Raw genomic sequence first — 143,310 nt, 5'->3', positions numbered from 1 at the left:
GCAGACGTGGGACGGCGTGGCAAGGGCAGGCGGGGGACACGGGGACACGAGTGCCTTGTGCGGGTGCCGTGGGAAGGGACGGGGCTGGACCCACTCTGACCCGGCGGCCGATGGAGCGGGGAGCGTGAGGAAGGCTGCGGTGGCCTTTACCAGCCCGTGTCCTGCTTACGTGGCTGCACAGGGAGCACCCCAGCTCTGCCCCATCTCCCACACCGTGCCCGTTCCCGGTGCCTTCGCCCCTAGGATGCTCTCCTGCCCTGTGCCACCCCTCTCCCAGCCCCACAACGGCTGGTCTGAGCACCCATCCAGCCTGCCCTGGCTTGCTGGGTCACTGGGCGCCGGTGACGCAGGGGACGGCGTTTCTCCTCTCATGCCACGTGTCCCGGTGGGGATTGTCCGTACAGGGACCAGCGAGCGGAGCGGGGATCGAGGGGACCGGCAAGCGCTGGTGCGCCGCAGCCGCCTCTCCCGCTGCCCGGAGCCGAGGCTGTCCGTGCCCTGGGTGGCTGCCGGGCGGGAGGAGGGTGGCAATGCCACAGCAGGGCCTGGCACCAAATTAAAGAGGGCACTTCAAAGCAGTCCCTTGCACGGCCCACACGCTGCGTGGGAACAACCCGCCGTCACCCTTCGGAGCGTGGGGCACGGCTGTGGGTCAGCTGAAAGTGGCATCGCGGGAGCGGAGGGACCTGGTGCCCATCTAAGAGCCCAAGGAAGCCCCAAAGCGGATCGTGGCCCGTCTGAAAATGTCCCTGCTCAGCCCCGGCGAGCGCAGGCGGGAATCCGGGAAGGCTTGGATGTGCCCAGGGATGCTGCGAGGAGGAGCGCGGTGCCAACCCCTCGCCTTCCGCCGGGAGAGCCGCCACCGTCCCCTGGGCCGGAGGTGGCCGGGCTCTGGCATCGCTCGCTGGAACGCGTTGCCAAAGTTTTAACGAGGCTGAAAGCCCGCGTCCGCCTCGGCCGGCTTTCCCGGGCCGCGCCGTTCGCCGGTGGGCGCGGGGCAGCCGCGTGCCCCGCACGTGTTGAGCGGCGTCGCCTCGGAGGGGCATCGCCCACGCGGAGGGAGAAGAAACACCGAGTCTTGGGGTGGCTCCGGGAGAGCGGGGCACGGGGAGCGTGCCGGGGGGTGCCGGCCGGCCGGCGGGGAACCCGTGCCTTCCAGGCTTGGCCTGGCAGAGTCCTTCTCGCTGCACGCGAGCACGAGTGGGCTGGGGCGGGGTGGGGGAGCCCGGAGCCCTGCCTGGGTAAGGGCAGAGGTGCCCGTCCCTGCCTCTGCTCGCCAGCACACCCCACCCGTGGGGCGGCTGCTCCGGGCTGAGCCCCGCGGGCCGCTCGGGGCTCCGGAGGCCCGCGGGGAACGGGGGGGGGGGGCAAACCCACCCGCGACCCCCGCGTGGGGCCGTGCCCGCGGGCCGGAGGGTGCCGGTGCTGGCGGCGGGGGGGCTGGGCGGGGCCGGGGGCGGGGCGGCGCCGCGCTCCGCTCCGTTCCCCCGGTGGCGGCGGCGGCGGGGCCGCGGCGGGAGCCCGGCGGGGCGGGAGGCTCCTCTCCCGCCGAGGACGGGGCGCGGCGGCTCGCCCCACCGGTAAGGGGGCGGCGGTGGGGTGGGGAGGGGAGGGGGCGCGGGGCGGCTGGGGGGGGCGCCGCCCGCCCGCTCGCTCGCTCGCTCGCTCGCTCCGGTAACCGGCCCCGCGCCTTTGTGGCGGGGCCGCCCTTTGTCTGCCCGCAAGGCTGGGTCCCCGCCAGCCAAAACAACCACCGCGGCGCGGCCGGGGCTCCGGGGTGATTTGGGGGGGGGCTCCCGCCGCTCCCCCGCAGAGCCGGGGCGGGGGGGTCAGCGGGCGGTGCGGGTGCTGCGGGGCCGCGCCGGGAGGGAGTCGGTGCCGGAGCGGGGCTGGAGCCGGGGGCCGGGGCGGCGGCGGGGGGGGCCTGTGCCCGGCGCTTGTTCCCTTTCGAGGGGAGAAAGGGGGTCCCGGTGAATTTTGGGGGTTCTGGGGGGAAGCGCTGGAAGGATGCGATGAGATGGAAGCGGCCGGGGGCAGGGGACGGCGAGCGGGCGAGGGGCGGCCTCGGGGGCAGCTCCGGCCATCTCCCCCCGCGCCTCCCCGCGCCGCCAGCGCGGTGCGGGCACAGGAGCCGGCCTCCAGCCCGTGCCAGCCTCTCGCCAGCTGCGGCTCGGAAAGGGGGAGCGTGACCCACTTTCCTCCAGGTCCGGCTTTGCTGGCGCGGTGGCCACGGGCAGACGACGCCAGCCGGGAGTCCCGCCACAGCTCGGGGACGGGTGAGCGGCACGAGGGGCCGGAGCGGTTCGGTCTCGGCACCCCTCGGCGCTGGATCTGGCGTTGGGGTGTCGCCTGCTGGGAGGCGAAGCCTCGGAGCCCGGTGCCTGCGTGCCGAGCCCCTGACCCGGCCTGGCTCTCGGCGTGACCGTGGCATGGTGGGTGTTGCCGCACCCGGCCCGGGATGCTGCGGGAGGAGGCAGCCGGGGGCGAGGGAGCGAAGGCGAGGCAGGGGAGCGGCCGGAGCATCCCCCTCGGTGGGAGCCGGGGCCGAGGCGGGGGCCACCGGGGTGATGCTGGGGCCACAGCAGCCCCACCGCGGGTAAAGGCCGCAAAGCCCCTTGGAGCAGAGGTAGGGCTGGTTTTCGCGGCAGGGTGACGCGCCCCGCTGCCCCCAAGAGCGAGAGGGGCCGAGGGGCCGGCTGGCCCTGCCCACGGGGACCGGGCGGGCGACGGGCAGGTGCCGCTCGGGGCGTTTGTCTTTGCAGATCCCAAACGTGCGATGCTGCCGGCGCTGGTTGGAAGAGTTTTGGGAGGGAGATGATGACAGGCTGATGAAACCAATCAAACAATGAAGTAATCATAAATCCCCGGTGCTGGCGGCGAGGCGCGGCGAAGGCGGGATGAGCTGGAGGCTGGAGTAGCTGAGGTCCTAATGAAGCCATCCCGCTCGTCAGGAAAAATCCCGGGAGGCCGAAGCGCTGAAAGGCGGCCAAGGTCCTGCCGTCGGAGGCCGGTGGACGGAGACGGCACGGTGCACATGAGGGCAGGGAAATATCCTGCTGGCGGCTCCGGGAGAGCAGTGCGGAGGGCGCGGAGGTCATGGAGGATGGCGGTGGGAGGGGAGAGCGGTGGCTCCCCGGGGAGCGGCAGTCACCCATCCCTTGGGAGGACGGCGAGGGCTGCCGGAGAAGAGAGCCCAGGCACTGCTTTATCTGCTCTTCCCAAATTTTTCTTGCGGAGGCTGTCTGCGAAACCTGAATCGTGGGACCAAAGGCTGAAGAAGCTTGTCACGGGCTCATGGCTGGGATGGGAGATGGTTCCTGCGGCGGGGGATGCACCGGATGGGTGTGACGGGGCCTGACCCTGCCCCGCAGCTGAGACGTCCCCACCGGGAGAGCAGCTCGTGTCTGCTGGGAGCCCGCGCGTGTCCGGGTGTTTCTCGGCTTTTCCGAAGCTGACCCTGGTGCCGGGCTGTCTGCTCTGGTCTGGGCAAGGAGCCGGTGTGAGACACTCCAGATAACTGGAAATTCTGTGCAGAGAAGCGTCCCAAACTGGGAGCGCTGGGAGGTCACCGTCGCTACGGGTGCTTCGGTGGAGCTTTGGTGTTGGTTTCAGGCTTGCGGTGCAAGCGGCACTCGAGCGTTTCCCGGCGTCTTCCCACCACCATGGAGCAGGCAAGAGGCGAGGGGACATGGAGATGTGCCCCATCCACGGCCTCTGTGGGGATGGCCGCTCCTCCTGGGGTGCGGGGTGCTGGCAGAGGGGCTGTTCCCAAAATGTGGCCCGCCTGCAGCCGCTGGCCAGTTTCCCCGTGCCGAGCGTGACCAGCTGCCTCCGGGACACGCTCGGCTTGACTTGAGCGGCTTTGGTCGGCCCCGGGGCGGCGCGTGGGCGAAGGGACCCTCTCCCTGCCCACGGTTCGCTGCTCTTGGGTGGGGTGGGAGGCAGCGGCTGGCGTGGGCAGAGGCCAGCGCTGCCTGCAGGCAGCCCCCTTGCCCGACCGGAGGATGTTCGGACGCGGCGGGTACCCGTGGCCCTGAGCCCCCGCGAGACGCCTGCTCCCCTCTCCGTGGCCGCAGACACGTCGTCCTCGTTAGGCGAAGGTGCCTTTGCGAGCCCTCCCTGGGCGCCGGCGTGCCGCTGCCGCCAGGAAGCGCAGCTAATAACGCCTCGCACCGGTGCGCTGGTCCCAGCGGCATGGTGGAGATGAGAGGGTGTCCCCGGAATGGGGTCAGGCAGGAACGGAGCCGGCGGAGGCTGGAGCCCCGGGCTGGGGGGCTGGTGGTGTTACCCGCTAATAACTAATGCCAATTACGCCGTAATTCAGGAGCACGCTGCTGTCGTCGTGAGCGTGGCAGCAGCCGGAGGGTTTGGGGACAGGGAGAATCAAAGCTCTGCAGGATACGTGCGGTGTGGCCGGGGCATCCACGGGGGCAGAGCTGCGGATGTTCGCACCGGCCCCGCTGCCGGGCATTTTTCATTTCTCCCCGCTCCACAGAGAAACCTGGGTCTTGTAGAGACCTTAGCCCTGCCTTGCGTGGTTTTTCACTTCGTCTTCCCAGTTCCTTGCCCCAGAGCAGGAGTCCTGGCCCCTCGCCAGGCTTCCAGCATGCCGCCTGGCCGCAGAGACCCCCGCGTCAGGCCTGAAACCCTTTTCCTTTGATCCCACTCAATAACCGGGTTATTTCCTGACCTGTCAGTCTCTGATCTGGCCGGAGGGGTTTTTTCCCCCCTTCTTAATTTCCAAGCAGCCGCGGAGCAGCCTCCTCTGCCGGGTGCCTGGGGCAGCTCTCCTGGGTGGCCTCTGCTCCTCTCAATGAGCTCTTAATGAGTTTGCAATTACTTATTGGCAGAGCCGATGCGCCCAGGGCTGGGCGCGCAGGGGAACGGGATGCAGAGCAGGATGCGGAGCAGGGGAAAGGATCCCCTTGCAGGGAGCGGTGTCAGGCCGGGAGCGGGTTGGCGGTGCCGGCCCTGGTGCCCGGTGGGATGCCGGGCTCCGGACTCGGGATGCCATCCTCCTGGGAGCTGCTCCGCAGCGTTGGGGATGGAGCCGGGGAGGTCTGGCGAGATGAGCGGCAGCTGCCGATGGGAAACGAGTGGCTGCCTATAAATACCTGCCAGGGAGCAAGGAAGAGGTGGGTGGATTATCCTCCTCACTCAATGAGATAAATGGTTCTGAAGCTTAAACACAGAACAATTTTAGTCTGAATAGTAGGAGAAATGGTTCAGGACGCGGAGATGACGGCATGAACTGCCTGCGGTGAGCGGCGGGGTCCCGGTGCCGCTTGGCAGCATCTTCGCTGCCCCTTTGCCGTTGCCCACGGTCTCGTGCCGCGGGGGCCTTCGCCAGGACTCAGCCGGGATGCGCATCGTTCCTCCCCGCTTTTCAAAGCTCCTTCTTTCAAGAACCCCCAAAACAACCGAGCCGGGGGACCGTGCACTGGGAGGGAGGTTTTGGCTTCCTTCGGGCACGGCACGGGCTCCTCTCCGGTGGAGGCGGGAGAGGAGCTGGTGTGCTGGGAAGAGGCCCCGCTTCTGCTCTGGTTTGACCTCATCTGGCACGCGGCTGCGCGGGCGGTTGCGTCGGCATGGCTGGCGTGGGCACAGAAGGCAGCCAAGGACGCGGGACCTTGACCCAGGCTGTGCCAGGCCGGCGGCATCTCTTGCTGCATTGGCACCGTCCCCTCCGTGGCCCGCCGTCCCCCCGTCCCTCGCCGTCCCCGTGAGCGTGCAGAACCAGCTGGAAACGAGCCCCCGCTCCCTCTCCCCGCTGCTGCCTCGCGTTGCTGCTTACATCAAAACCGACATGTTTTCAAAAGCCTTTTCAATTTTTAATGAAAACTTCTGCGTTGACGCTCTTTTTGGCCTCGGCGCGCTGGTACGTTTTGGCCGCCGTCGCTGTTCGGTTTTCCCTGGGATCGACGGTGGCTCTGCGCTCCCGTTGGCCCTGACAGAGCGGGGCGCGTCGCCCGTTTCTGATGGGCGTTTCTGGGCTGCAGGTCGGGAAGGAGCTGCCTGGAAAACCCAAGAGAAAAAGGAAACAGCCCTTGACTTGGAGAGCTCTTTTAAGCAGCCGTCTTGTCCTTCACCTCCTCTCTCCCGTCCCACCGGCAGGTTTTTTTCCCAAACCCCAACTTTGCCGACTTGAATAATTGCGTTTCAACACCGGTTAATTAAGAGACATTGACGAGCGTGATTGTAAATTCAAGTGTAGACAGAATTCTTCTTGCAGGATGCTGGGAGCTGGTTTTAGTCATGCATCCATCGAGCTGCTGCGCTGATCCACCTCCACCTCCGGCACCCAGACGCTGAAATGGTGCTCCTCTTCCAGGAGGCCAATAAAACACTATGGAGATGAGCCGCTTTGGAGATCTTATGAGTCAAGCCGTTACATTTTTGGAACATCATGATGTTGAAGTTCCTTTTCTATTTTTTGCCCAACTTCCCAGGAGGAAAAAAAAAAAAAAAAAAAAATTAAGAAGCTGAGCTTCGCCTTGGGATGAGAGGCAGCGCCGCGGTGGAAAGGAAGGAGAGGCTGGAGGTCAGGCTCAAGCCTTGTTGGGAAAGGGCTGGGAGGATCCTCGTGCGCTGGGCAGGATTCTGACCCCGGGGTGCTGCGGGTGCTTCGTGGGGGGCCGGGTACCGTTTGAGGTGGCTGTCACAGCCCCTGCGTGGCCGTGGCACGGGGCTCAGCCCGTGGGCATTGCCCGGGCTCCCTCCCATGGCGGGGCGGTTCGCGTGTGCCTTCCGGCACGGCCGCTCTCAGCCTCTGTCTTTGGCAGCCGTGGGCTCGCCGCCCGCGAAACACCCATTCGGGTGTTTCGCGGGCGGCGAGCCCACGGCTGCAGCCGCCAAACGCCCACGCCGCGTCCCTGGCCGCCCGCACTCCCGGCTCTGTCCCGACACCAATCGGACCCCCCAGTGCCGCTGGTCCCGGAGGCAAACGGGATTCATTTTGAGTGTGGGGGTTTTTTTTTTCTCCCCCCGGTGAGACGCCGCATTAAAAATCTAAATATAAACCAGCGCCCGCTCGGCTGCTGTCCCATGATTTTTGTCAATCTGCTACAAAATAAAAAGCGGCCGGATTTATCTGCCGAGGTACCCACCGGCCCTGGGGTGCCCGTGGCTCGGCTCGGGGGCTCGGCTCGGTTGTGCGTGCGTGTCGGCCGGGCACTGGGTTCGCGCTCTCGGGGGGTGATGGAGGGCGATGCAGCGCCCTGAAGACACCGGAGGAGATCTCGGGGTGGATTCGCTGGCGTGGCGGGTGAGTCCAAGCTCGGCTCTTGTTGCGGGGCTGGCCAGGGCGAGGAAAAACTGCCGCTGGTTTGTCGGGGGCGAGGAACATTCGTGCTGTCGCCCATGCGTCGCTGGCCGGGCTCTGCACCAGGGTGTCCGGCACCCTGGCAGGGGAACGCCGAGAGTCGGTGCCGATGGGTGGTCAGAGGAACATGGCCGAGTGATTCGCTGCAGAGCCACTGTGTCCCGCTCGGTGCCGGCGGCACGGCCCCGGCCCCGCTCCAGAGCGTCGCTGGCTCGCAGGCAGGCCTGGCTCTGGAGGGGTCTTTGGTGCTCCGCGGGAGGGTGGAGGGGACAGGGCCGGCTCTGGTGTCCCCACTGGGGACCGTGGCAGCAGTGGGGAGCCCCAAAGGGCCTCAGCTCCCATCCTGCGCAGTGGCTGCGAGCACGCCGGGGCCGAGGAAATGCGTGCGTGTATGCGCGTGTCCATGCCCCAGCACGGCTGCAGCTTTGTGGAGGCTGGAGCACCCTCTCCAGAGCCATCGGGTTGGTGGCCCCTGGGGGGGACAAAGGGGTGGCACCCAGTGGGTGCTGCTCAGCACCCCCCCGAGCAGCCCGGTGCCCCCTTTGCAAGGTGCCGTGGCTCCCAGCCCCGGGGAGGGGATGGGACAGGGCGCGGTGGCTTCGCAGCACCCACTGAGAGCAGTGACGCGCCTCTGCCTTGCAGCGCAGCCATGAGCGCGGGTTCGATTGAGCAAGAGCCGTCGCGCAAGCTGGCCTGCTGTGGGGTGCCCCTCATCACCGAGGACATGCAGTCCCTGGCCATCCGCACCCTCTCGGGCACCGACATCAGCAAGCACTACGACCTCATCCGCGAGCTTGGCAAGGGCACCTACGGCAAGGTGGACCTGGTGTCCCACAAAAGCACAGGTGAGGGGAGCGGGGGGGGGGGGGGTGAGGGGGGGGCGAGGGACGCGGCCGCGCTGGGAGCAAGGTGCCCGGCATGTCCCAACCGTGCCCTGGGCTCATCCCCATCCCCTGCCTACCGCAGGCACCAAGATGGCCCTGAAGTTCGTCAACAAGAGCAAGACGAAGTTGAAGAACTTCCTGCGGGAGTTCAGCATCACCAACACGCTCTCCTCCAGCCCCTTCATCATCAAGGTCTTCGACGTGGTCTTCGAGACTGAGGACTGCTACGTCTTCGCTCAGGAGTATGCCCCCGGCGGGGACCTCTTCGACATCATCCCGCCGCAGGTGGGAGACCCCATGGGAGCCTTGTTTGGGGTGTGGGGGCTCAGTATCTCCAGGGTGCTGAGCAAAGCTGCCGCTGTGCTTCGGTGGCCACGTGGGAGGGGGCCCCATGTGCAGGGACCGGGCATCCCTGTACGGGTCCTACAAGCACCTACAAGCAAGTCTGGGACCCGTCACCCATCTCCTGGGGTGGCCTAAGGCCCATCACCTGTCCCTAGAGTGGTCTGGGACTCACCAACCTTCCCCTGGGGAGCCTGAGACCCATCACCCATCCTTAGGATGATCTGGAACTCCTCACCCATCCCTAGGGTGGCCTGGAACCCATCACCCATCCCTAGGGTGGCCTTGGATCCATCACCCATCCCTAGGGTGGCCTTGGATCCATCACCCATCCCTAGGGTGGCCTTGGATCCATCACCCATCCCCTGGAAGTCCTGAGACCCATCACCCGTCCCTAGGGTGGCCCAGGACCCACACCTGTCTCCCTGCCGCAGAGACCGCCCCAGATAAAAGCAGCCCTGACCGTGCTGGATGTGTAGCGACATACCAATATGGGGGTCCCTGAGCTGGGTGGGATCACCACGGGGTTCGGTGGCGGGTGGCTGACGCCGTGTCCCCGCGCCCGCAGGTGGGGCTCCCCGAGGAGCTGGTGAAGCGCTGCGTGCAGCAGCTGGGCCTGGCCCTTGACTACATGCACAGCAAGAGCCTGGTGCACCGGGACATCAAACCGGAGAACGTCCTGCTCTTCGACCGCGACTGCCGCCGCGTCAAACTGGCCGACTTCGGCATGACCCGCAAGGTGGGCTGCCGGGTCAAGCGCATCAGCGGCACCATCCCCTACACGGCGCCCGAGGTCTGCCAAGCCGGCCGGGCGGAGGGCTTCGCCGTGGACACCAGCATTGACGTCTGGGCTTTCGGGGTGCTGATCTTCTGCGTCCTCACCGGTAACTTCCCCTGGGAGGCGGCGGCAGCTTCCGACGCCTTTTTCGAGGAGTTTGTGCGGTGGCAGAAGGGGCGGCTGGGGGGGCTGCCCTCGCAGTGGCGGCGCTTCACAGACAGTGCCCTGCGCATGTTCCAGCGCCTGCTGGCCCTCGACCCCGAGAAGCGCTGCCCCGTCAAGGAGGTCTTCTACTTCATCAAGTGCGACCTGATGGCCGAGGTGCGGCGCCGACCCTCCTACCGCTCCCGCAAGCACGCCGGGGACAAGCTCCCTGCCGGTCCCCACCGCCACGAGGCGGCCGGCTCCTGCACCCCCGCCCCGCTCAAGAGGACAGTCCTGACTGAAGGGAGCGGACCCCGCGGCTCCGAGCCGAGCGCGGCCCCCCCGGGGACGGCGAGCAGGACAGACGGACGGCAGGACAAAGGCAAAGGGCAGATGGTCCTGGCCACAGCAATAGAGATCTGCGTCTGACGGCGCCGGGGTGGCACGTGGCGGCCGCCCGTCCCATCCCCTCGCCCCGGGGACGGGGATGGAGGATGTTGCTCGTGGTGGTGGCACGAGCCGGGACCAGGCTCTGGGTCTCCCCAAAGCAAAAAAAGAAAAGAAAAGACGAAGAGGAAAAGGACAAAACTGGTTGCGCTCTGTAGCGCCGAGGATGCTGATCCCCGCCGCCCGGCCTGGGTGAGGCCGGCGGCGGGAGCCCGGCCGAGGGCACCGCTCGCTGCCGGGGAGGACATCGGTGCCCCGGCTCCTGCCACGGCCGCGCTGCCCCCTCCAAGGCTGGCACGGGGAGGGGTCTCCCAATACAGGGAGAAAGAGCCAGGGGGCTGTGTGGGTGGGGGCCGCCTCCCAGGGGTGGGGGCCACCTCCCGGGGTGGGGGTGTCCGGGGCAGCCAGCGCCCACTGGCTCTCCCCCAGCCCATGCTCGGCCCCCGGCCGCGGCGAGGGAAGGCCCATGACCCCGCACTGTGGAGGAGGCCTTTGGGGAGGTTTGGGTGGGTGGTGGTTTTCCCCCTTCCACTGGTCCCTGCCCCACTGGTGGGGACTGGGAGGGAATGGGGCGGTGGGTGCCAGGTCGGTGATGGGGAGCTGGGGTGTCACCGGCAGCCCGGGACCCCCGTCAGTCCTGGCTGCCTCCCTGCCGCAGGAGGTGCTGGCAGCCATCGATGTAGCAAGTGTCCCTGTCTGTGTGTCGTCGTGCGTCCCGGCCGCAGCCGCTGGCAGCCCCTGTCCCCCCTGCCCTGCCCAGACCCCTGCCGGAGGGACCCGTCCCCTTCCAGCCGGCGGCCGCGGTGCTGGCCATCCGGCAGGTCGGACGCTCGGGGTCGGGCTGGCCCTGCGGTGGTGGCGTCCCCTTGTCCCCTCTGCAGACATTTTGTACCCAGGGACTGGAAGAGGTGGCGGTGGTGCATCTCCAGGCTGGTCTGCACAACCTGGGGAGCAGGGGAGGGGGCTTCCAGTGGCATCCCGCGGGTCCGCATGGTTCCCTGTGCTGTCCCCATCACCCCTCCTTGCTGCCACCCCTTCCCCAAAGCCCGGTTCCTCTCCCCTGGGGCCGGCGGGGAGAAGACAGCGGGACAAATCCCCCCCCGGGCTGGCTGCAGTGAGGCAGGGTGGTGGTGGCAGGAGCCGCTGGCAGGCCGGTGGCCCCTTAGTGACAAGGTCATGGGGCGATGGGGGGGTGACAACTCCCCTGCTGGTTTCGGGCACCCAGGGCAGCAGGGGGGTCACACTGCTGCCAGGGCGGGGAGGCCGGGGGGCACCCCAAGGTGGCAGCACCCAAGCCCCGGCACAGTTCGGGCTTCCCTCCCATCGGGTGGGTGCCATGGGGACCCCGTCCCTTCCGGCCCCCCAATTCCCGCACAAAGGGCTATAAACGCTACTCAGCAGCAGCAGCAGTTTACACAGCAGGCGGGCGCCCGGCCGGACCCCCCGCCACCGCCGCTGCCCCCGTCCCCGCGGCACCCGCCCCTGCCCGCCGCCCGCCCACGGCGCCAGGGCCGAGGGCCGGTTTTAGAAGTAGCATTGCCCCGATGTAGAGACGCTAGGCGCCGTTTTTTCTCCTTTTTGCCTTAGGTCCCTCAATGTCCTCGATCTTTCGTGCAATAATGTAGATAAGGGATCCCGGCTGCCCCCGGGGGGGCTCGGCTGTACCTCCCCAGGCAGTCTGTCCCGCGGCGGGGTGCCCGGGTGTGATTTCTGTTCCCGTCGAGGTCGCTGTGTCGGTAGGTTGTCAGGTTTTTATTTCCAATTCCCTCGGCTGTCAGGTTTCGGACCTTCTTCCCATAGGAGAGGCTGTAGTGTCACAGACGTTACCTCAGTTTGTCACTGTTGAAAAGGATTAAAAAAAAAAAAAACAAAAAAACCACACACACACAAAGCAACTAAAACGGTAAAAAATGACAAAATACATAGATATAAAAGCAACAAAAAAATTCTCAATGGTGGTGAAGACTTCTTTTTTTTAAATAAACCAAACGTGATGCTGCTTGTGCAGCCGCGGGCAGGCGGAGGGTACTGCCTGCCTTTGCCCCGCCGTGGCCTCGGGGCTCGCTGTCCCCCCGCTTTCACCCTGTCCCCCCACACCCAGCTGCCGTGGCCACCCCAGGGCAGGAGGAGAGCGGGGAGCAGCACAGCGGGGCCGTGGGGCAAGGTGGCAGCACCCATGGGTGTTGGGGAGAGGACCCAGCCACCCTCGGTGCAGCCCCCTCCAAACAGGCAGGGCTGCTTGATGCCAAATGCATTCCAGCCACATCCGCAGGCTAATTTCAATTTCCTGGTAATTATGCAAATGAATGTGGATTTAATTAAGGGCAGATTTCATTAAAGTCTTCTTGGGGAAATGAGAACAGGGTGGGGGAGAGCGAGGAGGAGGCGGCGGCGGCGGCAGGGAAGGAGAGATGAAGGCGGCACCTGACCTGGAAGATAAATGGCTACGGGGGCTGCCGAGGGACAGGATCCCTGGGGAGCGGGGTCCTGCCTGCTCCCCGCCATGGGACCCCCGTGGCCCAGAGGTGGGGGGCTGCATGGGGCAGCGCCCGGGATGGACCCTGGGAAGGTGCGGCAGCGGCCCCTCCAGCCCCGCGCCGGGGACGAGGGCAGTAGCCAGCGAGCCCTGTTCCTCCGCCGACTTCAGCAGCGGCGGCTTTCATCTCCTTTCCCTTCCCATCAGGGCAGGGAAAGCGTTTCTTTGACACATGATTTATTCTTTCCCCCCTCCTTCTCCTTCCCCCAGCTAAAAATACAGATTTGGCCACACCAAAAAGTCTAGGAAATCAATGTCATTGTCACCAGGCGCTGGCTGGAGGGACCCTCCCCTCTGCGATCGCAGACGAAAAGGGAAACGCTGCCATTTGACGTCTTTGAAATGAACCACTTGGGTTGCTTTCAGCTGAACCGTCTTTAACTCAAAGTGAAACGGCTAATTTTATCCCAGCAAGGTCAGGGATGCTGAGCGCCCGTCAGCGCCGGGAGGAGGAGGGGCTGCTGGTCTCCAGGTGAAATCTTCGGACCCAAAAAACTTGGCAAAAGCGGCGGCTCGGCAAAGCCATCGCCTGCCCGTCTCCCCTCCGAGTTTGCTCCCGGGTTTGGCCGGGCAGGCGGCTGCCGACCTTGGGCAGTCCCCGAGGGGCTCCCAAAAAAAATAACTACTAGATTTGTGCAGATCAGGGTGCCGGGCGTGAATGCGGTGTCGGCACTGGATGGGTGCGGCGGGTCCGGCCCCACCAGCGTCCCGTAAAACCAGATCCTGTCCGAGCTGCGGGGTGGGAAGGCCGGGAGGGTCCGGCCGCGATAGCCAGCCTCCCATTTCATCCAGCCCTTGATTGCCAGAGCTGAATTTTGCCCAATTTTGCTTAGAGATGCTAAGCGAGCCACTGCAGCCCCAGCTGAAACCCTGGAGGTTAAGAGCAAAAACAACCGCGGATGATCCGCTCGTTCGGAGCGCAAGTGATCGGTGCAAAAAAATACAAACCCCCCCACACCACCCCAAACAAGCCCTTTGAGAGGAAATATTTTGCCACCGAGATGCCGCTTCAGCTCCCCGATTGAGGAGGGGCTGCAGGATGAGGCCTGCCACAGGCGTTCCGGTGCATCCTGAGCCGGAAGGGGAGCACAGGGTCCGGGCTGCCGGTGGCTTCCCCAGCCGCCACGCGGAGACGTCGGGCGGACACGGGCCCGGCGTGGTGAGAGTATTCATTGAATGTGCTTCTTAGGGCTGATCCGCTTTCAGGAGTTTCCAAAAATAGTGGCGGCACCGAGCCGAGGTGGGCGTTGGAAGGAAATGTGAGTCACGGGCTACCCAGCGCCCGAGCTCGAGGCCGCCGCCGCGCAGAACGAGCCACCCGAGCAAGAGCACGAGCCGCTGCTCAGCGATGCTGCCGAGAACGGGGTCTGCAGGATCCCGATGCCCTTTCCGGCGGCTGCAGAGCCTCCTACGGAGGGGATGCAGCTCGGGCTCGTCCCCTGCCTGTCCTTTCCGCAGGGCCTCTCCGCTGTCTGCGTTTCCAGCTGCCGGGGAGATGACGGAGAGACGTCTATCAAAGCCTGGTGGCTGCCGAGGGCCCCCGTGGGGACAAGCTGCCACAGCCAGGCAGCAAAAGCTGTCCCGAGGTGGGGAAAAAACCCAGCCCCGTGCCACGTGGGATGGTTCAGCAGGGCCACGGCTGGTGGCAGAAGGGAGAGGTGACCTTGTGCGGCAGATCCAGCCGCCTTCGGACAAAGGCATCTCCGACTTGGCTGCGTGCTTCCTACAAGACATCCGGACACATTTTTTCCACCCAAAAGTGTTTCTTCCTGTGGAAAACCCAGTGTTTTTCACCAGGGTCTTTTTGCTGAAAAATATGGGGGGGGGTGTCAGCTTTTTGATCACAATTTTGGGGTACGGTGAGGTGCCAGTGCCCAGGGGAGGTGATAGGGAGCACACCCAGCCCTGCACACCCAAACGGCTGGGCCACAGCTCCAACTCCGCAGGCCTCCCGCGTTGCCATGGCAACTGCAGCATCCCAGCCTCAGCAAGGATGGGAGATCTCCGCCATCCCCACCACCGCCTCGCCCGGACAGGGCGCAGGATGCCGGCACAGGCAGCACCCCTGCCCTCAGGCCCAGCTGCCAGCTCAGGGTGCCACGGGCAGCACCGCACGGCTGAGCCTGAGGTGCTGTTTACACTGGCTCCTCGCTGCTTGTCCACGCTACTCCCAATTTAGACCTTCCTTGACATCCTGCTGGAAGCCACAGGGCTGGCAGCAGTGGGAGAAGCTTTTGCTTCTCACGTGAGGATCTGCGCACGCAAAACCCCTCTGCAGCCCGGCAGCGCGTGCCGTAAGCCAGCCGATGCGCAACGCGCACCGCCGCGGGCAGGTCTCTGCCCCAACTCAGCTCCTGCCTGCTCCGGCTTCGCTGGGTCCCGGCTGGCAGAGCATCTCTCTGCTAGGCACAGCGTCCCCAGATCCCTCCTGTCCTCCCTGGGGTGGGGGCCACAGGGTGGGCAGTGGGCTCCCGGATTGCAGAGCCCGCTCCCCCCCATCACCCCGGCTGTCAGGGCAGCAGAACTGCCGGGGTCTCTGGGACTGGGGTTACCCCACGCTAATTACAGCCTCATCGCAGGCGGCTCTCGCTCTCAGCAGCCTCACCAGACCTCGGCTCTTAGCCTGACAAGATCCCAAGCTAAACCCTCGCTGACATCGGTGGCACCAGGCTGTGGAGCAACTAAGCTCCTCGTCTCAGAGGCTGCTGCAGCTCCAGAAAGGTCTCATTTGAAAAGCATTAATACAAGATTAATAGAGGCTTTAATAAACAGTGAATCAGCCGCTAATGGAGCCCAACTTATAAGCCATCTGTAACACCTCAGGGGCTTAAAGGCATCCAAAACATGTCTGGAACATGCTTAAAATGGATGTTAATCACCTCGTAGCCCTGAAGACACCACACCAGAAAGAAACTTTAGGATAAAAGGCTGCAGATGAGACAGGAGGACTGCCTCCTCCCTCCTCCCGCTTTAGAGGGTTTAATTTACAAGTCTTGCCCCCTGCCACTGGTGTGCAGAGGAACTGGGGGCCATCCTTGAGGTCTCAGGGCTGGAGCTGGGTCAGGACCCCACGACAAAGCAAGGCCAGTTTCCAAGGGACAGCCACATCCCACCTGAAGCATAACCACCCCCGTGAAAGGGCACCCGTCCCGGTGGGGGAGCCGCGCTGGAGGGGTAACGGGGTGCTGCTCGGGGCAGGGCAGCCGCTGAAGCGGCCTCGGGCCCCTCTCCTAGGGCTACATCACCCTCCTCCTCGAGAGCCTTTCCTTACGCCCATCAGCTCTTCCCCAGCTGAAGACTGCACCCACCACCTCACCCCTCTGCTTCGCACCTCCCCATCTTCTCCGCTCCCAGCGCCGGGTAATCCCAGGTAGTGATTTAGATCCCCTCCCTCAGCCTCCTCTTCTCCAGACTGAAGACAGCCCAGCTCCCTCCAGCCTGTGACACGTCTGCAGTCACTTGAGGGACTGGCCCTTCCCCAGCTTGGTTTGACGAGCACCTCCAGGACCCTGTCCTAAGGACCAAGGTCTAGTTTTGAAGCCCTGCCTGCTCCAGACAGGTCATCGTGCTGTCCTGCTCTGCAGAGCTCCTCAGTCACATCTGCCCTCATGGGCATTGCTTGCTGAGGCTGGCCAGGACATGTCTGTCTGTCCCTGAGGTGCCTGGGACACTGGCTTGGCTTCAAGTCCAAGTGGACTTCAATATTTGGAGGCTGCCAGACAGGCTGGTTGAGAGCCTGGGCATCAGAGCACAGTCTATGGTTGTTTGAGAAGTTCAGCAGATCTCTATCCAGAATTCAGTGGTAGTTCAGTGGTCAGGAGCTTCTTGATGGTCTTTAGTTTGCTCCGTAGCACTACTGTTCAGTATGTTCAGGTCCATGTGTTTGGATATCTCCCTTTGGGGGAGAGGAGCAGCTCTGCAAGGCAACAGGGCACTTTAGGTGGCATCCCCCCCCCCCCAGCTGCTTGAAGCAGACCAGGATTTTTTGTCTGCTTGCAGCATCAGGAACTGAACATCATCTGGGCTGGCTTCCAGACCTCCCGAGGGAGGCTGGATCTTGTAGAAGGACAGACACGGGGTCAGAGACGAGAAGCAGCACAACAGTCACATTCATCTTGCAGCGAACTCCCTGCAGCATGAAGTATCCAGCTCCGAGTCATGACCCAGCTTCCAACTGGAGACAGCCCGCAGCCATTCTTGGGAGCCACTTGTTCATGGCAAAGCCTTCTCTGCTCTACCACGGAGGCAGCTCAGTCTGCTGGCAGAGCGGATCTGCAGGTCTGAACAATTGCTCCACGGCTCTCAGGTAGACACTGAGAGGGTGTCTTGCTTTGAGAGGGTATCAGCATCTCGGTGCACAGCCACAAACAGCTCAGGATCTACCAGAGTCCTGGAAAGGATGAGTCCCACACCCAAAGTCACTGCTCAGAGCATGGAAATGCAGCGGTCTTGCGGTAAGAGCTTCACAGCCATGCGAGTGCCTGCAGCTGTGTAGCATTCTCCAGGCCGCAAGCAGCATCTGCCAGCTGAGGGCTGACATTCAGGTGAGGCAGAGGGGCAGGGACACCCTTTCTGCCCTGCTTCCCTCTCCATGTCAGTTGAGGAAGTCTCCCAGATTTCAGGCTAGCCAGGATGCTGCAGCATTGAAATCTCCTCTGTTAGATCCGCACTAGCAGCACAACAGGCTCTGCCACAGCGCACAGAGAAGCTCCAGTCCAGAGTCAGCAAACACGGAGCATCATCCACAGCAGAGGAGGGTCTCGGGCAAACTGGTCACAAGCGGGTTCATTGGAGCCAGCTCAGGATCCTGATCAGCTGTGGCAACTTGGTGATCATAGAATCATTAAGGTTGGAAAAAGACCTTTAAAATCATCAAGTCCCACCATCAACCCAACACCACCATGCTCACTAAACCATGATCTTGCTGGAGACAAGAGCCTTCATCTTTAAAATCATCTTTGAAAGCTCACAAAGATCTCAGGAGGGTCCTGATGGCTGGAAAACAAACAGCACACAGGCCTTCACATAGGAGGACTCCAGGGGGTCAGTAGAAGAGGTAACCCCCAGACTCGGCCATCCAGCAGGCAGAGGAGCCAGGCACAGCCCCAAAGCAAAGGTGCAGACAGGACCCCAGAGCCCCAGCACAAGCCCCCTGGCCCACCCTTGGGGTTTATATACCCCTCTTGGCAGCAGTGGCTGCATGGGATTGGCCAGGGCAAGAGCAGGGAAATCCGGGATTGGCCAGCAACAGCAGGGAAGCAGGGGATTGGTCTGGGGTCCCGGCATCCCAGGCCAATCCCTGCGACGGGTGCAGAACGAGCCCAGCTGGTCTTCTCCTGCAGGACCTGGGGTGTGATCATGGACTCATAGAAGGCTTTGGGTGGGAAGGGACCTTTCAAGGCCATCCAGTCCAACCCCCTGCAGTGAGCAGGGACATCTTCAACTTGCGCAGGGTGCTCAGAGCCCCGTCCAGCCTGACCTGGGATGTGTCCAGGGATGGGGCATCGACCACTTCTCTGGGCAACCTGGGCCAGGGCTTCACCACCCTCGGCATGAAAAATTTCTTCCTTATATCTAGTCTGAATCCCCCCTCTTTTAGTTTAAAACCATCACCCCTTGTCCTGTCGCTACAGGCCCTGCTAGAAAGTCTGTCCCCACCTTTCTCCTCAGCCCCTCTCAGCCCTGGCAGCTACAGGAAGGTCTCCCCGGAGCCTTCTCTGCTCCAGGCTGAGCTCTCCCAGCCTGTCCTCCCAGCAGAGCTGTTCCAGCCCTCGGAGCATCGCTGGGGCCTCCTCTGGCCCCGCTCCAGCAGGTCCGTGTCCCTCCTGTGCCGAGGGCTCCAGAGCTGGATGCAGCACTGCAGGGGGGTCTCCCCAGAGCGGGGCAGAGGGGCAGAATCCCCTCCCTCACCCTGCTGGCCACGCGGCTTTGGGTGCAGCCCAGGACACAGTTGGCCTTTGGGCTGCGAGTGCACATTGCCGGCTCATGTCCAGCTTTTCACCCACCAGTTTTACGTGCTGGGGCCGGGGATGGACAGACAGATGGACGGATGGACATACGGATGGAGACAGACAGACAGACTGTCCGACTGACCCTACAGCCCCTCTGCCGAGCTCTCTAGGAGCGTTTGCAGGACCAGCAGCCCCCAGCTGTACCCTGCACTATATGAAACTGTCCAGACAGAGCCTCTGCCCGGCTTTAGCGAGCAAACCCGCCGCTCTTTGGGACGGGGAGTGGTGGTGCCGTTGGGTCACGGCCGCGCCGGGACCAGGTGAACCCGCACAAGGCGCTGCCGGCACCGGTCTCCTGCGTGACCCACTTAGAGCAGTTCAATGAGCTGCTCGTGTGCCGGGCTGATATTTCAGCCTGAGCCATCTGCTGTTCCAACCAGTTTAATTACCCACATCTGAGTCATCCCCGGCCCCGCTTTATCAAAGCTCACGGCCCCGCGGACAAACCACCCTTTGTGCTCCTCCAGCCCCTGTCAATGGGGAATTGCCAAGTACCAATTAATCAGCGGGTCCTGCTGCGACGGGCCTGGGAGATGGTGCCCCAGGAAGATGGAGATCAAGGAACGGAGCGGAGCCACTGCCCACCCCATGGGACAGAGCTGGGACTAGAGCCCGGGTCCTGATCCCAGCCCAGGAAGATGATGGGGAGGCACATGCTTCCCCTGGTGGGGACCGGCCACCACCCCTGCCGTATCCTCATCCTGGACGCTGGCCTCACTAATGCCCAAAGCTCTCTGGCATGGCCAGGTCTCTTGTGTGGTGGTCCAGCAAGCCCTCTAAATGCAGAGACACCTGGAAATCCAACAGCAGTGGCTCTCGGCCAAGAGAGATGTGCTTATGGCTATGCCAGCTAAAGGCAGGCAAATATTTGTGAGCGTGGGAAGTGTGCGGACCAAGATCATCCAGCCTGGTGAAGATGGTCGATCCAGGGACAGCTCCAGCAGGTCCATCAGCTCCTTGTGCTTCCCAAGCCAGCTGTGGGCCTCTGGAGATGAAAACCAGCACCCAATTTTTAGGCCATGCTTATGCAATTCACGGGGAAGGCAGTAAATCCTGTTTGCTGTGGAGTGATTTTTCAGGCTGGCAGGTCTGAGCGGTGATGTGAGAAATCCCGGGTGCTCAGTGGGGCTCGTGTGCGTAGGGCTGGAGCAGAAACAGGTTTTTTGGGTGAATGTAAATGTTAAGGGGGAAAAAAAAAGAAAAAAGAAAAAGAACTATTCTGGCCCAAATCAGGTGTTAGAGGGTTGTTTCAATTCCAGGTGTCGCATGTTTTCAAATCTGCTTAATACAACAGAATTAAGGTGGAAGGGGGACATCAAAGTGAAATATCCACACATTTTGCTCTGAGGTGATTTATGTTATTTTGTTTTTTTTTCCTTGTCCTTTTAATTCAGGGGTGGTGGAAGAGTCAGTTTGGCCAGACTGCAAAACCTCTGAGCTGCGGCTGAGCCTGCACTGGTGGCTGAAAGAGGGTCAGCAGGGAGATGTCACCCACCTCTCTCAGCAGCGGCGGGATGCCGACCCTGAGTCAGGGCCGCCCGGAGAAGGGCGCAGCCGGTACGTGCTCACCGCGGATGAGCTGCTCTTGCAGCTCTCCGGCACAGCGGGGCAGGAGAGCAGATCAGCTGACAGCTGAGCTCCTCCACCTGTGAATCGCACGGTCACGCGCGTGCACCTTGCTTAGCGCTGATAAGGGAACCGTTACGGTCCTCTCCTGCTCACCCGGCTTGGCATCAGTGTCCCGCTGCTGCTGGTAGCAGCCAGGCAGTGATTTCTAGGCCTAATTGATAATTAGTTAAATCTGTCCTTGGCACAAAGGGGAACACGGTGAGCTAGAAAGCGACGACATGAGTGCGGCTGTCTGCCTGTGCCTGCGACAGGGAACAGCACCCAGCACCTCTGCACCCCTGAGGACACCAAGTCGCTCTAAGGCGGAGCGAAGGGCTCACGTGAGAGCTACCGAGCCCTCTGCGTGGCGGATAAATACAACGCGCCTGCACCCGACGGTGCTGGGGCGCAGCAAGGAGCTCTGCGCGGGACGGGGAGCTGCTCTGCACCCCGAGGCACTCACCCATCGAAGGGAGGTGATGATCGGGCCGGAGCACGCCAGGAAAATGGGAGATCAGCACTGGGCGCTGCGCTCCCATCTTTCTTATCGCAGGACCCTAAGGAGTTAACACAAAATGCCACCTACTGTATTTTATCTATCTGCCATTGAGGCAGCTCTGACACTGGCAGCAGAACAATGCTAAATTCTGATTAGCTCTGGTGTTCCAGCAAGAGGGGAGGCACAAGAGGGTGGGGAATTAATACTATTCTGCATAATTTTTAATCTAAATTCCATTTCTTTTCTTTTCTTTCTCTAGGAAGCAAACAATCTAGGGGGTTTTGTACTCAATTTCTTGCTTTCATAATCTAAATGAATTGTTTGCAAGTAGGAGCCAGCTGCAAAGCTGGCAATCTCTGATCAAATCTGCCTTTCTCCTAGTTCTAGCAATCATTAATTTGCTCCTCAACTCTGATTAGCTAATCCTGGCTGCCTTGTAGCAGTTTGCAGGGAAAAACAGTTTGTGAGCTGCAGCTCCCTTTGACAGAGCTGGAGCTGGCAGCGGGGTGACGGGATTGATTTCTGCAGGGTCCATGGCACTCCTGGTTGTCAGCTCTCCGGAGAGGAGTGGGGTGCTCTGGGAGGAAAAGCTGGCGAGGTTATTTATGGAATCCTGGCATTTTGGAAATATCAGAGGATGATGCTTTCCCCTGCTCAGCGCAGGGCGTGCTCATTTGTTACACTGAGACTAATTAGATGGGCTTTAAAATAGGAATCGAAGACACTGCAGCAGCCTCTTGCCCAAAAACACTTGGGTGCTGCCCCGTTTTTATGATGTTGCTGGTGTGCCTGGGGGACGGGGCAGAGCTGTTATCTCTATTTCACAGATGGGAAACTGAGGCACGGATCTTTGCCTGTTGGTGGACGGAGGCTCACAAAGCACCAGCCTCAGCAGGGGGGCTGTCTGGAGGGGGATGTGGTATAGGGTGCCTTTTGTACCAGGCCCTGGCGTTTTTTACATGGTGAATTAAGAGTCATGGTCTCAATTCCTGCCGCGAAGCTCAGCGAGCTCCTGCCTGCTGGCAAGCACGGACGAGGCCAGGGGTGTCCGAATGGGATGTCACCTCCCCAGGCTGTCTGCTGCCGATCACCAGATCATCACCTCCTGATGTCCAGCTCCCTGTGATACCGTTCTTCACAGGTCAGAGGGCCCAGGAGAGTCGGACGTGGTGCTGGTGGCCCACATGCCACTACGCTGGCTGGGTGCAGGGCTGCTGCTGGCCCCACATGCCCCTTGCACGTAGCTCTGCAGACCTTGTCTTTCAGCTGCTATCTGGCTGCATTTTATTCCAACATGCTCCTTTTTCAGATCCAATTCCCCAAGTGCTGGGGGTGGATCCTTTTAATTTTCATTTGTTTCAAAGCTGTACATGGCTTAGAAGCATGACAGAAATGCGCCTGGAGTGCAGGAAATGGCCTACTTAGCTGCAGGAGCAGAGCAGGCACTTCTGTCATGCTGGCTCCCGGGACCCTGTTCTCCCGGGGGGTCCAGGGCAGCTGCCTGCTTCCCTCGCGGGTGCGTGTCTCTAGAGCATCTCTTCAGGAGATGTTCGGTCCCACCATAAAACCCAAACAGCCTGTCTGGGCAGAGCGGTGCCGGGAAGCAGAGGTTTGACAGACACTTCCAAGTTCTGATACCAAACTGCCGCGCAAGATCGCGGCAGGTCCCCTGTCCGTGTCCCCCCTTCACCCAGCTGACCGTGACAATCTCTTTTTGCTGTTTCAAGGTAGCCTAGAGAAGGGGAGAGACTGTGTTAGGACTACCACCAGCTGAGGAAGCAGAGCTTGCAGGGTCAGACCTCTAACAGCTTTTGGACTTATCGGACACTTTCACCCTAGTCTGAAAGGGGACAGACATCTCAGGCGTTGCCTTCTCACAGTTTGTGAGAGCTAATGGCTGGGGAGGAGGAGGACTCATACCAGACTCTCACGAAGGGAAAGGCTATGCACAAAAGGGGTTCACCCCGCCAGCAGCACCCAGAAGTAGGCTGGCCAGCCAGCTGCACGCTGCTCTGCCTTAATACCACTCAGAGAATGCACAGGGACTGCTTCTTGCTGGGTCTGTGATATCCAGAACCAGACGCACGTGCATGTCTAAGTCTTTGCCTTAGGAGGACAGACAGGAACATGAGGCCTCCTGGGCTGAGAAAAGTCTTCCCTAAAGGAGCTGAATTTGCCCAGTGGGTCCCAGGAAGACTGAGGACCTTTGTATCCACACCAGCTTCCTGAGAGCTCATAGAAAGCACTCGGCTGAGGAGGAATCGTGCTAGGATCAGTGGCTGCTGTAGAAGGAGGAACAAGAGGCAGGGCTGCGTGCCCACGGGAGGGCAGTGAGCTGGGGCTGGGCAGAGACAGTTGGCAACAGGGCTGCCTGAGCAGAGCAGAAGCAAGTGAACATTAAGCTGTTGAGCCTTTAATCTCATTCAATGGCTCTACCTCGTGTACTGAACTCTCCAGGGATCCAACCTTCTCTCAGACTATTTCCATTTTATTTACTGTGGTTTTGCCTTTGGTTCAAAGAACACAGGAGCAGCAGAAAATCGAGTCTCTCCATAATGTCTTTGAGGCCTGGGGAAGATGCAGTTCCCAAGCACCCGAGAGAAAGACAGCAGTGAAGAGCTGCCCCTGTATCTACTGTACTTCCCAAGTTTTTCTCAGCCAGAAGAATGCTCCAAACCTTGCATCCATGAACACAAGCCCATTGTTTCTGAATGCATTCCGCTAGAAACCACAGCTACGGTTCAGAAAGATTTGTTCTTGGGCACTGATCTTTCCTCCCACCACTCTCATTTATCTTACAGGTGCTAATACCATACTTCAGACTTTATGTTTTAATGACAAACAAATATTAGTGGTCTTAGAGGCTGGGAGTCCCCTGTGTGTCCATCTGCAGATACGCGCAGTGGCATCCACCCATGGGCTGCCTGGGGACCTTGACCACCTTGGCTAGCAGTCCTGGGATTCAATTTGGTGGCAGCTCTCAGATGTCAGGGAGTCAAAAAGGCAACAAAGCAGCTCTTCGGCCTGAGGAGAAAAGAAGGAAGGGGTTGGGGGAGAGCTGTGATTTCTGTGCGTCGCAAAGAAACTTCTTTTCAGAGGTAGGCTTCTCGTGCGTGCTGCAGGCAGGCAGCATAGTGAGGAGGTTTACCAGGTCGAGTTAATCACAGCACAGAGGTGGCTATGAGTGTCCCACAGCAGGGACATGTCTGCTACTTGTGACCCCTCTTTGGCTGTTCTCAAGATTCACATGTTCAAGGAATTGAAGCAAACCAACAACGTGTAAAGTGCCAAGTGGAAAATCTAACCCCCTCCCCGAGCTGCTCTGCCTCTCCTTCCCAAACCTCGCTCCTGTGCAGCTCTTTTGGTGTGGCTGCTTCAGAGATGGAGAGGCCAACTTAGAGCTGGACCAGGACCAGCCCATAATTTTGACTGTGCTAATGAAACCATGTTCCTCTAAAGCATTATACATACTGTGCCAACAGTCCACCCCACACAGCCTTGGGGCCCTCCTCCTGCCAGCACTCTGCCTCTCCACACAGGTTTTTAGGTCTCTCTCAAAGGACTTCAGCCCTTCTGCCTGCTGCTGAGGGGCTAAAGATCATGCCAAGAGTGGGTGGGATTGTTTCCCTGTGTCACTCCGCTCCAGTCCCAGGTTTAAGCTGTCTCTGCAGGGAGGGAGATGCTGGAGCAGCCACTTGTGGCTGCCTGAAACAGCTTCAGGGCTCCAGGCAGAGCGGAGGGATTAGCACTGCCTACCACTGGAGGCTTGACAGCACATCTGTGGGCTCTTACTGAGGAACGGCTGTGCAGAGACCGTGCCATCTCCCTGCTCTGACCCGCTGCTAATGGTGGCAGGTCAATGACGTACTGCGCCGTCACTGAGGGACGGCCACCCCAGCCTCATGATCTCATCCCAGTCACGGTGCGGAGCTGCATGTGAGGAGAAACCGTTCAGCCACAGGGCATCACTGGGGAGGTTCCAGTTTGGGTATGGACCAGGTGCAGGGACATCTGGGACCGCCCCACAGAGGTCCACTGGAAGTTCAACAGCCTCTAATGGTGGCACCAACAAAACATGGCTCTGTCACTGCCAGATGTGAGCTGGTCTGCATGTGCCCAAGAGGAGCCTGCACAGGGAGCATCTGCAGGGTCGCTGCCCGAGAGTAAGGAAATTCCAAAGCATGAATTCATCTGCTCCTAAGGCAGATGTTTCAAACAGGGCAGGTGAAGAGTGCTATAGAAATGCTTGCTTCTCTCGGCGACTGCAGAAGGAGGCAAGACAGATAGCCCAGACACAGATGTCAGCACTGAAACAGTCCACACTTGGAAAGCTGATTTCTCATCCTATTACCTAGTCCCAACTCACACAGGGAGCAAGTATGAAACTCCTTTTCACTTCCATGGCTCAACTCCACCAGTAACCGCTGCAGCTCTGCTCAAACCATGAGGATTTGAAATCCACGTTCATTTAACCCTCCTGAACTTTGTGTGATATCATGTTGTTGCTCATTAGCTTTGACCTGGAAAGCCTGGCTGACATTTCATAAACTCATTAGCAAGAGATCAGAGGATCAAACATCGTTTCCAGGGACATCCTTTGAGGTACAGTCACTCCCTGGTGAGCTTGCTCCTCAGATCTTGCTCTGTGATTTCTAAACCTACCCTGAACTTGGGAGCAAAAGACCCATTTGAAAATAAACATTACTCGCTGCTGTGCTTCTTGTAACCCACAATGAGAAGCGCTGCACCCACTGCTGTCCACCAGACTCACAGTCTAAACTCTGAACTGTTGTCAATAGCCCTGGCTTCCACCAGTGCCAGAGGGATTTGATTCAGTGGCCCAGGCTGCCAGAAGCAGGGAGAAGGGCTGAGCGTATTTGCTTTTTCTCTTATCTATCACGGAAAGTACTCTAAGCCTCTTTCTGATAGGCTGGTTCCCCACAGCCGTGAAGCAGAAGGGATTTTATGTCAGCCAGAGATATGTAATGTCCTTTTCAAAGCAAATCAGAAGACAGCCTGGACTTGCTGCCCTGTCACATTACTTGGCAACAGCCTGGCACCCTGGCAGCCGTAAGCGCTGTGCTATGACAGCCTTGCAGCTATCGCAGAGCTGTGCAGGCAGACCTTCCCCGGCACTGCGGCACGTACAAGCCCAGCTATGCCCAGGGAGAATTTTACTGTGCCTTAGGGAAAGCTGCTGAAAACAGCAGCTGTATAACTTTTGGGAAGTTTGGGGTAGTTTTGCCTGTATTTTTTAAAAGCAGGAGCACAGACTTCAAGGAGGGCTCTGTGTCTTTTAAGGCTCAATGTTTAAGAGCACTGGTACCGAAGGCAGCAGCTCTAATATGTTATACGAGGTTACAAACACATCTCACTCTCCTGCTAGGTTTTTTTGGGAAGCAAAAGGGATCCGGAGGAGAGGCTTGTCCACTTGCTATCATTTCTCATCTTCCCCAATCCTTTTATACTTCCTACTCCTAACTCTTCAGGGACTCTACCCAAATCTCTCATTTGTTTTCTACTAAACTTTGATGATTACAGCCAGAGTTTTAAAGGTATTTATGCAGTTTATTCCTATTAGCTGCCCACATGTCTGGAGCTTAGTGTTTCCTTTCTTGGGATGAACTGCTGAGACAATATTCAGCTAGCCCACCCCTGGAATAGCTAATGGCTTCATTTCTCCTCTTCCATTTGGATTTGGGCTTCTGAAACATAATTTCCCAAACACAAGACATGTGGCAGTTTGGCAGTAGGGCTGAATGAACATTTCCTGTCACTGATTTTTAACAAGGATCACAGATATCTTACTGAGTATCAATTCTTCATAAAAAGTAACTGTCACCTACAGAAAACATTGAATCTTTATCAAAGTCTCCAAATATTTTGGTTCAAAATAGTGCCACTGCTGTAATGTGGAAGACAGCTTGACAGGGTTTTGGTCCCACCTTCTACCATGTGCTGGGCTCTCAGTATAAGCAAGGCTTGGGGCTGTCATAGGCACCACCTCTGTCTCATACAAGTTAAAATTTTCTTCTAAAATTCAACGAATTTTGACAAGTTTCATTCATCAGAGGGGCACAAAGGACATATATCTGTACCATAAACGTCTCTACTTGCCTGATTCTCGTTTTGGGGATAAAGGAGATGCTGCACGGTGTCCAGGAGGGACTGTCTCTGCCAACAGACACTGGGGGTAAAAAAAAAAAAAAAAAAAGCAAGCCAGTGTTACTTTGCCTTCTAAGCTGTCAGAGACTGCAGATGACCTAGCTTTGAGGAGGACTATGTTCTGTGCCAGCAGCTCTGGCCATGTGCATCTGTTACTGAACTTCTTTACACAGATAAATCCTGGGTTTTACAAAGCTTTGTATAAATGGATTTGGATTCTTAAAATATAAGCTTTCAAACAAACAGTAATGACCTGTTGCATAATGGGGTCTCTGGGGCAGTGGGAAACACACATAAATGTAGGTAGTTAGCTCTGTGCAAGGGTCTTTTTCTCAACAAAGATAATCAGTGTGTTTTCCCCCAAACCCAGGACTTTCTAAGCTGTCTTCAGTAGCAGGGTCTGCTTCACTAGTTCTTGTGTTGCCCTGGTCCACCTCAAGCCACACATGAGCTGACCACGAGACATATTCAAGAGAAATTAAAAGGAAAGCTACAAATTACAAAATTGCCTTTTAAACTGATTCTATGCACACTCAGATTCTTAGGCCTGAAAACTCTCCAGAGGCTTTGGAAACTGCTCCCTGCCCCCATACCCAGGTATTGTGCTCGGCAACAGTTTTCCCTTCGGTGGATTTCAACAGCTCCAAGATTTTACATCTCGTGTGTTCATTTTTTTATTTCTATACCTCCTTTCCCTCCAAAGCTCCCAGAGATGAGCTTACTACTGGGATAGCATCACTCCTCACCAACAGCAATTAGCACTTGGTAAGAATGTTTCATCAGAGAGAATAACATCCAGCTAAGTTCCTTAACACTTGACTTTTGTTCTCATTGCACTAGGTTGTCTAAAACTAGGAAGGTATAAGGGCTAGTCTACGTTCTGATTTTCTTCTGATGCAGCTAGGTTTTCGGTGTGCTTTAGTCGAACACTGCTTACTGAGTTCAGTACGATGTTAACTAGATGAGTTTCTAAAGACCGTGCATAATATAGTTAGGTCCTAACAATCTTACGGGCATCTGAAAATACTTTTTAAAAGCTCAAATAACCATAGAAGAGTAATCACTTTTAAATCAGTATCACCTATTAAGGCAGCTAAATCTAGTTTGTCATGCATAAAAAGCAGAGCATGCCTTTCGTCCAGGAGTTGCTTTGAATCTGCTTGTAAATTCTTCCCTCTGCCACCCCACAGCTAGGAAATCTGGCTGTAAAAACAAGTTATGACAGGGAAAATTCAAATGCTTTATACTGGAGATCCAGGCAGCCGGATGCTGACAGAACAAGAAAGGTAAGTCTCACATCGTTTTTCCTTGTCTGCAGCAAGGATTGTGTCACTTCCTCCTCTGGATTCTCCCCCCCCGCCCCGTCCCCATTGCTCTCAGGCTGTGCTTCAGCTTCCCCTCACCTCTTCCAAACACTTACTTCACTCTGCCCTATGAGTTACCCTTGGCACCCTCCCAGATTCTCCCAGATTCCCACTTTGGCTCTACTCTTGGCAGTCACTCAAATTCACAGGCTGCTTTTGTGCCCCCACCTGCATAAATTTTATCCCTTTCTCTGTTCTTCCTGCCCTTTGGTGCACAAATAACGGCTTCATAGATGTCCAGAGAACACGGAGTGGGTAGTGCTGCTGCTGAACAATAATCACTACGCAGTTATGAGGGTCTGTGTCTGTCTTCAAGGCAACTGCTCTGCACAGCACATCCTCCAGGGATTGAATGTCATTGAATGAATGTGCCACTGTTAGAGCTGGCTTAGGAAAGCTTTAATAGGCTCTGAACTACGAGCAGTTATACTAGCAGAGCCCGTATTGTTCCTCTCAACACCTGATTCCTCCTTCTTATCACAGCCCATCTCTGACATCATATCCCAGGCTTCCATACAGATGGCAACGTTTCTGCCCATGGCACAAAGCCTCAGTAATGTGGCTCAGCTGTGAATCAACTCCCAGGGCTGTAAAATAATCTCTTACACCGTGGTGCTTCAGCAATGCAGCTGAAATGCAGGCCAGAACCTGTGCAGGTATTGGAATCCTGGGCCTGGCAGTGAGAGTGAAATTAAAATATACAGTGATTTACTTGGTACAAGAAAGGTCACGTGGCTCCTGCTGATGGAGTCATAAGTGTAATTAACCTCAGATGTTATTTTGAAATGTTTATAAACTAGGCAATGAAGATGTCTTAGCATGAAGTGTCCTTATGAGACACTAGTTAAGTCAGGCTGGCTTTTCAAAGGTATTTGCATCATTGATTTTAAACAGTGTGATACCTTATGATACAATAAGGGTAGGAGTTTACTGTTGGCTGAAGTTGCCCTACCCGAGGATCACTGCCTCCCCTCCACCCATCACACCTTGCTGCCCATCCCTTCCACAAGCACCACCATTGATCATGAAGGCAAATTTTTTTTTCTTTTTTTGGTAGAGCTGGTTTTAAACAGCTGCATGATTATGGTTCTGGCGCTGGGGTAAGAAGCAGAGTGGATCCTGCCATTTGGGAGTGCCTCCTAACAGCCATAATTTACACACACGTATTTTGCAGTTCGGCAAGGAAGTTTATCCTCTGGCATGGACCAGGATGAGGGGTGAGAGGCACAGATGGGACTGGCACCTACTCCTCCCAGCTTCCTTCTCAGCCCCTTGGCTGGCTGTGAATGGCAGTGAGAAGCCACCGCGAGGTTTGCTCTGGGGATGCTGCAATCTTAAAACATATCAAGTTAAGCCTACGGAAGAGAGAAGCACTGTCTTGCAGCTGATCACGACTCTGATGAGCAAAAGCCTAGGAAAAATAAAAAGTTGGGGGATCCTGTACCAGCTGCCAACTCTGCTGACAGCCACTCTCCCACAACGCCCTTCAGCAGTGATCCCTTTTTTCCTGTAAACCAGGGAAAGAGTGGGAGAAAACTCACTGGAAAGGTCTTGGATAACTTGCTCTTTGTTTCCCCGTAGTGCTGTACTTTGCAGGGTGAAAGGTTTGGGATGTGCCTCCCAGGGGTGTGATTTTAAATGAGTGGGAGCAATGTCTAAATTTTGTCATTAGCATAAAAACATTTTGGAAAAGTTACTGATTAAATTTGTTCCGACTACTCTTCCCAGGTGTGGCCTTGTGACTGAGCACCGTAACATTTCATCCAAGCACAAGAACTGCAAGGCGTCTACCAACTCCGATGTTCAGATTTGATCCCCTTGATGCTTGTAAACTCCAACATCCTTGAACTCCTTATTCCTGTCGCATTGACAGTTATCTGGAAGTCCTCCAGATGGTACAGCCAAAGTCACAACAGTCTTATCGGTGTGGCTGCTGGACTGATCTACACCGAATGTGTCAGAAAAAAAGACTCTCTTGGCTTCCTGACACAGAGGAAACCATGTGCACGAACCACACGTCGCATTGCCAAATACCAGCCCCTATGTAAGGAAACTTTCTCTCGGGGGGGGACAGAGGGTTAATTGGCCTGATAATCATCCTCTTTCACTAATCAATCCCTGTAGAGGAGTTCTGTTTGTTTTACCAGGCTTATAAATCCTCTACCCAGCATTTCTGGTAATTTATTTAAGAGGCTGATTTTTTATTTTGCTCTCTGGCATTTATTTTAAGTTTTTTGGTTTTGGGTTCCCCCCCCGCCCCAGCAAACATAGAATCTGCTAAGATATTTCTCCTAGGAATTTTATTGATTCAGCAGGTCTATTCCCGCTGTGAGCCCTTATTTCAGAGAATCCCCTGTATTTGTGGAACCATGCCGCCAAGCCTCGCAGACACTCCAAATCCTTAACAAACAACACAGCTCAGTATTTAAGGTCCTGAGTAGAGGACACATGACTTTTGAAACTGGGGAACACTCTGTGGGATTGATGCATTAACAACAACATAACTTCAGTATGTTGCCTTTGAGTGGCACCTGACCTCATGGGAGTCTGAACTGGAAGTGAGTTACAGAGAAGAAAGTCAGCTGCCCTCCTTCAGATCACAAGCTCCCTAGCAGAGGGTTGAGACAGTGCTGTTAAAGCGATATTGTCCTCACTTACCTGTCCAGCAGGGAGTTGAAGCAAATGACCGCATTGTCTCGCTGTGCCGCTAGCACCAGACACAAACCATCCATTAAGAGGGAACACTACAAGAGAGGGAAGAGCAGAGCTTTGGTGTTGCTATCCACTTAAATAAGTCTGTAAGCCTCACTGATGAACCGCTGACAGCACAGATAACTCCTTGTGGGCTGCGTGAGGGGATGAAAGTCACAAAGCCACAGACTCTTTCAAATTGAAAGAGTACCATGTCTGAACTGTTAGTTATCCCACTCCTATGGCATACTATTATTCCTGTTCCCTTCTCAGAGTGAAAATAAGCAGGTTACTTAGGTGTGTTATTGAGTCACTAAGTCTGCTGGAAGCAGGAATAATGGAGATAACTGTCAATGTTGAGATATTGTAGCAGAAACACTTATTGCTTGAAGGAGCCCATCTCCCTTCTGGCAAGGGAACGCAAACACTGTAATGTTCACCTTTGGCTCAGCAGTGCCAGACCCTTCTGGAAACATGCCAGCTCTGCCCAGAGTAATTCATCCCTGACAGGAGGAAGCATTTCCATCGCCAGGAGAGCAGTACCGCTGCCATGGCTCTCCTTCCCACACGCTGATTCGCTTCGTCCTTCCTAGAGAGCTGTGCACATTCCCGTGTGCAGAGGGATGGCATCCCTCAGGGGGACCGCAGGAGAAGATAGTGCTTAGACTAATTGGATGCTCAGTGTAATTGCTATTCTATACAGATGTACTTCAAAGGCATGCTGTCAGTTTAAAAAATCACAACCTGAAAAGATCTTACCTGTTCCTATTAAAGATAACAACTAAGACTCTTATAACTGAAAGGCTGGAAGCACAAATGTTTGTCTGCATTTTTTCAGAGGCACTGCTGTGTGTCTCTGACAGCCCTTTGTTGGTTGCTACTTCCAGTATAAGTAGTTTCCCCCCCTTGTTTACTCTGTGCTCCTGACAGTACTTCCCTGCATATTCTACCTTACTGCTTTACCCTAGTAAGGTTCCTGAAATGGTGGGCTTCTCCTACACCAGCTGCAAAAACAGCTTGGGCCAGATACTCTGCTGAGGGAAAGCAATGTACCCACTCACCCCAGAAGCACAGCTCGTGCTTAAGCCCCGTGAACACTTGCTCAAACCCCATGCAGGAGTTGTGGCTTGAGCTGTCAGCACCAACTAAATGAGAAGCAAAATGAAATCCCTGCCTAGGACTCCAGGGCACAGTCCAAAAAGTGGAAGGGTTATTTAGCATTGTAGAAGAGGATTAATGGGGTGCGATTAGGGAAAGGAAAATAGAAACTGTATTTATCTGGAGAAACAAGACAGGATATAGCAGCAGAACATACATAACAGCAGCAACTGCACACTGATAGGCGAATGGAATAAAATGTTTAACGGGGATGTGCCATTCGCATTAAGGATACGTTCACACATACTGATGTCAAGGTTAGGTGTCAGTGAGCTAGCGGAGATACAGGAACACAAGGTAGGGACTAGCTAGCAAGGCACACTGCCCACATTACTTACCAGTGGTATTAGAGCTCAGATACAGTGCTGTGCTAATACTGCTACCAAAGCAAGTTTGCTCAGAGCTCGCCTGGATATCTTAGCACAGCATGGCATTAAAAGGCTCTTCTTTTGTGCAAAAGAAGCAAAGTACAACTCCAGCTGTCTCGTACCTTTGCTGCAACACTGCACTTTGCCCTGCTTAGTGTCTCGGAGATGCAGTGAGCTTGTGGTGCGTCCAGGACAGTGAGGCGTACTCCAGTCACTATGAAATCTTTGCCAAGAAGCTGATCGAGCAGTTCGACATAAGGTGGGTGCTCTGAACCCCGAAGTATTATCCCAGGCAATACGAGGCAAGTGGTTTGGCAGATGTTATCAAGCAATGGCCGATCTGATGGGAAAAGGTCAAAACACAACAGATTCTTGTTTTATATCTGCCCCCCACAACTGTTAGCCCCCGAAGCAATTCTTCCCTGCCACAGACAAGTAACTGGAAGATCAGAGGCGCTCAGGCATTGTTATATTGTTTGCGATGTTCACAGATGTAATTGCTCATTCCAAACTGTCAAACTGCTGTATGCCTATGTGTACGTATCCGGAGATCACAAGACAGCAGTAATGACCCCATTTCAGGAGTCAGACAAGGACAACTGCTGGTTTGCTACAGGAGATACTATTCCATTTAATTTCTTCCAAGCAAAGAAATTTGTTAATCCAGCTGCTTTTATAATCCAATATGTAATTCTGATCAGCATACGTAAGACTTAATGTAGTTCATATTTTCCTCATGATAAATCTGTCCGTCCATTAGGCAGCAGCTTTGTGGTAATTATTTGCTGAAAGCAGAGGTTTCTTTGTGTGCAAGAGCTACCTCTAGTGTCCAAGATGAGACCATAAAGCGAAAGATGTGTGGCTTGCTGGAGGTGCTTACTATATCGTGCCTGACAGTTCAGAGATCACGTGTACTTGCTTTTCCAGGACAGTAATTCTTTGAAATACATTTTCTGAGACACAAACACATCAGGGCTGTACACTGTTTTCCTTTTTACTCTGCTTAGACATCTTCAAAGCAAATAGATCCTCACGCAGTAGGGAATTAGGGGCACATATTTTGAGATTTGCTCCCAACACTGGGCTGTACAAAACTTGCAGAATACTTGAGCTCTTTCCACAACAAGCTATTTTTTTATTTTATTTTCTGCAATCTCTTCTAAAAATCAAGAAGTGCTTCAGTCTCAGCAGACCTGTGCTACAGGCCTGGTCCTTTCCCATCACGCAAGTTGATGGGGGAAATACCCTGCCTGACAGCAATAGCAACACAGGATATTTTAGACTGGGAACACCTGCAAGTTTCCTCTCACTGCAGTTTTGCACTCTGAACACAGCTTGAGCTGACATACCCCACAGGAAACACAGCAATATGATCACATCTCTGCAGCTACACAGACAAGAAGGTCAGATGGCTACTTGCAAGAACAGCCTGGTCATCTCAAACAACTGCTCTTACATACACTCAAATGCCAATCTCTTGTGTCAGGATTCACAGAACAGCTTGGGAAAGTCAGTAATGTTGCGAGACAGGCCTCAGCCCTCACCGCAGGCAGCAGTTAAACCTTCATGCAGTCAGTCTCTGATGTATTAGTGTGCAATGTAAGAAAAGGAACTTGCCTGAGGATTTGTGATTTTTGCAATGATCATAAAGCATGCGTAGAGCATAGCCCAAAGGCGATATAAGACAGCGGAAAGAATTCATTGATAATTACCTTGGGAAAAATCCTCCTTCGGAGACCCCCTACACAAAAGTGACTCGGTGCCTACCAAGCAGCTAATGCTGTCGTTAAGGCAAAGGCCTTGACTTACCACCATCCTCCTTGCGCTTCTACATGTGCTGTACATGTGCCGTCTCATGCACCTGCTGGTATGGGGTCAGTGCCCAAAAGTCCTGTATCAGTAAGGGTTTAAGGTAGGATGTGGTGGTTTGTAATTCTGTAGCAATTTTTATCATACTCTTCTGCCAGTCCACAATAATCTTGTGGTTGTACTGCTGGGATTAACAACTGCAGTGATCAGGTGTAGCACAGGACCATTTTCTCAGCTGCCCAACCTCCTGCTTGCCAGTCACATCAGAACTCAAGCTACAGGAATGAGAATGACCCAGTTTCAACCATGTCTGCTCCCCAGAGAACACTACAGGGATGCTTTACCTGGTCACTGCTTGTTTATAAAGGCTTGGGCTTAATCCACAATACCCCAACCATCCCTGTGCATTAGTTACATCTCCTGTCATATATGGTCCTGCATCACAGACTGTGTTGTATACATGCCTATCAAGTAAAATCAACAGAAAAGCCCCAGGGAAACTGTAGGCATCTGAAGGAACTGACAGGCTTGCTGAAGCTTCCACTCAAAATCAAATTCAGACCAGCAATAACTGGAAGTCATTTTGAGCTGGCAGCTGTTCAGCAGCTAGTGGGAACTGAATGAGATCTCAGTCCAGTTCCTGAGAGTTAGATGTCCACACTGCCAAAAGCAGTCCCTGCATAAATTGTTATTTACCTACTCGCAGAACAAAACGTCTCACAATCGTCCATCCCTACAGTGTCTTGGCCTCTCCTGTGGCAGGCTTTGAATGGACATGCAAACCACTGCAGCCAAGTTGGTGTTGAAACGCACTGTAAAAGTTCAGCAGAGAAATGTGCACTGCTGCTTACGCTAGCTGTGTTGACAGTGCTTGTTCTTCTGCTGGTGATAAGGTCAGCACTTCTGAACAGCCCTATATTTAGACCCATGAAAACACTAGCAGTGGATGGCTGAGGACTGGAACAGCTCTGCTGTGAGGACAGGCTGAGAGAGTTGTTCAGCCTGGAGAAGAGAAGGCTCTGGGGAGACCTTATTGCAGCCTGACAGGACTTAAAGGGGGCTTATAAGAAAGATGAGGACAGACTTTTTAGCAGGGCCTGTTGCAACAGGACAAGGGATAGTGGTTTTAAATGAAGAGAGGGCAGATTTAGACTGGATATAAGGAAGAAAATTTTCACAATGAAGGTGGAGCACTGGCCCAGGGTGCTCAGAGAGGTGGTCGATGCCTCATCCCTGCAAACACCCCAGGCCAGGCTGGACAGGACTCTGAGCACCTTGCTCTAGTTGAAGATGTCCCTGCTCACTGCAGGGGGTTGCACCAGATGGCCTTGAAAGGTCCCTTCCAACCCAAATCCTTCTGTGATTCTATGGAAAGGCTTGGCAGGTAAACAGTTAAATGGTCGGACTCCACTGGAGCTGTTTGCAGCTCAGAGTTGTCTCTCCCTTCTGAAAGGACATCAATAACAAATCTTGCTGCCACCAGATGGTTTATCTTTCTGTCCAATTAATCAATAACAGTCTCAATCTATAACAAGAGTTACGCATTTCCTTACCAAGACTGCATGGTCGCTCAGAGCCCAATAAACTGAGTTGCGCACCTGTTTCACATTTTATGATCTTGCGCTGCTTGTTCATTTCCAAACTGATTACGGGGTCACGTTTCAGGTTATAAATCTGCAGGAGAGAAAGGCAAGTCATGGGAACACCATTACCTAATCAGGAAGGATAACACTTCTTAAGTATTGATTCAGGCAAGATGTGAAGCTCTTGTTGGTGTTGTGTACTTCTGTAATTGCCAGCCTAGAAAACACCTGCTTGTCTAGAGATATAAGAACATTTTGCATGCATTCTTTTTTTATTGAGGCTTAATTCAGTACAGCATCATGTCTTTCCTTTTAAAGGTCCTACCTCCAGACATCTTTCTACAGTCTCTGCTCCCAGCTTTTCAGGGCCAGAAACTCGAGGACCATGAGTGTCTGACAACTTTATCCAGTGCCACACTGGTGTGTAGGGGCTCCCTTCTGTCTCTGAATGAACTGGCACATCCATGCATCTCAGCACAGCGTGGTCGTGATGCTCTGGACTGAGTTGCAGAGGGAGGGCATCCACCTTAGTGAAGCATATTACAGATGTGGCCAGCTGCTTCCAGTTCCAGAGCTAATCTCCTTGGACTAACTCAGCTGAGTCACCTCTGTGCCACACGGACATAGCAAGGCTCAAAAATTTCCATCCCTTCATTGGGCATAACCCAATCATTTCAAACTCTGGGTTTGAGAAGAAAACGATCAGAGTAGAAGTGACATACAAAACCAGTTGAGCAGGAAAGACTTATCGTTTCATTTTAGCCATTGGCAAATGACAGCGGTTTGAATCGGAGACGAGCAGCTACATAGTGTGAAGGGCCAGATGAGCAGGAGTAGGCCACACCAGTACTGGTAGGCTTCTCAGCACTGCCTACAATGCAAGCCAAGAGGCAAGAGTCTGAGTCTTTGTGCCTCTATCTGCGGGCATGGAAGGATGCAGGCATCCAGCAGCTCTTAAACAGTGCCTGTACTTTATAGTATAGTATGAGATATCTTACACCCTTTTCATTGCTGTGGGCTGGCATCTCTGCTGGCAGGGCACAAGGGACAGCACCCTTGTCACAGAAACAGGGCAGTGCTCCATGCTGTGAGTGTGCGGATGTATACAGACTCTGTGGGAGACATTTGGCAACTAGCGAGTTACATTATCAGCCATCCCACTTTGTCTCCACTCCTGAACGCTACATGAGAAAAGCTGGTAAAAAAACAGCCTCTGGGCCAGCTGTGTCTTAGCAATCATTGATGATGTCGCTATCCTTCCCTGTGACCTGCTTCCAAAGCATTGTTGCCTCTGTCTGGGAACTTTGCTTCTAAAGTATGAGCCCTGAGCCCTCCTGAATTTACAGCACAGGCTACTGAACAAACATATCTGAAAAAGCATTTTTCCACCGAGACTGTCTAGGTCAATACAAAGTTAGCACATTGTGATAGGAACATCCACAGGAGAAGGAAAACTCGGCAGCTGGTGAAACACAGCAAAAAAAGCATTATCTAAAGCATAACAGGAAAGAAGTCATGGGATAGCAGGGCCAAAGCCGTTGCTCTGACACAGCAGGATACTTCTGAGGAAAGGGAGAATCCTACCTCTTCCTCCTCTAACGTCTGACACTCGGTGCAGCACAGCCCTTCTGGGAAAAACAGCTTCATATCCCGGACAGCTATTTGATAGGATTTGGAGCCTGAGAGACAAATACAATGAGAAGATTCTCTCAAGCCATGAATTAAACATTCTCTAGACTCACACTCATCTTTCTGAGAGATTGATGATGTGCAACTTACTGAAGTAATTGCTTTAAAGGCCAGCTGTTCTGTACAGTAATAGCAAACATTTAAAACCATTATATTTAGGATAGTTCCATTGCTGCCTTGGTATTTTGATTCTGTCCTATTGTCACTCAGCTTGTTCTTGATATAAACAAGACTCCTTCCATTTCCTAACAATGTAGTCAAGGGAATCATGTTAAGGAGCCTGTGAAACTCTTCAATACCAGCTCCAATCCCCCATTGTTGTTCCCTTGCTTCTGGATCACATCAGGCTGGTCTTACTGAATGGGAAGGAGCTACCAGTTAGTAAAACAATTGTGCTTAGTAATAATAATGTAGGTCTCATTTCTGTTTACAACAGAAATCAGAATTGAGATATTGATGACAGCAGTATATTTTTCTGTTCACCTGCAGTCATGAAAGGTAAATTGAGACTGGAAAAGGTACAGAGAACGTGAATATCACTGAAGGAATGGAGAATCATCTGAAGAGTTAAAACTAAAAGGCCTTGGCTTGTTTGACCCAACATGACACAAAGCTGAGAAGGAATCTGATTTCTGATAAACACATCAGGGTGGAAAAGGTCAGAGAAGAAAAAAGAACTACTTAAAATTAAAGTACAGGTATTGACACAAGAACAAATCAATACAATCTGTATATGACTATATTTAAGTTTGAAAATATGAGAAGATTTCTAGCTACCAGAGCAGTGAAGTTCTGTAACAACGATCCAACTGGGGTGGAAGCTTACAAAAGGGAATACATGATGGGGTTGTCTGTGAGAGAATTAACTGAGCTCAGTGACTTGAGAGGTCCCTCCAGGCTTAGCATCTGAATATTTCCCTATAAAGCAACAGTGTTATAAAGCACTATTCAGAATGTTTTGAGATCCGTGGGTGGAAAATGTTAGAGAAGGAAAAGCTATTTCTATATAATAACTGGAGTTCAGATAGATTGTCAATGTGCTGGCACAGATCCATGCTTCTGGGATACAAATACACAAAATGCAAATATCCTCTGAAATATTATCACCTTTGCAGGCTACCCATTCAGAGAATCATGTCTTACTGCTCTTAGAGCACTCAGCCCTGTTTGAACTTCATAATTCTAGGTATTGTATAGCCAGAGTCCTCAATGCAGTAGTTTACAGACCTAAGGTTGCATAAGTCACCAGTGTATTAAGTCGTGCTGTATCCTTTATGTACTTCTGTGTCAAATCTTCCTTGTTTAAATCATTGTTGACATTACAGAGGACACAAATGCTCCCAAAGCTAGCAACATATATTCTCACTTTGCTCCAGGTATAAGACTGCATAAGATGCATGCATAAGAGCTCTTTGGGTTCAAGAAAAAGCACTACACAATGACTTCATAAAACCCAGAAGAAATGCGAGGAGTGCAGGTTTACCTATGCAGCTGAGCCTCAGAGTATTAAAACTGCATGACTTGGTTCAGCTGTGTCACTGGAACCTGGTCTTCATCTTACTTGAATTTCCCCAGTCTCTTCAGGAGGAAGGCACAGCTAGAGTTTGCTCTACTTCAGCAAGATGGCATTAACTAGAGAACTTCCTCAGCTGGAGCAAAACTGAGAAAGCTTGGTATTCCCTCCTAGGAAAGGAAGATGGTCTTCTACAGTCCCCCAGATGATTACTCATGCAATGGTGAAGCTCTTCCTGCTTAACTTGTAGGTAAATGTTTCACCCTTACTGGAGAACAAGCTCTTGGAGGTGCAAAGGGTTATGAACACTCCTCTCCTCATGGACAGACACCTCCCTGGCATAGCAGTGGGATCAGATTCTTGAGTCAGAGTTACTGAGTGCATTAGCTAAAGCTGCACCCATTTTCATTGAATGTGTGCAAAAATGGCTTTGTGAGCCAGCCATATAGCTGGTTCCAACACAATGCACAATCTGGTCTCAGTGGGCAAGTGGTGGCCAGCTAGTTCGCCTCTGTGCTGAGCTCAGTCTTAGAAGGAAGGGCAGGAAAGGATCTGGAGGGAATCCCTAAGCAGGCATCTGAGGGTTTCTTTAACACAGTGAGCTCTCTGTGACTCCCAGTGAAAGACAGAATGAGGCTCAGTCTCTCTTGCTGATAGAAACTAATCTTAACTAAGTTATGATAGGGATACTCTAACATGGGTATCTTAAATTTTGGGTCTATATCACCCATTCTTAGCCATGACTGATGAGTTCTCATTCTCAAGGCAACCTGGATACACAATCCATCAAGAGCAAAAGAAGCAGTGGAGAAGTATTGTCTGAAGAGCCCTGATCATTTCTTTTGTGTAGGTAGATCCTGCTCTTCATTCACACCCACAAAAGAGATCCTGTGAGTAATCATGGAGAGATATCTCTCTCAGTTTAGTCTTGGTCCTAAGGATTATGATCATATCTGATAAAAAAAAGGTTCTACATCAAAGGCTTGATTCTCTTCCCCAAGCTGTACATGGTGGCTACTGCATACCCTACCAGTTCTCCTCAAAAGATCACTTGATATGGATGAAAAGAGGGAGTGATTTGGCAGCACAGAACACAACAGAAAGAGCCAAATAATCCTATGGATATTGACAGGAAAGTTCTGGAACCTGAAGGCATACAATGCCTGCTAGCTCACCTGTGTTTACAGAAAACTACTCCTTTTATTATTTTTATATTCTTTTAACTACATCTAGTGTGATCCATACCACACTGAGGAAAAACACTGTTCATGGGCAGTGAACTAATGACGCTTAATTCCTTATGAATTTTTTAGTTACATCCTTCCCTCCTTGTGGCAATAGCCCAGGCCCCCTCCAGCAATGCCCTTGGTTCTCTATAGGCCACTCTCTCCAGAAATACTTCCCGTCTTCCCATCCTTCACCCACACTCTCAGCTATCTCCCATCCCACCCACCCAACATACACACTGCAACATCCTAGTTCCCTCCCTGCTGGCAGATAAACTGTGACTGGTTCAGCACAGTGAGGATGCTGACCAGCTGGCGTGCCTCTGCTGACATGCCAGCTGTCAACAGCTTCTCCAAATGGAAAACAGCTGAATTTACCTGCCTTCCGCAGTGGGAGCAATTTTTGATGACCTCTCTCTAGCCAGTCATTAATGTTTCGAGATGTTACTCAGTATCTTGGAGTCTTTTATCCCTCTGTGAAATCTGGTTGCAGTTGGCCAATGGGTTATGAAGTTATCAGGAGGGGACTCACAAGGAGATAGAAGACAGATGGGTTCTTGGGGATAATTACAAAATAACCAAGCTAAAAGTACAAAATGACCAAGCAGTGAAAAAGATCAAAGGAAATCTGTTCGGATGGAAGACAGATCTAGGGCTGTTCTGGGAAAAAACTTGTTTTTTAATATAACATCTGGGAGAATGTTTCATAGTTTGAGATATACTCAGCTCAGCCACCAAGAAAACAATGAAAGCTTTCTAGGGAATAACGGTCTCTATTGCCTGCCAAGGCTAGATCTGTATTGACAATGCAGGAGGTAACAGTACATAATATATTTTTCCCATTAGCATATCTGAGGCCTTTGGACTTTTCTTTTACAAAAACCTACCGTAAAATCCATTTTGGACTGTGCTGATGCCATACTGAGCCCTCCAGAGGAACGGATCTAGTGCTTGGGCTAGTTTAGGATCCTCTGGTCCCAGTAAATCTATCAGCTTCTTCACAGCATTTGGCCTCTGAAGACACAGCACGAGAGCAGTGCCTGAGGTAAGGTAGGTACAATGAGCTTCTAAAACAGCAGGATCCTGAAAAGAAATAACAGAGATGGAACAGGTTCTAATGAACAGTGTTGGTGAGCGTTGGGTTGATCCCAGCTCTCGTTGGCTAGACCCATCCCCTGTTTGAAGCAAACAGGTCTGCCATTACTCCTTGCTTTTTCTCCTCTTTGTAATATACATGCTAGCGGTCTCTGCAGGCAAAGCTTCCAGAGTATGTACCACGGTCACCAAGCCAGTATTTTCTGTGACATCCACCAAGTAATAGGAGGTCAGTTCCCACCCCAACCTAAACAAAAAGTTAAGCACTGAGCTTAAGCCGTAGCAGGTTGTGGTCATAGTCATAGATCGGCCAACGGTAATTTTTACACATACAAACAACTTTAGCAGTAATTTCCTCAAATCTTTTAGTAAGAAAGGAAACAAAATCCCATTTCTAAAAGACAAGAAAGCCTTGTGCTGCAGCTTGTTCTGCATATCTGTACAGGCTAGGTACTGGAGGTGGAGTTCATTTTCAGGAGGTAAAGACAAGAACTAATTGCTACTATGCAGTTTAGTTGTCTACTGCTGAACCTTTGATTTATGCAATACTCTTCTCAGAGTACCTTCAATGCAACACGTGGATAGGGTGGAACCAATGGACATTAGCAATATCAACAGGGTCGTAAACACTACATTTAATTCTTCTGCTGATATAAAATGAGGGACTACAAATACCAGAACTTTTCGAATTCACGAAAGGAAGGACCCCTACACCCACCCCGCTGCTACAGCCCAGCTTCTCCCAGAGGGTGGTAGAAGTTCACACACTAGGTGGGATCAGGACTACTGCACCAGTGAGAAAAGTCCGATTTGTAGGCTGGAGACAGACGTAATGATTGAGAAGCACAGGGAAAGGCAGCAAGTGCCTGGGGCAGAAAGCTATCAAGGGGCAGCAGAGCACTCACAGCCTCGCTGACTGTTTTAATTAAGCAAAGCCTTGGAAAGCCGGGCTTGTTGCAGGTGTCTCCACTGAGCATGTGGTCAGGGTGCCCATAGCAGCTGCAGGCTGCCGCCTTCCTGCCCCTCTTCATCTTAATAAAGTGGCAGGAGCACTCGGCTCTGGCTCCGTGCACTCCACAGTGCAGCAACACGCATGCCACAGAGAAGCTCCACGCCAGTATGTTCCGTACAGCTTACAAAAAATGGCATTTTCAACTCGCTGGCTGAACCAACCCATAGTTATTTCTTCCCCCCCCCCCCCCAGTTTTTGAGAAAATGAAAACAAGGGGGAAAACCATGGTTTGATTCATTGTTCAGCCCCCTAAAGGTTTTAATTCCTCCATTTTTTAATCTTCTAAAAGCACCAGAATATGGCAATGCTCTAGATAAAACATTTTGAAAAAAAAAATCCCATCACTGCACTTAAAAATATGGAGACAAAATACTTCGAGGACTCTTTTGCTTTTCTATCATATGAAACCATTCACTGACTTTGACCCAAATGTCCTCTCACTCACATTCCTCCTAAACTGTGTTTCTAAATTAGGCTATAAATTGAAAACCATTGGCTCAATCCCGATACTCTCCCCTGTATTGAAAATGCAAAATGATCCATGAGAAAGCCTCATTCTTAAATTGGTTGGTTAAGTAAGGGATTTCATACAAGTTGTGATATTTGTCAATCCTCCCACCCCATGGAAATACAGGGCAAGGAAATGCCGGGATGTCAGTCACATTGCATGCCTGCACCTGCAAAAGGTACAGGCAAGTTTCACAGGCTCTCCTGTGATAAGAGACCTCTGTGTAGATGAGGATGAAGAGTTTCATCATGTTGTGAGTATACTGCAAAATTCTGACATTCATTCAGTTCTGTATAACACAAAATAAACCCTTTTTTGCTTGAAAATTTTTGTTAAAGAAATATGTAATCCACTTTTCTAAGGGCCTTCTCTTTGGGAGATGAAAAACAGTGATGATGACTTCATGAAAACATTCAAAAGGACTGGATATAATATAACAACGTTCATCCCTGTCAGAAACATCTGCAAAAGAAAATGCTCAGAGACACAGTTTCTGTTAAACAGACCATAATAAACAAAATTATTTTGTTCCAGAGCTTCTAAACTGTGCTTTTAGATCTACATAACAAAAGCCTGCTTTCTGTCTTTCAGTTGTTCCCCAGCAAACGTGCAGACTTCGGGTTAAAGATGACATTGTTTCTAATTGCTACCGACAGTGTCAGGGAGTCAAGGTGACTTTTTTCTTTCTGATAGTTCCTCACATCCGCTCTAGACTCTGCCAGCCAAGCGATGCCTTTATTTACACCCTGCCTCTGCACCGTCTTCAAACTGCGTCCTTGCTGATACCCGAGCAGCTGCGGCGAGATTGCACATGTGCAGCTGACTTGAATTCAGTGAGCAATTTTGTTGATGCACACAGAGAGGAAGTTCCAGCTGTGTGCTGGCTCTGGAGGACTAATGGGATTAAAAAGCAGCAAAATTCTTCTTCTGCCTCTACCGTTAGAATCACAGGATAGCACTGGAGGGAATCCATCAAGTTATTGAGTCCAGTGACCTGCTACTGCAGGCAATCATACCAGGTAGTCCCCAACAGAATGATCAGGTCCCACTGTAAAAATCAAGCGTTCTAGCTAGCATCCAAAACTGTGACTCTCTGCAGGACCAGATCTGCTGGATAAGCGCAGAAAGGAGATACAGCCTCCATGGCCAGAACTCCCTCTAGAAGCAGTCACTTCTCACAGTCTGAACATGAACAGGTCATGCTAGGAGCTGAGAAGACAGTGTCAGCTCTATTTACCCGACCTTTATTTTTCTAAGTTATTATTAAACTTCAGATAAAAATATTATCACGGCTCCTGTGATTAGATAACCTCAGCAAACAGCAGGCCAATCCATTATTGTATGCCAAAGGCCAGAAGCTACTTAGAAGCTGGATGTTAGTATTTAAGTTGAAAAAGCAATCATGTGTCTGAAATCATGTTGCTGAGGATACTTGTCAATGTGCATGTAAATAATTCATTTAAGAGAGGAAGTAGAAGCTAGGTAGTCTTGCTACCAGGGAACAGAACCCAAGTCCGCTATCATATACACAAAAAAAACCTGGCACATCGCTGAGCAAACACGTGGGAGTTTTCTAGAGATTTCTGGAGATGGATTTTGGATCAGGCTCTGGGTGAAAAGGAGACAAAAAACCCTAGACGGAATTTCTAGAAGTGTCAGACACACTGGCTCCACATTCTTCAACAGGAGATGCTAAATTTCATCAATTTGCCCCAATGTTAAAAGCCTAATGTCAATAACAGCACTGTATCCCATTGTCCCCTAAACTGAGAAACAATGAACATCCCTCCATGTCAAGTGCTTTATACGAAATTCAGCTGTGAAAAATAGTTCTGTTCCCACCAGCTGCCATTGTAACACAAGCCAGATTTTCAGAATAACCCGGTCCCTGAAGCATGCTGAGGCTTTTTGAAAATCTACCTACTTATCTCAGCAGCTCAGCCTTTTTCAGCCCTCATGAGTAAAAGACTTTCAGATGTTTTCTAAAAATGAGAAGGAGCAGAAAAATCATTTCCTACTGTCCGTTCCCCGTTGCCAAATGCAGTCTATTATCTCTGCTTTCTCACTTTCAAAACCTGCTTTTTTTTTTCCACGAACAAAAACCAAAGTCTGTAATTTTAAAACTCATTAGTCACCAGCTCTTCAAGGAAACAAAAATCAATGCTCAACAGCTGCTCTCGTGTGTTAGAGCTAACACCAAAAACAAGTAAGAGAAAATTTTCATGAAAGAACCTCTCTTCAAATTTACCCCGCATATATCTACATTACTTCCAGAGGTAGACATTTGGATCTTTAAAAATGTTTTCTGTTTCAGGTGATCAATTAGTTGCACGATTTAAAGCTGTATTGGAAAGCACTTCCCCATCAAATCTAATAGCTGCTATATCCCTCTTACCAGTGGTCTCTAGATATTTAAAAATCAAATGCTTGTGCTCCATTGTTTTGCTATCATGCAGAAGGTATTAATTGTTCCTGATTGAGGGTTACACTAGAACACTGTCCTGGCATGTTCCTGTCTTCTTCTGGAAGACTCTATTAAGGATTTCTACGAGAGAATGCTATAAACTCTCCCAACTTAACCCAAGAGCAATACTGATTATAAAGGGTTTTTTTGTGTAAGAGTTAATTGGTTAAATTTCTTCATGAAAGCAAACACATAACTCCTCTAAAATGTTCAGCTTTCAGTTTCCTGGCTTTCACAATCTCTTTACAACCCATCTCAGGATATTTCAGGTTGGGGAAAAAAAAATTCTAATGCTATAAATCAGCAGAAACATAAATCTATTTTTAGCTAACAAAAACTGGTAACACCCCAAGATTTAAGAACCCTCTTCATTGTCTATTAGACATTAGAAATGACAGTAACTCAATTTTCTCTCTTTGCAGGTTATTTTTACAGACTCTTGAACACATGCCTCTGGAACAGAGATTCAGCGGTATATGTAATGTAATGTAATATAAGGGAACAGGGCTCCAGAGGTATATATTCTCTAGCAGTGCATTGAACATTTCCCAGCTCCCAGGTTTAAAGACATAGAAGGAAAATTAGGCACACATGCAGAGGGTGTGGTATGCTCCTTAGATGTGCCCTACCTGAAATGACCTTGGGGAAGAAAGAGAGGACACCTGCTTTGCAGTTAAAGAGTCAGCATTGCAAATTAGCAGCTAAACAGATTCCTGGGAAGTCTGTATTGCCCATATCCTCCAAACTTGTGTGTTAGAGAAACCAGGTCTGCTTCAATATGGCACTCAATAAAAAAACCTGTCAGCATGCCAGCTTTCTTTGTGTCCGATACCAATACAGATCTGATTGTTCTATATAGCTCGCTTCTAACAACCACCCAGAAATCCTGGATGGCAATTTTTGTTTTTTTTCAGGAATGGATTATTCACCAGCTAATGTATTTCCCCACTCTAAACCTAAGTGTAGCCACAGATCTGCCGGTTTCTTAACAAACCTGTTTCACTTCAGAGGAAAGGAGTCCTAAGGCAATGTCTGGTTCCAGGTTTATGTGTTTCATCCCAACCACACTGAATTTTTCTAGGTGTAGTTTTCCAAGGATCTTTGCAAGACGATGGCTCCAGGCACCAGGTTTGATCAGCAGCACTGTGCAAAGAATCTGGGCTCCTGTAACAAAGCACACTAGTGAAACTCAAAGCCGCTCCTAAAAACGGAGGTAAAACATACAGCAATATTTGTTTACTAGCTTGGACAGACATCTGTAGAAGAGGGTTATCTAAAAGCTAGCATGAAGTTCATAAAAATTTGAACAAGTCCATAAAAAACCCCTGTGCATATAGGATCTTTGCATTTGCTTTGTTTTGTTTGATTTTTAGTTTAAAAAAAAAATCTAAAACAGTCTAGGTTTGTAGATTGAGGTGGGGGGCGGGGCAGGAAATCTGCTCTGAGTCAAAAAGTTTGTGGCAGGTCTGTAGGATAAGACTCAATCCTTTATATTATATATGAATGTTTTAAGAGGGATAAAATATTCCCTTTTACATTTTTCATGTGAACTGTGGTGGTTATGTGATATAATCCTTAAGGCAGCTATTAAATTCTTATTCCTCACAGTTTATCTCTCAGTGTTCTGTATCTCTGTGTTAGAGCTATGTTTCAGAGAGGCACTAACAAGCATGACAGGTCCCAATTAATGTTATAAATGTTTACTAAAACTGAAATTTCAGCAAAAACTTTTTGCTTCTGACAAAGCTCTCCCAGCAGAGCTGCCAGCCAGGTGCAGCACTCTGTGTGCTATGAGAAACAGAAAACAGACGAAGACAGTTTTGCTATTTGATGATACAAAATGTATTAAAAGGCAGCAAATATATAAATTTAATTTTTAAATGACAGCGTTTTCAAATTATTAGTTTCATTAATCTAAAGAACCTTACTACTAGGAATATTGTTAAGATTTTTATCCTAATAACATCCTTGGAAGATTTATTGGCAACTGTAGTGTCGGAACCAGTCAGCTAGGACCCATTAACTGCTGGTGCCTAACCATGTCAATTAGTATGAAGCATGAGGTAACAGTACTGCAGGCTGCTAAAATTGATCCATGATTATCTGTTTGCATACATAAAACGTCATTTTATGTTTCCTGTACACCCCACTACTAATTATACAGATGTCGGTGCAACGAAGCATCAACAATACTACATATAATTTAATGCATACCGTTATTTTCAAATGGCAAGGAGCATTGTTGCTGATTCATGACAGAGAAATATGGGATCAAAAATAAAAAGTCCCCAGCCCTGATATGGAAATTTAACCCTTATCATGCAAGGAGCCCTCCTTTAAAGATCTGCTGCGTTCTTCACATCATTCTTGAACAGAAAGGTTTAAGTGCCATAGCAACAGCCTGCAAGTGCAGAAGCAAGTGGCTCAGATCCACTCAGCTGCTTGCATGCAGAATGGCAATCTTCACTGCATACCGTTACATAAGCGTTCATTGTCCTCAAGATGTTTTACTCACCATCTGCTACGTTTCTGGGCAAATATTCTCATTTTTGTGGTATATGAATCACTATGTATTTATGGACTTTAGACACTTCAGGAGGGATTTGTTACTTTGCCACCTAGGTCTGGTCAAAGACAGGTGTTGAAAACAGGTGGAACACCTTGCCACCTAGAGTTGGTTTTCTCTCCTTGGTGATTACAAGTCACAACTGTTCAAGAAAATACCACTGCCTATCAATGGAACAGTCTCTATGAGTTATCAGAGGTGCCGTTTGGCAGCCCTCAGACGTGCCTGATTTCCATGTCCAATTCTGGCTGTTTAGTGGTCTTTCCAGTTTTGCCCACGTTGCCTGGTCTTTGTCATGTTTTTCTGCTTTGTAGTATTTTTAGATCACTTCCTCACAGCCAATGATTTTTTTCCCCACAAAATTAGTATATAGGCTTTGATTTCATAGTGTATCTGTAAAAGATACCGTTTATTTTATATACTATTTATATACATTACTTTAGATATGCGCATGGCTTAAAATAAGCGTAAACTCAAGAGAAGCAAATATCAGATTTCCTGGCATGCTTAGAAAAGAGAGTGTATACCACCGCCCATATTCAAGCCTAAGGGAAAAGTTGGTATAACCCTTTTGCTCATTTTTGGCTGATACATCTAGATGACTTAGTTCCACAGAGTTCTTATCAAACCACATTTTCCCATTTGCTCTTCTTTCACCTGTTTGCAAGTAGGTAAACAGTGATTCTGCATGGCATCTCTGGCGCTCTCCCACTAAACAAGAAAAGCAGACAGATTTGAGTAAGCGATACGCATGTTCTGGGACAATGATTTGAGAATGTTGCAGCCAACATTGCTACAGCACACTGTTATTTTAAAGTGTTATACTGGGCATGCATGGCTTGATTTCAGACATTCAGATGTATTGGGACACCCTGGGAGATGTAGTACTTACCACTTCTCCAGTAAGCCAAATAGTATGTGCTGAAAAGGACTGCAAGTACTAAATCATGTTGACTCTTGGTTACCTTTTCTGTGTATTTCAGGGAGTGGCTAACAGTGGTTTTAAGCTACTTTTGTGCTCCAAATATTTCACAGTCAAGTTAGAAGCTACCTTGTTTCTGGTCTAAGTTCCAGAAACTCAGGAGTTTTGTTTAATGTCCTCTCTTGTGCCCTTAGAAGCAAAGAAGGGCTGTGTATTCTGACTCCACACTTACTGAGCCCAGATCTGTTTTTCAGTCCTTTCCTCAGCTCTGCTGATAAAACCTCACTGACATTCCCCAAGCATCCAGGAATGGTCACTTCAGTGGCTCTTCGTAAGAGCAAAGCAGTATAAAAGGAGTCTGGTGAGTCAGAACTTATGACAAAAGCCTATAAAAAAATGTTTCCTTCAGTCTAATGCAAAACCTGCAGTGACCTGGAGAGGTGAGGAAAACTTAAGGCACACGTGAATTGAGAAGTTACCTAGGATTGGGGTGCAATGAGGAGACGCTTGCATCAGATTTATAAAGGACTTCTTTTTCCACTGATTGGCAAATTTAACCAGTGTGACATGCAAGGTAGATAAAATAGAAAACTTAAATCTGTTCATCAAAACAAAATTACCATTTTTTTGTATTTATGACCATCTGAAATCCATATATTTCTATTTGCCAGCGCAATGTATCTGGAAGGTATTTAGCCAAAGTGTTCTTTTCTTTTAATGAGACCTTTTCTCTTTCCGCGTGTCTGTCTTTTACTTTGTTGGAATAATAAGAGTAAATATAGAAGGTGAAACCAACTCTGAGGTACTTGCCTCAGAACTTTTTGGTACTGTGAGGATGTGAACTAATTTTGTTTCTTTGGTATTGGGGTTATTTGAAAGAACTTCTAGGATCTGTGAGTCTGTGGTAACTTCGGTGGCACTGCAATGCAAATGACAGAGCCCCTGTCTGAGACTTCAGAAACAGGCATTCCGCTCCAATTCCTGTCACTTGCTTGTTGGGCAATCGTGATCAACACATTTCACCTCTCTAGGCTTCCATTACCCCTCTGTAAAACATAATGAAACTCATCTTTTTGATGGGATTAGTCCCTCTGACAGCAGACATAGAGTTATAGTTTCCTTCAATCTGTCCAAAGAGTATAAAATTATTTGATTTTATCAGAGAGGCAACTGGTGCATACTTCTGGTCTCACCTTCAGCCCGGGACCTCTTGCGAGGTGGTGGCAGATATTTCATAGCAGGGCGGTGTTGTGCATCTGTAAAAGGAAGGAGATGTATTTTTACAGATTCACAGATGGGGGATCTTCACTGTTTGGGGGGGTGGGGGTGACAAAGGTGATTTTATTTAGCAGGGGAAATGGCAGACCTTTTACCAGCTGCAAAATATTGCAGAGCCATTCTCTATCACAAAGACCCCTCCGTTCCTCCCACAACCACCAAAACAGGAGGAAAAAAATATAATGACCTTATAAAAGAGAGAGTGCAGGATGCTGAAGTCATGCTTCAGCTATGCTCCTTTGTTCTTGACAATGGCTTTTGTGGGAAAGGCTGGCACTGTGATTACAACATCCCTCAATAACCTGATCTCACAGTTCTGCTTTCCTCTTATCCAGCTTTTTGGTCTCCAGATAACTTTAATGAAGGGCAGTGATGCATGAATTCTTATAAAAGTTTTATACACTAATTTGGTATGTCTAATGCCTTCTTTTCTGAAGGCCTCCTCTCCAACCTCCCATAAAACACCTGCGTAGTTCACTGTCACATCTAACTTTTTGTGAGATTAAACTGAGTATCTTTTTCCCAACACCATCGCATTTTCTTCTTTCTATTCATCAACGCCAATTTGTTACTCTGCACTACGTAAGCAGTGTGTGTTTGACACAAGCATCTAAGTTTGCATTGACAAGAAAGGACCTTTCTTCCCCACAAAAAGATAGGGGAAGAGCTATAAATTACAAAGCATGAATGCGCTTACGGAACTGCGTCACTCCTCCTCAGCTGATACATGGTGTTACCACAATCTTGATTTATCTCTGTGTCTGAATAATCAGAACTTGTCAGGCTCAGAACTTTTTATCTTTAGGTGTGAGGAGTCAGGCTTCCCCAAGAACGGAGGTGATATACCAATATATTTCACATTAGAAAACAGCGTGAGCTCATACTCTGCTGCTCCAAAGCCTCCAGTATCAATAACACCATAGTCTGAACAGGGATTTAAAGAGGTGTGGCTGTACATTTCTTGCTACAGGAGGAAACCAGCAGGTTTACTATGCCAAAAGATCAAGGCAAGCATATATCACTGAAGTCCGAGAAGCTTTTGACAACAAAGGTTTCTGTTCCTCATGAACTCTTCATTCTCTTCTAGGATAAAAAGAGATTCTCAAGAAATCTGCTTTCTTCAGCTCTTATAGATTGGTAGTACTTTTGTCTCTCTGAGCATAGAGGCAAGGTCAGGGAATGTAACCTCAACAAGTTAGGCACCACAACTAGGTGCCCACATTTAGGTGGGACAGATCTTGGCCTCTGTTTCCCATTTTCTCTCATTTACAAAATGCGTAGTATTGTTTACTGGTCCTGCCAACTGCTGTAATACATATTTAGTATTTATGGAGTACCTTAAAATCTTCAGAAAGGGCACCAGGCCATGCGTAGCCACATTAAATTAATAGGCTAACTTGTAGATGACCTCAGCTGGCTCCTGCTGATTTAATATCCCTCATTATTATTCAGAATTTAACCCCAAATTATTAAGTTTTTCTGTGCCTGAGAAAACCCCATAGTAGTGGATTCCTTTGTCCAAGTTCAATAAACTGCCAAACACCTTATACCTGAGGACATTATAAACAGTAAAAACATGTCTTACCAGTTACAAAATCCATCTCTGTGAAGAAGAGGATGGCTTGTCTGAATGTCACTTCTGAGGTCAAGGCCATTACTGTCTGTAGAAGACTGCCACTTTTGCTTAGCTTCTCCCTGCATTGCGTTAATCTCTTCAATGCATCTGCAAGAACTTTGAAGGCATTGATCCGCCGTAATGCACACACAAGGACTGGGTTTGACATAAGTATATCAAGGCTTCTTTTCCAGGAAGTATCTCCAACCTCAAAAGGGGTTATTTCTCTGGCCTGACATCGAGTGAGGTGGGGCAACCACTTGAGACCTAGGAGCTCAAATCCTGCATCGGGTTCTTCTGCAAGTCAAGAGAAATCTGTTTAGCATCAGTTGACAGCAGCTATTTCATAGAAGCTGTATTTTCTTTTGGAGACAAGTGTACTAAATTCACATTGATTTTTTTACTAGACAATAAGTTCCAAAGCTACTTTGACTTTGCCCCCTGTTGCATCCAAAATGGACTGTAATGCAGATATAGAAATATACTGGGAAAACCCACAAGATACAAATGCTAGGAAATTATTTCACAGTGAAAACAAAAAATGGGCTATCTGGGAAATCAACAGGGAGTCACAGAGAATAAGTGCCATGATTTGATTAGAGAACACAGCTAATGGAGAAGAGTTGAAGGGGAATGCACTGGTAACAATGTGCTTTGACACAGTATAATCCATAGGTATAGATCCTTTACCACCTCTCACAACATTCCATTTTAAGCTATATTCATCATAGTAATAAGCTACAATTTAATGCTGACTTGTCTGTAAAGTAATTTAAATGTTGTTGTGTTTGTAAAGTAGTCTTACTTCCAACGTAGCAAGATATTTAAGGGCTCAATCCATGAGTGCCTGTTGCTGGAAGTTTCTGTCAGCTAGAATCTCCTCCTCTCCTACCGTGATACAGAACTTACTCCATAGTATTGTTTCAAAAGAGTAGGATACAACATACTATAAGTCAATGTGCCAGACTTCCGCCCTTCAGAACTGTACACTTCCTGCCAACTGTACACTTTGATGCCATCTGTATCATGGAATTATATAAAATCATCATCCTGCTTAGCACTTGACAGCGCTCTTCATGCATTTGTAAGCGCTTAGCACAGGGGATAGTGTCGTTATTCCTCCTGTGTGCATGAGGAAATGAAGCATGAACTGGTGAAATGCCTTGGTTCTGATCACAAAGGGCGTCAGTGGACAGAACAGAGTTTGTGACTGCTGAATTCCTGTTGCTGTGCCCCAGTTACACCGCTGCTTTATCTCCCAGTACTTCGGGAGAGACACGATGCTCTGGATTACATAAAAGACTTAGTAAGCCTAAGCACATCCTTGAACTAATTCGACACTCTCTGAAGAAAATTATGCCCACCTGAGCTGTTTGCAGTATGAAAAGTGGCCTTGCCCATGACTAATTAGCAACAATAAATTCTTCAGTTCTTTAGGCAGGTAAGCAAAAGAAAACTGTCCTCCTTCCCAAGGCCCCTTTCACCACATTTTTCATAATGTTCCTGCTGTGATAAAAATAGCTAGACAGGATAAACTTTCCTGACCAACTTCTACAGCCCTCCCCAAGAGCCTGGATCACCTGCATTCTGAGACTGATTATTGCACCCAGGAAGAAGGATCTGGTGAAGGAGCTCTCCAGCACTCTTCATAGCGTCCATTCCAACCATCGTCAGCATGACAACTTGCTCCATTTCGGGATCAGAAGCATATGTTCGATTGCAGAAAAGATCAAGAGGAATGTTACAGGGGTCTGGCACTGCACTGAGGTTTCCTCCTACCAAGGGAGATAATCAAAACAAAACTAGTTACCCCATGAAAACAAATCTCAAGTCTTTTTTAGTGTGAAGGCATTGACTAATTCTCAATGGAGCAAAGGCCAGTGCCTCACTGTGATACTGTTCCTCACACTGCAGCTCAGCATGGCCAAAAAAAGAATCATGCATGAGGAGCAGTATCACAGCAAACCCGTACTAATTAGTCACACTCCTTAAGTGGGATTACTTTTTGCCACGTAAAGCAAATATATTCAATTGTAATTTTGATATCCTTATTCACATCATTAAGCAGAGTTGATAGATCTATACCAAAATGATTTAAGGCATCAGTTTCAGACTGATAACTAATAACTGACTTCACGTTAAATTGATACTTCATTTTGCCTTCTAGGACATTACATGGCATACAATTGAGGACTAAACTGGGGACTGTTACAATACCATGCACGTATCCACGGTCCTACTGGGAACGCCATAGTCTGCAGAATCACCGTCCCATCAGAAATCTGTGTTTGATTCTATATTGTTTCACTACATGAGTATTTAAGCAATTGTATAGATTAACATTTATTTATTTACTTAGTTATTCCTACATCTTAACATCTCATAAGACTAGAAAATGGTGAATGACGGGCATTTGATGATTATTTTTCCTTATGATTTAGTGTGAATTTGGTTTTGAAGAGCAATATACTTCAATTAAAAATCCTGATATCCAATACTTAAAATAATTTAATTTGTTAAATCAAACTATATTAACCTGCTGAATATGTAAGAAAACACTACCTGTAGCTAGTGAAATAAACATCTGATTACCATGACCTCCAAGTGTATAGAACTAGTAGGTTTAAGACTCTCCTGCCCGAGTCATAGCAAACATGAAAACATGTTTACTTGCTTTTTCAAGTCCTATCAATTCCCCAGCTTTGAATGAATGAGTTACTGAAGGGAATCCAACTGTATAAACTGAAAATAAGAAGACCTGAGTAAAGTGAAATGAAGAAGTGCTTTCTCTGCACAGACAGAAGAAACTACAGCTGCCAACATTCAGCACTTCAGCAAATTCTAGTATTACATGCTTAACCACCAATTTATCTCATTTCAATATTTTGACTTCTCTTGAAACTATAGCAATAAATATGTATTGATTAAATATTAATCTTTTAATTATGGTAGTTTTAAGGTTTAATTGGTTGTTATCATGTCACATTTAAATAACTTATTTTCTGTCTATTTTTAAATTTACTTTCAAAAAAGGTATTTCCATTTTGCTTTTCTATTGATTCTTCCATGCATTTACCCAGCAGCAGAAGACATCCAATGAGAGTTACTATGATTGATAGACAGCAAAACACTAAATGAGTTATTATAGACAATAAGCATATTCCTAATATTCTTATTTGTGAAAAAAACCCTAATAAGGTTGTCAGACCTTATAAAAGCCAGAACAATGCATTTCCCATAGCTTTCACCTACCCAGTGTCTCTAGCAAGGTCTCAGTGTAAGGAGCCACATGAAAACACGTGGAAGGGTCCAGCCCAGCAGTGGCAGGCAGGTTGCTCTGCCCGTTGCCCAGGAGGCCTTGCTTTGCCAGTTCATTCATCAGTCCTAGGCACAGAACAAAAGAAAATCTGAGGAATACGGAACTCTGTGATGCAGTCTGACATGAAAACACTCCTCTTATTAGATGTTTTGATTCATCTGACCACAGTCCCAATAGAGAGATGTTAACGTGGGCCATGCTGAGCTTACCTAAGAGGCATGAAATGCAGTTTAATCACCCCGTCTCCCCCAAATCATAGTCACTTAAGAGTGAGGCAAGCAGCTGTTGAAAATTGAAGCTTGGCCACAGCTTTCTCTGAAGACACTTTGCTTTGTGACCAGCACCCTAGCTGTTTTTATTACCTTCTAACTCCTGCTACGAACTCAAATGTGGAACAAATGCACAGAAGATGCTACACACCTCTTGAATTATAAGGTGCAAGGCCACTGTCCTGCATCCTACAGAGCATCATGTGGCCCCAGGGGCGTTGCGAGGCTTACAGACCTGAACAGAAACATCATGTTCTGCTCATGTAACTCCCAGTCTGGAAATATCCAATTCCAAGCCACTTTTACAGATGCTAAGTGCTTGAAACTAGCAATCTCTCAGTTCCCTTTCTTCCTCCAAAAGGCTGGGCTATGCACAAGTAGTGCATTAAGGTACTGACATACAGTTCATTCCCACAACAATTAGTTCAGCCTTCTGTAATAATATTTCAGATCACAGTTTTAAAGGCTTGTTATTTTTAAAAATTATTTTGTATACCTTTGCTTTCTACCATACAAGCCTGTCAAAAATTTACTGTAGTGTAGCATGGGAAATGGATTATTAGCGCTAGAGGCTGATGGTAAACCTCAGACATCAAATGTAGCTCTAACAAGAATTTGAGCTTGTACCACTGACAATTACCTATCTGGCTTTTCAAAATTCATATGTTATGAGTAACCAAAAAATGTGCCGTCACTGCCACAGCAGCATTAACCTGCTGTTTATTCAAACTCAAGGCATGGCAAAAAGTAAAGCTTGGACAAAAATTTATGGTGTTTGATCCTCAAGACAGAGATCCATTACCCAAAGACACCTATCTATCTGCTCTATTTCAGGAATGATTGTTGAATTTTCCCTTGCTTTGAAAATTGAACAGTGTTCAAGACCTTGAAGGGGTAACTGCTTTTCAGGGTTATTGATTACAAATGCAAAACTTCTTAGTGTGGTATTTACCCTACTCAAATCCTAGTCCTATTCTATACTTCCCAGAGGCCAAAGCTTATATGGCAAGAATAAAGCTTCCCCTCTCCATGGCTCCGGAATATGGAATAAGGTATCTCTCTGGATCAGTTCCGAAGCAGCCACAGAACACATGGAAAGAGGCATTTGTAAAATCTGTCTACAAATAAAGGAAGAAAACACCCAAGTTCTCTATAATGAGGGAAAACGTTTTACCTGTCCAGAATATCCTTTGTTCCAGTGCCCACCTATATATTTCTAATGGAAATTTCCCCATGCAAAACACGAACACTGTAAACATCTTCTACAGCACTCCAGGAGAAAAGCAGCAGAAACTGTACTTTTTTAATGAGCAACTTTCCTTGGGTCTACAGGCAGCAGGTGACACAGTGCTGTAATTAGTCTGCCATGATTAATCCACTGTGTCTGTACATGTTTTCAGAACATTCTGTGATTATCTTGGGAGAAAAAGCAGAAGACTTTTTGAATTGCTATTTTTTTTTTTCTAAACCTCTAAATATTCTTTTCTATTGTGGATAGATTAAAGGAAGCAATTGGGCAGTGGATGAATGTCTCCATCACAAGTTATCTGTGGTGGTGTTAATGGAGGGGTCAGCAATGGTGATCCTCTTTTCTCAGCAGTGGTCCCTGAAGGGGAGGTTGCAGGAAAACAGAACCAGGAATGGACTCTGCTGCTGCAGACAACATGCCCACTGCCAAAGCAGGAAGAAGCATGCAGGGCAGGTTCTTTGCTCCCTACTGATCACTGCTGTTGCCTGTAATCTTCCCCACTTGAGATCACTGTCAGCTCATCCTTAAGAAAGTTAAATAATGCTTTTCCTGAACCAGAGCCTCAGAACAGAGTCTGACTCAAGTAAGAAGATTTGGGGCAGCAACTTGTCTGTGTTTTGGCAGTCCCTACATACAAAATGAGTTACAGTTCAGATGCATGGAAGTCACAAGTATGCAGAACTCAGGGCTGAGGTTGATAGGATCAGATGCTATCCTCAGGCTCAGTGGCACATAGATATTTTTGCTATCCTACCTCTCTGTGCAATAAGAATAGCTAAGAGGAGGTTATTGAGATGGTGAAGCCAGGCCCATTATGGAGGTACACAGTAGAAACCAGAGACAAGGCTCGCAAATTCAAACAGAGAAGGTTCCAACTTGACAGAAAGGAAAAACAGTTTCCCGTTGGAACAAAGGCCCAGAGAGGCAGGGGAACCTCTGTCCTTGCAGATTTTCAAAGACCTAACTGAAAAAAGCCCTGAGCATCCTGATCTGAATTTGTTGCTGATGTTGTATTGAGCAGGACATTGAATGAGAGACCTCCTGAGTCATGAGTTACTCTATGATTCTAAGTTCAAGAGGACTCCAGTGCTAAAGATCAAACAACTGACAAAGATCAATCTGCTCCATTGGATATGTAGTAGTGACCAATTTACATGTTCTTCCGGAGACAGATACAGCAAAACTATCAGGCCCCGATATTCTCAGTAAATATTCCCTGCAACGTAACAGCTGTGGTTAGACCGTTAATGTTTAGCTCACATGCACCGAAATGCAAACCTTCTTTTCCAAGGTCGTTGAGCAGTGAAAGCATTACCTTTTACCAGTGCAGGAATGTGATGACTAGCATTCTCCTTTCTCAGCAACAAAATGAGACAGTGCATGCGTGGCTCAGCAGAGAGCTCTCCTCTTGCAGAACTATCAGGTGAACTTGAAATCTTGTTAGGGCAAAATACAGCAACCTGAAATAACAAGAACAAGATCAGACTACTAAATCCAGATGTAATTGCTGTAGGGCTCAAGCAAATAGTTAAGTTACAATGGCATAACAAGATACAGCTCACTAGCTGAGCCATTGTACCTTCCAATAACTGGGTGTTCACACGTCATCTATTCATGAGACTCAGAAACTTAATTTAAACCTCAGGGAAAAGGCTTAGCATAAAAATGTTCTGCCCTGCAACTGGGCTGGACTAAAACCACAACAGTTATAACTCAGCTGATACGTGCTACCATCCTAAATCACTCATGCAAAAATGATCTTGAGTCTTAAATGAAGAGATGATTTTTCAGAAACGTTTCGCTCCAACCAGCACATTGAAGGAACAGTTGCTTTTGTTAACTTCTTAAATGGCCATTTAGGAACGTGCTCCAAATATTTGGCTATTTGGGCTGTAGCATGCCATAAATAAGTTATGTTTATTCTACAACATATTATGGTCAGGGAAAGTGTTATTCCTCAGGCTTGATCAAGCAGAAAAGAGGGGCTTTGCACACAGTTTAAATTGCAAAATGATGCACTTCCTGATTGACATAGCAAACAGCCCCAAGCATGATAATTTAAAGTAAGGGGACCACTCCTTTGTAAGAGATGGTGTCCTATGATTCCTGGGTGATTTATCACGTAAGAAGTGCAGAACTGGACTTCTTGCATATGTTAAGTTTGACTGAAATCTTGCATTTATGATTATTGCTGTTTCCTCAGGCTGACTTGTCAAAATGCCAACTACACTGTAACTCAAATCTATCATCATGTTAGACAGAGCTTCAGAGAAAAAGAAAAAAAAAAACCAGTTGGTTATTTTTGACAATAGCAAAGCTCTTTTTGGAACCCATCTGGAATGCATTAAACTAGGGGACTTCATGCTGAAAGGCCATAAGCAGTCCCAGAGGGACTGCAAAGCACATAATCAAACATCAGTCTGTTAGATGAAGACTATTCTCCTCAATACACATTTGCAGATCAGAAATTTTTCTTTTGGTTTATGGGGCTACTGCCTGCTCTTGCTTATTTTGAGATCAGTGGTAAAATTCATGTTTGCCTTTAGTAGGAGGAGGCCCGATTATGAATTTACACTCCTATTCTCAGTGAGAGGCTGAGGCCTAGTAGGATTTTCCTACTAAGGAAAAAACCAGCACTGAAAGCAACCAGAGTACCACTCACAGGAATACAGAGAACATGAGTGCTGGCTAGCTAGTAAAGAGGGAATGAGTGTCCTTGAGAATACTTACTAGAGGAGTGTTGGCTCACACATCCATAAGCTCACAGCATAATTAGTTTCAGAACAACCGGTAACCCAAGGTATACAACCGAGCTGTGCATTCTGTCCAGTACCTGACTTGTTGTCATGCTGAGCACAACGGCTTGCTTGGGTGAAAGCTGAAGCTGCCTGATTCCTTGCAGAACAAAGCCTTGATGAGTACAGACCGAAATCACATTACCATATGCATGAGGAGATACCACAGGTGACACCATCAAAATGATGTCCCCTAGATCAAAAAGAGGGTAAGAAAAGCAGCATATTATTTCCATAGAAGCTGCAGTATCAATGCAAGGCAACTCTCACAGTGGCTAGTTCCAACTTGAAGTGCATCCCAAATGGTGACACTGTATTTTACGGTTTATTTGCTCTACCCAATTTGTAATGACTGCTGTCAGAGGCCAACCTAGAATGGAAAAGCTTATGGCATCATCAGTAATATCATTATGAATCATCTACTCCAGATAGCCTGTCTCATCAGGTCTATCTAGCTATCTACGAGCTATTCATCTACCTTTGAGGTATCTGTGCTCTCAGTTCACGTGCTAGCTGTGCGTCAGCCCCTGCCGGGCCGTGTTGGAGCTCTTACCCTTACAGCTGGCTATCCAACAGCAGTCAGTTCTCTCCAGGGCTAAGGACCTGATAAGCCTGGCCACACTGATGAGTAACAAGATGACCACCTTGTCCACTTTATCGTCCACCATAAAGTGCACGAAGCAACCCCAGCCATTCCTTTCTGCTATTATTGGTCGTCCTAGACTGTAGCTTGCTTCTACAATCTCATTCATCGCTACCTTCTGCTTCCTCTTGTCCCTTCTTTAGTCCTGTCTCCAACCTTCATCCCAGAGCTTGCCTTGTGGCACGGGCTCCTGAATCTTGGACCAGCCTGTGATCATGCTTTCACCTCGCTCTTTGGTTTGGTACTATCTGTGGCTTCACCAGTTCCTGTCCTTAGTTGTCATGATAATGATACCAGCCTGCTCTCTCCTACCTCATTCTCATCCACTAGGTCTGGCTGCTCGTGCCCTCCTCGTATCCCTCATCCCAGTAGATAAGGTTGTAGAAGTAACTGGAATTTACATTGGGTTAGAACCTTGGGGTTTTAGACTCCTGTTTTCTAAGTTGAACCCCAGGCTCACTGCCAACAGGGTGGCAACACGTGCTAGGAGCAAGCTCAGGAGAAACAGCCTACAAGACCGCCTGAGCAGTGTCTAAGCCCCATCTTAGGTACTACAGGACAAGCTCAAGACTTTTCCCTGAAGCCCCTGATCTACCGGAGGTCTTTGCTTTATTCTAATCTTGGGTCTCTGCTTTTACCATCACCTTCATTATTACACAGTCCTAGTCCTAATATAGCTTTTTTTTCCTGTACACAATATACGTTCAGATCTCCATAACCTGCCAAGAGCATGCTCTGAAGACACGTCCTCAGTATTACTTCTACAGGGGTTTCCTCTACACTGTTAATTTCTCTTAGCTCTAACCAAATGATACAATGAGGCTAGAGTATTTTAGTCTCCGTGTCCCAATTACACTTATTTTTGGGGGTAGGACTATAAGCAGTGAATGTTTCTTTTGGTTCTAGACTTTGTGATATGGATATCTGTCCCCCCAGAATCTGATCAAGGCTCAGCTTAGTAGTTCAAAGCAATGGCAACAAAACAAGGGAAAGCTTGTGTTTATTACTACGGATAGGACAGAAATTTTAGGCAAAGAAACACTCTGCCTATTTGGCTTTATGGCTTTAATTTTGCAGGCTTTGAGCCAGACTGACATTAGTGCCACATTCCTTATATGTGAACTGTCAAAATTTAGGGTTGCAGGTGGTAAGTTCCTCTCTAGTTGATGACACTTAAAAAACTCTCATGTTTTTCACATACATGTTTCTCAAATCAACAAGAATACCTGCTAGGGTCAGTAAAACTTTGATTACTGAGAAGGGGCAGATATACCTGGTGGGAGCTGCAGTATGTTTGTTCTGCATGCTCTGCATGGGTATATCTTCCTGTCTCCAAGGGAAGCTGCTGGAGACCTGAGGGAAGGAGTTAGTGAACGTTTCCTTTCCTTAAAACGCTATAGGGTATCTGCTCCCAGACCAGATTTTCAGCTTCTCTTCTGAGAGTCATGATACAGTAATCTATCTGAGGAGCAAAGCTTGAAAGTGACTTCCTGAGCCCAAATACAGATGGAACGTGGTGTGGTGTAACTCAGCAGCCCACATCAAATGTGAATCATTAATGGCCGTAAAAGGAAAGAGCAGCAGAAAATGTGACTCATTCTATCAGCAACCACCAGCTGCCATCAATACCAATCCCAAACAACACAGAGCCAATGGCTGTCTGCCAAACTACCTGAGTTAACATGCCCAGTTATACAAAAGAGCGCATCTCAAAGGTGGGACTTTTTTTTTTCCTCCTTTCTCCCTTCTCCATCTTCTTTCTGTCACTTTCCGCTCCTTTCATCATTTTGGCTCACGCTTTCATTCTTTTCTCAAACATTCCTTCCTTTGGCAATTAATTTTCTCTGCCTTCTTCCTATGTCAGTACAATCCTGCTTTCCTTCTGCCACCTTCTCCCCGACAGCTGCTGAGCTTCTACTCCCCTCCGGTGTTTTTTTTTTCTGTGAAACTATCTTCAATTGCAGGAGTAGAAACCAGGCAGCAATGTTGCAATAGTATTGTCTAAAAATCACTTGTGCCTGAGATCTGCCATGTCAGGCCCCACTACAGAAGGTTTTCAGCACATTGGCCTTTGACCGCAGACACCCCTATACCACACAGATCCTTCTTAGCCAGTTACAAGGCCTGCAAGCCTTGGCAGCTTTTCCTTGAACACAGTCAGCTTGCTGCTAGCTAGGGTCAAATTCGGAAGCTGGAAGACTACTCCTACAAAGGGGAAAGGGGGATTTGGGTGGAGCCAGGTGATAGCCAGTTAATATGAGCCCCATGAAGTGCTGTCCTTTCTGATTGTGTGGTCAGTCCTGCCCCAAATGAAGTCTTAACCATTTCATATCCACGATGACTATATTCAGCTCTTCACCAGTAGAGGTAGATGATGTCTAAACAGATAATCATGCAGTTTAAGGACACTGTTAGGTCTTCACATGACTGCTTCTTTGATGAACAGATCCGCTATGTGCAGAGATTTCCCACAGGGTGGTTTTTTGGTTGGTTTTTTTTTTTTTCCCCTTACCCTTCAGTGAAATCTAAGCAGCCTACAGGACTCTAGCAGCTACTCCCATGAGGGGGATGAGGTGGTAACACTCCTTTGTCACTTCATTTTAGGCAAGTGTTTCACTAGAAATTCATTCCTGGCTCTACAAGTGGCCAGGTCACAGCACTGAGCAATCCAGGGAGGCAGAATTTCCTGAAACAGGTGGGCTGGAGTAAGGTAATATTGTCAGTGAAGAACAACCATATAACCTCAAGATTTATTCCCTAACACTGACCTTTGGTAGTTGAGACAAGCATTGCTGGAGGTCGAGACAGCACCATGTTCCAGAGATCAACCTCTTCTTCATCTCTTTCTGCCCTAGTTGATGAAGGGCTCTGAGAGCTAAAAAAATAATCAATAAATATTAAAAGCTGTTACACCAGGTTCTGATTCAAACCTACTCTCTGCAACAAACCCAGAAGCTTCTCTGGTAAAACTGCTTTACTGGAAAGCCATTTCAATCCCTTGCCTGTTACATGAGCTGCATCAAGGTCTCTCTGACTGAACATCTTTTTATATCACTCCCCCCAAGGCTCTCTGTGTTCAATTAAAAGTAGCTAATGCAAAGTAGCCAGCTTGGCAAAGAAATCTGGGAATCAAGAAACATGTCAGGCTGCATTATCAGAGCTTTTCCTACCCATAGATACATCATAGTTGCTATTCACTTTTGGTTCTTTAGCCAGAGTTTAACCCATTTTAAAGGTTCATGTTGGGCAACGAGCACAATCAAGCCTGGCAGAAATGTTAATGCCAGTGAAACCTCTACAACATTCCTGCACACCCAAAAGGACCAAAAAGGTGTGGTTCTGAAAGCCAGGGACTGACAGCAACACAAACTGCAGTCTGTGAAACGGTTTGGCTAGGTCTGTGAAGTGCAGGCTGTTCAGGCAAACCTGCCTGCCTCATCCCTTGCCACCACTGAGTTGTCTGGAATACATCCTGCTTGTTCACTCCCAGGAGACCACAGCATTTCCAAATATAATCTGAAAACTGCAATCCGAGTTGCAGTTTGTATTCTTGTCTCCCAATGGACCAAATTACCAGCATTAGGTGAAAGACAAGTGCATTATTTAGAATGTAGCACCACTCTGGACTGGCTAAGTTATACCAGCGGAGCAGAATTCATCATCTTTGTAAGAGGCAAAAAGCATCCCTGAGGAAAATAAACACATAAATAAAGAGAATGAAACTTTGTCAAATTGATTTTTTTCCAATCTTAAAAATAAAAATTATGAGAGTCACTGTTCATGGCTAAGCAGAACTGAACTCTGACACACAGTCCCTCCACAAGCATCACATCAATTCTACATGGGTGTACTTTGCCACTCTGCAGAAAGCACCAAGAGGGCTGCAGATTACCTCACCTCTAGTCTGCTGCCACTGACACAGTGTACCATGCTGCACCCAGTATCCGGGATCAGAAGGGATCTTTAAAAACCTGCCCAGAACTTGCAGGTGCAGGGCCTTGTCTGAGCTTTCTGCAGGGAAGTTTCACCACAGCATCATTTATTCACTTCAGCAATATTGAAAGGAGATGTCCAGGGCCTGAAAGAGGCCAGTGTGGAGGCTGGCATCCCATGTGATTACACAGGCCTGTGTGGCAAACTTGACAGCCAGGGAGAGGAGATCTGTAGTTTGATATTCTCCTGCTTGGCATAAATTCCTTGAAGCCCTAAGCCAAATCTTTTGATAAAGCACTGTAAAACAAATGCTTCAAGCCACAGATCCACCTGTGCTTGGAACAACCAGAGGATTGTCTTTCAGAAGCCAAAAAAAGACAAGTGCCTCTTCTCTTCGCTCTGCAGGCCAGCCAACTCTGATCCTCCAGAGGAAAGGGACCTCTGAGCACAGCAGAGCCCTTCATTTACACACAGAGGATTAAATGTGCTTCCTGGGTCCTTAGGTTTGAGCCTCTGTCCAGGAAGTGGCAGGATTGTCAGGAAGGGAAGCAATTTTTGGCACCCTATTGCTATGCCATCAGTTCCTAAATTGCATTTCTCATGCTGATTGCTAGAGTTAAAAGTTCAGAAGCCACCCTTCATTTTCACACACTTCTGTCATAATCCTCCAAAGAACCTTTTCCATCTGAAGCCCCTCATCTCTAATCAGTTGATGTGGAAGGGACATAGGGCAAAGCTAGACCAGGCTTTCTAGCCAAGGGCCACTCAGTGGCACACACTTAGAGCTGGAGGACGTCTTGAATTAGTCTGATCAGATATTTCAGGCACAGAGGGCCCAAGAGAAGGTGCTGCAAATGTATGAATTACAGGTCTAGCTACCAGGGAATGAATGATGGGAAGTGACTGCAAGATTCCCATGCCTGACACATCTATTATGTGCTGCAGAGGAGACAGTCCTGTGAGAGAGGGACTTTGCAGACTGTAGTAACTGGTTTGGAAATATAAAAGTAGACAGATTGCTCCCACCCTGCACTCTTGTTCACTGAGACATTCAGCAGAAGACTGATACGTAAAGACAAAGCACGCTAGCCGCGTGCCCGCCTGGCCTCCATGTCACACTTTACCCGTGACAACAACCATAGCTCAAAAACATCCAGGGCCAACACCTTGCTCTGTTGTCGCATAGGGAAGCCGGATCCAGGACACTAGCATGCAGCGCTGCATCAGTAGCCCTCCCTCCAAACCAGAGGCACAGCTCCCTGTGCACACGGCTGTCCAGGTGAGGCAGGTAGACGAGAGGCTCCGCTTGGCTCCGGCAGTAGATGGCATTGATGGAACTGCAGTCCGTCATGCTCGCCAGCTGCGGGTCAGATGGCCCAATGATATTCTGCAAGGTGCTACGTGCTTTAGGTCCTCTCACACCTAACGCCAGCACTGGTGGCACCTCGCCAGTCTTTGAAGTATAGGAAGGAGGCAGCTTTTCTGTGAAAGACAAACAGATGTGTGACTAAAATGTGGAACAACCCACACCAAGGTCACTCATTCCACTTGAGGGCTCTTTTCAGATCTGTGATAGCCAGACTTCCACAAAGTAACTTACTAGTTACCTGTCCTGTGGGTGCTACGCTGGCAACCAGCTCCATGTTACCCAAGAGTAAATCTGAGGTTATTCAAGGTAGTCTGTTAAAGAAAGAGGAGTTGCTTGCCTCACACTTGCTGTGGAAAGGAGTGTGCACAGTATGTTGTTCGTACCCAGAAGGAAGGCTGGGGTGGGATTGAAGGGGAGACAGGACAAGAATACGGGTCTGAGGAGAGAGGTATTTCTGTAATTTTTACCAGATATGGGAAAACTGGGAAGGGGGTCAAACTGGAAATCCATAGACTTCTTTTCTAGATTATTTCCTTCCGCATTAAGAACAGATTTTGTACTATGCTGTAAGATGACATATCAAGGCAAATATTTGAGTAGCTGCCCTTATTTCCCTGCCAGGACTTGAACCGTGGCTTCCCTTATAACCTGCAACAACTCTTCCCTATGTCTCTGGCAAACCTTTCTCCATGTCTACTGTCAGCATAGTTGGGGTCCAGTAAGTTACCCCAGAAAAAGAGCAAATTTGGCTTCTTTGCAGTTCTTATCATAGATACTAGAAAAAGATACAAGGTGTGTAATTTTCTTCTCTGAGGTTTAAAAACATATTCAATTACATCATTTGTTGCATAAGAATCAGAAGCCAGAACATAAGTCTCCAGAGCAGGTAGATAATGGAGAGACAGGCTGTAAATATTTTAAATAATAATTTTAAAGTTTTCAAGCTAAGGGTAAAAATCTAATTTAAACTCGCATAGCAGTTCTTAGCTCAAATGAATTGTCTCGTCATACAAAATGTTCCTAAATAATGGTGCATAGTACAGAGCATTGAAGCAGATCTGCTGCCTGTCATCTCCTAATGACTGGTGATTTTATGGTTTTCTTATTCATTTCTGGAGTCCTTCTTCATTTCTCCAGCTATCAGTATGAAAGTATTATGTGCACAGCGCTGAGACAACTGCAACTGCAATCCTATTTCTAAGGCAGTCTTGCTCCTATTGTTTTCAAATGTAAAAATGGGGCAGAGAGACTGGAGAATTTTTCTCTTCACTCACCTTCTGCCTGAGGAAAAGGAAACCCATTTCTCTCACTCTCAGCCTGCCTATACTTTTCCCCAAGAGAAATGGATTGCCTGTGTTTGTGATGGTGTCACATACAAACCTTCCAGGACAACTTCTTGGCTTAAAAGAAAGTACAAGCCATACTACACTGCAGAGTTCATTGCTGTACTTTGTGGCTAATCTGACACCTGTTCCTCTAGGGTTATATTGCATTAGCAACTAATAACATTCCATACATGCTTTAAGACAGGCTTCATTATCTCTATTTCACAAATGGGAAAAAATTTAAGACTTGAGTGGTACAGGCCAGTATTTGAAAACACTGGTGTCTAATATGAAAGACTTAGTGATATGAGTTCAGATACCCATATAATTTTTGTTTGCCTTTATCTTCTTGGTTTCTATCCATCTCAGACCATCTTCTATTGGCAATTGCCAATCACCATTTTGGTGATGGCTTATCAGTGAATGCAATTACAGGATAGCTAGATCAGTACTTTCCTTTTGCCCATGCTTCTGAAGTCCCATAGGATGAGGGGAATTGAGGAAGAGAGAGGCTGGATTTTCTGCAGCTAAAACCTTCAGTGGGAACTAATTTAGTATATTTAACTCACATGAGTCTAACCCTGGAGCTTAGATCTGGGAAAGATCATTGCAAAGGAACGGCAGCTAAAGCGGTTTGAGACACAAAAATGTATCAAGGGTTAAAAATTCAACGCTGGGAATAGAAGGAAAGAAACAGCCCATGATCTTTTATCACTGTCTTTTTGGGAAAGATAGAGGAACTGATAAAGCAACACTCATGTAAATCAGATACCCTCTCCCCCATGCCCACAGTACCACATCACTCTTCACCTTAGTACATTTACGGATCTTTGCCTTCATCTCAGTATCACATGATGGAATCTGTGAAGGAAAACTAGACCTCACCTGAGCTAGAGAGCAGCACATCCTGCTGAGGATAGAGCAGGCGAAGTCCACAGATATCCAGACCAGAACTGACTACCAGCTGCAACATGTGATGTGTAGCTAGGGGACTTTGGAAGAGAGTTTCAAACAGCAATACCATGGCAACCTGAACAGCAAGAGCACATTGGAGAAATGAGCCAAATGCTTCCAAGCCCTCAACAGTCACACAGCTGTATCTTTTCTGCTCACCTTTAGTTCCCATGCTTTATCTACATTGTGAGAGTTACAAAGCGGCTTTCTTTTGTGTTTACGTGCAGTTCAGCACAGTAAGCTCTTAGCTTCAGATTGAATCATAACTATCCCTGATAATTATGATGGAATCTATTTCTGCCAATATAATTGTGCCTTTTGTCACATAAACCTACCAGTAAAAATCTGCAAGTTTTCTGGGGCAGAGACTGAAGCGTATCACTCCTGCTGTTTAACTTCACGTACTACAGAAAGATAGTTAAATAATAATAGACCAACCAGTTGTTTCTTTATACCTACAGAAGTGCCAAAAATCAACATTAAAAAAAATAAAAAATAAAAATCAAACAGCAGACACATCACCAGTACTGTCCCAAATTTACATTTTGAAATCGTATTTACCAGACCAATTCAATTCAGCCTATCCTGGCATGTAGGAAGACATACGTCAATACATACTGAATGTCTATACCCAAGAGGGAAGCAAATTTTTATTACTTTCCCATCAGAAGAAACATATTGTTTCAAAAAGCAAGCGCTTTACGACAGGAAGTTGTGTGGTGCTGTGGGTAATAAATTGTCTAGCTATAGATCAGGCAAGCATGACTGTACTGGCCTCAAATTTGCGCATGGTTCTCCTGGACATAAAGCAACACAACGCTATGCCCGGCAGCAAGCTTTATGGCTGCAGTGAACGCCAAATGAATTCATCACTATTGGACACTTCAAACAAAATGCTACTGCTCCATAAACACATTATGAGTCTTACACCATCATGATAAATGAAGATATAAATTTACTCAAATCATAAAAAAGCGGTCTAATTAGGAATAAAAGCTCTATTTCTTTATGTTCGTCCAGCTCAAGCTCTCCTGACATTAACCCAATATTCACAGCAGCCAGTAAGGAAGTATTTTTCCTGCTTTTTAGCTGCTATGAGAGTCCCCAGGGCTTGGCTGCCTGGGCTGATGGCCAACTTTGATAATGCAGCTGTCCAGCATCGAGAAGCCTCAGTAACTGCCTGTCTCCCCTTCGCTTCGGAGCTAGGCACTTGGCTTTGGTCTCCGTCTGAGCTCTGCTGCAGGTATGCCCCGTCTCATATGTCACCGATTCTGGCCATTGTCCTAAATCCACTGACTTGACCTTCTGCCTTGGCCTTGTCACTGTGACCTCTTGGCTGACCCTGGTTACTGCTGCATGTTCAGGAAGAACTTAGCATATCTTTATCTCCCCGAATCAATGCTAACAGGAAACTGAACTCTGTCAGATCAAACATGCTATGTTTTGTGTTGCACAAGAGCCAAGAAAGGCAAGTTACCATAGTTAACAAGTTATTGTACCCAGGTGGAGGTCGTCTATTTTGGTATGTACTCCTGAACAGAGGTAATCAACAGCTAATTTAAGTTACATTAACCTTCTTTTCTTCTGGGGTAAACTAAGTAGAATTACTTCCTACTTGTTCCTACAACACATACACAGTTACTGTAGGGCAGGTAGGTAGTACCAGAAGCTTCAGAAATTTTTTTGAATGTTTCTGAGGGCAAGTTCAAAAAAAAGTTGTGTTGCATATTGGCTTGCAGTCAAGTGGTTTAGGGTTACCAAAATTTTGTCTACTGTTACTGATTTGCACCTGGTTGGTAGCAATTTCCTCAACCTGCACATTTCATAGCTTAATCTTCTGTGGCTCAGAGCAATCAGCACATCAATACTGATGACACAAGATACTCAGCTGAGATATTTAGGTCTGAGTGAGAAATACTTCAATATCAGTATATGTACCAAACCTCATGATTGAAACATTCCAGGTCACTTAATCGTCTCTCAACTTCCAACATCATCCCACAAGTCAGGAAGGAGTGGTTTGTTTGGGTTTTTTACCTCAGTGTCTATATCTCCGCAAGCCTTGATGTCGCTGCTATTAGGGAAGTATTTTTCATCAGTTTCAACTGTCTGCCAGTAAAATCCATTTGGCACCGCAAACACCTTCTCCACTGCCTGAAACGCACAAAGGACATCTCTCACCTCTATGTTCTCTTGATCCTTCAAAATAAAGGGCTAGGAAAAAAATAATATTTTATGGCAAGAGAGCACATAAGGATGCACAGTAATGGATTAAACTCATTAGGCCAGTGCTGTTAATCTATCACTTTCTTTCTTACAACCGTACCACTAGCTCCAGTTAAGTGATATCCTAAGAATATGAATCTGCAACTGCTTCCCAAGAGACTGAACATTCCCTGGGTCCAACCCAGTGACCCTTCCACATGCTGACACGAACAGGAATTGCATGCAAAAGGCACTGCAGGATCAGGCTGAGCAGTTCGAGACCTTGATTATCCACAATCATGCTGATCAACCAGCAGAAAAGGGCTTTGTTAAAGGAATGCTCTAATTAACTAATCAAACGGAAGGGTAGGAAAAGAATTGCATGAACTTCTACATGCCTGTAACCAAAACAGGACACCTCTCCTGCGCTCATGTCACAAGTGACACTTACCTGTAAGTGTTATTGTGCCACATACTCATGGATAGGCAAAAAGACTCTGGCATTCAAGGCACAGCTTTACAGAAGTGTAGCATTTCCCAATCTCAGCACCTTATTTTGTTTCCCATACATTTTCTGGGCAGCCAAGCCAGCAACTTGTACAAGCTCAAGTTTAAGGATGTGTCAGTCATGAGAATTTGCTGTGACTGCACGCTCAGTAAGCAAGGCCATAGCCCAGGAACAAACGCGGCTTTTATGTCATGTTTGTCAAGTTCTGGTCTGGGAAGAAGCGATGTTCGTAGCTATGCCACAATTGAGCATTCCAGAAATACGGATGCATTTAGGCAAAGTTCACATCGGGCAGGATTCAGATTGGAAAAAAACCCCACACAACCCAACTGTCACTTTTGAGACATAGGCTCAGGTGGTGTAAATCAGAGTAGCTTCACTATTTTTAAAGACTCTACTGTGATTCACAGCAGTCGTTAATCTGTCCTCACCTCATGTGGATGGACCTTTTCAACAAAAGAAGAAAGGAATTAAATTTCAACATGGTCTCATCAGAACTTTTATTATGGATATAAAATGGACTAACACTCCATGAAGAAGTGTCCATTCTGGATAATGAGGTACATATAATGCTGTTTAATTGTGTAATCATCTAGGAGATTTTTTCTTGCACTGCTTGGTAAATGATAGGCACTTCATGTCATTCTACAAATGTTTAAAAACAACACCCAAAAAGTTAAATTTGGGTAATATTAAAAACCCTCTGACATCTGCCTTTCTGCTTCAGCAACCTTTTGTGTTTTCTCCTTCCTCTATTTCCTGTGCTTCATGAGGTATTTGCCCAAAAGCAGAACTGGGCATTTCGCTTTTCACCTGGTTTCAGTCAACACAACTACACCAAACCAGGAGCTTTGACATCTCTCAATGGATTTGTCCTGCAATTCATCATTCACCAGCCTCCACTTGTGATACTACACTTGGCTGCTGTGGATAATATCATCAGAGGAAAAGTAAGAAATCGTTGATTTAAGGAAATGGAAGATGTTCTCCATTTCCAATATTTGCTGCCAGCTCCTGCATACAACACTGGCACAATGCAGTGAGCACAGACGAGCCCTGCAAAAATGGGAATGCAGCAAGACCCGAGTCTTCTGGGTTTCAAACGGTTCCTGGAATAAACCTCAAGTCTCTGAACTTTCAAGAATAAGGAAAAGAGAAGGACAAATATGGTCAAACAAACTCCAGCCTACATTTCCATAGAAACCTTCATTATAATCATCCAGCCCCAGTTAGGACACAGAGGGTGCAAGTTGGAAAATCCAAGGTAAAAAGCTGACCTTTAGGAAGTACCATGGTGTAAGCTGTAGATCAGCTGTGATCCCAGGCAGGCTGTCACATGGTAGCCCTCCCTCCCCACCAGAGCAGGGATCTGGCCACACTTGGGAATCAAGGCCTGTGGAAAACTGTTACTGTGATCTGTCAGATTCTGTTTTCTGTCAGCCAACCTGAATGTGATTTCACAAAGCAACAGAAAATGAAGCTTGAAAAGTCTTAGTTCCCCTAGAAAATCCTTTTTCTCATGGGTTAGAAAATACACATAGATGGCTGCAGTACGACAGTTCCAGTCCAGCTAAAGTGTGCCAGTGGAGAACTCCTGATGCTGCCTTCCTATGCAATGCACAGGAATAATAGGAAGAAAGCACCTTCCCTGTGCACGTAGGAGAGAATGGCACCAAGTCCATTGTTATAACATTGAGATGAGCCCTATTTGACAAAGAATGCAGCATGACCTCCACAGGCAGTTACATGACCCCATTCTTATTTCAATAATTTTAGTGATTTTGACACTATTTATCTTTATGTTACTTTGGTGCTATTTTTAATGTTCCACAATGAGAGAGAAGGTAGGTGTGAGAATTGTAGTGGTTTCACCTCAGGGCCAGTTCCTCTCTTACGCCTCCAGCAACATTACAGTAGCTGTAACACTTCTCTGCAAACAGCAGTTCAGAAAGTCTCTCCTAGGCTAACTGATACATCATCTCTGAATGCTGGCCTGTCTCTTCGCGGGGAGAAGAGGAGACTCCCTCCCTATGGGCTGCACAGAACAGCGAAGAGGCAGTCCAGCCTTTGATTCCTACCTGAAAACACATCTTCTGCAAGGCCCTGCAGACTCAGAGCACTGTAATAATCTCACAACTCATGGTAAAGGCAGTATGCTGGGGAGGAAAGGTACCCTACAGTCAGCCAACAGCAGCGACAGCAGCCCCAGAGATACTTTGGCTTATGCTGTGACAGGCTTCAAAACCCAGAATCGTTTAACCATAACCATTTCCACGTAAGAAAGCAGGGTTTCTTACAGCACTTATATCCTCTCCATCCGTACTGCCATGATCAGAAAGAGCAGGAAGGGAGGGCATGTCCATAACCTCTCATCTGTAGTTATTCTTTTTTCGTCAATTATCCTTTTTCTTATTTGTTTTGGGAGACAAATTCTGATTTCTGCTACCTTTAGATACTGGAAAAGGCCAATTTGTAGCATAGCTAGGATTGAACGCACACCATTTTTTTCAAGAAGCATTAAAAGAAGCCCAGACCTACTGCTTGGTTTCAGACAAGACTATAGAGATGAAACCAGACAGTTATGGAAAGGAAATTCATAGCAGAACAAAACCGTGTTTTAAAATACCGAGCAGAAACAAGAATAAGCACATTTTAGAGAAGACTGGAGCTGCGTGCAGCAAACCCATGAATCTTTAACTGTCATACAGAAATATGACCAAATCCAATATCTCTTCTTCTTGCTTACAGTGTATTCTCTTCTCATTTCCAACAACAAAGAAATAGCTTTTGCTGTCAGATGATCTAAGAGAGTCTTTTAAGTCGCAACGAGTCTTCTAGACTGCTTCCCAGCCACAGCAGGAAAACAGGAATTAGAAGAATTTCTATGTCCTCCACAATCTTATCACATGCAAGGTACTTTCCAATGCAAAGATCTGCTCAGCCATTATCACTAGAGACAACACCCAAATCCCTTGGAGAAAGAGGCTGCATCCTCCACTACCTCTGTAGTACACTCTGTGTGCATATAACCTCTCCCTTTCAACTCCACTGACCACATCAGTACCAGCAGAGGAAGCACTGTTCTTGCTCTAGGAAAAGCCTCGATACTAAGATGCAGGCAAAGCTCATGTATGATGTGAGTCACCGAATCATGCCCCTGAATTAAGCAGCATTATCTTCAAACTCTCTCCTCTTCCTGCTGTCACGACTCCCAATGCATTACCGTAGTATTCCTTATGGAATCCATATTAACACAAATTTGAATGTGTTTCCTGCACAACTTCCCTCCCCATTGTGCATGGTCACTTCAGATGGCTACAGAATTTAGTATAGGAAATGTGGAACCACAGTAGGAAGATCCCAGGCAGCAAAAAGGCTGGGGATAGAGAGGGCTAATTAAGAGCTTTGCCACTGAAGATGTACAATTCTAGTGACTGTATTTCAGGCAGTCTGAAGATGCCTCTCACTCCCCCTTGCCCCCCTTCTGGATAGGGAAAGGGATATCTTAAAACACAGAAGAGAAAGGATGAGACACTAACTTCCACCCTTTCTGCCCATCATGCACAATTCTAATGGCTAAGCACATTAGCTTGACAGTTCTTTTAAGCTGTTCTTTTCTGGAATAATTAGCAACAGCCACAATTTAAATGTGAGCTATCAAATTTTAGGAAGAATGAAAAACTATAACGGTTTATTCCTCCCCAAGCTATGCCTTCATCTTTGTGCTAACTCTGGTAGACATCATTGCAGTCCTTTCTCCTTTTAAAGGCTAGGATTTTGTGGTTACAAATACCAATGCCAGCCTGAACTCCTGCCTCTGCTAAAATCGATGACAAACTCCAGTGGGACTCAGCTGGGGCCAGGACGTCACCTTCTCCCTTCTGCCTCATGAAGATACAGCCATGCAGCTATTCTGTGTCTGCAGCTATGGATTAATTTCTATAAATGAATATAGATGAGGCCCTGGGACAAATGTCTCACCCACAGACAAGTCATATGCATGTGGAATCATCAGTCAGATGGCGTGCTCTCATCAAAGCTGTTCATACAACTTTACCAGACACATGAGACCTGGCCCTTAGCACCAACTCAGATGAAGACAAGACACAGGCAAGATTTGGAAAGCAAAGGGCATGATGAATCTGTCCTTTTGAATCTCCTGGTTTACAACTCTAGCCTGGATTTCAAACAGTCAAGCTGCTGGACTTAGCAGCTGGCACCTGCCATGCTGCAAGTCTCACCCTGCTGGGTCTGGTTTGGGGAAAGCAGATGAGGAGCTGCTGTTCTGGGTGTTTTATCCCTTCCTAATGCTCATTTCGGCTGCACAACAATCAAGTCTTTCAAGCTTTGACATCAGGCTCTGCAGAAGCTTTGGAGGAGGAAAGCACAGCCCTGAGCTATACACTAAATCTGAGAGCTTAGAGCAACATGTGGATCAGGTCTAATGGCTGGCCAAATTGTGTCACGCTCCAGGTAGCTCAGTCTGCGCTCTCCACCCACAAAACATTACATGGCTTAGCTTAGGTACTGCCTAAAGCTGCTAATTTTGCTGCTTCTCACACAGCATGAAAGGAGAAAGAAAGAACACATGGGGCAATAACCCAAAATCAAAACAGCAGAATTGCCAACACCACAAGGCACTGAACCACAGCATACCACCAGTTATTACAATTTGAGATGTGTGAAAGGCAATGCCCACACAGCCAAGGGCCTGAAGAGAGTTGGGTGAAAAGCTGATGTGGTACTAAGCAGCAATTCTTTGAGCAAGATTCTCATTAGTATTGAGGTTAAAAGAAATTATGGTAAAAGACAGCGGAAGATGCTGGAGCCATTCAGCAGGGTTAAGGCCATGATGCTTGTCAATGAAATAATGTCACAGCATTCAAACTCACAGTCTTCTTGTTGAGCCCATGCTAAAACGCAGATTCACAGATCTGAAAGAGCCTCTGGAAACACCTCTTACTCCCTCTTCAGAGACCATACACAGAGTTAGGGCAATCACATGAGGTGCCTTAAGTGCACAGAGTAACAAGTGATGCATTTCTGCATTTCCATAGCATGAAACGGTGATTTCTAATTTCATCAGCAATGCATAACTCTTCTGCTACATGGTTATTTCAGTCTTTGAAAAAAAGTTTGCGCCTTTCAAAGCTTTTGTGTATGTATACCAGCTCCACTGGTAACGCAGTTGCCATCAATTCTCTAGCAGGGAAATCCCAAAAGTCCACAATACCGCCTTAAAGAACTTGCTGTACTTTCCGAGAGTCCACTCCCATCCAAACTTCCTGTTAGTTCAGTCTGTGCTGTTTGAAGTTTTTCGCAGCACTGAGTCACAACATCAGGGCACATTTAATTCCCTGGACATAATTCTGGAATTCTTATCTATGCTTAGACAAAACTACATTAAAAAAAAAAAAAAAATGGAGCTTTGCTTAAGTGAAAAGCAAGGAGGAAACTTTGTGTAGACCTGCCCTTCATCAGTACTATTGCCTCAAAAAAGAAAACACAACCCTTATGCTGGAAGTCAGCAGGGAAACTAAGTAAAGGAGCAGCAAGTAGGGGACTGATCACCAGAAGGTGCAACAAAATCAATTTTCTGGAACTAAAAGAAAAAATCTCATTCACCTTGACTTAAGGATGGAGGTTCCCCTTCTTCCTTGAAACCTCACTGACACAATCACCCATCCAACATTGCTATGCTTGGACTCCTCTGCCATGGCACGCACCTGTATAGCCTGGGAGTTCAAGGAGATGCTCTGGAAGGTGACCAAAAAGATGGTGAGCATTAGGGGTTGCACCCTTTGGGCAAATGTCCTGGTGTCCAGAACAACGGGGAGAGAGCAAGAGCAACCCAGTGTGCCTCAATGTAACAAACTGGCAGAGGAAAAGAAGCATCAACACTGGCTATGTATGTCATCTGCAACCTTAAGGTTAATGCTTGCATTCTAAGGCTTAATGGGAGAAAGTACTTTTATGTTAAAATGAAGCAATCCTCTTTTTGCTGACAAGGGACATTGCTGTTAATAACTTCCACAGGGGTTATGTCACACCTAACATAACCTGGGGTTTTAACGACTGCATTGTAAGTTTACTCTTCATATCAGACGGGAGTTACGGCAGGTTAATAGGCTGTATGCATAGCGTTAATAAGCAAGCCTCAAAGAAAAATAGCAAGAGAGAAGCAGTCTGTCTGGGGTCCAGAACAGACTGAAAAAACATAAGACCAATTGCCTGAAAACAAGACATTGGCTCACGCACTAACAAACAATGTGCTTAAAGGTTATTACAAATAATGCTAACAATTGCTCATAAAAATCATACACAGAGCTAGTCAGTACACAAGCAGGCAGCAGTTTCACCTGATGTTCTCTCTCCCTCCACTCCTACCCATTTGTTTCACCAACCTGTCAAAATTTTTGTCACAGACTGTAAGCTACTTGGAACAAAAATAGGTATTCACTGCATGCTTTTCCAATGTGTAGTAGCAGATTCTTTGGTCTACTTAGTTTTGTATACACCACCTCAAAATAAATATGAATATATAAAAAGCAAGCATGGATCACTGGCTTTGTACAAAATCTTCAAACCAATGAAGTTAAAAGAACACGATATTGAATTTTCTATGCAGCACTTTTTGGTCGTATTTTAATGACACTTGAGAACATTCTCAGTTGGTACCACTTTGTAAAGCTTCAGGGCAGACAACAGGGTTAGCTGCTGCCTGCTGAGAGTCTGGCTCATTGAGCCTTGCTTTGAGAAATCAGCCTTTCTGTTTAACTGCAAGATACATCTATCAAAAACCCATGATACACAGCGGTCTCAGCATAATTCAGGCCTGGGAACTTGGGTGGCACAGAGCATTTGAACTTAGGAAGAGAATGTGGTCTTTAAATGACTTTCTATGGCATCGAGGCAAAGATCCACCCCCAGAAAGTGCCTGCTATCTTGCTGCTCAATTTCTAATGATTTATAATTCCCCTAATAAGGGATTTGCATAAAAGCCCTGACTGTTTTAAATGATGCCTTATTTTATGCCTTAAAAGCGTAGAGCAGATTTATCTCTTACAAGTACGTCAGACTGCTTTATAGCACTTGCTTCTACTTGAAAGCTACAGTGACTGCAAATCAACAACATGAAACCTTCTTTTCCTCCACAGAACTGGGATAAACCTTTAGGAAAATTACCAAGTGCACTGCTAAGCCACTAAGCTTTCATGGCATTGATTCTCACAGAGTAATAATAATCCCCAAATCTAGTTAAAATTTCAGAAAAGTCCTCATGCTACATTATTTTCAGAACTAAACTTCACTGTGAACCAGAACTGCAGTCTTCACCATTCCCTGGGATTGTGTCTCCAGGTTTTTGCCTATTTGGAAATACTGGTAAAAGACCATGATTGTCCAAAGGCTGGTGACATCATGGAAAATAAATAAGTAGAATGTTCCCTCAAAAGGTATGGAAATCAGGTCATATTAAGTGCTGCTTTGAAAACCTGATCTAAATATTTACACTAAGGTAGGATAGGCTGTTAAAGGCCTAAAAGCAATGTTGGATACCTTCAAGGAATAAAGTCTCCCAGTAAGTATAATGAATTCTTGTAACATTTCATTCACTTGAATATTTGTTATGGACACTTGCTAGCCTGACAGAAGTGAAAAATTAATTATCATTCTACTTATAGACAGCATGAGGCAAATATTCTTGCAAATGTCTCTAGGCAGACATGTAATTTTAAGAGGTGCTATGTCCTTGTAATCTCATACACTTCAGTGGAAATCTACACGGCTTTGTATTTGGCTTAAAAGCATTTGCTTTCAAACTGTTTAAATCCTTAGCCAAACAGAATACCTGTTAACACTGGAAGAACAACAACTTTTACTAGGCCTAATGAGGAAAAAAAAATTACCAGAATTCCAAGCATTTCTGTACAATACTGTACCTGAGGATCAGTATTAACAGCAGTGACGTAACTGAGCAGGACAGAGGGAATTTCAGGAAGAAGCGGACACAGCAGGTTTTGGAAGTGATTGGCCAGTTCTGCCCTCCACCAGATAACATCAGAAAGCCACGTACAGGCTAGAAACGCGGAAATCTTCCTGTAAAAAATGGATGTTCCTTGTAGATCTTCTTTAGTCTGCAAAGAGTCAATGGTTAAAAAGCATTGGTCATGGCCTCAGGAACTTCTGTACCATGCACCTGTAGTGGCTGTTTCTCTGTCTGCAACCACCCCAGCCTCATGCTTCACACATCTGCCATACAGCTGCACTTCAGATTCTGCAAACCAAGTCCCTAACGTAACACCTCTCAGCCTCCCAAACCATCACACCCCACATCCCTGCGACCAGAGCTCGAAACGTGTCCTCCCCTCACCCACAGAAAGCACGTTCCTCCCACAATCCCAGTATCACCCTACAAAGTCTCTACTCCCAGGCCCAAAGGCAGAATTGAGGGTCCTGATATCAGCTGGGTTCCTGACCCAGCTGATGGGACCTGAGAGCAGATGCTGGCTGCGACAGTCAGTTATGCCCATCAGCTGCGTGGAAGGGCTCACCCCATGACTTGGGGACAAGCCTCCACATAGACTTGACTCAAAACGCCCCTTGGTGAATGCGCTGGGGAGATTAGCAGCGCTGCCCTTCCACCCGAGCTCTCGACACACTCAGACTGCTCAGCTATAAAACTCCACCACGGATGATGACTGGCGAGTTTAATAGCAATTTTCGGTTGGTTGCAAGACACTGATATAAAATAACTGGCTCGTGACATCCATCAGCCCACAAATATTACTCTGAAGCAGATTACACATCACACTTAAAGAGGGAGAAAATGCCATAGACAGGACCATAAAACAGCCCAATACAATGAAACATTAGTTTGCAAAGGGTTTCACAGGGATATAAGTGAAAAAGATTTATAATTTGAAGATTTTTTAAAGATAGATACTAATATTAATATTGATGCATTAATACCGAATACTGCACTGCTAAATTACAGTTTTCCATCATTTAACCTCCCCTCTAAGTCCCTTTGTTATCCCAGGTTGGTTCTTAATTAGCGAGACACTTTCACCAAGCAAAATTGGTGACCACAATAAGACCCAATTAGAAATTAACAGAATCAACAATTATGCAAAGCATCTTCTCTACACCAGCTATTATTGCACCTAGAAATTATAGCTCAGGCAGGAAAGGTCTGCAAAAAAGCCCTAAATCTAATGACAGAGATTGCAAGCTCTTCTGAGCCACCACAGAATTGTTAAGTGATCGAAGTGTACAGTCAAGAATGGCGTTGCTCTGCAGCATGCTAGTATGCCTAATTGGGAATGCTTAGTAGATTCTTGGAAAGCATACTCTGTACAAATCTAATTCCCATCAGACATGCTTGTAGCTGCAGCTTGTCTATCAGCATGCAAGAATGACAAGAGGTGAGCCTATAAGCATTTGTTCTGACAAGAATTCAAGAAACAAAGACCATGCAGGGATGTTCAAATTTGCCTCACTTCTATCAGTTGTTTGGAGGAGGGCAGAAATAAAAAAAGCAAACTAAACCCCCCAAAAACTGACAAAAATGGGAGGAAACATAGCAGAACCACTTGACATAAGAATAGATGCCATCCTAGTTGAATTAGCCAAAAGGTTTATTGATCTGCTAAGAACAGGAGCTTTTGCCTTGAGAAACCACTATTATATTTGTATTCATAACCATTAGACCTCGGAATGGAGAAATAAAATGTGACAAACAATGAAAGACACACAGATAACAGCGAAGTGGCCAGTAAATAAAATGTTGATGGCTTAGAGGTCTGGAATGTAGCTCAGCTCCAGTTACTAGTAACTAGGAAAAAAAACCAAAACAACAAACTAAAAGAACAAAAAGCTCCAGCAACAACCTATAGTAGCATGAAAGTAGCAGGCTGCCTTGGTCCAGTTCTCGGTGATGAATTGTACCCCATCATTAGAGCTGTGACCCCGTAGCAGGCAACAAGCCACAGGATCAAATAACATCAAAGCCAACGAGACAAACGCACTCGGCATGTTCAAGGACACGAGGGTTGGGAATTAACAGTGGGGCAAGCTGGGGAAAAGTGAAAGCTTGCCTCATTGATACAGATAGGTCCTTAGGCTCTTAGACTAGCAATCCAATGTCTACTGTAAAAATCATATTCATATTACAATCTGAAGAAAATCCATGGACAACTGTCATTTTGCTGCTATTATGAGATATGAGTACAGATACACAAAGATGGGCATTTCCCCTCTTAGCATCAAGCAGGCACAAATCTGTACCTAATGCTGCATAGTCTAGTACATACCCATCTTTGGCACTGAAAACAGACTCTGGACTCTACACATTAAGAACATTAAAATACCAATTTGTTACAATGCTTCTGGTTAACACTCACACTACTTGGTATGTCTTTTTTACATAATCCAAAAAAAGTAACTAAGATTTCCCTACGTTCTTAGAGCAAATAGGTGCAACAAAAATGTCTGGAAATCCAGTTATATTTTGAAGGTAAGCCCTGATAAGTGGTTCTCTTTGGGCCCATAGGAGAACAACTGGAACAGGAACCACTAAGTGCCACAACAGAATTCTGTTATCTGATTCAACCGTTAAAATACCGTACATTAAAACTACAGCAAGAAACTAAGCCTTAAGTGTGAAGAGTAGGATCTACCACATTTCTCTCCAACAATAGTTGAAGCTGCTCAAGGGGAGGAATGGGGAAATCGGAGATGGTTGCTCTTTTCCTTGCCTCTGCTGCAGCTGACATTTCTGAAAGACTTTTGTTGTTCCTATCAGCTTAGATCTCTGTTGGGGAAAGAGCAGCAGCTTTACAAATGCCTCAGGAAAGCAAAAATGCAAAAGTCATTGTTACCACAAAGACATACGGTAGAGCCTCTAGTGAGAGGAAACCTCAGTTACAGGTTCCTCAGCTTTGAGGAACACGTCCAAACGCCTCGTACGTTCGCTGCTGTGCATACTAGCTGAACTCAACAGCAGTGTCTAACTGTAAATGGAGCAACAGAATCACATTTACAATTTATATGCAGACTGGAAACTCTGTATGGCTCATTCCGCCAACTTGTGACACAATTCTTCCCAGCTCCAACCAAATGTTCAGAGAAGCCTTGAGCCCGCAGCTTCAGAAGTTCATGCAAAGCGATGACACCAGACACATGTTTTGAGCATACTCGGTGCTCAATAATTTTGATGCTTTGGTCAACCCCTCAGCTGAAATCAGCAGAAAGCTACAAGGCCAGCAGACAGAAGGCAGGTCAGTCTCTGTTGTTCAATTTTCTTTGCTCCATAGAGCGAACATCATGAATTCAGTTACCTTCGACAGAAATCAACATTAAGCTCTTGTCCAGTCTAGCAGCCTGCTTAGTATCATCAGCCCTGCTACTTCTGCCAACAGGTGCTCAAACACTAACGGAAACGTTCCTTATTGTTTTGGGGTTGAGGTTTTTTTTGTAGTGTTTTAATCATGAGATTTGTTGCCAGCATCAATCATTTACTTGCAGAAGCGCTGGAGCCACAGCTGTCATACTCCAGGCTTTATGATACATCATGGGAAATTTAATCTGCTCATAGGCAGGCAGCTGCAAGTGAAAAATGCTTGCTGCAGCTAAGTAGGGGAAACTTAAACATGTTTTGCAACATGTTTACACTTCCTCTTCCACTTAAACTTCACATGATGCGTCCAGCAGGTGTGACTTAGATACCTGCAGGGCGCCCTAAGGCCACCTGGTATTGGGTCCTATGGGGTCTTGTCAGTGTGATGTATCAAGCATGAGCACATCTATCGTCACATTCCTGTTAGTGTTACCAGGGGTGAGGCAGGTGAAGGCTAGAGTACAAAATCCACTACCAGCTCACTAAAGCCACAAGTGTTGCTTCATCCAAGAGAAACTCGCCAGCCTCAACAGAGCACAGGGCCAGTATCTCATAGGTTATTGAATAACAGGACAGTTATTCAAGCACGTGCCCCACAGGAGATCTGGGGTACACAAGGATCACTGTTCTCCAGATATACCTGGGGACATTTCCCAGCAAGAGTCAGCTATGCTGCATAGGTAGGATAGGTATTATTGCTACTCTTGCCTGGCATAAATACCTAACAGGCTGTCTCTAAGAATGAAAACAGAACAAGATGCTCAGAGTACCAATCTGTATCCTATCAGCTCTGTGAAGAGACAGAGCCAACAAACCAGGGCCCAGAGCTGCTATTTCATAGCTCTGCTGTTTTCAGGACACAAGCTCATATCATGCCCTACATTACACTGTGCCACCTACACGTGCTAGATTTTCAACTTGCATGCTAGACCTTTCAGCTTGGTGTTTTCTTGCACAGCACAAACTCTGTAGTCTACCAGAGGTGAGGGAACAGAGTCTCAGGTCCTGCTTCCAGGCCCCAACTCCTGGGAGCCAAACAGCAAGACAATATTCCCTCTCGTGGGCCACGCTCTTCACATGGTTAAAATGCAAGAGCAAAAACCATAATACATGCCAAAGATATGTCTCCTCTGAATCCAGTCAAATTTCTGCATTGTGAGGTTACAGCCACCAAAAATATATTGACAGCTAATGAGCAGCAGAGACAAAAGACTATGCCATAAGGAGATGGTTTCTCATCTGCATATAATCTAAATTCAGCATGACTGAGGACAGCTTGTGTTGGCACTTAGTTATAAGCAATCCTTCAGTTCCCACAGTACTGGGCTGTTCCCCCATTCTAATTTAGATCAGCTTATGCTGCTCCATCCTGGCTCGCTGAAATTTAAGCTTGAATTTGACATATCCAAGCCTGGTCCTTAGTAAAAAGCAGTGGTACGCCTATGGCAGTTGTGTATGACTAGCAAGTGTAAACACTGCTACTCACTTTTATCATCTGGATCTTGGTGCTGTCCTGGGATAAGGACTCATCTGCTGGCATTAGACAAGCATATAGGGCCAAGCCATCCTCTCTCCAGGCCTGCTGCAGCCCTACCACCTGAAACGGAGCTTTGGGTCCATCTTTCATTTTCACAGAAGGCACCTGTAAATCCATTGGAATATAATTTCATTTTTAGATGACTGCATTTAGAGACCAAATATAACCCTTTATCTTGCTCTGATATGAGCCACATAATGTACAAAAATCCAGGGAACACTCTCACTTGATTAGTAGATTAGCTGTGGTTTAGCCAGTAGAAAAGTCAATAAAGACCAAATTAAATAGGAATAACATGTAGGTTTTGATAAGTCATAGGATTTATTTTCTCAACAAGGACTTGCAAGCTCTGACTTCCAGTCTCACTACGTGAAAGCAAGAACTTGCATTACTTCCCTAGTCTAGCAAGAAATGAGAACAGAGTCCCTGTCAACACTGCACTGCATGTTCTTGTCACAGTGGCACCATGTGCTGCCTTTATTAATAATAATGAGATCAAGCCAATCTCAGTTCAAAAATCAATGCTAAGTGATTATGCCATTCTGAGGAGCGAGTGAAGGCTTCCTTAATAAGCCTCTGTCTTCCTTATTAGCGATTGCTAATAGCCAAAACCCCATCAATCCTTATCCAGTGAATATACCTTTTAGTTAGGCTGAGGTGATTTCTTTTTGATGGATTTTTTTGTGTGCACATGTGTGTGGGAGGCAACATTCTATTTTCATCTCTCTCTCTCTCTCTCGCTATCTCTGACCCAAAACAAGAAGAGTTAAAAAGCAACTTCTGCCAACCCCAAGCTGAACACTGGACATCTTTTATCATGAATATCAGTTTTAGTTCCAGAGATAAGGTTCCAGTAGGACAGGCCACTCATTGGCTCACGAGGCTGCTCAAAGTCAGGCTGAAACATGACGCTCTTTATGATAAAGAATACATGAGAAACTTTATTACAGGGTAGAAAAGAGACAGGAAGGATACCCGAAACAGACTGGGAAGGCACTGTAGTGCTGCAAAGCATCCCGAAACTTGTGTAGCAGGTGACAGAGGGCAGAAGGCTATAGGAAAGTCAGACACAGGCAACCAGCAAAGCCATGAGAAAGGAATGTGAGGCAGATATGGCTGAACCAGATCACACACGAGATAAAGAGACAGGCAAGTCTGAGTTACAGGACTGTAATTCCTTCCCAGGATTCTGGTGAATACAGAAACCACTAAGTCTTGTTCTCATGGTTTATACCATCACCATGATCTCTAGATGGATTAACAGCTCTCCTATTTACTGCATATATAAACCAAAACTATTTACAATGAGATAAATGCCTTTAGAAATATGTTCTCAACACAGGGCCTGAGTGGATTTTCAAACTGTTGCATAAGTCAGCTGTATCATTCAAAATAGCACGACCAAGTCCTTGACTGCTTTGAACATGGGCTTCACATGGGAAATTCTGTAGCAGCTCTGTCACTGGGGAATGCTCGCATCTGGAGGATTGTGTTCTCAACTGGTAGAAATCAGCATATCTCCAATGAAATCAATAAAAATATGCTGATTTACACAGGCCAGGAAGCCAGTGAATCAGTGGAATTACATAGATTATGACCAGATGAGAATTTGATCTAAAAATGCCTCAACCCTTCCACTGTTTTTAATTAAAGAAATGCAAACATTTTCATTGCTATCCAACAACTGTTTGAGAACCTCTGTGAAGTAAATTGGTGGATTTCACCCCAGTTTCCATCAGGCACAAAGTTCATCATAACATTTGACCCTACAGTCTCAGCAGAGTGACACTGAGCCCTGGAAGCAGAGATACTCTTTTCAGGCTTGGAGAGAAGTGCTACAAGTCAGAGTTCAGTTTTTTTTTAAATGGGAATAACACATGAAAGCTCACACTGCAGCTAGTCATGAGCTAACTAGTTTCTCAATGGAAGATTCAGACTCTGGGGCTGTTCAAGTGGCAATTTTCATTAGCACTGAACTAACATTAAAGGAGGTTAGCAATGTTTTAACGGAAGTGTGAACATCATTAACAATTAATACTGTTTAAGGGGAGTTTAAGTGATTTAAAAGCCTTGTGTGGGCTGTCCGCTCAGGATGAAACCTACCTTGAGTGCATGGATTGGTATCGATATGCCAGTGTCTTTAGCCAGGGAAAAGAATAAGGCCAACATGCAGGGTGGGGAGGAAAAAACACAAATACCCTGTTTTCCCTAGGGGAAAAGGCTAATATGGGATGAATGGGAAGAGTGAGCAAAAGGTGGTTTCTTTAGAGAAGAAAAAAATCTGTGATCCAAAGGACAATTAAGATGAAACAGACCATCACTTGTTCACAGCCCTCTTGACTACCAGAAAGGATCTATTCTTAACTCGAACAAGGGGCAAGAAACAGGCATCTGTGTCCACTCACTTCTTTTACCAAGGACACTGTTATACTTACACAGCCCTCTATTTCCAGTAGTCACTTTGACTACTCTGAGACTGGTGCAACAATTTTTTACTTTCTGTGCCTTGTTCTTTGTAAACTACGGGAACAATCCACCATCCACTGACTTCAGCAACACTTTTATTTACTGACTTTAAGGTGAATTAGAACATAATTTCCCCTTTGTTCACCCACTGTTTTGTAGCTGTTGAAAGAAGATTTCAAGAATGATTATATATTCACTGGAGGGTAAAACACAGCCTTAATCATGCAGAACCTTCTTTTGTGCACTGTCATTGCACGTACTCACCAGAGAGAGAAGCCATGTCACAAGGGCCTGGTAGATGTCAGCTGCTCTCAGCACCATGTTAGGCACTTGCCCGCCGCACGGATCTGTAGCTACTTGGCCACAACTTGACAGCCAAACGGTCATAAGCAGCACCTCATTTTTCATACTGTGTGGTCTAGGCAATGTGTCAATATCTGGCAAATAAGAGGCTTCCTGTCAAAAAAAAGTACGAAAATGGAAGTCATTTGGATTCCTGGAACTGTATTCATCATCGCGAATGAATTACATTCATTGACATCACAGGAGGGGCAATTAATACCTAGTGAGCATCTCTCAAAGAGGAAGCATGAGCCATAAAAGCTAGGTCATTATATCAGCAACATCTTCTTGAGCACTTAGTTTTTCTTGGAGAGCTGTCACCTGGGTCTTCATTAGTCAAATTCTTCTTGGTAAATGGAAGATTATGTGATCACAGCTGGAAATAGTGTGATCGAATATATTCTGTATTCTTTAAGATTCAGTGTTTTGTCTTTTATCTATTCATCTATTTTAAATCAGTGAAATGCCTTCAAAACAAGCCTGATAGGAGCATCAAAACTTTCATTATTTTCTGCTCTATCTAACATATCTCATTTCATAGATGATGTGACGCTTAAGTGAACTCATCTCCTTTCTTTACTTTCATATTGATACTTGGTTATTTAGGGTGCAAATTCCCTCTCCTTTAAGAGACCCATTCTTTAAGAAACAACCTCAAGCTTGAACCATGGGGTTGTAGTTTATAGGATCTCTTTTGTTCTTCCAAAGATGTGGTGGCCGCAGCTGTAACTATTAGGTGGCTTGCTATTCCGATCTATATTCAATTTGCTGTCCCTGACATTTCTTTTGTAAATTAGGAAGCTAGGAAGCTAGTCCCCAAAATAGCAAAGATTCTCCAGTATACATAAGAGTATTGCTCCTCAACAGTTATGATCCTTTAATAATGCCCCTCAGCCCGCGCCGCGCCCCCCCCCCCCCCCAAAAAAAAAAAAAAAGCATCCTGAGTGTATACATTCTACAGGCATGGACATACTTCCATTTTGCAAATAGCTGGAGATGTTTACGGAGTTTATGTTTCCAAGCTACTTGTTAGAGCACCAACTCCCCACTGCACAGCCAGCAAAGTGCAACATGACTGCATTTCCTATACATGTCAACATGATCAGCCAACAGACTAAACTGCTAATTAAGACGAGCAGAATTAATCTGAAATAACCTACTGTACTGACCAGACCTGAAAGCATCCCTTCTGTGAGACAAGCTGCAGAACACCGTAGGAACACAATGGGAGCAGGAGCGTATTGAGGAGCACCTAAGCAGTTATGTTTTCAGTTGCTCCAGGTAGCCCTTAATGAGGATGTCTGCCCATGCCTTTACACTGAATTAACCTTAATTTGATTTACCCGAATTTACTTTGGAAACAAAGTAAGCTAAATCCCATTAAAGCCACTTTAATTCTGAACTAAAATGTCTACAGAAGTGTTTAATGACTAATCCACTTGACAAGTTAATGCACCTTGACTTTTGTGCCTGTCCTCAAAATAGACAATTCCTTAAAACATTTTTCAAAAAAAAATATACTAATAAAAAGCCACAAGCAGATATATCATGTCATCCAGTGTTTTGGTACTGAAATATCTGCCACAGACACAGCACTGTCTACAAGTACCAAATAAAAATTGTAGTCCTGGGGAGCTAACAGAATTCATGAGGGCTTTGACCCTATCATCATAATTCTCTGAGGAAGAGGCCTTGAAAGAAACGTGGAGACTTTCAGGAAAAGATTACCTTCTTCTATATCCTTTACTGGAGAAATGGTTTGTTCTTCCTCTCTCAGCAAGGGTATGGAGATCAGTGACAGGAGGTAACTCAAGAGCTATAGATTAAACCAGTATCTGCTAACGCTTCAGCAGGAAATTTCCAACTATTTCAAATTTGCTTGGCCTAGTAGCAGCAGAGGGCTCAATAGGTTTTCTGACCAAGATGGGCTAAGAATTTTACTTATTAAGGTTCTTTCTGAGAATGAGTGAGGTTTTGATCAATGTTGCTGCTGCCCTCTCTTCCCTCTGCCAGGCTCCTTACCCCAACAAAAATCTAGGTGTAAAAGAACTTAACTAGTTTCAGATACATCAAGGATAATGAACAAAAAAGGAGCTCATCCTATTTAATTCTGGGCAAGAATTGCCAAAGATACTTTCAGTGCTTTCTTAGTATGCCTTCCCACAGCATTGCCCAATTTACCCTACTCTACCTATGAAGGGAGTTCAACTTGCCTACATGTTACACTGGCTTTTATTTGTAACAGTATTAGATTAGAAAAGGACCAAAATTACTCAAATGCTTTGGCTGGAATTGTGCTGTCAATCACAGACAGGCTTGCAGCTGATTGTAGTCAAGTGCTAACAATTACTATAGAGTAAATAAGATAAAATTTCCTATTTCTAAAGTGCTTGCTATTTTATTTTGCAATTACAGTTTACAATATTGCAGCTTATAACCTTTCAGCTCGATTTTCCAACCACCCCTCCACCGTCACTTCTGGCCATCTTTCTCCACTCTAACATAACAGCAGTGCAAGTAGAAGCACTAACCACACTAAGCAGCCAAGGAATAACCTCCCCCCAAATCCACACCAAAAAAGAAATGAGGAAAAAGGAATTGCAAGACAACTTAAGGATACCCATATCTTCTAGCCTTCAGCTACAGTGGTGTTGAAGTTACACACACAGAGGCACAGCCCCAAATGAAACTACTGTTCATTAAAAAAAAAGTCTGTAATGTGAAGGCATCCATACAAGCAATCATTAAAAAAATTGGCATTTTACCTCCTTTTTTTTTTTTTCAAAGCAGAGTTGTTTATGATCACAGCAAGCCGAAGCTTAGTAGATACAAGTTTGTCAGCCAAGATTAATGTCACTTTGTTTCTAATAAAATAGCTCTAATTGGTTAAATGACACTTGTGTTGATCGTTTTTTAAAAGACTACTTGGCATTGCTTTTACCACGCCTGCATACTAGATTGGACAAACAGCTCTGTTGCCCTAAAACTGTGAAAAATTATTGAAACTGTTAGGGGCTGGAATGACCAAGTAACAGCTCAGGAGTCAAGAGGGCCAAGTGACAACTTTGCTGCTGGTTTCCATCTAGGTACAAGGATGACAGCAAGGAAGAGCAGTTGCTATCAACTGCTGTTTGGGAACAGCACTACATTACACATTCGGAAAGTTCATTTCACCACACAGACCCGAGAAAGCAGTGAGTACTTCCCAGCAGAACCAGCTCACCCAGTCTGAGGGTTTTTCCCAGCAGAAGGACAGGTCAGGGGGAAGATAATTTATTTTAGAGATATGGTCTCTCTTTTGCAGGTAGACATAACTTCAATATTTCCCTTCTAGCACCTTTTCCAATACTAACTAAACCAATGCTAACAGTGAAGCAAGGTATCATATTCAATCAAAACCCACTCTCTATTCTGTTGAGCAGACTCTACAACAGTGAGAGCTAAACCAAAATATCCACCACACATAAAATGAAGATAAGTTATACTCACATAGTCTCCTCCTCCTTTACTGGAAGGGCTGAGGGGGAAGGGGAGGAATAGGAAGAATCTTACTTTCATTGGCTGGAGGATTAATCAAAATAATTGTTTTCAGCCATGTCTAAATTTATCCTTCTATGTCATCTGCACCCGAGCTTGGATCACAGATGTAAGAGGCAATCCCTGATGAATGGCAAATTACCGACTGCAGAAATCGTTTGCCAAATGATGCATCTGTTGTACGTTTGTAAATGTGAGCTGATTTCTACGTACTTTAGCAGCTCTAGCTAATTTCTCTAATGCAAATTCTATACTCTTACGCTGAAATAGCTCTAGCATTGCATGTTCATCCTTCATTATAGGCAGAGCTCATAGTACAAAAAGCAAGCATGTTGATTATGTGGTTATACATTTATTTTCCACACAGTCAGGTTGCTAACGTAGGAGAGGAGATAGTTAGGACACATTTAACAATTCTGTCCATCTAAGGCAAAGCAGATAACATTCTTTCATGGTTTCTAAAAATTCTCGCATTAGATGAAGACATATTGGAAATGCCAAGTGTTTGTTCATTTTCATTCTGTGGTGAAGGAAAAATGATGACAATGCCATCTGTTAGATTATTTGAAATTCTACATTAAATTGTGGAATAAACCCTGAAACCATTCAAAGAACTGTTTTATCATTGCAAAGTGAGAGCAATGGATACGAATGCGGAAAATATCTGCATTTCCTGCATGCAACTGGCAGAACATACTGTAATTAGGAAGGCAACATTTAATAACAAAAAGGAGAATACGATTGATGTTAATGATCTGAATGGTCTTCCCGTTAATGCGTTTTTGCACTAGATTCACTCTCTATAGCACCAATGGCTTTCTGAGTATCAAACATGCTGAGATTATGGGTCTGAAAAATATGATGGTGGCAAGATGTTACTGAAATTTTCTGATCTGAATTGAGCTTCAGATTGCTAAAATGGAGGAGTTATGGTCCTCCAAAGCAGATAACTCTGCCAAAGTAAGATTGCAGGAATTCAAAGAGCTGCATAATGGAAGCATTATTTGCTACGATCTCTGTAGTTTCTCCAATTCAGTTAGGGCATTACATATCTGAGTTTAAGTTTAAAAAGAAAAAAAAAGGACGACAATTTCTTTGCTGAGAATTATGATCTTGTTCTGGACAGTTATTCTTAGTCTTGGGCATGAAGAATATAACCTCTCCTGATTCAGAAGAAACCACTTTTGCAACTCTAGCAGCATGAGCGTGCTAAAGCTAGACAGCATCTCTGCTGGAGCATAAAGAGGGCAAGTGTCAAAGAGAAACATCAGCTCGTCACCAGAAATTACTGAATATAGGAGTGCAGTTCAGATGTGACGCACAGAAAGGAGCTGAGCTCTGCTCGGCATAGGAACCAAGGACAGCAAAATTCACCTTATATACCTTTTCATGTTGCTGCCAGCTGAGCCTGGTCAGCCCCAAGTGCAATTTAAAGTAGCTTTACGGCAACCACAACACTGGCAGACAGTTAATGATAGCTAGGATCAGTTACATTTCTGGCTCAGGACATGTCAGTGTTCTACAAAAATCCCTCTTCATCCTATGCATAATCCCTCTCAACACATGAACACAACTAAGAGATGTGATGCGGTGGGAATTACACTGTTCTGTGCCACTTTGGCATTAGCCTACATTAAGGGCTCAAAGGCTTCACTAGAGTTAACGGCTCATCTGTGCTGTCAAAGATACACATAACCCCTCGGGCAAGGGTCAAGGATCCAGCCCATAGAATATGTTAGCAGAGAGACAACTGTGTGATCACTCAGGATCACACAGGAAGAAAGTGTGATTCACTTCAAACTTCAACATACATTTGTTCTGCTATCTGCAGTGAACAGGACAACTCCACAGCATCAGACGTTTTCTCCTGAATAAGAATCTGGTACCCTCAAGTGTGCTCCCTGTGCTAACCTGCTCCCTTCTACTTGTCCTGCCAGTACTCCTGATACGAGTACACGGCACTGCCCCTGCCGCGCTCTCTCTCTTGTATATGCTAGTGTGTCTTACTGGGATCTCTTGCTTTGTCCTGGCCGGGAACATTATTACTATTAGAGAGTCTTACACAGCTAGTTAACATTCTTTTTTGGACAGTATCTTTCTAGTCAGTCTGAGTTCACTAGACCAGAATACTACAAATGAAACAAGCTATCAGTCAGCACTGATAGGCATGCACAGTTAAAGCAACGATGACTTTCTTGATAGAATTGCTCTTGAATTACCCCATTAGGTCATAGAATGTTCTAATTAGTATTTAAAGCCAGCTAGGAGCATGTGTCAAGTACCAGCCTAACTTTCAGATAACTACGGACCAATTCCAAACATAATTCTATGTTCATTAGAACACAGAACATTCACACGGTTGTGAAGCATGTTAACAAACAAAAAATGTTTGAAAATGAGTATTTGCATGCAAGTACATTCATGAAAAAATGTGTAAATTGAGGCCATTTAGCAACAAGTCTGAGTGCAGCTAAAAAACCATTCAAATAACTGGCAACATACAGCTTCTGTATTTGTTAGAAGGGGAAAATTTTCTGATAGAGGCTCGACTCCTCAGGTAAACAAAAAAGTGCTCTGAAAATTGCACTAAAATTTAAATCAAAGTAACATTGAATCCTATTTGATTGTGTTTGCTTTCTGAGACATAATCATTAAAAATGAGAAGTGCATTTTCCATGATTGGTGTTTACACTACAGTAACACTTAGAGAGGCTTAGAGGGATTCATAGCCTCATTGTGCTGATGTTCTGAGCACATGTAACAAAACGTTCTTCCTCTAATGGGTTTATACTCCTGGTTAACGAGAAGCAGCTGAAATAAGTAAAAGAAGTTTAATTACTTACACATTTCATGTGAGCACAAGACTGGGAATCAGGAACTTGTGCTTCAGTCCTGGCTCTGGAATGGAGTATTTCTCTGTGAAACTGTAAAGTGAGGATAGTATTTCTTTATCCTAGTCCCTGTCTAGCTGGATTAATTATCAAAAGCCTGTAAAACACTCTGAAGAGGAACAGCGTTAAGATTATCAAGAAACTGTCAATATTAATCTGTTCCCTTTCTTGACACTCCTGAAACAGTATCATGTGCTCCAAAACCCAAAGAGGAGTATCTGTGTCTTCCATAGCATTGTTCTTCAAATGATTTCAAACTGTCTCACAAATAAAATGCGCCATGATTTCCACACCCACAGCAGGGAAGGAAGTTGTACATGGTCACTTTGAAATGCTGTGATAGAGCATGGAATTGGTCCGTAGCCAACTGAAAACCTTCTGGTATTTGTCACATGCTCCCAGTTGACTTTAAATACTGTTGAAATGGCTCTAGTTTGATACTCCAGGAGGTTCACCATATACTTACCAACTTGGGTAAAGCCTTACTTTTTCTAGTCTTTAATCTATTTATCTTTTCTTTCCCCTGATAATCTAGGGAAATCCCTCAAGAAAAAAAAAAGGGGGAGTGGGGGTGAGCAAAGCATGCTCAGCTGCTTTATCAGAAAGTTTTACCAGAGCCCAAGTGGCCTGCTTGTCAAACTCTCACCTTCCAGTTTAGAAACGGATTGTGTCCAGTCTGTCATATAGGCTCTGTGATCTTGCATCCAGCTGCAAAATACTATGCAGATAACCCTTCAGACCTGTGAATTCTCCAAGGTAATAAATATAGGGGTTTTGTGATTCTAAGAACTGCTAAGTGCTTACAATGTCCACTGAAGCTTGTGGGAACTCCAGGTGCTTGACACATAGCTGGACAGAGTTCTACGTTTTTAAAATAAAAATAGCTGCATGATACTTTCACTCCATAATCTCAGATAAAGCCTTGAATTCCATTCCCTGTCACTAAGAATAATGCTTCCATAATTATTATTTGTGTAATAATGTGTTTACAAGTTGTGACCAAGCTTATCCCCCAGCATGCTAAGATTTGGAACTGCAGTCCAACCTAAGTCATAATGCTAAACAAGAAGGCAGGAGAAAAACTAGGAATACAGTTTAAACTATAAAGCTTCTTTAACAGCAGCGTGGCTGTGTCAGACAAGCGTGTACATCCCCTTCAAAAAACAAAGGGACAGATTCAGCCTCCTTTCATCTACAAATAGCCTCACTGATCACAGCCCTGAGGTAAGGCCAGGAGTTACGAATTCTATTCTGATTCCAAGAGATGCACAGCAGAAAGTACTTCTCTGTATAATTAAACGTGACTAGCACTTGTTCATACACATTGCACACGTACAGTCGCTATTCCTTCTGCCAAAAAACAGGACCTGTGAAAAAGCAAGACCTGAATAGACAAAAGGTACCAAAACAGTCTTCTGTCCTCCTGCCATTTTCTAAGTGAGAAACAGAATTTAGCCCATAGACATTTTACATCATTGTCTGCTCTTCAAGTTTAATCTGAACCATCCTACTAATGTGAATGGAGGAGTATTTAGGACCTCTGCTGGCAGCAACTTCATGCATGTAATTCTGGAAACTATATTCTTTTTACTTACATTAACCTTTCCCTTAAGCAACAGCAACGAATGTTCCCATCTGTCAAGATCATGCATAAGTATTCAAGAATAAGCCCAAACTCATTTTAATCACTTCCAAGATATGCCAAGGAATATAAAGGATTAAATATTTCACATTTTCCTGGGGCCATTTCAAACTCCAATCAGAGAAACAGCACTGAAAGCAGTCATTTCTGTTTAAAGATCTGACTGTTCAATTTGTTCTGTGACTGGAAAGTGCAATGGACAAAGGTGGGAGCCCCTGTGAAACCATCAGAGCGGGTGTCCACGTGAAAGATTAAATGGAAGGTTCTCTATGGCTATTTGGTAGTCCTGTTGCATTCAGTAGAGAAGGTGAGTTTCCTAGTTCTGAGCATATATGCAGCAACTTGGCTGAGCAACCTACTGAAGCAGACAACAGGTTATTAAAGCAGGATTACTCCATGTCATTTAACTGCTCTGGTTGTGTGAGCAGAACTACTGAGAAGAGTCATATGTCTGTAAAGTACCTGACTTGCTTTAATCTGTGCCCTAAGAATGCCAAAGCACACACTTCTGTAACATCTCTTACTCGGAGAACACGGAGAGCAAGCAAGCGGACTCTGCCTGCGTAAAGGAAGTTGTTTATAACAGATATTTGAGGCCTAGATTCTCTGCTTTGCCTATTAAGGCAAATCCTTAGGATAGATCTGTGCCACCCTGAGCCATGGCAGAGGCAGGAGCAGCCTCAGCTCCTCTGGCTTGCTGACTACATCCAAGGAGACCATAAACCACCTAAAACTCAACCTAAGCATAACATACTGTGCCAGCAAATCCTCTCCCCTGCCCCTTTCTTTCACTGGTACCAAGTGGGAAGATAAGGAGGAGGCCAGAAATACAGGCTCTGTGCCAGCTAACAGTTGTCTATGCTAGAAAAACATTTTCTTGGGAACTTCCATGCTATTCTGAATCCTGTGTGCTGGACTGGTGGTACAAACAGGAATCTTGTCCTTCTGTTTTTGCACACTAAATTTAACTACATCTCTAATTGCCTTAGTTTATTTTTAAGCCTTCCTCGAGTTGAGGCAGTAGGTTCATTAAATACAAGAGATTTTAATCTTGTTTCAGGAACTCATTAAATACCTCACTGTAAAAAAAGGGAGGAATTCAGGGGCCATCTGCTGGCTGTTTGGCACATCACTGCTGGCCACAACCCTGCAGAATCCGTCCAAGAGAGTGAGAAGACCTAGAGTGAAGCACAAGCCAAATTAAGCTCTGATGCCAGAAAAAGATTTAGTGTAGGAAATATTTTGCAATTTTTACAATTTTTTTTAAGCTATAGTAAAATAATAGTAAGGGCTAAATGCTGTGTTCAGTTACATTCACACGGGTGGAACATAGTGGTTGCTTTGGTTCCGTGTAAATCAAAACAGTTGGTCACAGGGTGATTTATACTTATGAGATCAGTTTTAGAGTAATACAGATATAGAAAAATTCAGTTACTAGGTCACAAGATCATTATAACTGAAATAAGACTTAACAGCATCCCTCAACATCTCCAAATATGTATATTGTACCACTTTGTTGGAAATAAATTGACATTTCCGTGCAGAACTAGCACAGAATCTACTCTTTTCATAGCTGGTCGATCAGGCCCTTGTATGTTCTTTCTACTGAGGCATGAATTTCACTTTCTTACAGTTCTTTTCCTTCATGCATTTTCCACACAGCAATAAAGAAAGGAGAACTTTTAAATACTGCTTAGGCCATCACCTAAGGGCATTCATGTAAGCAGCTCTGCAATGGAATTGGTGAGATGCCAAAGTAGTATGGTCCAGCTGGTAAACTGTGAGGTTGTGATCCTGGGACCCACAATGTCCTTGAGCAACCCTCTGTGCACAGGTAAGATGTAAGAAAACAGGCAATTTCCAGTGCTGATGCCAGCACTGCTACACCCTTAAAAAGATCAAGACACCCATACAACAGTAATGGAAATCACAGACACCTATTTCAGTAAGACAGGTAAAGAAGCAAAAGCATTTCACTGACAACTGTGCAAATCAAGGCACCTGCTACACAAAAAAACCCATATGGGACCAGTAATTGAACTAAAAATATTGCTACAGGTTTCAGAAATCAATCTCTACTTTCAGTCATACCGTGTAAATCTAGGGTAACTGTCACAGTAACTGAACATACAATACTTCAGCACTCTTCTTGATGGAAAGCATGACCCAGGAATTTTGTCAGGGATTTTCCTATAGCAGTGATACCAGACCAAAGCGAGAATAAGGCCGTAAAAGGGCAAGGAAGATTTTGACCATAGTATATTGTTAATTTTAGCTTTGTGGGAATGCAAGCAGGGAGCTGAGTCAACAGTATATATAAAAAACGTACCAATTTTGACAGAAAGGTTATAGAGTCTATGTTTACAAGATAGAAAAGAAAGTATCTGCATACTACATTTGTTAAGCTAGAATGAGTCGGTTGCAAGGCTGAATGTTTTTGTTTTGTAAGCCAGATGTAAGACTAAGCTGCAATAAGATGATTGTGGCAATATAATTACTAATACAAGGTTAGCCAAAGTGATTGTGTAGCCAAGAAAAATTAGATGCCTCAGTATGAGTCAACGCATTTATTTTCCAAACAGTTTGGCTGTACAAGGTAGATAAAACAGTGCTTATAAGGTACTGGTAACAAGGTGGTTCCTAATAGCTTTCAAACTACATTATCTCGTTCTGCCATATCACAATAAAGCAATAAAGGTACAGAGAGAAGCAAGCTGAAGCCCTGTTGAAAACACCTATTTTACCCCAATAGTAAAAGAGCTTAATAAAAGCTAAATGCTACTTGCTGTCTGTTAAATTAGTTCCATAGCTGGATGTAAAGGATCAGGGCCATGAGTAGCACCTCCTGCAAAGGTTTAGCTGCCAGTTCGGACACATGTTCAGGCGTGTAACTTCGGATGAGTGCTGGGAAAAGAGCTGTGTGAAGCCTCTGCTGCGCCCCTTTGCTTGGGAGCTGCATTTAAGCTGAGACACTTGCCCTTGGTCCTTGACTGACTTCCACTGCAGCTATACCTCTGCCTGGCCTCACTTCACCCATCTAAGCCCTGCCCTTAACTAGCTCATTGGACTTTGTGGTTTGATCTCAGGCCTGCTCCATCACTACAGACTTTCTGGGTCATCGCGGGGCTGCTGGCTGACCCTGAGTACTGACACCTGGCCCAGTTCTGTCCCTACCTTGACTTTCTGTCCTTGTTCTTGGACCTACTTCATTACCACAGACTTACCAACTGGTTACCCTCACTGGACCCACTCTGCTTGTTTTGTTTGGGTACTGCGGCACTGCACTCCTTGCTGGTGAGGTCTCTGCCCCTGCCTGCCTTGCTGTCATCTGCAGCTCCTGGCTTGTCTTCCCTTACAGAGTAACCTGCTTGTGCTGCTCCCCGACATAAACTCAAGATATGAGCCAGGCAAAAATAAAAACTATTATCTGGATGCCATCTTATGGGAACGTAATACAGAAATCACCATTAGTACTAAGTTACTCTATCATAATACACAAGATGAATGAAATGACAGATCAAACCCATTTCATTTTACATCCTCCATTTAACTGTTTTACATACTGCACAGCATTCCTTCTCCGTGTCGCTTGTCAATAACACTTACTCTGCTCAAATACTGAAACTAAACCTATGGATGCCAGCCTAAACTATTAATTCAACCTGACCTTACAGTGTGGATCACATCACCACTCTGCTGGCTTCCAGCATAACTGTAGATGCTTGAATCGGTTCTGAATTAGATCTAAAGGTTAAAATGTCATTAAGGGACCCATTTTCAGAAGATATCAAATCAGGCCAGTCTTAAGTTTCACAGAAAGTTTGGATGGTGGAGGGGAGTAGAAAAAAATAAAAAAAAAAAATCAGGTACTTCCATGCATTTTTGAAAAGAAGAGGTGGGCCAGATTGAAAAAGTATTCACATACCTAAAGACACAGACTTCACAGGCAGAATGCTTAGAATAAGCCCACTGATTTCCAGGGAAACTTGGTACTTGCATGTCTTGAAAATACCACTGGATATCAGCCCCTTTTTTAGATGTTGAAGTATCTCTGAAAGTTAGTTCTTAGTCTCCTAAGTTACCTGCACTGTTTTGAAAGTGTTCTTCCCAGACCTGATTCTTATTTGTATTAGTGCTCCCCCCAGAGTGAAGCTGAGTACAGAGTTTGACTGAACTAGGTTAAGAAAAAAGACAGTAGCATTAAATCTGATTTCACTGCTTTTAAGTTTTAGACAAGAACTCTAATGTAACCCTAATGCAGCTTTTTAAATTTCCTTTGTGTTTCTTTCCCAGCACCTCAGCTACAGTAATTGCAGAGTTTCTAAACTTTCCCTCTGATTATTCAATTCAATTATTTATGTACAATATAAATGGTCAGAGGAATTCTGGAAACTATGACAAGTGTTCCAGGTCTGAACATCTATCATTGCCAAAACAACAGACTTAAAAAACAAATTTGAAAGTGTGCTACTCTGTCAAACGCTGTGGCTTGCTCTTTGAATATACATGTTTATATAGAGATATTAGATATTTTCACTGAGAGACACAGCTGCCAAATTACAGCTTCTTTAGTTTTAAATGTAAAAACATTCAAGTTTTTCTGTCTTCCTATGTGCAAAGGAAAAAAATAAAAAGAAAAACCTGTTCAAATTCAAAGAAAAAATGCTGCTGTCAAGATGAATTTCAAGTAATCTTTATAAATGACTGTTGTATTTGATAGATGATGCTGATACATTTTTCATTCTTAACTTTAATAATGAGTATTTCTGAAGAAGAACCGAGAGCAAAGTTGCCCACAGAACACAGTTATGGGTTGTGCTGATTTTGTTTCTACCAACAGTGTCTTGTAACTTCAGGCAGGTTTCCCTCAAACAGGCTGTCAGGTAGTTTAGGTACCAGTTAGCTGTTTCTACAGGCATCAGAAACTGAGTAAATCCTGGGCTGGTGAGCTTACACCGATGTCCATGACTAGCTGGCAGTAACATCATTAAAGCCATTACAGGTATATTTACACTGTAATTCAGTTACAGCAAGACTATAGCGTAGATATACCCCGAGGTGTACTGGAGAGAAACCACGTTACCAAGCAGTTATCTTCATTTTATTGGCTTCAGCACAGCAAATACGGGAAATGACCAGAATACAGAACAATCCAGCAACCACTTGGTGCATTGTCAGGAATGACTTAGCAAGCCTCAAGTGTTGATGAGCAATTAAGTGCCTGCATCTTAATAAGGGCTAACTGGAATTTGGTGGTACCTCCCAGCAGACTGAGAAAGGAGCAAGTCTGAAGACTAGTTTCACAATTTTTGCAACCTTCAAAATGGAGCTCTGTGTAGTGCACTGGCCTTGTCACGGCAGGCTAACAGAGGGAAATTCACTTCGTTAGTCTTTTACCTCTCATCTGTGATTAATCCAGTGTTAAAAAAATGAGCTTTCACTCTGCAGTAATACAGTAGCCAATTGCTAACAAAACAAACAAATCTGAATGGTCCATCCCCCAATTTAGGGCTATACGGTCTTTCAACTTTTGTACTGACAGAAGAGCTGTGCTGTTGCTATTAGTTCAAATAAATCATTATGGTGGACTCACGGACAAATTCTGGAGTTTCTCATCTCCTCTTACCTTCACAGCTGGCCTCGTGTTCAGTGAAATCAGTGCAGGGATGAATTAGAACTACATATACAAATCTTCTCAGGAGGAAAGACAGCCCTGTCCTCTGAGCCAGATTTTAGGCTCTGGGAAAAATCAGGGTAATTTCATACTCTCTTAATCAGGACATCAGCCAAAAGCAAAAACTATTACTAAAACCACAATCCTCAAAACCTACCCACGAAACTGAAATATAAAGCTCCTAGAGGCAGACAACCAGACAGGACTCAGCATAGGCTTTGCTTTGAAGTATGACAGTAAACATATTTCACTTTTTCTACAAAGTTATGAAAAAATCATATGCAAAAGTCTGTCATCTACTTCATGGGAGCCACAGAGCCCACTGACTTCAGCAAGCCAGGACTCCTGCCATACCCCGACACGTACGACATCCAGTGGGCAGCTGTGTGGGGAGCACTCCCCGTATAGGAAAGGTGAGAAAAAAATATCAGTAGCATGAGAGAAGAGCTGTAGGATTGCTCATCTCATCTGGTAATGGTGCCTCATAACAAACAGATTTTAAATAGTGCAATGAAAATTACTTTTTGCTTCTAGGATCACACTTGCATTTGGCCAGGGAGCCATTCTGAGAGGGACAGTCCTACACTGAACTACTAACCATGTGGAACAAAACGGGGGTTTTCTCTGCCATGGGCTGCTTTCCAGTAACCGACTGCTGAGGCTGCAATCTCTCCAGCTGCTCCTGGAATCTGTGTCTCTCTCTCATCTGTTCTTCCTTTTCGGATAGCTCTCTTTTACTTTCTTCTGTCCTGAAAAATATACAAATTCTGCTTTGCTTAAGCTTTTCACTTGGGAGAAAAAGTACCCTTGTTCATCTGTTTGCATTTCTTTTTTTCTTATATTTATACCACACACTTGAGGGTGAATCATGACACGAAAGGCTAAAATAGATTTAGAAAACACTTATGGTGTTTGTGGAGGGACACAAGAACTTGTCATTGGATGAAATAATCTCTCATCAAAAAAAAAACCCACCAAACCAAAAACAAAGAAAAGGAGCAGACCTCAAACCTCTGGTAAGTGGCAACAATCTATTTGGAGACCAGAACTTCATTAAGCAGAGGCATGTTTGTGATGTTTCTCTCCCCATCTCCACACCAAAATTTTCACCCTAACTGCGTTTCCTTTCCTATCTGCTATAATAGTGACAAGTTTCCCCTGAACTGAGGCCTTCCATTCATCTTTCTATATTTTGATGTCTGCAGAAAGATTTCATCTGCCATTTCCACAGCAAATATTAAGCTGAATTTCTTCTGTATTCAAGCCCCAGGTGCCCCAATAATTTGAATAGCAGGAAAGAAAACTGAAATTCGTTAAAATAACTGTGAGCTATTACTTAGCAACAATAAATAACGCAGATTCTTGCCAAGCCATGGTCTGCCATCTATGTGGCAGGCTAACAGGTAGACAAAATGCAGTTTTATAGAACTGATGGAAGCAATGAGCTTTAATATCAGGAATCCCATAGAGAAAAAATACGTGCGACCATCTGCCATTTAAACCAAGTACGCAGCAGCTGAAGTGTCTAAGTGGCAGGGTAGGCAACTGTTTAACACTGAAAAAGTAATAGTCTCTGGAGCAGGCAGATTCTAATTCTTTCAAGGGCTCATATGTCAAAGTCAAAATGTTAAATTTCACTCTGAAAATAGCAGACAGAATGTAACCTTTGAAAAGTCAGTATAATGGAGCTCTCCTGAATAGCTGTGAAGGTACATAAGGCAACCACCTGATTTCACTTTAAAATTAGAACTTATGCAGAATACACTACATTAAACTAAGCCCAAGGAGGCAGAGGCCCAAATAACACTGCTATTTCCTCAATTGATACCATTCTTATTTATCTCTTTTCTTGACCTTTCCAAGATACTCCTATGCTATAACGCATTCCTCATGGGTGTACTTTGTCCCTCTAAGCTCTTGCACTTTTCCTGATGTCTAAGAGTCAGAATTGCTTTGTTTGGGAAAAAAGTTACAAGGGGAGACATGATACATCTTCCAGTTTGTAAAGGTTTTTTATGCTGAGAAACAGAATAAATCATTTTCCATACCTCTTGGGAACACAACAAAAAACAAGCTTGAATTGGTCTCAGGCTAATTTAAATTAGACTTACAGAAAAGTTTTACAATTGTAAGGATAATTAAGCAGCAAAATGTACTACCTGAGGAGTCAAGGAATAATCCCCACTGAGGATTTCAAGACCAAGTTATACAAAGATCTGCCAGGAAAGAATTAGATTTTACCTCACTCTATAGTGGTAGAGGGAGACACCCCCTTCTAGACCTACCTGCTATGATGCTATGCTTAGTAAATCTCAGTACTGTTCTTCACAAAGGAGATCAATACTGTGTTACCCTCCTCTTACATAGAATAAAAACTAAAGAAAATGGCTGAATTTACAATGTCAGAAATGCCTTAGCATGTCTAATCCCAGGCCAGTTCACTGATATACTAAGTTCGGCTGGCTTTAAACCTTTCAGCAATAGCTGCCAGGATTGGCTGTCTTTCTAGGTCAGAAAACCAGACATCCTTTTGCTCCAACTTACAGACTGGATAAGTAATGTTCTTTACTCTTAGACAATTAGATAAGCCATAAAACCACTGATGACTTTTCTTGTGTGATACCTTGGCAATTCTGTTGTAGTTAGAGGAGACTCTGGAGAGTTTCGTGAATTTTTAACCTTCTCGGCTTCCATTTTGTTTTCTTTTTCTATGTCAGCTCCATTGCCCTCACGGCTTGACAATGGGGTATTTCTTTTCTCTGGTTTCAATCTCATCAGTTTCCTGGGAATCACCATATTTGCCTCTTGCCTCACTTTAAAATATTGCTCTTGACTTATTTCAGAGGAACCTATCTCTTCCAGACTTTCTGTATCCTGTTTTATGCCTTCAAGTTTTTCAGCCAAGGTAGACGTTTTATGAAGAAGCGCTGAGGCTTCTTTACGGACTGTACGGAGTTGTTGCAGTAGCAGGCTTTTCCCTGAGCAATTCCTCCTGCAAAGAAAATAACTGATTTAATCAAGATCAACAATTATATGAATAAATTCAAACTCCGAGGAACTTCTTGCATGAGTGACAGCTCAAAACAAGGACTGGGCATCTACACAAATAATAGTTATTTGTAATAGCAGCATCAGCACACAGGCAACACAAAACACTACAGTGACAGATCATGAAACTCATCTTACTGGCAATTTACTTACCTCTTCTGCATTTCAGGCACAACACACACCTACTAGAAGAGCCCTGAACAAATTTAATATTGGCATGGAAATTAGAGTCTACAGATCTTTGTCCCCTTTGGATACTGGCAGAAGAAAAGTTCTTCTAGTAATTTTTAGCATTTTTGAGCATTTGGCCTCATTTCATCTGTGTCTCCTCCAAGGTAATGAGACTGCTGAACTGTTAGCAACCACAATGTTGTGATAGCATTCTGTTGTGAAATGTCCTATCATGACATAATGGGCAGATATGGTTATTTTTTCTTGCAGTTCTGTTCAATGAGTCTCCCAAGTAATCTGCTACAGGAAGACTGCCATCGATTTGTAGTTCATCTGGTGATTACAAGCAAATAATATACCTTATTTTAGTGGTAGCTGAGAAGTACATGGACTGAGTAACAGATTGTTTGAGTTAGCTATCGATGGTGATGTTAGGTGGTGTGTATAAGCACACAGCACCATACTGCTGTACCTGCCTAAACTAAACCTACGCTTCTCTGAACAAAGAAAAGCCAGATGGAGAATATTCTTTCTCCTTAAGGATCTCACTTCTCCTGCCATCATATCCAGAACCAGCCTATCAACATTTAACATTGATGGCTGGACTAAGGAGTATGCCTAAGCAGTGAGAATTTTAAGAGCGCGCCATGTATTGGAGAGCAGCTTTATGTTATAGAGATGGCACTGACTACTTGACCATTCCATGGATAAACCAACAGCATATTTTCTAGGCTAAGCAAATGTCTGGAGATCAAGATGACTAACCCTCCAGGGCCCTAATATATAGGTATTTTGTACTACAGAATATGTAGCCCTGTAATAATTCTGTCCAGATAAGAGTGAAACTGGCATTGACCCCCTGCGATAACATCTGAATTTTGCCCTGCTGAGACCATGAGGCTTTCTTTCTTGGAAACAGAACTGGAAAACTTTTGCTGTGCATTTCATTTGTGTATGTTCTTTAGGAACGTTAAAACGAATCCAAATGTAATCGGCTAAGCTCTGCTCTCCATCACTTTGGATTTACAGTGATGGAACTTATGCATTTGTATCAGTGCCAGTGAGAGTTCCTCAAGCATAATCTTGTCCCCGCTTTATGCTGGCTTTGGATTAGATGTTCTAGATTATATTGAGTGTTTAGGCTCCGTTCCTTGTCCAATCATTTATTCTTTCAAACGATTAAAAAAAAGAGTAATTGGCTGGCACAACAATACAAATGTTCTGCTTGTCCTCTGCACTGCTGTGATGTGAACTCACATGCATCAGACTCTTAAATGTAAACCAGAGCATCAATGCAGCAAGATGTTTAAATCTTGACATATCTGCTTCACATTAAACAAATGTCTAAAAACCTATAGGTATGAATCAAGCCCTGAGTTTAGCAACAGGAAGAGGCTGGCATCTGTGCCTACTGGAGAATCTACAGTTTAGGATTCCATCCATCACACTCTCTCTCTTTTCCCTGCTTCCTCTCCCCCTAGTTAAGGAGAATTGAGAGCATCCCTGCCCACACAACATATTCAGTAGTCTCTTCAAATCAACATCCATTCTAGCCTATTTTACTATTTCTAAAAATAAATGTTTGTCTGAGTCAACTCTACAACATTTTCAAAGTTTGTTTTTGAGTCATTTAAAAAACAGTTCTCATGTCACTCAAACTTGTCTGGAGAAAGAGTCAGGTTCCCCAGCCACTCAGGTCTACTCTATTTGTCTTTCGAGCTGTTTCCATGCAGCTGTACAGGAGCAAGGTGCTGTGCCGCCTCAAGCACCAACTATTTTCTAGGTTCAGTATCTTTACCATGCAACAGAAAGAAAAGTGATCTCCAGGGTCCAGATTGAAACACTTTCATTACTGGGCTGGGCGCTTTTGCTGTGACAACGAGGAATGAAGATATTTCAGTACATGGGCTTTCACTCTAATCACTGTTAGCGCAATTATTTTAGTCTCAGAAAAAATGAACATTGTATCATTTGAACTAGGTAAAGAATCTTACATTCTCCTTTCTGCCTGGTCCTTAATTGTCATTGTCTCCTCTTCTTCAGTGGAGCTGTCGCTTGCACTATGAAGCAAATTAGACCATATTAGTTAACTCTGTTCCAACAGGATGTTGGCTTTTTGTCATTTCTAGGATGCAAATTTAGAACTATTATGAAAAAGGGAGAGATACTTTCAGGGAAGATCTCCAGGTGTTATGGATACTTCTCCATACTGTTAGTCTAGCAAAAGAAAAAAAAAATTCAAGCAACTGCATCAAGATGTATTAGCTATACATTAACTATTAGCTGTTTATTAACTACAAGGTTTCTTCCGGTGCCCGTTTTCATCAACCCATCTCCGCAGCAAATATACATCCTGAGAAGAGAGCCAACAGCTACCTCAGACACCATTAGGTCTCGGGGAAAGGACACGTTTGCCAGAATCTGTTGCAGGCAGAAGAATTTGGCCTCCTATAACTGACTATATAAGGCCCTCTTATCACACAGGAGACAGAAATCAGCACTTACAGTTTCTTGCCAGGAGCATAGTCAAGGATGTCCATTTTGTATACAGTGTTGTCAGAACGCTAGCCCAACTCAGCCGCAAGCATTGCTTTGCAGTCACTGCCCACTCCTTTATAGATGGAAACTTTCTAAATGTTATTTTCCTGGATCATTTGTATGTCCTTTCTGTGCTGCCTGCATCCCCACACATTTACTTGTTCTAAGACAAGTTATTCTCTCTTGAGAATATGTCTGTGCTCAGATAGGGGCTACATCTTCCTACTAAGGTCATAGGGGTGTGGAAGAAGAGAACACTTTCAAAGTTCTATTTCACATGCATGAGATGTAGAGAGAAGGTTTCAGTTTCCTACTTTTTGTTACTTCTCAATAACAATAAAGCCAGAATTTACCTTTGTTTCTCATCAGGGGACATTACAGACTTCTGCGGGTTAGCATCTCTTAGATCCATGTACACGGTTACAGGCTCTGGCAGGCACTGTAATCTCATCATGTCCATCCTTAGAGAACTTTGTGAAGATGACAGGAAGGCAACATCCCTAAGTATAGAAAACACTGTTTCAGCATGTCCTCTGCCTTATCCGGACAAGAAGCCCTGCAGGGTGTGGATTATGACCAAAATTGATTGTGAAACGAGCTTTGTGCTTGGCTACTGTACAGATCCAAACTCTGCTTCTGTCTACTATCCATCACCTTACAAAGCTGAACTCAAAAGATTCAGCTTCCCCCGAGGAATACAGATCGCAGGCAGCATGAGGAGCGATATTTACTTCTTAAAAACCAACAACATCAAATCATTGTGTAGAACAAAGGCAGGCAGTTACGGTACCAAGGAGGTTAGAAGTTTTAAGAACCCGGTGTCAATCAGTAAAAACAGGTCCCTTTTTCCTCTCTGCCTCCTTTGGCAATTCCTTTTTATCCTTCAGAGCATACAAAGTGCAAATCATGACTCTCTCTGCTCTGGAAAAAGTATCCTTATTGCACCTGCCCCTTTACAGCTTGTTTCACTATTCTTTCCTCTGTGCTGCCACCATCGACACTGTTCCCTCTGAACAGTCTGGAAATCCACTTCCTTCGCACAGAACCATCCAAGATGCACTGACACCTCTACTGATACCTACAAAAAAAATCATCCTGTACACTTTAGCTAAATTGAGTTACCAGTAAGAGAAACTGGTACCCTAGATGACAAAAAAATGTGGCCATGATAATTTGCTTAGCCTTGTTTTCCTGCCTTTCCCATCTGTCTCAAGTGTCTGGTAAGGTCTAGAGAAAGGTGGTAGTTGATAGAAAATGCTAAGGTGGCAGGATACTGACTGTTTATCATCAAATGTACATGACTGAGTCTTAGGGTTTTGTGGGTTGTTTTTTTTTTTTTTTTCCTTTAACATCCCTGTAGCATAATCCAACTACACCAGCAGCTTTCTGCAGAGGCTACAGAGAAAAGCACCTATAGAACACCATGATTTTCCAGGTATCCCTACTGGCAGCCATGATTACCTAGTATATATGACAGATAAAAGGACCTACTTCTTATTCTCCTGCTGTTCTTGAAAGGAAGAGAGCTTGGCTGATGGCCACCTGCAGCATGCAGACACTGTCGTGGACTGCCTGGCACACAGCTCTTCTAGGTTTTCCATGAGCTGCTTTTCAGAGCTACCCCTGAAGGTCTCTATGGAAAAGCAACAAAAAGAGAATCAGCAGTTTTGGTCTTCTGACAAGGGATCACTCAATATACCCTTTCTTCATTTTCACATTGTCCCTTTCTCTGCAGCCTGTCAGAAAGAGAAGAATAAAGATACTATTGACATCTGGCTCCGACAAACTCACTTCAAACCTTCATCCATCTTGTCTGATTCACCCTTAGGCCATGACAGGCCACAAAGACTGTTTTCAAACTCCAAAAGCAAGATGAAATCTTGAGGGAAGCTAATTAAGTAAAAATGTTTTACAGAGGCATTAAAAACCACTATGATATCAACATTTAAGATGCTGCTGCAGGGAATGACTTAAACACAAGAACCTGAGTTTTATTTATTTTTATACACTTTCAGCGAAGTTGGAATTAATTTAGCAGTGTTACCATAATGTGCTGAGGAGAAAGCAACTTCTGCATGAGTGTTATCTTTCTGCTGCTCCAGCTCCTCAAGAATCTTGTCTAGATCCCATTTCTCAATATTCTGAAAGACAAATGTGACAGAAAATTCAGTCCCAAAAGACTGCTACAAAATAAAAGTCCCCTTGACTCCCATTCTTTGTAGTAACTCCATCAGATTCTTCTGCCACATATAAATGCACAAATGGCACAGAAGTTCACCTTACTTATTAACAGTACGATGCCACTATCACTTGCCAGTATATGAACCACTGTGTCACTCTGGACACAGTTGCTTCAGCATGAGCCTCAACAATTGGCATGTCTGAAAAGGATAGTTACTGTTTGAACGCTACTTGCCTCACATCATTGCCAAGGCTCTGCACACCTAGCGTAGCCAAGTGCAGTATAATTACTAAAAGAAACCAGTGAAGGATCATCCAATGCTCATTCAAACATAAGAGGTGGAGTACCTTCTCCTTCCCCACTTAAAGCTGCAAAGTCTAGAAGATGTTTCTAGAATGGACTGACCCGACAGCCCCTTAAAAGGAGAAACGTAAGTCCATCCTAAACATCCACCTGACCTTTCTCACCATAAGCTGGGGCATAACTCATGTTACGTCCTCCACATGGCTCAATCTTCCACATGTATTCACATGGTGGAGTCTTTCCAACAGCAAGTACTCCCCTTCATCCCTCAAACTCAGGAACAGCACCAGATCCCCACATATTTTATTTCCCTCTTTCCATCCCTCCAGTACCTTTCCTCACCCTTTCACTACCTCCAAAAGATGATGCCCCTAATTACACTGCCAGTTTGCTTTAAGCAGTTCCACAAGGAAGTGCTGTAATGAGAGGAATGCATTTACTACATCCCTTTGGACAGTGCATCTACTCAGCTGCCTCAGCCACTTCTGCTGAGGCTTTTTCTCCGAGATTGATGAACCCTTTTGATATAGGCTACAGAAAACCACTGGAGACAGTAAAACAGATTAAAAGATGGCCCAATACAAGACCAAGCGTACATATTCTGATCCTGAATAATGCTGAGAACTCCTTACTGCCACTAACATGAGGGTGACTTCTGGCCTTTCAGTTCTTTGAGATGAAGCCCACAGCTTTTTCCTCCCCCTCCAACTTCCAACCAGGGCAAATTCCCCTTTCTCTAGCCACAGTCAACATCAGCTGCAATCTCACAGCCGCTTATCCCACACTGAAGACAGGATCAATTTTGTTGCTATTAATCACACATACACTGGCTGAGGATATGCTCACACTGCACACTGCTAACTTAGACATGAGAACCAGGCTACACTTCTGAATATTGAAATGAAAGTTTTAATTAAAAATATCCAAATCTATCTGAAATATTATCATCAACAGAACTTAGAAGTACTCATGGGTTTTTCTTTAAAAGGAAGGTGGCTGTCAATTATGACAATTATGTCACAACTACAACTAACATGCATTTAATATGACCGCTCAAGGGCTTTAGAAAACCAGAAGCAGCCTCGAACACAAGCAGTTTCAACTTGTAAACACCTCCATCATCTGCCCCTCCCATTTAAGAAAAGATTCTCACTCTTTCCAGAGCAATAAATCTTCACACATACCTGAACCACGATTAGATCTACTCTAATATTACATGCTGCAGCTGATGAAAGGTAAAAGCCTGAGTAGAGTCACAAGCTGAAGTCTCACACCAACACAAAGCTAATCCTGGTTCAACAATGTCAACAAGATGTATTGGTCTGGAAGAGTGAAGAATGACTGACAGCTGAGCTTACTTGTAGTAACCATGTCACAGGTCAGTACAGGTGCTGTTTTATCAAACAGCCTGAAGGGAAAGACAACATAGGCATTTGCTTTAATTATGATGCAGTTGGTACTAAGCTTCTTTTTCAATAGTAGTGCTTAAATACAAACCATTATAATAAAAAGATTAAGCTACCATCTAACCTGCTGTAGTAAGGCTTTGTTCTCCTAAACCGCAACAGTAACAGCACTATTGTAATGTACCATACACAGTCCAGAAGAAAAAGAAATTAAGATTTGCACAATTCCATTTCTAACACAGAAAGGGACTTCAACATACTTTAAGAAAAAAATTATTTTCAAATTAACTGATGTGATTAGAATCAAGCAGAAACTGTATATTAGTTTTAACAACTTTGCTTGACAAACTGAGGTACCTTACTGAGCTGGGAATTAACAAGCAGCTTTCAAATCTAAACACATACATCCTGCATGCAAAGGATACAGCTGTGCCCTCACTTCAGGGAAGTGAGAATACACTGAGCCTCGTCTCAGTACTCACCCAAAAGCATCAGACTTCAGTTCACTGAAGTCAGTGATATCAAACAGGTTCTGAAAGGAAAATCATGCCTCCTGAATTAACAGAGCAACTGACTTACGGCAGGTGAGATGGGAATTAAACCTAGAACCACTTGAAAAATATCCCCTCCAATAATGGCAGGATTAAATGATGCAGCACAATTTAAAAAAAAACACAACAAAACAAACTGAAAGCAGTCAAGCACCTGCATTCTTTGCATACGCTAGAACTGCTCTAATACCAAAAACTTTAGTCTTGTAACTGTAGATGAAAGGGCAAAGGAAACATCTGTACTCTGATACTATAGAAGGATTTGAATAGAAATATCAGGTTCACATTCAATGCTGATTAAGTCCTAATGACCTTAAAAATCAATACAGGAAGTACAGATCTAGAGCTATAGTACTGAAAAGAACAACCTCTCCATGCTGGAGCCACATACCAGTTAAGCACATGTGAGCTGGTCGTCCCACAGACCTAAGAACCTGCCTTCAGTGGAAGAGATTTAAGACTTCAGGAACAACCCTAAGCCCACCTCCAGCATTACCACAGTGCTACAGAAAAGACAAGATGCTGGAAGGCCAGAAAGCTCACTGGCAAAGTCTGCCTGAGACCAGAAGAGTTCCCTGCCCTCCCAGGGACAGATGTTGTGGTTGGCTTTCCTGAATAAGCCCATGAACTACCCTGCTGACCCATGGCTTTTACTATCATTATAGACTTTTAAAGACAGCTCTATGAGACAAAGTTTGTTGGTAGCTCGTATAGCACATGACCCAACAAAACCCAAGTTCAGAACAACAACAAAAGCAACAAAGAACACTGTGGTACATGCAGGACTTGGCATTTCAGTTCTTTAGTTTAGTAGGATTCTGCAGGCAATGCACTGTGCCCTCTGCCCCACAAGCAGCACCCCCCAAAACTGTTTGTTTGGGCCACTTACCCGCAATGACAAATGGGACGGTTCTTGAAGATGATCATCTGAGGAGGTTTCTTCCTTCGCAATTCTTTCTAGACTGTTGCTAATGCCATGCGAGGGAGGTTTGATATCTAGCTGTGGGTGGCCTGGTGACGGCTCCAGAATTATTTTGGAGAGTATCTTTGTCTCTATCAGCTTTCTTCTCTCTTTTTGACTGCCCAGCCCTTCCACAGACAATGCTGTATTAAGCCAGGAGTTCCCTGTTTCCCTGGCCTGTCTCCTGCCCAGTTCTTTCTTTTCAAGCTGACCTGTGGAATCTGCAAGAGACTCTTCAAGAACAGCTCCCTTTTGGCTTGAAATTTCTTCAGTATGGCTAGCAAGGTTGAAAGATTCATCTTTAATCATTTGTACATCTTCTTTTGCAATGACTTGGACACCATCTGTTTTCTCCTGAAAGCCAAAACCTTCCAGATCTCCGTTCCAAATCCCCCATGGATGCCTTTCTGTTTCCTGGGTTTGCTACAGGTAGAGAAAATACATGTAAAAAGTCGTGTGTCCCTCAGCTGTGGAAGCTGACAATAAAGCAAAACAAAGTGGGTGGAAGATAGCAGCTCTAATTCAACCACCATCTGGAAACGGCACACATCATATCCATCACAGAAAACAGTAAGACTGTTTACTTTCCAGAGACTTTAACTTCAGGAAGTGCTAAACATCCTTGAAATTCATTTTCCCTACATGTGCTCATCATATGACATTTCTTACACCAAGATAAACAACTGGGAAAAAACAGCACAATGCCAGTTTTCCCATTATGGAACAGCAGGGTCAGCTGGCTCCTCTTCCAGCTTCCTATGATGGCTAATCTTCATCACTACATAAGCAATGTAATAATATTAGGTCTGAAAAGGTGTTCAAGGGATTAACTTCCTACTCATCCTCCTTACCACACTGTCCTAACTAATTCCACATTTTTTAGATACATAAAATGGTAGCCAAAATTATTTCAAATCCTGAAAAATTTAGGAGTCATTGCACAGTGTTACTGTTAGCGCACAGGAAAAAAAAAAAACACCACACAGTAAAAGGACAATAACAGAAACTCCAAGGAGATGGGACAAAAGAGGTTTAAAACTTCAAGAACAGAGAAAACTTTGAAGGGTCACTTTATAAAGAGAAAGAAAGATTTCTTTACTGACAGAGTGGTCAAACATTGGAACAGGCTGCCCAGGGAGGTGGTGGAGTCACCATCACTGGAAGTGTTTAAAAAACGTGTAGACATGGTACTTCAGGATATGGTTTAGTGGGCATGGTGCTGTTGGGCTGACGGTTGGACTTGATGATCTTAAAGGTCTTTTCCAACCTTAATGATTCTATGATTCTATCTAGTCTCTAGTGGGAGAAAGCACTGGGGACTATGCTCTTCTACCACACAATTCAGTCAAATAGGTCAAATAACAACAGCTACCCACGCTGGAGACAACCAGAAGAGTGGGGTTACAGTAGTACAGCCTGCACACAACAGTCAACAACCTGCATGTTTGAGTCTTCCAAGGAAAGTTCTTCCATCAGTTCTTCTGACAGGTCAGGAATCAAGTTTAGCTGTTCCCGCTGGAAGATGAAAAGCTCCCCATCACTCTCACAATCAGACTGCAAACAAAAAAAGAAAAATTAAATGAGAGACCATGATACTCACCTAAATATCTATTTTGCAGTGACAAATCCTGTGTTGTCACCAATTGACTGAAATTCAGAGATAAGAGTTTTCTCTGCAGTTGCATCTTCACTAGACAGTCTGACAGTCCAACATGCAGCAACCTAGGCTGTCTTGCGCTGGCCTAACCTTTGAACAAGCTACAATTGTATATAACATGTAAAGCATCAAATGACCATAGAGGTTGATAACATTCCTCTGAGCAAAGTGTGGGCAAGTTCTCTAACTTCAAAGTGATTCTTTGTACTGCTTTATTCACCATCATAGAGTAGCAAATGTAGGGCTGCTTCCTAAGGGAAGGGGAAGCACGTAACTGGAAAAGCAAGGGCCTCGCTAGCCAAAGCCCAGTCCCACAGGACCCAAGAGGAGTAAGCAGGAGAGACCAGAGCTGGTGACCAGGTTGCATCAAGAATCCAGATCACAAGGCAATAGTCTGGCGATGAGGCAGGTCAGAAATCAAGCCAGAAAGCCAATTCACACATCAAAGTCTGGATCAAGGAGGACTGCAGCTAGAAGCCAGTGCTCCTCCAACAGAGCACAAACAAAGATGGAAGCCCCAGAGCTGAGCTTAAATAGAGCTGCCGGGCATGGGGGTAGGAGCCCCAGGTGAGGCTGCTCAGGGCCATGAAGGCTTATTATTATAATCTGACATTCACCATGCAAAGTGGTATCTATAGTTGGTTGGACAGAGTTTAAATAGCTTTGGGGAAGGGGGGAAAAAAAAAATCTCTTTTCTGAGCATAAGATACACATTTGAGATGAATCCTTATGCATAGACACCAAAGTGAGATCAAGCACCTCCTCAGCAGTCAGGACCCAGATTTCCTGCTTGGCCCTTTGTTTTGCAAGTGCACATTTTCAATAACTGACACTCTGGAAAATTCTCTCTAGTATAATTAATTTCTCTTAACACCAAGCAAACTGCAACAGAACTTCTTTCCTCTTACTAAATTGCATATCAAGGCAATGAAAGTACTTCAGGCCATAAAACATATCTGTCAGTGCCTTTTTCGAATACAGGAGCACAGCCTGCTGAGGTTACGGATCTCAGGTGCATAGTATCTTCACAGAAGTGGAAACCGCTCGGACAGAGGTGCAGCACTGAAACTGCAGGCTCAGCAGGCTACTGTTTCACCTTAAGCAGGAGAGGGATTATACATGCAGATCTTTTGAATGCAAATTAAGGGTAGCATGTAAGTGCCAAAGAGATTGCCTCAGTTCCTTCAGCAGAAAATTTTTCCCGCATGTAATAGAGAATTTGGAGATTGTTCATAAGTAAAAAAATGTTCAACATGATTTGGGATTATAGAACAGTAATTGGCACCAAAGTAAAAAGCTATTTCTCTGTCTTAACCTTATTGTACACTTACACAACAAGAATGCCTAAAAAAACTTCTGAGTGTTGGGCCTTAGTCTGTACCATATAGACACATATTAAAATGCAACGGTTGTTTAAAATAACAAAACCAGAATGTAGGTGGAGGGGAACTGAGAAACAGTGACGCAATATAAGTTGTCCAACATGTTAGTGATAGAGCCAGGTGCAGAAAACAAGTCATGGAATCTGTATCAACATTTTATCCACTAGATCACACTGCTTCTGATGATTGATTAATAATAAGTAATAAATACCCCATAGAAGCATTTCTGGCTCCTTCATTGCTCACAAGACTCCCTTTGTATCATTAAGGGCCACACTAAGTTAGAATAAAATATATCCTTTAAGTGTTCAAAAATATTTTTTCAAGTTTATACATGTTTGAAAATTAGCAAAATATTCTGATTTGGGCAAAAGGCCACTAATAATCGAGTCCTGAGACACATTATCACCTTGGAAAAGTCAATGCCAGAGCTGGCATCTTAGACTAGAGAGGCGGGCATTTTTATTATTTCCACCAGATTGTTGCTACCCTGTGAACAGAGATGTTCAGAAGCCAAGAGGCAGCCTGAACCAGACACTAAGACTCAGCAAGTAAAAAACCTGTAACAGTGAAGAACACTGCACAATATCGATCAATCTTATGCTTTATATTAAATGGTTAGTGGCATTATGCTTCTTTGCAGGTAGGACTGGAGCACAAAAAGGCAACATGGCTTGTGGCGAATTACAGGCAGGGAAGAAAGCAGAATGCAGAATTGAAATATCTGCCAAATGCTTTTTCCAGTGGGCCACAAAGCCTTAAGGAACACCACTTTCCTGTGATCCTCATACACAGAAAAAACATACTAACAGGCCTACTGTCTGGCAAGTACATTATCAGAATGAATAGCATAATACTCTCAAGCATAAAAACTTAAAATTTCCTTTTAAATTCAGCAGTATGCTTCTTTCATACTATATTTTTGACGGAACAAAGTAAGAAAAAGTGCAGGCTCATTCTTCAAGATGTCCGCTACCCTTCTCTTCCCAACCTAGGAATACTTATCGTCTGGAAAAATCAGTCCCATTTTCAGGTTCCAAAGAATACAGCAAGGGGAGATAGCAATTACACTCTGACAATTTTAGAGATAATCCAGAAGGCTGTGGATTAATGCACGGTGTTACAATAGTCAGAACAAGCAGCCCATCAAGGATACCATACTCGCTACTCAGAAATGCCTGGCTAAGGTGACCTTCTCTTGCTTTTGAGAGATTTTTCTAAAAGGCAGTGAAGAAGAAAGGCAGGTTTCAGTGCTTACTGTGGAGGTGTCAGAGTCCAGAGATGGGAGCTGATCTTTCACTGCAGCGAGTATGGCTCCCCACTGACATGTTCTGTTACTCTGAACGGGAACTGTAGGAGGCTCAGATGGATGCTTTGTATCCTCACTTTGCCCTTCCGTGGCCATTCGAGCAGCTTCCCTTCAATCAAATGAAAGATGAGCTTAAGCACACCTCACGAAAGAACACAAGGGATAACATTAGTACAAAGCAAGAACAAAGCATGTACATTCAGGGTCAGCATAATTCTCAGCACTCCCAGGGTTTTCACTGTCAGCAGTGAACGATAAGATCTGCATTTTTGGAGTTGTTTCTTCCCACTTGAGTTCAGAGAGCTGCTGAAAGCTTTCTGCCCTGCTCACCGTATACACTCATCATTGGGGCCATCCATGCAAGGGGCAGTTTAGCCCCTCATTTATAAAGCATTTTTGGGATTTTAGCCCTACTGACTTATAACTCAGTTTTCAGAAAAGCATGCTCACCCTGCCTGCAGGGAGAGGGAAAGTGATGCAGCAAAGACAAGGCTGACACCTCTGCTCTCAGCTGATCTTTCCTCCTCTTTCCTGTTTGCCTCACATTCCCCTCCTCACTGCTCAAATGATAGATAAAATGATTTATGTATGCTTTTTTGTCACTGGATTTGTATAAAAATAGTTGAAAGTAAGTACTCTCTTGGATTCTGACCTCTCAAAGTCTTTAAAAAACATACTTTTTCCTCATGTTTTCCTTGATGTACACGAGGATTTGAGACAACACAGTAGGGACTATTACTGTACTAACAAGTTAGAGAAATAATCCTCATAGAAAACCTTCGCTTTTTAAATTTTATGCTACAATCGCATGTTTTCCTGGGAAATCAAACGTGGGAGTAAATAATGTCTGTTTGGCAAGAAAGGTTAAGAGGTTTGTGATTGTATGTTGTTGAGTACTGAATTAACTGTTGGTATGATTACACCATCGCTATTATTTGCATTGGCATGGACCAGTAACACTCCTCTAAACATAAAGTGAGACTCACCTTATGCCCTGGGAGTTTACAACTTGCAAAACGCCTTTGGAAATACTTCATATGCCATATCCATACAGTGGCAGCTTTGTTCATGCGAGACAACCCCTGACTCTGATTTAGATAAAGTGGAGGGAAACCCCCAAGGCTGGAGTACTACGCTCTGACAGCAAGCAGAGGTTGCTAAGGGCAAGAGGAGTCCCGAAGGGATAAAAACCAAACTGCCTACTGTCGTTCCCTCTGCCAGCTTGAGAGGTCAGTGTCCCAGAGTTAAGGAAGTTATACTGGATCTGGTTTATCAGTCATCTGATCCAGCATCTTCTCTGGGAGCAAGCAGTACCGTACGTTTAAAAAAAAAGAGCACACTTGTTAGACAGTTCCAACATAACTGGTGTCTTCTGGAGAGCTTGGGCCAACTGAGACGTGAAATCCATGTCACTAGCACTGACATTTCCTGTCACATCCATCCCGGGAGCTTCTCGGCCTGGGTGCAACGGCAATAAGGGAGAAGCCAAGAAGACGAAGGCAATGGCGGGAAACAAACCTTCGCTTAGGGGCGGTATCCACGGGCATGCAGCCCGCCGGAGATAGAGGATGCGCTGACCCCTGCCCTCGGCGCTTGCCACGCCACAGCGACAGGTTTAGAGACCCGCAGTGCGAAACGGACGCCCTGAAAGAACCCGCTGAAACGACCCCCCCCACCGCCACCAAAATGGCGGTCGGAACGGCGCATGCGCAGCCGCGCCAATGGTCGTCCCCCCCCCCCCGTCGCCATGGCAACGCGGCCAGCGGCGGGCTACCCGCCGTGCCGGCGCCGCTTCCCGCCGCGGGCCGCCCCTTCCCCTCACTCACAGCACCCACCCGGGCGCCTCCGAGCCCCTCCGCTCCCCCAGCCCCGGCCTGGGGTCTGGCAGCGGGGTAAAGCGAACCGACGTGATTTATAAGACGAAGAAAAAACAGGAGGGGGCCAGTCAGCAACAACGCAGCTCTGAGGCCTCCACGATCGTTGCTCCGCCCGCCCGCATCATTTCTGTAACTATTTTTCCCCCCCTTCCCGTACCTCAGCCAACGGCTCGGGTCCGCCCCGCCTGCTTAGAACCGCCCGCCTTCCCTCAAAGCCCGAATCCCATTGGGTGGGCCTTCGCTCCGCCTCCTCACAATGGCACCATTTATTGGCCCGGCGCCGCACAGGGCGGAACCTTCGTTTCCGCCGCTGAGGCTTTTGGGCTTTGTAGTCTGGGAGGGTAGCGAGCGGCGGAGGTTTCCCAGCGGTCCTTGCGCGGGTGGGGCGACTTCCGGTAGCGGAGCTCACCGGGTGTGCAGGTGAGGTGTGGTGGGGCCTGTGGTGGCCGGGCCGGTGGCCGTTCTCCGGTGGGCGGTGGGGTGGGCATGGTTGGGACGGAGCCGCCTATGGTGCCGCCCCTAGGCGGTAGTCGGTCGTCGGTCTCGGTGGGCCCATGGCCGGAGCGGTTCCACTCCGCTAGCCGAGGTCTGCTGGCCCCGGCCTACCCCACCACGGGGCTGAGACCGACTTCCTAGTAGGGCCTCGGTGCAACTGTGGCCCGGTGAGGTGCAGGGATAACACACCTGGAAATCATTTCGCTGTGAGACTTCTGGTGACAGCCATGTAGTTACCGCTTTGACAGCCGCAGCTGGGCTTGCTCCTCTTCAGGCGCATCGCTGTGCAACTGCAGCCTGCCTGGCACCAAGTTCCTGAAGTGCTTTTATGCCTTTTATCTAGGTCTGTTAATATTTTGTCTTTTGAGGAGTGTAATACGTGCTTTAACATGCCTGAGAGCATCAGCCTTGTAGTATGGATAAAGAGCTCGGTGTGTTTTCAACTGGTGTGCATAGGATTGAATTCCAGGTGTTGTAGGTCCTCAGCTGGAGCTTGTTGCTGCAGGAATACTCTTTCTCTCACACACCACAATATCCCATGAAACCTGATGCAGTTCCTCTAATGTGTGTGCTCACTTCTGGTCAGTCAGCAGGCAACAGTAGTGTGAAGATGTGGTGTTCTGGCTTTGCAAACATTTGGTGTTGCGACTGAGCTAGTAACAGACTATCTGTACCTACAGAAGGGTGTAACAAGGCTTCTTATTTCCTCTGGTAGATTGTTGCTGAACTTAGTGGAGATGGCAAAGTCAAGAGCAGAAGTGAAGAATGTTATCAGCTTGATGGCTCAGTTGGAAACTCCAACAACCTCCACACTTGTGTTGTCTTGGATATCTTCTGTCTTTTGGGACAGAAGGACCTGTATGGATGTTATCTGTGCTTGTGGAAGGGGATGTGAGAGAATGAATTTGGCAGAGCTGGTACAGCTTAATGTTGCTTGAGTGGTGATTAATGAGCATGTTGGGTCCGTTCTGTGTTGGGGACTGGTTGCATCAATCTCTTCTCAAATAGCCTCCTGTTTATCTTAGTATGGCTCTTCTGCCACTCTTTTGTCTACAGTCACTTGTTCCTTAGCCTTATCTTCCAAAAGGTGTACTTAAGGTGCTTTTTGCTGTGATTTACATACTAATCTTTTCTAGTATATTTATTCTTTTCCTGCCATCTGGCTTTCTCTTCTGCTCGGTCAGCAAACTCCCTGAATTGAGCACAGGGTGGTATTAGCTACCTGCTCTGAGTCCCGGCACAGTCGAGTTCTGATAATTATATTTAGTACATCAACACCTAGCTATTTAATAGTAACAGTCTCATGGGGCTGAGGGATGTCTCTAGCTAATGTCAACTTAATTGTTCTGCCCCAAAGCAAGAACAGCCTGTAAATGTTCAGGAGGTGTTTGTCTAGTTTATTCTTAGCAACCAAACCACTGCTGGTAATCTATCCCTGTACTTTTGGTCTTTTATTTTACGAGGATTTTTATGGTCTTTAACCAAAATCTTCCATGATGCAACTTAAGCCTGTTATGTCCTGTCATATTCACCATGGACACAAGGAACAGATTATTTCTGTCCTCCTCTCTGCAGCAACCATTTGTCTTTGAAGGCTGTTATCACATGTTCCCTACTGGCATCTCTACTTTAGTCCAGACAACCCTGATTTCATTTCTTAATGCTCTGATCACTTTTATTGTTCTCCTCTGGATTCTGAACAGCTGTGCTCTGTATTTTCCCAGGTGCATGTGCAGCTGACATCATGCTCCAGTGTAGGCTGGGGTGAAATCTCAGAGTAAATAAAGAAAAGTAAAGATGTAGGCAGTTAGGGCACAGTGCAGTTGGTAGGAATGAGGTTGAGAGAGTCTTGAATATTCTGGAGTCAAGCATAACCTTTCTTGTCATGTCAATATTGCCCTGTTGACTGTGGGTCAACCTGCCAAAGTTGTCTTGGTAACTAGTACCTGATGTGGGGCTGATTATGACAAAGACCAAACATCTGTGGTTTTTTATAGTTAAGGAATCCAATTAACAAGGAGGTCTGAAGAGAGAACAGTGAGTTTCACTTTCGTATGAATGTGCTTCTACAAACTGTCCTGGATTTTATCCCCTTTAACTGTGAACATGCCTTTTTGCTTTCTAGGGGCAGCTTTAACCTGTTATAGTGAGAAATGCTCCTACTTTTCCCCCTTATGATCCACTTAAATCCACTTATATTTCCTTGTATTTTGGTTGTGTGGTGCTCAGGTCTTTCATTTGTCTTCAGCCCTGCATATTCTTGCCTGAGGGCTCTGGGTTGCCATTGTAGTCCAAATTGCTGCTGTTAGGTGCTTTTGCAGATATCTTAAAGGAATCGTTTATTATTGTTTATAATGAATGGTGCCTTTGTAGTCTTAATAAACTGAAGAAGGAGGAGGGGGGAACAAAGTGTGGGAGAAAGGATCCAGGGGGGAGTGAAGAGGTAGGAGTTAAAGGTGTTTTGCTTATGTTGTGAGAAAAAGGGCTGGTGCTTGCAAGACACTCACAATTCTTTAGAAAATAAGTATGGTTTTGAAGTGTTACAGCTGAGGCAATCTAAAGAGCAACTGCTGCTGAAAAGTGTGTTCCTGCTCTTATTCTTCACCAATGCCAAATTTGGCATTTGCATGACCCCAGAATGAATCAGTCTGTGGAGTTAAACTGGCAAGACATTATCACAAAAAAGAAAGAATATGTTATGTTGGCTTAGCTGCCCAACACAATATGTAGTGGGACCAGGCAAACCCCAGATGTGCTGCGTTGGGGCTGATGAGACTGCAGGGAGGGGAAAGTGCTTCCCATTGTATTGATTTGGATGTAGCCTGAAACTGCAGCTGCAGCCCTCAGGTGATAGATGCATCTGTGTGGAACAGCTTTTTATGAAGTGCCAAGCAAGAACACTCCTGTGAGTGGTTAAAATTATTAATATGCAATTGCTCCCTAAGGCTAGGGATGGGAAACAAACCTTTCAAGGAGTCATGAAATTGTACTGGCTTTGTAATTGAGTTAGTGTCTGCAGGATGGCGGACATGCTCAGATAATGAATGGGCAGATGCACTGCTGCTCAAAGTGTTTCAGCAATCTCCAAGATTCACAGAGACAGGGCTGCTTCTCAAGTGAAAACAATAAGCTGAAACAATAAATGACAGAAACAATCTACTTACAACCTGATGACATAATGAAGTGTGCACCCTATTCAGGTGATATTAATTACTTTTGAGAGCAGTGGACAGTTGTCATTATTAATGACTGTGTCTTAATTTAAGCAGGGCCATCCTGGAGCATAAGACAGATAAGGAGAAAGGCCAGGGACATCTGACACATGAATTTTAATTCTTGCTCTGAATTATAAAATGTGCAGACCAAGAATCACATCCTCTTGTGTAACACTAAGCATGCCATCAGCACTTAAATAGGTGTTTGGTCTTCTCTTGCTGAGGGTATCCAAAGCTGCCTTAGGCATATTTTGATTATGAGGGGTAGGAAATAAAGCCAGTGCTTCTGAAGTCTTAAAATGAGGTCTGAAAGATGGGTTTTTTAGCATTATTGGCTTTTATTTTTCCAGTGTATTCAAATCCCAGAGTCTACTGCAGCAAGAAAGAACTGCCAGCAAAAAACCCCTCAGGAAGTCTTACTGCTTCAGGCTAAGGAGGCGCTCAAAGTAGAGGTAGGAATTTGAAACAGTATACCTCTGAGATCACCTCACCTTCCAAGGCCATGGCACCTCAGAGCTATAGCACCAACGGGTGATGCTGTGTTCTATTGAAAATGGAGATCAGCAGCTAAAAGTTCTGCTTTGCTTTGGTTACTCAGGGTGGCATGTCGGAGCTGAGTGATGAAGCCAGTGAGTCAGAGCTGCTGAGCCGCAGTCTTTCCATGTGGCATGGGGTCGGTCAGATGCTCTGTCGGGAAGAGCTGGATGTTCCCCTGGACTTGCATACGGCCTCCTCTGTCGGCCAATATGAAGTGGTGCAGGAGTGTATTCAGCGGTAAGGAGGGGCCGGGTCTGTGGGGCACAGGTCTATTGTTATTCACTGCCAGTTATGTTTTTTTCACTGGCTGCTGTACAGGTCAGTCTAACATTGCAACGAGGGCACATGACTGGAACTCTCAAAGACTTCTTAAGCACAAAGTTTCAAGGGGCAAGGCTGCTGATAAAATTATAAAATTATCTCCTTAGCGATTAGGTGGAAGTTGTTCTAGAGCCGGTAGGGTTTCCCATGCAGGCTTCAGGCCTAGAACTTTATCACAATACAGTGATGATAGCAAGAGGCTGCAGGAACTTACTGTCATCTACAGCTCCAGGCCAGTAGTTCAGCTGAATTCTTTTTCTCTGTTATTTAGTGGAGATCTGGATTTAAACAAGAGGAATTGTGGTGGCTGGACTCCACTGATGTATGCCTCTTACATTGGCCATGACACCATTGTGCACCTGCTGCTGGAAGCAGGAGTGAATGTGAACATCCCAACACCAGAAGGGCAGACGCCGCTCATGCTGGCCTCCAGCTGTGGAAATGAAAGTGTTGCTTACTTTCTTCTACAGGTGTGTATCCCATAATAAAAGGGTAAAGCCACAGTATATGGTTTAAATGCACAGGGTAGGATTCTCCACCAGTTGCAAGCAAAGAGTGCAATTTGTGAGAACAATTTGTGTTCTCTGTGATTTGCGCTCTGTTGTGAGTTCAGCTTCCTGACAGGGATTTAAACTCTCTTGGTATCACAGCACAGAGGGGATGCAGTAAAGAACATTCTCTATTCTCTTGAAGCAAGGCGCAGAGCTGGAGATGAAGGATATTCACGGGTGGACTGCCTTATTTCACTGCACCAGCGCCGGACATCAGCAGATGGTCAAGTTCCTACTGGACAATGGGGCAAATGCCAACTGCAAGTAAGTAGGAATCTGTCATTTCATTTCTCAGGAGGTATCTCTTATTTTGGGTATGGAAGCAGCAGCTGGCATATGAATGCACTCAAACACGGACAGGGAGAAGACGCCTGCTTCTGTCTTTCCTCCTGTACCTTAGGAAGTGTGGCACACTCTGTTAGCTAATACAAGGACAGGTGACCTGCAAACTGAGCAGTGAAGTCTGCCCATGTTGCCACTGTTTATTTAACTAGATCAAGAGAAATTAGATTTACTGCTTGTTTAATTATGGGCTAAACTCTGGAAGCAAACAGATGCAGTGCCTTCTGAACTCAAGTGCACTTCAAGTCTTTCTATTGAATTTTCTGTGTACTTGGAGTTGAGTTTCTGGGTTTTTTGAAGTGTGCAGTGCATTCCCATGCTTTGGGAACTGCCTGTACACTGATGCATATTGAATTGTCTGAGGTCAGCAAGAGGTTCTTGCTTTGTTAGCTCCTGCAAATCTGATTTTTGCCATTGAAAGGCAGATCAGCAACTGTTGCTGCGCAGCCAATAGAATAACACTTACCAAATCTCCACTGGGAGTTTTACCAAAATAGACCAGAAGGCAGTAGAACAGCCAATACGTGGTACAGTTTGTGATCAGCTATGGGTGGAGGCTGGAGGTGCCCTATTAGGGTATGGCAAAGACTGCAGCGTATTTCGGCTTTGATTATCCTAGTCCATGTGTGTGTGTTTGTGTTCTCTCTAGGGAGCCAGTGTATGGATATACACCTCTGATGGAAGCAGCTGCCTCTGGTCATGAGATAATTGTTCAGTACCTTCTCAATCATGTAAGTGTCTAGACAGTTCTCTGTAAAGCTGAAAATCTGTGGTTCTAGCCCTCAGAGGAAGAACCACAAGTTTGACACTAGACTTCTTATGGTGTTATGTTTGATCCTTGATGACAGCCATCTCTGCGCTGAAGTCCCAGACTTCCAGGACTGTTCTGAAAGTATCTGCTTTCTGGAGGCTAGTACTCTGTACGTGGGCACTGCATGAGTAGGAATGATGTCTAACTGTCCAGACTTAGCTGGGTAATGTCTGAATTGGAAAACAGCTTAAAGCAGTAATCTGTGTTTACAGGCTTGCATGCTTGGGCTAGTGGGTGTTTTCTGCCACCAAAAGCTTACGAGCATGCATGTATCTTAAATGATTTAATATCCCATTTAACTGCTCCAGCTTACTTCCAGAAGGAGGCAGCAATGCAAAACGTTTTTCAGATAAAACAAACTAGTTCCCTGTGGCAATGCACAACAGCCGTATACCCGGGCTACTTGGCATTCAGGGACTGGGGAGACTGTGGATAACTAGAAAGGCAACAAGGTATTAGCGGAGCTTGAACTGTCTATCAAATGTGAGCCTGTATTTCTGATGGACTTGGAGACACGAAGACAATTCTTTGGCTCCCTTGAATTTTTTTCTATAGCCCTCTCTGGTATGTACATTTTAAATATATATTTTTTTATAGGGAGTGAAGGTAGATGTCAGAGATAACACTGGAACCACAGCACGGACACTGGCTATGAAGTATGGACATACAAAGATTGTGGGGTTGATAGATTTGCATGCAGCCCCAGTGCCCAAGGTCTTCTGCAGGGGTCCAGGTAACAGAGATGCTTTAGTTTACTCATTTTAAGATAGAACCTGAAGAGAGGTGTTTGGTATTTTAAAAGTATGTTATGGGGTGGGGCGGCGGTGTGTGTGTGTAGTATTAGCTCATCTGTCCTGGAACTTCCAGCATTTCTGAGAATGGAAGAGGCATGGATCCAACAATCTTTTGCCTACTGGCCCTTTTCTGACCTAGTTAAACTTTCACCCTCCCCCTTTTTAAAAATTTCCTTTTTTCATTCTGTTGCATTTGTGGGACCAGTAGCAAGTAAAGTGGGTAAATGAATTACTGTGCTGCTAACAATCTTTGTTTGAACTACAGGAAAATATGAAGAGCTGAGTTCCTCAGATGAATCGTGTTCTGCTCCCCAGAGACAGAGGCCTGTTCGTAGGACCAAGGGTCCCAGCATCCATGATGGGCCCCAGGCTTTGGCTAAGATAACAGCAGTTGGAATTGGGGGAAAGAAGCAGTCTCGTTATGGTGAGAATAGCTAGAAACCTATTTGAGAGTCCTTTGAAGTCTCTCAAATGCTTTGCAGCTATTGCCACGCCAGCAATTTTTTCTTTTGATTTGGGATTCATGTGTGGCTTGTACAGAAACGAAGGTAGTGAATACCATCACACAAAGCTATCTAACCTTGCGTTTAAAAAGAAAACTCCTGGAACTCTCTTGTCAGGGCTGGATATTGAGGAGTGAAACATGTCTGTGGAACGAGCACTGCTCTTACCTCAGTTACTGTTTCCCTGGCTCTTGAACAGCCCAGCTTCCCTTTTTGAGGTAGGCTTAAAAGTTTGAGAACCCTTATCAAGCTGATGACAAGAGGAAGTGGTCATACAGGCCAAGAAATCATTGATCACAAAAATGAGCTTGCTGCTCCTGGACATGTCAGTTTTGTCTTCCCTGATGCTTGAAATACTCCTAAAAATGAGATTATAAAACCCTTGCAATAGCCTAAGAGAAAGATCATCCCAGTTCAGACAACCCCTGGATGCAGTGGTAATGAGTTCTGTTTTCGTGTGTGTGTAATAGCCATAGGTATTTCTCAGGCTGATTACCTAGCTGTCTAGAATAGCCAAGAATATGGACTTGAAAGCATGTTCAAAGTTTAGTTCATTCTCTTAATACAGATGCATGTTATCCCAAAGGCAGTGGCTGTGTTGAAATGATAGTCAGCCGCCGAAACAACAGTGGGGTGCTACTAGTGTTTTAAAACAGATGTGGAGGAGTTGGTTTTTACAGGATGTGCTTGGCTGGGGATGGGACATAGCTGGCACCTTGCTCTCTTAAGCGGATGTTTTTCCCCATTGATAATTTGGGTATGAAGAGGAGAGGAAATGCTGAAAGCTGCCATTTAAGGTGCATCTCTGCTATGAAACTGTTTACTCTGACTTTTTTCAGTGCAACCATCTAAATTAAAAACAGCTGATGGGTGTTTGTGTGAGGGAGGCTGTAGGCATATGCATTTCTCAGGGTTTTTTTTCTGCTTTTTAGAAAGCAACCTGCTAGTTGAGAAGGCAGTCTCTTCTTTTGATTCTTTTCAAATCCCTGAGTAGTTGTTTTTCCTGCTGGAGCCTCCCTGCTAACTTGCATCCTAATCTTTGTTCTCCCTTCCTCTTGCACACAGAGCAGGTCCCTCAGGGCTATGTTACCTTCAATGATGATGGCAGCTGTGAAGCAGATAATATCCGGAACCGGGATGTTACCTCTCCAATTAATGAGCAGGATGTGGAGAGCAGCAGCAGCAGGGGTAAGTCACTGTCTCAGAAAATCTGGCTTGCAGTGCACACCTGGATGTGAGACTGACCCCTTGGCTTGCGTGTTCCTTTCCCACTAAGGTGCTGAGGACTGGAGTATCTTTGAGAAAGGGCTGAGAGAGCTGGGGTTGTTTAGGCTGCAGAAGAGAAAGCTCGGTGGGGATCTCACCAATTTGTACAAATAATCTGAAAGGAAGGTGTAAAGAAGATGGAGCAAGGCTGTTTTCAGTGGTGTCCAGTGACAGGATAGGAAGTAATGGGCACAAACTGAAAGACAGGAGGATCCCTATGAACATAAGGAAATGCTGTATTTTTTTTTTACTGTGAGGGTGACTGCACACTGGAGCAGGGTGTCAGAGGTTGTGGAGTCTCCATCCTTGGATATGTTCCTGGACATGGTCCTGGGCAAACCTGCTGTAGGTCACCCTGCTTGAACAGGGGTTTGGACAAGAAGAGCTCCATCACCATTCTGTGAGGCAGCACAGAGGAAGGATCTATGAGCAGTTCCTAAATTACTAAAGGATAATGTGGCTGTGCATTGGCTCTGGGCTCAAGGAAGAGCCTTTCCTGAACTTTACTGAAGTTTAGGCTTGGTAGAAATAACCTACTTTTCCACCCCATAACCAAGAGCCTCAAACATACACACTCAGCCTTCCTGTTCTGTGGTACAAAATGGACTTGGAGAAAGATTAATGCCTGGGATCAGACACAATATTTCTGTCTTGGAATCATGTTGTGTCATGAGTGCTCTATATCTGGATTTCTCCTTCCTTTACACCTCCAGCAGGTTTTGCTGGTAACCATGTAGCAAAAGCAGCACTGAGCATAAGGAAGCTGAACCTCAAACTCTTTTTCCTACTCTTTTCCAGAGGATAACATTTTCTTCACCAACAACTTAGCAACCATCAGGAGCAGCAGCAGCAGCAGTGAATGCCTGACCAAAGCCCTGGGAGTTAGCAGCGAAGGCTCCTTGGAAAGCAATGAGGTGGGGTTTTCAATTTTGCTTTCTCTCCTTTCAGCTTGGTCAGTGCTGTCACCCTTCCACAGCCTGCTATGACTCTACCTCCACAGGAGGCTGTAGCACCAGGCTGGGTGAGGAAAGGTATTACAGGGACAAGAAAACCAATTTCCATATTTGAAGATTATCGATTGGCTTGTTTGATCTCTGGCTAATAGCCAGCTCTCAGAGCGTGTTCATTCTAGAACAGGTTGTTGATGGCTAGTCAATAATTTTTAAGTTCTCTCCAGCTTCTGAACTCTTTGCAGACTTCTAGCTAGGTGGTGGTCAAGAAAGGATGTGACTTGCTAGAGCTGCATCCGTCCTTGAGCTTAGTGAGATAGCAGGCAGTACAGTAAGATTTAGAGAAGCACAGCAGTGTTTAATTGTGTTGGCAATTCTGAAGTACAGAAAGGGGAGGAGGTTGGAGGCTATGCCATGGTTCAAGACGCAGTTCTGGGGTGGATATACAGAAGAGTCATAACAAACATGAGCAAGAATCCTGTGTGTCTTGAGGAGCTTCACATAGGTGGAATCTCAGTGCATGATATTTGTTCAGGGAGGATTCAGCATTGCTCTTTACTCTGACTTGCTCTGGGATACTGCTTCCTAAGCTAGGCTTGCAAGAGCCTGGTATTATTAGAGAAGGGCAACGGAGCTGGTGAGGGGTCTGGAGCACAAGTCTTATGAGGAGCAGCTGAGGGTACCGGGGTTGTTCAGTCTGGAGAAGAGGAGGCTGAGAGAAGCCCTCATCGCTCTCTACAACTACCTGAAAGGGGGTTGTGGTGAAGGGTGTGTTGGTGTCTTCTCCCAAGTAATGAGCAATAGGACAAGAGGAAATGGCCTCAAGTTGTGCCAGGGGAGGCTTAGATTGGATATTAGGAAAAATTTCTTTACTGAGAGAGTGGTCAGACATTGGAACAGGCTGTCCAGGGAGGTGGTGGCGTCGCCATCCCTGGAGGCGTTCAAAAAACGTGTAGACGTGTCACTTCAGGACATGGTTTACTGGGCTTGGTGATGTTGGGTTGATGGTTGGACTTGATGGTCTCAAAGGTCTTTTCCAACCTGAATGATTCTGTGATTCTATTCTATGATTTCATGATACCAAGCTGCTATCTTGGGAGTGACTTGACTCAGCCCTTCCTAATAAGGGCTTTGTTAGCCTTTGCCCGTGTTTGTGGATGTAGAGCTCAGGACTTGAAGGAGTCTGCACTTGTTAGCTGTAGTGATCCTGACATCTTTGTTTGATGGTCCTTGACCTTTGCATTTTGTGGGTTTTTTTCTTTCTTTTTCAGGATTCTGACCATGCAAACAGTCCACCTAGTCGGAAACAAGCCAAGAGCTTTAAGGTCAAGAACCGCTACAGCAACAGTGATGGCCAGTGGACCCATTGTGCAGGGAAAGCTGGGGGCTCTAGTCAGCACCTAATCCTTCCTGAGCCCCCTGCCTATACAGGGCCCCAGGTAACTACACACAGAAAGTTGTCTCTGAAGTAATACAGACTGTATCACTGTATCAAGCATGGGAAGTTTTTCCAAGGTTGCCTAAGCTGCTTTCTTTGCCTTCTCAGATAAAAGGGAAATTGTCACCGTAACACCTTTGATTCCAAACCTCTGCCCAGACTTAAATGCTTGTGAAACAGGAATTTCTTGTACAAAGAACTGTCTGCTTAGGTGTTGCTGTTGCTTGGAGGGCTATTCTAGACCCTCAGGCCTGTGGGTGTGCTACCAAACATGGCTGTGGTGGGGGCTAGGGTAGATGTTGGTGTGTCTTTCTGTGCATTTGTTACAAGAGGCAATGGCTGCAGCAGACAGGCCGGTCCTGTTGTGTTGAGTGACTACGGAGAAGGGTAGTTAACCAGGGGAGAGTCATGATTGCTGCTAGAACCCAGGAAGGCATAACAGCGACATGAGGAAGCAGATATTTATGATGAAGGGGCATGACAATGCTTTTGCTTGTAAAGATATAAATAATAAGATGGTGTTTTTATTCTGATGGGCTGCAGGACCTGGCAACATTCCTTGAGCAGATTGGGTGTCTGAAGTATCTCCAAGTGTTTGAGGAGCAAGATGTTGACCTCCGGATCTTCCTGACACTCACAGAGAGTGATCTGAAGGAAATAGGCATCACGTGAGTGTCTGTAATGTAGTTGTCACCTTTCCCCTTACAAACCATGCACACAAACTGATCAGGAAAGTTGAGCTAGTGAGTGCTTTTCTGTTCTGGCTGTCTCCCACACAATTTTGACATCCCTTAGTTCTTGGCTACAACAGGCTCCTGTTTTTTTGGAGGTGCCTTGGAGGACCCAGGAGACTGCAGAGGGCCTCATGGCATCCCGTTGGGCCTAGGGGCAGATGGTGCAGTGTTTGGTCCCTGACAGTTTGCCATTCTCCCACCAGTCTGTTTGGACCCAAGAGGAAGATGACTTCTGCCATTGCCCGATGGCACAGCAATGCTCGGCCGCCCAGCGATGCCCTGGAGCTGGCCTACGCGGATCGGCTGGAGGCTGAGATGCAGGAGTTGGCCATTCAGCTGCACAAGGTCAGAAGTCTGCCATGAGCTGCTCAATGCCTTGTCACACTGCAATAAGTGATCAGTAGCATATTTTTACATTGTGCCACTAATGGGGTGAAGGAAAAAGCATAACTTCCAGTGGACACACTTGCTGTCAAGTAAATCCCGTAACATCATAAGTGCAGCTTATCCACTGCTCATTGTCTGTGCTTGTGAAGCCTTTATGTCTGTTTCCCATCCACCTGAGAACTAAGAGAGCAAGTGGGAGGAATTGAATACCTACTCTTTCAATAGCGTCATTTTTATGGTGAAGTTGTGCAGCCATTAGTGAACAGACATCTGTGGATTTGGGAAACTGGGCCTGCTGAATATCTTCGTGAATGGAGAGGAAGGGGGAATTGTGGGGCTGGTCTTGGTGTGGAGAGAAACTGTATTTGGTGTACAAGCCTTGTCCAGCTTCCTTTCCCACTGGCTTGGGTGCACTTTTGCTGGAGCCTTCTAGCTGCTGAAGCCATTAAAATAGGGATTCCAGGGATGTGTCAAGAGCAGGCACATGTAAGTGGAGTACAATACTCCCAGCCTAATCCTCTGTTCTGCTCTGCTGTAGAGGTGTGAAGAGGTGGAGGTGATGAAGGGTCAGGTGTCCCAGGAGCAGAAGCTGCGTGCAGTGGCTGAGAGCTGTTTGATGGAGCGGGATGAGACCTGGAATGCTATCCAGTGCCAGCTCAGAGAGGCGCAGGCCATCACCAAGGATGCTGGAGTCCTACTGGATCAGATCAAGTAAGTCAATCCCAGGAAATGTCACTGAGGCTACTGGGAAATGGGATTTGGGCTGTACAGAGATCATACTGGCAGTCTTACAGGTGATGCTTAGGGTGAGGCAGGAGAGCTCACCAGGTGTCTGAACCTATTCTGGATCCTGCCTGACATAGTGGCATGCCGCAACCACGCAAGCGGATGTGAAGCCTGAATCAGATGCATGAGCTGTAAATGTCTTGCCTTTTCGGAGATGCTGAGTGCTCCTGTTTCAACCAGAAGGTGAAGGCACTCGGCTCCCTTGGAACCAAAAGGCTAAGTGCTTTGTGCTTACGTGAGACCCAGTGACCAGGGTATAACTTGGTGATGGGGTGAATGCAGGAAAGAGTTTCTAACGTCCCAACTGTATCAGAGGACTTGCAATGTCCTGCCCTGGCTAGTGAAGAATACTCTTCTTGCAACTCTGACACCTAACAGGAAAAAAAACTGCCCTGTTCATTCACACCACTGCCTTTGAGTTCTGTCTTCCCCCCACCTCCCAAGATAGCTTTTGCTGCCTTTGTGGTGCTTTTCTCCCTGCCCTAGTTGGACTTCTGTCATGGGCCTTGTTCTGTCCACTGACAGTACAGACGTCCTTGAAGGTGGCATTAACCCTAGCCCAACAGAGAATGGGGCCCACCCACTGCTAAGCCAGGGTGAGTTAGGGCTGGCTTCCAGAAGGACAGCAGAGCAATACTCCCAGCTGCAAGGGGCAGAGCACTGGTCTTTTCTCCCTGATTGAGGAGCTGAGGCTGCCCGGTCAAAGGGCCCTGCCATGCTCTGAGGATGCACTGAACCAACGGTGTGATGATGCTACCCAGTGGACTTTGTGTGCCTCTCTCGCTTTAACCTGATGCTTGTCCTAAGGTCCCTTCATTTGCCCATTAGAAACCTTGGATCAGACTTGATTCTCGTATAAACTAGGCGCAGCCCCTGGCTTGGGCTTTCTCCTGCTCACCCTGCCCCCTCCTTCTCTTCTCCCCCCGCAGCTCCTCTGTGGACAGGGGCAGAGATTGCTGTGGAGATGGGGCACAGTGGAGAGCGCCCTGAGCTTTGTCTGGGGCACGTCTTCTTCCTGGGAAGGAACAAGGAGCAGTTTGTAACCCAGGGCGTTAGATGCGGTCCCTCGGCACCCCAAGCAGGTACTTGCAGGATGTAGGAGTGCACAGACCGGCATGTTGTTCCAAGAAGTGTCCCTGTGCACTTCTGATGGGCTTTGTCTTGTTTGGCAGATCCTGTCAAGCAGAGCTGTCCTCCCGGCTAACCCAAGAGCAGGCAGTCAGCAGAGGGCTGGACGCAAAGGTGCAGCTGGGAACCGGTGAGAGCAGGCGGCCTGGTGAGCGTCCAGGTGAGGAAGAGCTTATCAAACTACAGACATGGGTGCAAGGGGTGGGTAAACAGCAGGAGACCCCAAAGCAAGCCCTGTGCTTGTCAGTCTTTGCTGAAAGGATGAAGTTAGAGGTGATTTAGAAATGGATGAGCAGCCAAACACCTAAACTTATTTTAAAAATTCTGGCTCAGGGAAAGCATTTAAAGCACTTGAGGCATTTGGACTTTCACTGCAGCAGAGTTTCTCAGCAGCTTTTGATTCTTAGCAAGTGGGAAGTTTTGGGATGTGGCAGGTGTGTGTGGCTAAAAACACAAAGCTGTAACACAGGCACCCAGGGGCAGCCCTGCTTCACGGGCCTGTGGCTTCCCCTTCCTATGCTGCAGTGTGTGGGCACCTTGGCTGTGCTAGTGCACAGTGCGCTAGAGCATGGTCTGAATCGGAAGCCATGGCTGACTCCCTGACCCAGTCTGGGGACTGTGCTGTCCTGGAGCAAACAGCTGTACATGGCTGGACAGCCTTGGCCCACCAGCTCCTAATCACGAGGAGTTAGCAAGTGATCCTGCTGCCCATGACGTGCTTCCAGAGATGTGCTCTTTGCTTGTGTTTTAAAAGTGAAACAAGTAGAGGTCCCGTTGATTTCTGTCTGCTACCCTTAATCTCTTTGAGATTCTTTCAATGTATGACCCAGCCAGTATTAAATGTTCTTAAGTGGTAGAATTGCCAGAAAAAAACTTGGTTTGTCACAGGCAGTTCCAGCTCTCTTCCCATGTGACTCGGAACCCCTAACTGGAGCTGCTTTGGGTGTGGATGCTTCACAGCAACACCAAACCTTTTGTCTCTACTGTGTTGCAGAGAGTGTGCAGATTGATTAAGTGTGTGGTCCCTCTTTCTTGCAGTGCTGGAAGGATGGCCACCTTCCTTGAAGTCTCTGAGCTTGCCAGAGCTGTCAGCTGTCCTAGAGCAGTGTGTGGGAGAAATGGGTAAGGTGTAGAAGGACTTCGGTCACGTTGTGCTGAGGGGGGAGGCATGGCTGGGCAGGTTTTTCATGATTTGGCAGCAGTAGCTCAGAGAGACCTGATAATCCCCTCTCATTCTGGGAAGTCTCTGGCTCTGAAGTTGGTTCTAGCATTTTCCTGCACTTACTCTTGCTGTGGACCTTGGGCTCTGCCTCATCCTCTGCTGACAGGTCCAGGTTGAGAGAAGGGGGTACATAGTCTCCTCCGTTTCTCCTGCTGAGTGGTCAGAGCTGCTTGTGAAGTGGTTCCCAAAGCCTGTTCTGATGATGACAGGAACTTGTCAGAGGGTAGAGACACCCCTGGTTTTGGGGCACTGGAAGCTGCAGGGGAGAGGGCAGCATGAAGGCAGGGTAACAGTGGCTGAATGCAGACTGCAGCCTGTTTTTGCTGGCCTATGCTAATACCGATTCTTATTTTTTTGTTGTTTGGTTTTTCCTCAGGAAAAGCTTTGCAGACTGTGACTCAAAACCTCCAAAGGCTCCAAGCCCCGGGGCAGAGCGGGCAGAGCTGGCTAGAGCCATAACAAAGCAGGAAGGTGAGTGGGAACTAGTGACAGGCACAGAGTGCTGTGGCATTGAAGGGGGGTATCACTCCTCGTGGCAAGTAACAGCCATCCGCTTGTGCCCAGTGCTCACTCATAGCCTGCATGCTGAGGCTCTACTCTAACTAGTCCTTATGTGCCCTCTCGTTGGTTTTCCCTTTGGAAAATCCTTAGTCCCCTTGTTCCTCTGCCCCACGGAAAGAATGACTGTCCTTTCTCCTGGTGGCTGCAGGAATACTGACGTCGGGTGACTGTTCCACCCGGAAGCTGAGTGTGCCTGGGAGAATGAGCGCGAGGGCTGTGCTGGCAGCACCGCAGCTCTGCTGAGAGTGCCACAGCAGCTGGCAGATGCGTGGAAGAAGGTCTCGGCCATCAGAGAACATGCCTGGGACAACGAGGGACAGCAAAAGACAGCATCCCAGCAGCTCTTTGGGCCTGACTGTTGTCTGGGTTCCCAGGATCACTGTTGTTCATACCAAAAGGTTAGGTTAAGAGGAGAAGCACTGAGCCCAGAAGTTTTATCTGCCCTAAGCTTCCTGCAGCCCTTATTCAGGGCTGTGTGGTGTTAGAAAGTTGGCAGTTACCCACAGCAATCAATTCATCATCTTTTTCTGCATGCCATCCTCCTCAAGGCCTCTGACAATTGCCCTGGCCCCTTCTATGCCGTGTGGATTGGTATTCGCTCAGGACTTGACCCTGCAAATGTATCTGAGGCAATAAGGAGGGCAGGCTTGTTGTGGCTGGGTAAGGTGAGTAGAGTTTGTAATGTTTTGGTGTTTGGCTCATTGAGCTGCAGTGAAGCTCGTGCAGCCCTAATCTCTAGCTGGAATGTCTGCCCTGCTGCCATCCCAGGTCTGTGCTTCAAAACCTCTCCCTCCAACCAGCCCACCCTGGTTCAGTTCAGAGTCTTGCCCTCCTCAGGGGTTGTTCATGACCATGTTATTCAGTCCTAAAGAACCCGTTTTGGTGGTAAATGCTTTATGGCAGAGACTCTGTCAGTCTGGTTTGTCAGTGCCAAGATCCCAACACTGACAGTGGTTGCAAGGCAGATGTTCCCCTGGAAGGACATGAGAGAGCAGGAAGAGCTTGAGACTGTTCGGTCTCCTGTGCCTCTGGCAAGCAGTGGAGTGCCAAGGGAGGCAGAATAAAAACTGAGGGATGAATCTGTCCCACATGGGAGATGGGTAAAATAAATCGCATCCCAGATGTAGCTGCGGTGCAAAGCTTTGGCCCTCAACCGCTGCCTGCCTTTGGCTTCCAGGCTTTAGTGTTTGGAAATAGTTCTGCCAAGGCATTCTTGCGTCGGCGGTGTGGGAGTCTTCAAAGGGCAGACGAATGGTGCAGGAAGAGGCTGCCTCCGCGGAGAGACTGCTCCATCTTGTGGAGCTGGGCAAGCAGCCATAAGGGCTCTGACAGTTACATTGATGTAAAATCTTTTCCAGTGACTCTCTGTTCCTCTGTGTTGCTGAGTCCTGGTGGGGGGCGGAATGGGATGAAAACAAACAACAAAACCTGAAGTCTGAGAGTGATGGGCTTGAGTCTGGAAAAGTCTCTTTGGGAAGAGGAAGAAACCGTGTGTTCTTGCTGATTTTTTTTTTTTTAGGGGGGGAAGGGGGGATCTTGACCACAGATGCCAAAATACAAAAATCCATTCCAGCTCTATCTTTTGAGCTAGTCCCCCCTTCCGATCAGCTGCTCAGGACCACTGAGGCAGGCTTGAAAGCTAGTTTGCATTTGGTAAAGGTGACATCTCGTTTGACTGTCCCACCAAACTGGTGTATCTGTGCTTTCTGGGGACAGTCATGGGGCACAGAGGCAGGCATGGCCTGCTCTGATGTGCCCTGCTGGCAGCTTGTATGTGCTCAGCTGTGGGGTGCTGCTTTCTGCTTGTGTTTACCTCTTAAAAAACCAGTGTGCCATGTTAAGTTTATCTTTAGCAAATAACATGGGTGTATGCATGTGAACATCTGGCGCTAGCTGTGCAGCAGGCAGTGGGACAAGGCTGCAGGAGATTTCACCCTGAAGAATTGGTTTTGAGGTGGAGCCAATTCCCCTAAGGCAGCATCCCTGAAAGCTTTTCAGAGTGGTGAGGTTGCTGGGAACAGTATTTTGGGCTTTGTCCTTCATTCCTGGTTGCTGGAGGAATGGTGGGGAGCACGAAGGCAGTTTGCGCTGCCCTCTCCTCAGCCTTGGCCCTGTCACTGGCTGCACTAGCACAGGATTGTCAGTGCTGTGTCCCTTAGAAGCCTGGACCTGAATTTAAGGCAAGAAGTCTGTGGGGAAAGGGGAGAAGTTTTTGTAGAAAGAAAAAAAAAAATCAAACCCCAGTGGAAGGGCCTGGGAGCATCAGGAGAACAAGGGAAGCCCTGGCTCAGCAGTGCCTTCAGAGCTGGGTAGGCTGTGCAGGAGAGTGGGTGACTGAAAGGAGAGACTACAGAGACTTGGGTCTGGCTTTACTGGGTCATGGGGTGGAAGAAAGGGGTTTTTTGCTGGGTAAGATGGCACATACAACATCTTGTAATGCTTGGGGGCCTGGGAAAAGGGCTAGGGGAGAGATGCAGCAGTACATATGAAGGAAAAAGAGAGCCCCACAGAAAAGGTGCTGCAGGAGCCCAGGTGTAAAGGCTCAAAAGGGTGCTAGAGTAGCCCAAGGGAGAGGATTTTATAGAATAGAGTTTCTTGGAGGAGGCAATCCCTTGAATGGAGGACTTCAAACAGCGTTTGTTGCTGAAAGGGTGGCTGCACGAGCAGCAGGGAGTCTGGTGCTACCCTAAGGCAAGCTGTCTGAATAAAATAGTATTTGCTGACTTGGATAAAAATAATAAAAACTGAAAACCTGTTTCTGGTGTGTGGGTTTCTCTGGAGGGAGCTGAGCTTGTAGAATCACAGGTAACTTCACTGATACATTTCAGGAGGACCAGGAACACATACAGTGCTTTACAGCTTCTCCCAGGTGGTCACAAGTGGGGCAGTCTGGGGCTGCCTTACCCACAGCTTCCCAGCCCTGCCTGCCTCCTGCTGGAGGTGATGCCCTTGCCCCAGTGCTGGTAGCCGCTGGTAGTTGCTGATGTGGGAGCTCATGGGCTCAGGCAGTGCCAGAACCACAGAGGAAGATTGTGCCTAAGGAACACACAGTTTGTTACTCCCGGGCTTCTGCTCTTCCCTGCCGGGCTGGGCGCTGCCACTTTAGCCCCCAAAAGGTCCTAACTGCGTGACAAAAGTTGTCTCTGCACAAATTTAGAAACGAGTTTAGGCCTTGTTGAGTTGCCTACTGGGCTTTTGCTGTTGGGATGAAGTACTGATCTTGTGCCCACCTCCTTGGTCAACCTCTGACCTGTCACCAGAGGCAGGTGGTTGAGAGGACACCAGTCAGCAGCTCTCAAAAATTTTTAAATGGGGCACCATAAAAATCTCTTTTGTGTGTTTTGGGTTGCTGTTTGTAGTATTTATCACCGTCATCTTAAGCATGTTGTCTTGTGTTACCTGTGATGTAATCCTAGGGAGGGGAAGACGGCTACTTCCAGCCAGGGCCTCTGGGTCAATACCCCTATGCCTGGGAGTGTGTGTGGAATCACAGAAGGGTTTGGGTGGGAAGGGACCTTTCAAGGCCATCCAGTCCAACCCCCCTGCAGTGAGCAGGGACATCTTCAACTCGAGCAGGTTGCTCAGAGCCCCGTCCAGCCTGACCTGGGATGTGTCCAGGGATGGGGCATCGACCACCTCTCTGGGCAACTTGGGCCAGGGCTTCACCACCCTCAGCATGAAAAATTTCTCTTATAGGCAGTCTGAATCTGCCCTCTTTTTAGTTTAAAACCATCACCCCTTGTCCTGTCGCTACAGGCCCTGCTAGAAAGTCTGTCCCCACCTTTCTTCTCAGCCCTGGCAGCTGCAGGAAGGTCTCCCCGGAGCCTTCTCTGCTCCAGGCTGAACCCTCCCAGCTCTCCCAGCCTGTCCTCCCAGCAGAGCTGTTCCAGCCCTCGGAGCATCGCTGGGGCCTCCTCTGGCCCCGCTCAAATGCAATCCGTACCCTCGCGTACAGAGCCCGGGAGCTGTTTCCCTCCCTCGGGGCAGACAGAAGCAGCGTGCTCTGCTTGCTGAAAAATAAACGTTTATTTACATCTGAAAAGAGAGTTAATGTGCAAAATGGTATCGCAGGGGTTACATCCATCCAGGAAAACGTCCTGCGTGACTCTCCAGCCTTGAACCCGGCTGCGGCTGAGCCTGGCGCAGCCTCTTTCTGTGCCCAAGGCAACCCTCCTCGAGACGCTGCGTCTGCGAGAGGGTCTACGAGCCGTGCCAGCTGCGTAGCCGAGAGAGGCGCAGATGCTCCTGGGCGTCCTGGCGTTCACCAGGGGAGGCAGCTGGTGTTTTGCCACCCTACTGGAAAGCGAATGTCTTGAACCCCAGCTGGTTGCACAGCTGGGCTCAGAAACACCCAGCCTTTCGCCAGCGAAAACGGTTCCTGAGGAACCCGAGGGGGTTCTGGCTCGGGGGGATCTGCTGCGGGAGGAGCTCGGAGAGGAGGAAACCCGGCGTTTCGCGCGGCTGGAGAGCAGCGAGGAGGGAGGCAGGTGCCGATGCCACCTTCGGCGTCAGCGCTGAGGGCGGCGAGAAGGTGCGGAAGCAGCGCCTCGCTGTGCAGAGCTTTGCAGGATGACTTAGGGACGGACGTCCCGGAGCTCCCGGGGTGTCAGCGAGATGGTCCTTGCTCAGGGAGATGAGCACGTGAAGGTGCTGCCTGGGCTGGGAGCAGCACTGGCGTGGCCCGGGGCACCGGCGGCGGCAGGAAGGGCTTGTTCATGGGGGCAGCGGGGCCGGGCTGAGCAGCATCTCCCCTTCCCTGCTGCTTGCCCCGTGCTGCTGGCCGGGCTCCCTCTCCAGCCACCGCCATCCCCTCCCGCAGCTGCAGGTGGGGAGGGGGTTTCCCATGGCCGGTGGATGCCGACAGAGGTAGTGGATGGTGTGCAGGCAGCTCGGGCAGGGATAGAAAGCAGCAGGCGCGTCTGCCTGTGCAGCTCGTCTGGTACCGCAGCGGGGGGGACGTCCCCTCCAGCAGCTCCAGCGCTCCCAAGTGTGGCACAGCGGGGACGCTGGTCCCAGCCCACCCGTTCCCCATGGGTGCTGCTCCAGCACGGCTTCCCCGCAGCACCCAGCCCTCCGGCCGTGTCCCCTCGCGGCCAGCAGCCCCTCTGCCCTGGCTCTGCGGGGCCGCTCGCCGCATCACTGGGCGCAGCAGAGCGCTGGGTGGTCGAGCTTCCAGAGCTGCCACTTCTTCTTCATCTCGGACTTGACCTGCCGTGGCGGTGGAGGGAGCGGGGGCTTTTCCCTGGCCGTGCCCTCCCCGCGGCCCGAGCGGGCGCGGGGTGGGATGGCGCAGGCAGGGCTGGCCCCCGGCGCGGGGCGGGAGACGCTGCGGGGGGTACGTACCTCCTTGTTGGCGAAGCAGTAGAGCACGGCCACCAGGAAGCCCTGGAGGGGAGAGCAGGGGCGTGAGCCCCCACCGCCCGCCCCGCTCCCGGGGCTGGGACAGCCTTAGTCTTCCCCAGAGGCTGCTTTTGGGGCCACCCCCCGGCACGGTGCGGCAGACGTGGGCTGAGGGACCCCCTAATTCTTTAACCCCGGGGCAGAGCAAGGACACGTCTCGCTCCTCCCTCACCTGGAAGGAGTTGAGGAAGAGGGTGAAGAACACCTTGACGTAGCGCAGGACGCCCGTGGTTTGCTCGTCGGTGGCGAAGATGAAGACGACCTCGTGGATCCCGAAGAGGGGGATGAGAGTGAGCGTGGCTTTGGCCAGCCTGAAAGAGCAGGGACGAGCTCTTAGTTAATCTCGGGGCGGTCGTCGAGCGAGGCGCAAGATGGAGGGGCAGGGGCGAGGCGCGCGGCGGCGGCACGCACCCAGCACCCGCCGCCCGCGCCCGCCCGGCTCACCGCAGCTTGTAGTCCGCGTAGCCCTTCTGGTTGGCGCGGAGCTTGGCCAGGATCACCTTGAGGATCCGCATGAAGATCAGCAGGTTGATCTGGGGGGAGACAGCACACGTCGCCCGGCACCCCCGCCCCTTGCAGCCCACCCTGGTACGTGCCCTTGGGGACCACAGGAGCCAGCGAGCCCCGTGGTGCCAGGTCCCCCGGGCTGCCCTTCACCCCTCCCACCACCCCAAAATCCTGGCTAGGAAGCAGCGGGGGACGCCCTTTCTCTAGGGCTCAGCGCAGACCCCCCAGCGCCGACCCTCCGAGCCTGGGGGCCTCCTTCCTCCCCCCCCCCAGCGGGGGGGTTAGCAAGCTGCTGCCAAAAAACAATGCCCTGTGCCGTCAGCACGCCGCCTCGGAGCCCAGCCCCCCCCTCCCGGGGGCTGCCCCCCACCGGGGCCGGGGGGTGCCCCCGTACCAGGGAGGCAAGCAGGATGGGGATGCGGATGATCCACCAGTACGCCATGTTCTCGTTCAGCGCCCAGCACCTGCCCGTGGGAGACACGGAGAGCGGCACCCTCGCGCCGTGCCGGCGGGGCGCGAGGACGGCACCCGCCGCGGCCTCCGTTCCGGGCTCCCCAGCCCGCGGGGCTGGGACCCCTCCCCGCCCCTCCCCACTCACTCCGCGTTCTCCTTCAGGTACTTGGCGGCCACCCAGGGCACCACGAACACCACGGGCGTCCCTGCAAGTCACACAGCAAACCCTGTAAAACCAAGCACCCGCCTGAGCTGAGCAACCGGCCCCGGGGTGGGGCGGGGGGGGGGACACACACACCAGAGCCCCCACCCCGCACCCTCCTGGGGCCGGTTTGGGCCGTGGCCGGCTGCCGCCCCCGCCATGCGCCCGGGTGGCCCCTACCCCAGCCCAGGTAGAGGTAGAGCCGGTAGTAATTCTTCTCGGAGAAGACGGCCCCGATCAGCAGCTTGTAGAGGTAGACGGCTTCCACCAGGAACCAGTAGTGGTTGGCCAGGACGCAGTACTGCATCAGCACCTGCGCCGCGCGGCAGCCCAGCGCCGCCTGCGAGGGGACACCCGCCGTGGGGCTGGCAGCCGGCCCCACGGGGCACCTGGGCACCCCGAGAGCTCGCCCCACCGGCTGCCTGCGGGCGGGCAGCGCTTGCCTCGTGGCTCAGCAGGGCCTCCCAGTCGGCCACCTGCGCCGCCTCCACGCCCCAGCGCTTCTCCAGCAGCGCGTCCTTCACCATCACCGAGGTCGCCCGCAGCCCGAAGGAGGCGAAGAGGTTGGCGTGGATGTAGTTCCTGGTGCAGCGGAGTTTCCTGCCGAGAGCGGGGGGGTGGGGGGGCCGGCGGGCAGCGGGGGCACCCCCACGGCTCGGCCGTCGCCGGCCGGGAAGGGCGAGGGGCAGGGCCGTGTCCCCCCAGCTCTCCTAACCTGAAAACGGTGAGGACGAGCAGGGCAGAGACGAGGGTCAGGAGCGACAGCGAGTACCCCACGGTGTAGAGCACCTTGAAGCTCACCATCAGCCGGCGGGCGCCCTCCTGCAGGCGAGCACCGCGCCGGTGAGCCCGGCCGAGCCGCACCTGCCCGCGCGGCCGGGGTGCCCCGGCCCGGCCCTGCCCAGCTGCCGCGGCCGGGCCGGGGCATCCCACCTCCTCGACGGTGGACTCCATCTCCTCCTCGCACTGCGAGTAGTCCCGCCAGGGCTGGCTGCCGTTCACCGTCACCCATTGCCCGTCGGTGCCGCACCTGCGGCTCACCAGCCCGTGTTTCACTGCGGACGCGAAGCACGGGCACGTTCCCCTCGGGCTCCCCCAATGCCCTCTCCTGGGACGATGGGTCGGACTCTGCCCAGCCCCAGAGACCCTCTTGCAGGGCAGGCGCGAGTGGGGCACAAGCTGGCTCCGCTCCGTGACCCCCGTGTCCCCTTCCTCAGGTCTGCTCGTGGGTCCTCCCCCGCCAACGCTGGGCAGGAGGGGAAACCCCGGGAGCCTCTCCCCGCCCGGCACGGCTCAGCGCCCGCTCCCCGCCAGCTCCGGGGTGGCGGAGGGCCATCGTCACCTTTCTCAAACCAGGGCAGGTAGAAGGGGCAGGAGACGTTGACGGCGGTGCCGGGGCTCCCGTCGGGCCAGCAGGCATACATGTCGAATGTCCGGTTGCAGAAGAGCCCTTCCGACAGCAGCGAGGCGGGGAGAAGCTGACGGTCAGGTGCTGGCGGCACGGCCGCATCCGTCCCCGCCGTCCCAGCCCGCTGCCAGCGCCGCCGAGGGGGCTGGCATCACCCTGGTGCCCCACGGCAGCATCGGCCCCCCGGGGGTATCCCAGCCCTGGGCATCCCCCGCCCGAGATGGGGGGGCACCCGTCAGCCCCCGGCACGTCCCTCCCTAGGTGACCAGCGTAGAGGATGCTGGAGGAGGGATAAAACCCGGCCCCATCCCCGGCCGTCGCCCAGCTCCGTGTGTCCCCAGGTCTGACCCCGGGCCAGGGCACAGCCGGGTACCTGCCGGGTAGGGCTCGCTCGCCATCCTCCTCAAGCACTCGTCGCGGTACCGCACCCACTCCTCGAAGGTCTTCTCCAGCACCTTGGCCCCGCCGTGCTGCAAGCCCAGAGCCGGGTCAGAGCCTCCGGCTGGCCGCTGCACACCCCGGCACGGAGCCCGTGCTGGCCTGCCGGCCTCACCGCGGGACCCGGCGTCTCCCCAGGCCGGGCTGCCCGCATCCCCCCGATGAACCGCCATGTGCCGGCACCCTCGAGACAGGCAGGAACATGCGCTGAAGCCAGGACTGAGCCCGTTCGCAAGGGTCAAAGCCCAGTAGTGCCAACCCCGCTGCCCCATGGGCCGGCCCCAGCTTGCTCCTTACTGGCACGGAGGAGAACAGGAACATCCAGGCAAGATGGACGAGGCTCCACCAGCACCCAGAACCGAGCACGTCCCTCATAGCTGCCCGCGGCCGGTGCTGCCAGCGCCAGGGTGCGTCTCCAGGCTGTGCTGGGGACCTGGATCCTGGGCGGGAGGTGGAAAACTGAGGACGGCACGGCTCTGCTGGCTGCTGAGACGCGCTCCCCGAAGCAGCGGAGGAGAACCTGGGGGGTGAGTGCCAGCCGTGGGCACGTCCCGGGCTGCCACAGCCCCGGGTCACTTCCCTGCCGGAGCCAAAACCTTGGGGAGCATCGGGCAGAGCAGCCGGGAGCGGGGGCATAATTGGATCGCACCTCTTGGCCGAGCCTTGCCGGCTTCCACGCTGCTGCCGCCGGCCCCTGGGGCAGCTGGCAAGCGAGGGGGCCGCGACGCTGAAGCCAGAGGGGAGCAAAAGCCATCCCGGTAACCAGTGCGACAGCCCCCACGGCACCGCTGCTCGCCCCGGCGGGTGGCCGGCACCCCTGGGCGGCCTGTTGCCATCAAGCCCCACAAAGGGGCCAGGGCTGCAGGGATGAGCCCAGGGGAAGGCAAGGAGACCTCTCCAGGGGCTCCCCTGGGACCCGCTGTGCCTCCCCCTGCCCCACCGCCTGCCAGCCAGGGGCTCCCCGCATTTCCCGGGATGAGACCCCCAAATCAGCTACACCCCATCGCGTCCCGGCCCCATCCCTGCCCGCAGAGACCGCCTCCGCAGCCCCCCGCCGCAACACAGCCCAGCCGGGGGGCGCCCACCGGGACCTCCGGAGCGAGAAGCAGCCCGGCCCCGCCCGGGACTCCCCGGCCAGCACGGACGGCCCCAGTCCGGCCCTCCCGGCCCCCCCCCCCCCATCGCTCCAGGCTGAACGACCCTAGTCCGGGACCCCCCTTCCAGCACTGACACCCCCCGGTCTGTGCCCACCGGGCCCCACCCCGGCCAGCACGGGTGCTCGGTGCCCGCTTACCCTGCGCGGCGGCGGCTCCGCAGCCCCGCTATTACCGGCAGCCCCGCTATTACCGGCAGCCCCGGCTCCGCGACGTGAGCGCGGCGGAGACCGACCGGCGTCTGCGGCGCGGCCGCCCCCCGCCAGCGCCGTGCCCCGACGGGGGGGCTGGGGGCGGCACCGCCTCCCGGGGCTCGGGCCGCCCCGACGGGCCCCGAGGGGTCCCGGTCGCGGCTGCTCCCGCCCCCGCCGAGAGCCGGGCACAGCCCCCACGGGGACCCCTGTTGCATCACACGAGGAGGAGGATGAGGGTCCAGCCCCACCGGGGACCCCTGGCTGGGTCACACGGGGACAGGGGTGGGGGTCTAGCCCCACTGGGGGTCCCTGTTTGGGTCACATGGGGTCAGGGATGGGGGGTCCAGCCCTGCCGGGGGTCCCCGGTTGCATCACACAGGGATGGGGAATGAGAGTCCAGTCGCTGGGGGTCCCTGGCTGCGTCACATGGGGACAGGGAAGAGGGTCCAGCCCTCAAACTGGGGGTCACAGAGATG

General features: G+C 47.6%; 4 protein-coding genes across 5 annotated transcripts in view; 2 read left to right on the top strand and 2 right to left on the bottom strand.

The window, feature by feature from the left end:
* SBK1 (SH3 domain binding kinase 1) overlaps positions 1-10,285 on the top strand; it is a gene marked incomplete at its 5' end in the record, with an annotated part of 14,138 nt that extends 3,853 nt beyond the window's left edge. Inside the window, 3 exons of one of the 2 annotated variants that reach the window (XM_082006640.1) lie at positions 7,969-8,166; positions 8,288-8,490; positions 9,116-10,285. In XM_082006640.1, coding sequence (XP_081862766.1) covers positions 7,969-8,166; positions 8,288-8,490; positions 9,116-9,898 — 1,184 coding nt within the window. In that variant the 3' untranslated portion in view covers positions 9,899-10,285. Of the gene's footprint in view, positions 1-7,963; positions 8,167-8,287; positions 8,491-9,115 lie in introns of both variants that reach the window. The other variant, XM_082006641.1, reaches the window with a different exon arrangement.
* A 13,231-nt stretch (positions 10,286-23,516) lies between these two features.
* On the bottom strand, positions 23,517-115,256 carry DNAAF8 (dynein axonemal assembly factor 8; the record flags this gene model as incomplete). The annotated part of the gene is made up of 31 exons (XM_082006715.1): positions 23,517-23,594; positions 26,688-26,757; positions 30,758-30,843; positions 32,439-32,656; positions 35,679-35,799; positions 37,293-37,387; positions 41,024-41,219; positions 46,210-46,379; positions 48,439-48,492; positions 49,897-49,959; positions 51,567-51,893; positions 53,177-53,371; positions 54,849-54,980; positions 57,749-57,893; positions 59,267-59,421; positions 62,640-62,746; positions 64,971-65,286; positions 67,384-67,528; positions 69,490-69,606; positions 78,106-78,300; positions 83,050-83,205; positions 85,831-86,022; positions 100,251-100,401; positions 102,276-102,644; positions 104,866-104,931; positions 105,763-105,909; positions 106,901-107,042; positions 107,454-107,550; positions 110,741-111,235; positions 112,250-112,366; positions 115,110-115,256. The coding sequence occupies 31 exons, from the start codon at positions 115,254-115,256 to the stop codon at positions 23,517-23,519; spliced, it is 5,064 nt and encodes a 1,687-aa protein (XP_081862841.1).
* Positions 115,257-121,193: 5,937 nt separating this feature from the next.
* Positions 121,194-132,976, top strand: ANKS3 (ankyrin repeat and sterile alpha motif domain containing 3; the record flags this gene model as incomplete). Its single annotated transcript, XM_082006948.1, has 15 exons — positions 121,194-121,521; positions 121,877-122,075; positions 122,299-122,420; positions 123,148-123,229; positions 123,907-124,042; positions 124,369-124,527; positions 125,672-125,794; positions 126,671-126,786; positions 128,094-128,261; positions 128,804-128,928; positions 129,198-129,339; positions 129,920-130,092; positions 131,340-131,425; positions 132,334-132,417; positions 132,894-132,976. The coding sequence occupies exons 1-15, from the start codon at positions 121,352-121,354 to the stop codon at positions 132,974-132,976; spliced, it is 1,968 nt and encodes a 655-aa protein (XP_081863074.1). The 5' UTR covers positions 121,194-121,351.
* A 5,238-nt stretch (positions 132,977-138,214) lies between these two features.
* On the bottom strand, positions 138,215-141,861 carry LOC309410311 (glucagon receptor-like; the record flags this gene model as incomplete). The annotated part of the gene is made up of 13 exons (XM_082006687.1): positions 138,215-138,286; positions 138,422-138,463; positions 138,651-138,789; positions 138,923-139,011; positions 139,380-139,449; positions 139,584-139,644; positions 139,821-139,980; positions 140,084-140,240; positions 140,356-140,462; positions 140,574-140,695; positions 140,983-141,090; positions 141,422-141,518; positions 141,784-141,861. 13 exons carry the CDS (start codon positions 141,859-141,861, stop codon positions 138,215-138,217), a joined length of 1,302 nt encoding a protein of 433 aa, XP_081862813.1.
* Positions 141,862-143,310: the final 1,449 nt, after the last annotated feature.

Source organism: Phaethon aethereus, assembly GCF_964289735.1.
Source record: "Phaethon aethereus genome assembly, chromosome: 15".
Taxonomy (NCBI): domain Eukaryota; kingdom Metazoa; phylum Chordata; class Aves; order Phaethontiformes; family Phaethontidae; genus Phaethon; species Phaethon aethereus.
The sequence above is the reverse complement of the archived record's forward strand: the minus strand, read 5'-3'. Positions and strand labels throughout refer to the sequence as shown.